This window comes from Erpetoichthys calabaricus, chromosome 3, assembly GCF_900747795.2.
Source record: "Erpetoichthys calabaricus chromosome 3, fErpCal1.3, whole genome shotgun sequence".
NCBI classification, from domain to species: Eukaryota; Metazoa; Chordata; class Cladistia; order Polypteriformes; family Polypteridae; genus Erpetoichthys; species Erpetoichthys calabaricus.
Genome location: NC_041396.2, coordinates 214,522,665 through 214,642,542, shown reverse-complemented (window position 1 = coordinate 214,642,542; position 119,878 = coordinate 214,522,665). Strand labels below are relative to the sequence as shown.

General features: G+C 37.0%; 3 protein-coding genes across 4 annotated transcripts; 1 reads left to right on the top strand and 2 right to left on the bottom strand.

Annotated features, from left to right (window-relative positions):
- Nucleotides 1-7,180: 7,180 nt before the first annotated feature.
- Nucleotides 7,181-81,497, bottom strand: ttc13 (tetratricopeptide repeat domain 13). 2 transcript variants are annotated; one of them, XM_051925564.1, is made up of 23 exons: nt 81,200-81,497; nt 70,924-71,018; nt 63,273-63,348; nt 62,540-62,610; nt 59,421-59,486; nt 56,484-56,576; nt 56,207-56,323; nt 55,825-55,935; nt 54,385-54,467; nt 52,931-53,072; nt 49,162-49,336; nt 47,740-47,896; nt 45,314-45,444; nt 44,300-44,432; nt 41,551-41,643; nt 39,057-39,140; nt 35,119-35,203; nt 30,677-30,786; nt 23,733-23,868; nt 20,301-20,380; nt 17,087-17,165; nt 13,070-13,149; nt 7,181-8,217 (listed from the first exon to the last, which is right to left on the bottom strand). In XM_051925564.1, the coding sequence occupies exons 1-23, from the start codon at nt 81,480-81,482 to the stop codon at nt 8,103-8,105; spliced, it is 2,595 nt and encodes an 864-aa protein (XP_051781524.1). In that variant the 5' UTR covers nt 81,483-81,497; the 3' UTR covers nt 7,181-8,102. The 2 variants fall into 2 exon arrangements, with proteins under 2 accessions (XP_051781524.1, XP_051781525.1); XM_051925565.1 differs by having other exon boundaries at nt 30,677-30,783.
- Nucleotides 81,498-81,511: 14 nt separating this feature from the next.
- Nucleotides 81,512-96,285, top strand: arv1 (ARV1 homolog, fatty acid homeostasis modulator). Its single transcript, XM_028797782.2, has 5 exons — nt 81,512-81,673; nt 84,053-84,172; nt 86,392-86,545; nt 88,790-89,011; nt 95,615-96,285. Exons 1-5 carry the CDS (start codon nt 81,566-81,568, stop codon nt 95,719-95,721), a joined length of 711 nt encoding a protein of 236 aa, XP_028653615.2. The 5' UTR covers nt 81,512-81,565; the 3' UTR covers nt 95,722-96,285.
- A 5,707-nt stretch (nt 96,286-101,992) lies between these two features.
- Nucleotides 101,993-104,972, bottom strand: fam89a (family with sequence similarity 89 member A). The gene is made up of 2 exons (XM_028797784.2): nt 104,453-104,972; nt 101,993-103,757 (listed from the first exon to the last, which is right to left on the bottom strand). Exons 1-2 carry the CDS (start codon nt 104,702-104,704, stop codon nt 103,482-103,484), a joined length of 528 nt encoding a protein of 175 aa, XP_028653617.2. The 5' UTR covers nt 104,705-104,972; the 3' UTR covers nt 101,993-103,481.
- Nucleotides 104,973-119,878: the final 14,906 nt, after the last annotated feature.

The following is a 119,878-nucleotide window of genomic DNA, read 5'->3' as shown; positions in this document are numbered from 1 at the left end:
CAGGTTGGATGGGAAGCGTCGGTGCACAGCCATTTTAAGATCTCTCCAGAGATGTTCAATCGGATTCAAGTCTGGGCTCTGGCTGGGCCACTCAAGGACATTCACAGAGTTTCTTTGATATCTTGGCTGTGTGCTTAGGGTCGTTGTCCTGCTGAAAGATGAACCGTCACCCCAGTCTGAGGTCAAGAGCGCTCTGGAGCAGGTTTTCATCCAGGATGTCTCTGTACATTGCTGCAGTCATCTTTCCCTTTATCCTGACTAGTCTCCCAGTTCCTGCCACTGAAAAACATCCCCACAGCATGATGCTGCCACCACCATGCTTCACTGTAGGGATGGTATTGGCCTGCTGATGAGCGGTGCCTGGTTTCCTCCAAATGTGACGCCTGGCTTTGACACCAAAGAGTTCAATCTTTGTCTCATCAGACCAGAGAATTTTCTTTCTCATGGTCTGAGATTCCTTCAGGTGCCTTCTGGCAAACTCCAGGCAGGCTGCCATGTGCCTTTTACTCAGGAGTAGCTTCCGTCTGGCCACTCTACCATACAGGCCTGATTGGTGGATTGCTGCAGAGATGGTTGTCCTTCTGGAAGGTTCTCCTCTCTCCACAGAGGACCTCTGGAGCTCTGACAGAGTGACCATCAGATTCTTGGTCACTTCCCTGACTAAGGCCCTTCTCCCCCGATCGCTCAGTTTAGATGGCCGGCCAGCTCTAGGAAGAGTCCTGGTGGTTTCGAACTTCTTCCACTTATGGATGATGGAGGCCACTGTGCTCATTGAGACCTTCAAAGCAGCAGAAATTTTTCTGTAACCTTCCCCAGATTTGTGCCTCGAGACAATCCTGTCGCGGAGGTCTACAGACAATTCCTTTGACTTCATGCTTGGTTTGTGCTCTGACATGAACTGTCAACTGTGGGACCTTATATAGACAGGTGTGCGCCTTTCCAAATCATGTCCAATCAACTGAATTTACCACAAGTGGACTCCAATTAAGCTGCAGAAACATCTCAAGGATGATCAGGGGAAACATGATGCACCTGAGCTCAATTTTGAGCTTCATGGCAAAGGCTGTGAATACTTATGTACATGTGCTTTCTCAGTTTTTTTTATTTTTAATAAATTTGCAAAAACCTCAAGTAAACTTTTTTCATGTCGTCATTATGGGGTGTTGTGTGTAGAATTCTGAGGAAAAAAATGAATTTAATCCATTTTGGAATAAGGCTGTAACAGAACAAAATGTGGAAAAAGTGATGCGCTGTGAATACTTTCTGGATGCACTGTATCTTGTTCCAATGCTCATGAAGAAAACAGAGTTATTTGTTACCAGATGCTAAAGATCCATGATTTGTAGGTCTATCCTCCTTTAGCTTCTGCCCGTGCACCACTATAGGACAGTGATATTTTCTGCATAAAAACCCCAGTCTAATTGGGGATCATTTTCATACAGTAAGCAGGAGAGGTAAGTATGAACATGAACACTAAAGAGCATTCTAAGAAAGTCACAGGCTTTTTGTCCAGAAATAAAAGAGCAAATTGGACAGTAGCCATGTCTCGAGACACAGTCCCTGCAGTGAAGTATGGTGGTGGGGGCTTGTGAGTAACAGAATTGGAACAATGTGTTTAGAGCTGAAATAAAAATGGATGTCACACAGAACCAAATAATACTGCAATGAGTGCTTGTTGTACCCTACTGAAGCCAAGGAGAAGATTTACGTTTCAGCACGAGAAACGCTGAAACAGCACTGGGGATAGCTCAAGAGTAAAATGGGAAGGGTTCTTCAACAGCCCTAAAGGAAGTTGAGGCATATAACTTGGCACAAAACAAGCAGGTATCTTTTGTAATCTAGCAACATTTCATCATTTTACACTACATGAAAGTTTGCAAATGCTGGACACATTTTAGAAGGATTATGGGTTGTTATTGTCATGTATAGACAGTACAGTTAAATTCTTATTTGTGTGTACATTTAACATGCAAGATGTCGACACTCTCCAGTGCCATGAATACTGAGTAGATCACCTTACCGTGAAAGTTCTATCAAGGAATGTAAAAACAAAAACTTTGGACAACCACTTGGCCTGATATTAAATGTCCTTGATGACCAGATGTCAATGTGTGCAACTGTTTATTATTATTGGTTTTTTTTGTATTTACAGTGTGTACTTACATTGCACCAGTTCCTTTGGATTTTAAATGTGCTATTATGAACAATATTGTTGTGTACTCTATATTCCAAATTATTATACAAAATTACATACCAGTAGGATTTTAGTAAAATTAATGTTAGCTGGTCAGTGAAGGATTTTGCATTTTTTACTTCTCACATCTTTTTAGATAACTGGTATCAAACTCAGAAAGCTTTGTAATTAGTTTGCCAGGCGATCTTCATTAAAGGTAGGCCCACTTAAAGAGGCTGTTCAAGTTATTAAGCTCTCACGCAGTATGGGCAGGAAGAAAGACCGTTCTGAAGATGTAAAGCTCAAAAAAGTGCGATGTCTTGCAAAAGGCATGAAAACAAAGGTCATTCCATGAAAGCTGAAAAGAGGTTATCGCTGTGTGAACAGATTTGTGAGTGATTTGGAGGGTAGACAAATCCAGTCAGATAAACACTTAGTAAAGAAAGTTTATGTTAGACACATTAATGATTTTAAAGGGGCAGGTATGAAAAAAAGAAAAAAATAAACCCTGTTGAGCAGCAAACAAGTTTGTAAAGCTGCTGCTGTCACTGAAGTCCCAAGAATCTTCCAGAGGCTTGCAGCTGTGGATAAAGCTCTATTTTAGTCACCCTAAACTAAGGCTCACCAAGAGGAACATTTGGAGTGGAGTAAGAAATACATGAAGATTAATTTTCAAACAGTTTTATTCCCTTATAATGGTTGATGGATGGCCGTCCTGTTCCACCAAGACTGCAAGGCTAGAATATTGGAAAGTAAGATGGCAGGTCCTTGAGGGTGTCAAAATGATCAATGTAAAATATGTGACTGACCATTTCGTACCATTGAATAAAAAGAATTGTGCATTGCAGAATAAAATGATTTTAATGCAGGACAATGCACCATCCCATACTGCACAGAACACCATGGATTCCTTGGTTGTTTTGGGTGTTAAAAGAGAAAAAAAAAAATAATGGTGTGACCACCATCATCCCTTCACCTCAACTCTATTGAGAACCTAGGAAGCATCCTTAAAAGGAAGATCTATGAAGTATACCTGGAAGCAGCAGCTGTGTGTTGCAATACTGGCATCTTCAAATGAAATACAGGAGGAAACTATACGAGGTGAGACACAAAAATAACCGGATTGGTAAGAAAAAAAATATTTATTGATGAATTACAGCATTCTAAACATTGTCACCTTCTATATACTCCCCCTCCCGATCTCTGCACTGCTCCATACGTATCTTTCATTGATTGAAACAGTGCTGGAAGACTTCCTGCTTGAGGGCCCTTCGACAGGCTTACCGTTTTTGTCTTCACTTCATCCATTAAAGAAAAATGTGTTCCCTTCAGGTCACTTTTGATTTTCGGGAACAAGAAAGAATCACAGGGAGCTAAATTGGGCAAATAGGGAGGATGATCAAGGACAAGAATGTTTTTGTCGGTCAAAAACTGCTTTACGGAAAGAGAACATTCAAGAGAAATTTGATGTTGATTTGCCGTTTGATTTTTTCACCCAGCATTATTGCGCCAACACGTATAGAGATTATTATGCAAATACTATTCACAAGATATACCTAGCCAGTTGGCTGTTTGCAAGGGTGTGTAGGAAGGGATATAGTTCTATGATTCATGTCCGGCCGACCTTCAGACGGTTTTCCAAGAAAGCCCCAAACCCACTCCAGTTATTTTTGTGCTTCACCTCGTATATAGACTTGCGATTTCAATGGCTGGGAGAGCTATTAAAAGTCGTATCAAGGAAAGTTACATATTAATATATGAGCCCATCTGTATATATGGTTTTAATTGTTTTACTTTTTGGAAAATGTTCTGTTCATGTAGCAAATAAAACAGATTTTGGTTTCGAGTTCATTATGACCTAATTAATGTTTTCAAAGTGCATTTTGCGTAATAATTTGGAACAATGCATTTGGTGTTCTTTTAAAAATATAAAAACAGCTGTTATCAGTAATTTTGCTTGTAATAACATCCACATGATAAAATAATTGCACGATAAGTAAGAAACCCTTAAATCACACAGACGGTTTAGGAAAAACAAACAACAAATGTAATGTGCAGAATAATTTAGAACACATTATAGATCAGAGCTGCACAAATGTGGTACAGTTGAGCTTTCTGTTTTTGGAGCCTTGCTTGCTTGTTTTCCGGCAGTTCACATGCGCGTTGTAGACGTCTGCGTTCATTTATGCTGTCTCTTCGCTCCCGTTTTTGTATGTCTGAGACGCGAGGTCTTTCGGTTTGAACTCGTGCCTGTTTCGATGCAGCACTTTGAGACGTGCGCTGTTTGCGTCTACGTTCATTGTGTCTGTCCATTTGGGCACGTCTCTGTAACGGGGTTAGTTGAGCTTTGCGTTTTTGGAGCCGAGACATTTTTTCTCCCGGAGTTTCAGAAGCTCGTTGTATGCGCCGCCGTGTATTTTGTTTTTTAATGCGGGTTCGTGTGTTTGGTCCCGTTATCCGAGCTGAATCGTTTTGTACCCGTGAGCGTGTATTCATGACTGTTGTTCTTCAGCGTGAGAAATATGGATAAGTAATAAGGAGGATCGCACTCACTGTTAATATGGAGCCTTTTCTGCAGTTGAACGGTTAATAGTGCTTTATTGTAAGGAGATCCACCTATGCTGCATAGTGTGAAGGTGTTGAGATGACGTATGTTTAATACAGATGGTTCCTTTAGAAATGGGGCTTTGGGTGTCACTTCTTATTGATGTTAGTGTGTTTGTGGGTCTGATTGGTCGTTGTTGTCAACGTTTCGTGTGCCATGTCCGTAGTTTGTCCTGTTTCGTCTGTAATGGGCTTGGTGTGGCGGTCACGGCTTCTTTTTTTTGGTGTGGTAGGAGCTTGTTGAATCCTCCTCTTTGTGTGCGTCCCGTTTCGTGTGCAATGGGATTCGTGCGGCGCTGTGTGCTTTGCCGGCGTCTGGGGGGGGGGGGGGGGGGGGGGAATGTTGCTTGGAGGGGGTGGTGGGATTGGTGGGGCGCGAGCGTCTTCTTTCTTTTTGTGTGCCAGGGGCTTGTTAAATCCTCCTCTTTGTGTGTGTCCCGTCCGTTACTTGTGGGGGGGGGGGGGGGGGTTGCGGGTTCGTTTTTTTTGTGTGCCAGGGGCTTGTTGAATCGTCCTCTTTGTGTGTCCCCCGTCCGTTGCTTGTAGGGGGGGGGGTGCTTGGAGGTGGGTGTGGGATTTGTGGGGCGCGAGCGGCTTCTTTTTTTTTGTGTGCTAGTTTCGTGTGCAATGGGTTTCGTGCGTCGCTGTGTGCATCGCCTGCGTTTGACTCCTTTTTTCTGTGGTCGCGGCGCCTCATTTCTTTGACTCCTTTTTTCTGTGGTCGCGGCCACCTCTCGCGGCGCCTCATTTCTTGGGGCGCCTGCGCAGTACGTCTTTTTGCAGCTACGGCCCGTGGCCGGATGTCCCTGCGTCCATCCGGTTTAGCATTCTCGGTTAGTAATGTAGATAAGACCGGTGAATCCTTCATATCATCAAGTCATTTTACCATCATCATGTCAACATGCCACACTGTGCAGCGATGAATAACCCATCAAATGATGTTTTACAAGTGTTATGAAGACCAAAAAAAGAAGCCTTTGTTAAGGTTTTGTTTAAGTGTAAATGAGTAAATGATTTTTCAATTTTTCATTACCTAAAGTGTTAGCAAAAAGAATTATATAAAATGTAATGGGGACCTAAACGCTTGGTATGGGATGATTTCTTTATAAGTACAAACTCACAATTTGATTTTACTAAATTGGAATAGATGTGAAAATTTTATAGAATAGCAAGCATGTTATTTTATTTTGAAGCAAAAGTCTGGGCACCCTTGGCCAAAAATAATATTTACAACTCCAATAGCAATCAAACTAAAATGACCACATTTTTATGAAAATGTTATGATTTATTTGATGAATCAAAAACACAAATAACAGAATCTGGCCAGGGGTGTCCAAACCTAGACATATATTTGTAAATTCTGTATATGCTTCACCTTTTCATTATTTATTAATTTCTTTCACTGTATGCGTATTGAATGAAATTTTATGATGACTTGAAGCCTCCTTATACTATTCAGCTTTAACTCGCTTTTTACATCTTCTAATGTACTTGATTGTTAAGTATCATTTTTCATAGCCAAACTGTAGGTTCACTGTTTGTCAGTGACTTTTTATAACGAATGCTGAATGCAAAATGAAGCTGATTTTTATGAAGAAGTATTGCCGATGTTTGGGATTCCCTTCATTATTGAATATACCTTTCTTGCAAACCAAAGTAATGTACTACTTGGGCTATATAACTGTCTGTGAGCGGTAGTACTTACTGACCTCATTACAGGACTCGTAGCACACAACCAAAGACATACAGTCAGTACAAAAAAAAACATGAAGCTCCAAATATGTCAAAGGTGTGGTGGCAGAAGAAATCACAAAAAACAAATACTTCAGTACTGCAGGAAAAGCATGAAGGTTGATTAAAAAAAATTAAGATTTACAATTACAAGAATTGTTTTTACCGTGCTTGTATGTGAGACACATCTTGTCACATTCTGCTGGTTTGTAAAAATCAAAGGGGGCAATTTTTGATCACCATAAAGGCTCAAGGTTGAAGCAACCCTGCCATAAGTTCCTTCTTTTTTGCAGATATTGTGGCATCCTCTAACAGAGCAGATAGTGCTAGATTTTTTTGTAGCTGTCTGATTTCATGAGTTGGTGTCTCAAACTCGAAGTGAAAACATAAAAAAAGAAAAAAACCTGCCAACTGATACCTGCTAAGAATAAGTTAAACAGGCCTGCTACTCCATAATTCAATCGAGGGTCACAGTGATAAACTGCCTTTGCCGGATAACATGCACCCTTAAAACTAAATAATACACTGAAGAGTCCCCCCAGATTTCTGTTCATCTGGATAGTTCAGTCCATGCGACCTTGTGCATCAGTGGTGGTGTAGATTGACAGACTTGTATTTATACGTAAATACTAAATTGGAAGATCTGGACACCTGAAAAAGGTATCAAAATACAGACAGAAGAAATCTCTCAGTTTATTAACCACGCATTTTCAGATCTGAACAGAGCAACCTTTTCTCAAAATTTATTTTAAACTGTTACTAAGTGATTCAGTTGTACAGTCAGAATAGTAAAAACAAAACCATTTTTCTAGATGACCACTTACACCCATGTCTTCAAGTAACATTTTTCTTTTCTGTTCACAGTAACCCCTTAAATAACCGTTTAAACTTCAAATTAATCTGTAATAGCTTGTGAGAAGAAGAAAGTGGAACACGCTTGTCAAACTTCTTGCAGTGCAAGAACACCACATTAAATAAAATCATTACGGAAAATATCTGCAAAGACTGCCATTAAATATCTCCTTTGCTTATGTTCTCAATCTGCCGTTTAAAGTGGAACCCCGCTTTTATTTTCAAGTACTCAGATTTGTTATCCAAGTCCTACTGAAATTAAATAAAGCAACTAATATGCACCCCTGCATGGAGCAGTCCATATCTCCAGGCATTTTTTTTTTCTTCAAATAAACATCATTTTAAGATTTATGAAAATCAAAGGATATCTGAGATCAATAAATCTTTATAAAACAGTAGATCAAATAAAAATTAAATATAATCCCATTCCTTTCAAAACATATGGAGGAGGTGAATTGTACAGTAAATACTAGTGAAAAGTATGCATTTGTCAAAAACTTGTGTTTGACTTTCCGTGGTGTCTACTTATATTTTCAACAGTTGCCTGTAAAATCTTCAAAGCAGCAATTTCAGCAGAGAAAACAGAGATATCTAAATTAGCAATCCATGGCTTGTGTTGGCAGATCCCAAAATACTGTAAAACATTCTTTAATCCTTCACCTGAGATGACATCATGTCATGAGACTGAAGTGCAATAAGCTGCATATACCTAATTGTCCTTTGATTGTGGGAGGATTCAACGTTAGGACTTTGCCTGACAGTGAGATGTGGCCTCCGTGTTCAGAACTTCAATCATTGTTCTTATAGTCGGAAATGTCTCTGCTACTGATGGAAGGCTCTGATACCATGTTGGAAGGCTTTTAAAAGAGAGGGGGGAAAAAATGGGTTAGCTCAGTATCTTAACACATATACTAGCATTTGTACAAGTCACTTCTCTCGCTAACTCCACCACTGGCATCTCATAATATCATTATCTCAAACATTTACTTTGTACAGTTCAAGTTGAATCATAGCTTGTCTTGAGTCCCTCACAAACAATGCAGAATAGGCTTTCATCCAGGCTGTTATTCCGACTTGCTTTCATATGGAGCGTTCCTGAACGCTTTGGGATGTCTTCTATTCCTTCTCTGTAGCTAGCAGTCAATCGGTTTCTGTCTTCTGTATTTATTCTACTGTCTACGCCTAATGAGCAATTTGAATTATATGTACAGTTAGGTCCATAAATATTTGGACAGAGACAACTTTTTTCTAATTTGTGTTCTGTACATTACCACAATGAATTTTAAATGAAACAACTCAGATGCAGTTGAAGTGCAGACTTTCAGCTTTAATTCAGTGGGGTGAACAAAACGATTGCATAAAAATGTGAGGCAACTAAAGCATTTTTTTAACACAATCCCATCATTTCAGGGGCTCAAAAGTAATTGGACAATTGACTCAAAGGCTATTTCATGGGCAGGTGTGGTCAAGTCCGTCGTTATGTCATTATCAATTAAGCAGATAAAAGGCCTGGAGTTGATTTGAGGTGTGGTGCTTGCATGTGGAAGATTTTGCTGTGAACAGACAACATGCGGTTAAAAGGAGCTCCATGCAGGTGAGTCATCCTTAAGCTGCGAAAACAGAAAAAACACATCCGAGAAATTGCTACAATATTACGAGTGGCAAAATCTACAGTTTGGTACATCCTGAGAAAGAAAGCAAGCACTGGTGAACTCAGCAACGCAAAAAGACCTGGACGTCCACAGAAGACAACAGTGGTGGATGATCGCAGAATCATTTCCATGGTGAAGAGAAACCTCTTCACAACAGCCAACCAAGTGAACAACACTCTCCAGGGGGTAGGCGTATCGATGTCCAAGTCTACCATAAAGAGAAGACTGCATGAAAGTAAATACAGAGGGTGCACTGCAAGATGCAAGCCACTCATAAGCCTCAAGAATAGAAAGGCTAGATTGGACTTTGCTAAAGAACATCTAAAAAAGCCAGCACAGTTCTGGAAAAACATTCTTTGGAGAGATGAAACAAAGATCAACCTCTACCAGAATGATGGCAAGAAAAAAGTATGGAGAAGGCGTGGAAGAGCTCATTATCCAAAGCATACCACATCATCTGTAAAACACGGTGGAGGCAGTGTGATGGCTTGGGCGTGCATGGCTGCCAGTGGCACTGGGACACTAGTGTTTGATGATGTGACACAGGACAGAAGCAGCCGAATGAATTCTGAGGTGTTCAGAGACATACTGTCTGCTCAAATCCAGCTAAATGCAGTCAAATTGATTGGGCGCCGTTTCATGATACAGATGGACAATGACCCAAAACATACAGCCAAAGCAACCCAGGAGTTTATTAAAGCAAAGATGTGGAAAATTCTTGAATGGCCAAGTCAGTCACCTGATCTTAACCCAATTGAGCAATCACTTCACTTGTTGAAGACTAAACTTCAGACAGAAAGGCCCATAAACAAACAGCAAATGAAAGCCGCTGCAGTTAAGGCCTGGCAGAGCATTAAAAAGGAGGAAACCCAGCATCTGGTGATGTCCATGAGTTCAAGACTTCAGGCTGTCCATGCCAGCAAAGGGGTTTCAACTAAATATTAGAAATGAACATTTTATTTCCAGTTATTTAAATTTGTACAATTACTTTTGAGCCCCTGAAATGAAGGGATTGTGTTAAAAAAATGCTTTAGTTGCCTGACATTTTTATGCAATCGTTTTGTTCACCCCACAGAATTAAAGCTGAAAGTCTGCACTTCAACTGCATCTGAGTTGTTTCATTCAAAATTCATTGTGGTAATGTACAGAACCAAAATTAGAAAAAAGTTCTCTGTTCAAATATTTATGGATCTAACTGTATATCAAGAAAAGAGTTATCTTTTGGTACTGCTGTTGTAGAGACCCCAATAGCCTTTTGAAGGAAATATTCTCCAGAGCTATTGAATCCCTGCCACTGGCATATTACTCCCATGCCCCAAACTTCAGAAATAATCTTTGCAAGTGTCTTCTCAACCTCATTAAAAAAAATAAGGCTCCTGCTCTACATGCTTTTATATTTTTTGCTAGCAAACACACAACAAGGAAGCAAGGACTACAAAATGAATTTAACGAAACTGCAAGTTATTTTTTTTAGCCTGGTTCTCTTTCCCTGCTGTTGTTGCCTGTAGATTTCACTTAATTGCTTTGCTGCCTAGTACTGTAAAAAAAAACAAAAAAAAAAACAGGTCAGGATTATGGATATCTGCCCTTGCTTCCATTTTAACTTCCTTTATGTTGCAGGAGTTCCAAGTTATGCTGCTCAGCTCATGTCTGGTTTAAAAAAACATGCTGATGATAGAACTTGTTCAGACACTGTGATTACATTTTTTTTATATATTTTTACTATTCAGAAGCCTAAGACCGATGAAAATTACAAAGAAGCAGTAGCAGTCAACAACATATGGTCATGAGTGTAATGTACAGTGAAATTCTTACTTGTATGTCTCCGGCTCCATGGTAGAAATGTTTATAGAGTAGCCAGTTCTGCACGAGGTGTTCCACCGGTAGGACACCGCCATATTTCAGTTATTTGTTTATGTTTCAATAAACCCACTAGTCAGTTAAAAACAATAATGGTATTTTTAAATATCCAAGGGCTTCTTCTTTGAAATAAATCCCAAGTTTCCATGTTGTCTGCTCTCTTTCATTAATAAAACCTGTGATTTTAACACTTATATACAGAGGCGAGCAGTGCATCATGGCTGAATGAATCAGTTTTATCAACAATCCCACCTACGTTGAGCTGCATACATTGAAAGACACATTAGGATAAGAGAGGTTGAGGGCATTCCAACAATGTATGGCTGTCTACGACTGGTCAATTGTTCTACAAGTCATAGCTGTGTGCAAAAGGCAGGACATTGATTGTGTATTTGACATGTAATCTTTAGGTGTACACACAAGCTGCTGTGAGTCTGTGTGAGGATTGCTTGGTTGATATGTGACACGGCTTGCAGTCTGTACTACAGAAATGTCGTCTTCTTCAGAAATAAAGAAAATATATGGTTGAGGAAATGCTAGAAAGGTTACAGAATGCTAGTGATACAGAATATGAAGGCCTTGAGTTACAGTTTTGACCACATAGAATGATGCATTAGGACTCGATGATATGCTTAAATTTTAAGTGCTGCTCAATATAACTTTGAAACGCTGAGGTGTGCAATTTTTACAGTTCAAGTGCCTTGGGTTCAACTATCATATTTAGAGCTGTCTGCTGTCCATTTAGTTTTTTGACCAGTGGTGTTCCAGTTTCAACTTCTTAAGAGTACAGTCGCTGTACCCACTTGCATTTTCACATAAGCATCAACACCCCCCTTTTGATTATATGTCACTAACTGTGCAAACTTTCACGGGGGCCTGCCCTTCATTCAAATGTACTTGTATTGCACCACACCACACTGCCGCTCACAGTTTCACATGGGCACAGACCACCAATCTTGACTGAATGTCACTGAATCAAACCATGGCTCGTAGTCCCCCTTCAATCAAATGTCACTGTTCCACTCCACTGTTTCTGAGTAAGCCAGTTTTCAACTAGCATTGCAAAAATGTGCTGTTTAGGTTGACTAAGCACAGTGTGAATGGTTTAGGTGCATGTGTGTGTACCAGTCCTTGGCTGTTTTATGCCCTGCACCCACGGCTGCCAAGAAAGACATTGTCCCCAGCACTAGAAGAAGCTGGTAAGAAAATATACATATGCATTTAGTTTATTCCAGATGTGAAATGCAAGCAAAAAGCAACAACAACAAAATGTAAAAATAAACAAATAAAGAAATAAAAACACACTAAACCTTTGTGTGGCAACTGCAATAGGAGGATGGAGAAGGTGTGTGAATTGTAGCACAAAAACTCCAATCTATTGCACAAAATGTCAGGCTTCTTTGTGTCTAGTGGTAAATGGAAATTGTTTTGAGGACTGGCATGAAAAGTAAAGGTTTATATGAGTACACAATTATACATGCATATTTATATAAAGTGTGTGTATATATATATATATATATATATATATATATATATATATATATATATATATATACACACACACACACACAGTGTGTATATATATTTCTCAAAATAAATAAATAAATAAAACCTGCAACTACGATACCTGTTTTAAGAGATTGTTTAGGTGCAAGAGACCAAATGTTTCTAAAAAGAGGGACATCTTGTGCCAAACACTGTAACTTCACAATGCTATGGAATATGAAATCTAAACTTTGTATAATGATAGTTGACAGATTGGGGCACAAAAAAGAATCATGGGTTGTGCATCATAAAAGGTCTTGTTTATGTACAGTAAAGTCCACTTTTTTTGGAGAGAAATTCCTAAAATACCTACATTGTTTGTGTTTGTGTTAGTTGATATTGGTGTGAAACAAAAGGTTTTTTGTCATGTAAAGACTTTCTTTTAAAATTTGAAATGTTACACTCACTACTCCTCAGTCATTTGAAGGTCCCTGATTACATAAGCAGTAGTCATTCATTTTTGGGGTAAGTAATTTAGGGGCAATAATGCAAAAAATAACCCTATATTTGATGAGAAGTTATTTCTCAACTCATCATGTTTACTCATTAATTAACCTCAAGGGACTGCAATCAGAAATCAGTATAATAAACTATATGCATTAATTTCACACGTTTAAACATTTGAACTATTTTTATAAATTTACATCATTACCTTTTTAAGTGCATCCAACTTTTTGTTACTTTACTGAAGGCTTCTGGGTTGCTTGTCAACATTGCTTCAAAATCTACCAGCTTTTTAAAAAAAAAAAAAAAAAAAAAAAGATTAGCCATGAGAGATATCATTTACATCTGAAAATCTATAGTATAACAGAAAATTACCACAGTGTATTGCATTTCCATTATATACATGATAGATGCTCTGTATTAAATTCTTTTGTCTTCGTGCACACAGTATGGCAGGTACGGTGTGATTGAAGTACTCTTTCTTTCACTGCTCATTGTTTGTTCCAAATGACTAGCAGGTATCTAAAGACTTTCTAACATTTCTCTTGATGCCTGGAGAGATCTGAGCTAACCGATACAGACTCCACTGACATACTGACTTTGTGGGCTCCTGGATGGTACAGCTTTATATATCCCCAAGTTAAGAACATAGGGTTCAGTGTTAACTTTTGATCAAAGTTGTGTTCTCTAGTGCACTCTCTCAGTCTAAGTTTACTCATACCAAATTATGTTAATTCAGGGGTTAACACACTCTCACACACACTGGTTACTACAAATTTAAAGCCTAATGCTACAGTGATGTCCCAAGCATAAATGTATGCTCCTGACTTTGGATGGCTACTCAAACCGTAATTCAAAACAAATCCTGAAAAAAAAATGAAAAACAGAAAGAATAAATACAATCAGTGGCCACTGTATTAAGTCCACATATCCAGATCCATATTGCAGCCCCTTTTAAATTCTTAAAGACATGAGTTTAGATGGTGCTGGAAATGTTCCCTGGTGATTCAGTAGCAGATTTTTTGACTGTATATTCATGCTGTGAACTGCCTGTTCCAACTTATCTCAATGGTGATCTACTGGATTGATATGTGTGGACTCCATATGCCACTGGAGCAAGCTGAATCACTGTCATAAACCAGTTTGTGATGATACATGTTTTGCACATGGCATATTAAAATTCTGAAGTGTCTGTTTTATTTGTAAAGATAGACTGTGGCCATGAACAGATGCACATTGTCTGTAAAAGGAATGCTACGGCTTTCAAAAGACACTCAGATGGTATTATGGGGCCTAATGTGTGGTAAGAAAACATACCCGACTCTATCACTAAAACTTCACCTCTGTACCAGTGACACACAGAAGAATGGATCAATGCGTTTATGCTATTTATACCAAATTCTTACCCTATGGCCTGCATGCCACAACAAAAGCTAATTTTGGTGAATATGTGCCAACTGCACTCTAATTTCCGATAGTTGGCAAGAGTCAGACTCTTCTGTTGCTGTTGCCAGTCCACTTCAATGTCCAGCATGCTCTACATTCCCTTCCTGTACCCTAGTGCTGTGCTGTGAAGAGCTGTTATCTGAGAATTTATGGCTTTTAAGATAGCTTAAAAAAACTGGTCAATCTTCTCTCATTAAAAAAAAGCATTTTCACCAACATAATGTTTGCTTAAAGAAAGTTTTTTTTTTTTTGTTTTTTTTGGCTTGTGGAACAGTAAACTCTAGAAACAGTACGGTATTATCTCAGAAGTGATGTCTGAGAACCACTATGTCTGGTACCAGTAATCACACCACAGTCAGATTCACTTTGAGCACAAGTCTTTCCCATTCTCTTGCTGGTTCAAACAACAGCTAAACTGCCCGAGTATGTCTGCACGCTTTATATAATGAGTTCTAGCTACATTATGTGCTGTTTAGCAGAGTTGATGATTTGTATTAACAAGAATGTATACATAATAAATTGGACACTAATAATGTAATCAGATTTTTTTTTTTTTAAATTTTACTAAGCCATGTAATATTTTCCTTAGAGTTGCCTATGAAATGGAATAAGAACTGCTTAATGGCTGAAGAGAAATGAGAACAATGCTATCTCTGACAGGTTCAATCTAAGCACTGGTACTTTCTTCCTCAATATATGTTACCAATTGTGGCAAATGACTCCTTCTTCAGGTTTTACTGTTGACTACCAGAAAAGCAAACACTGACTCAATCGATACAAGAGAAGATTGATTTTAATTCAAAAAAGGTACACAAATGCACTACCAGTATAATCATTGGATTATTTAAATTGGATGGGTTGGTTAACAGGTGCCATATATAGGTGTTATTCCCATTATGCACAATGATTACTGGGATAGGCTCCAGTTGCCCCACGACCCTGCTCTAAATAAGTAGGTTAAGAAGATGGATGGATGGATGGATGGAAAGGTTGGTATTATAGCACTATTTATGGTATTGCTATTGTTCAGTATTCAAATATGCTGTTTAACAGCAGTTTAACTGTTTATGCCAGATGCTGAGATACATTTTGGAGATAAGTGATAGCTGAGCACTGCCTAATCACATAATATACAGGGTGAGGCAGAAAGGACGGACGTCTGAAATGGCTAGAACTCACCACTAGGTGGAGTGACAGATGTGCGGTAGGTGGCATTAGCTTCGCGAAGTCTTAGCATTTTTTTATTTTCTTTTTAGCTGAAGCCATGGAGCCGTGGATGATAGAACACCACGTTTTTGCGTATGACTGTTTTGTCAAGAACAACCAATCTATTACCGCAGTTCAGCGTGAGTTTTGTTGCCATTTCAATATCCACAGAAATAAAGCTGTTCCCGCTCATAACACTATCCTATATTGGGTTAAAGCACTTCGTACATGAGGTACACTAATGAACAAAAGACCGCCGGGGGCTACACGAACGGCACGTACCCCTGAAGATGTGGAAAGCGTACGACTAGCCCTGCTGCGCGGTCCAAGTCGATCTGCTCGGAAGCATTCTTCTGAACTTGGCCTCAGTAATCGTTCGGTAAGGCATATTTTGCATTTAGACCTGCATTTCCATCCCTACAAATTGGCCGTTGTGCAACAGTTGAAGGCCGGGGATTACGCACAGCGACTGAACTTAGCACATGAAATGGAAGCAATTTTTGAGCAAAATGACAACCTCATTTTGTTCATGAGTGATGAAGCTCATTTTCATCTCAATGGCTTGGTGAATCAACAGAATTGCCGTTATTGGGCTTCTGAAAATCCGAAAAAATTACACAAAAGACCGCTGCACAGTCCGAAAGTGACGGTTTGGTGCGCTATGGACAAAACTTGGTCCTTACTTTTTCGAAGACAATAATGGGAATGCTGTTACCATGAACTCTGAGTGCTATATGGAGATGATAAACAACTTCTTTTTACCTGAATTACGACGAAAACGTATTCCCATCCGGCATGTGTGGTTTCAACAGGATGGGGCGACAGCCCACACAGCTACAGCATCAATGGATGTTATTCGCCCTCTCTTGCCTGGTCACCTCATTTCCAGGTTTGATTACATTCATTGGCCTCCTCGGTCCCCTGACTTATCCATGTGCGATTATTTCTTGTGGGGTCACCTCAAGGCACATGTATACAAGCATAAGCCCTATACATTGAAGGAACTGAAGGAAGCCATTCGCGTGGAAGTCGCACAAATCGACAGAGTGATGTTGAAAAGAGTTGAGGCCAACTTCCATGAACGCCTTCAGAAATGCATCAGTGATAACGGACACCACATGGGAGATGTTGTTTTCCACACTTGATTTTGTCAAATGTTATTTCAATATGAACTCAAATCTTTCAATAAATTTCTTTGTAAGAAAAAATTAACAATTTTGTGATTTTATAAAAAACGTCCATCCTTTCTGCCTCACCCTGTAGTATGGGCCTTTACAAGCTGAAGAATTAGTTCATGTATTTGGCAATGTTGCAAAGCAGTATCCAGTTTCCATCTGTAATACTTAGGGCTACTTTTGTTTCCTTATACAGATTTTCCCTGCACTTAAAGTATGCAATGAAAGTATGTTTCTTCAGGTCCCTCCATATCTCTCTTACAATAAATGTAATGTTTAGGGAGGACCAATGGATATATGAAGCTATGTGTATGGCTCAACTTGACACTGGAGGGAACAAGAAAATAAGAAAGGTTTAATTAGTCACTCTGAAAAACCAAACTACACCTAAAACATACCTTTCCTTTGGGTATTCGTCCAATCACCTCCTTTCCACTGGCCATTAAAGCACCCATCAAAATTGAGTAAGCTACAACACTGGAAAAAACAGTTTTTGTTAATATATAATTTATTTGCTGGTGACCGTGTCATAGTGCAACTAAATGGTCCCAACATTAGTGCACTGCAAATGCAATGTCAAAACCATCACATGGCACTTTTAAATCTCAGCTATTGAAAAATATTAACCTATACAAAATGATTTTATTCTAGTAAGGACAATGCATAAATGCTATTTTGTTATTCTGATGACAAAGTGAAAAAAAAATACATTTCCAGGTAAAATCTTGAATTTTAGATTACTTTTCAAGCTACTGCTATTACCTCCAGTGCAGGAAGAAGCCACATGGTACAGAGCAGAAGCCATGTCAGTACACTAAGTGGAATGGATTTTTTTAAATTGAAAACGTTTATATGAACATTGGCTCGCAGTTAGACCTGGGTTCGCTTCCTGGGTTCTCCCTGCGTGGAGTTTGCATGTTCTCCCCGTGTCTCTGTGGGTTTCCTCCCACAGTCCAAAGACATGCAGGTTAGGTGCATTGGAGATCCTAAATTGTCCCTAGTGTGTGCCCTGCAGTGGGCTGACGCTCAGCCCGCGGTTCGTTTCCTGCCTTGTGCCCTGTGTTGGCTGGGAATTGACTCCAGCAGACCCCCATGACCCTGTAGTTAGGATATAGCAGGTTGGCTAATGGATGAACATTGGTCTTTGTATTTACCACACTTTTAATTTAATTACTCTATTGAATGACTTTGCCTAATAATAATGAAATTATTACCTAAACATTAATAAAAAGTATTACCTAAATTTTGCTATGTTTATTGTAACCATGGACGAAAAGCAAAAAATAGATAAAAATTCCTGTAATATAAGCCAAAGAAATTTTTTAACTTAGAATTCAGCAATACATTAAAAACTTTTTTTTCAAAATTAAGATTTTTCACAAATGAATGAGTTGGATCAACCATTCAACCTCTCTTAAATTACATATGCCATTAAGTCCTTGCACAATGAAAAAAAGCTAGCTGTCCAAAGGGTTACCAATCAGAAGTTTATCTAAAAAAAAAAAAAAAAAACAATCTCTTGGGATGTATGGCGATTGAATGTCCACTAAATGCCTTAAAGGTGAAAAGAACGAGAAAAGATTGAAAGAGCTGAACCTGTTCAGTGTAAATAAATGGAGATAAAGACGTGACATAATTGAAGTGTTTAAAGTTACAAAGGGAATTAGTACAGTGGGTCCAGGTTGTTACTTTCAAATAGATTTTTTAACAAGAACTTGGGAACACACATGAAAACTTGTTAACAGCAAATTTTGCACAAATGTTAGTAGTTTTTATGCACAGAGAGAAAAAATTTGCAATTTGTGTGGTAGATTAGGACTTCCAAATTTTGACCAATTATTATTTTGGAGAATATAGGTAGTACTAGGATGTTATACCATGTTAGCCATTATGTAGTGAAAAGTCAAGCAAATGACACCTTTTATTGGCTAACTAAAAAGAGAATCTAGGTGAAAAGGATTGGTGAGATTGTTGGGCTGAATGCCCTGCTTTCATCAAAATGTTCTAATATTGTAATGATTCTCTCCCTAAAACACCATGCTAGCCCATCTAGAACTGTTTTTACCACAAAAAGTATATTCCCTTGATAGATAAAATCAGACAAAGAATGGAAAGTCTACTGCTGTCTATTATCTCACATAATCAAACTGCGTTTATAAATGGTAAACGGTCATTCTTAAAGCCATAACATATATGTTTAAAAATATTTCAAGAGTGACCACATATTTTAAAAAATGATTTCTTGAATTATTCAGGTCAGTCAAGTCAAGTGGCTTTAAGGAAGACAGAAGTTCGAGGTAAGGCCCAGTAAACGGGGCATCACAGAATGGTGGCATGTTATGTGTTGATTAACATAAGCATGTAAGAATTTGACACTACTCTGTACATGTGACAATAATGATCCTACAACCCTAAAATATATACAGTAATCCCTCGCTATATCGCGCTTCGCCTTTCGCGGCTTCACTCCATTGCGGATTTTATATGTAAGCATATTTAAATATATATCCCGGATTTTTTGCTGGTTCGCGGATTTCTGCAGACAATGGGTCTTTTAATTTCTGGTACATGCTTCCTCAGTTGGTTTGCCCAGTTGATTTCATACAAGGGACGCTATTGGCAGATGGCTGAGAAGCTACCCAGCTTACTTTACTCTCTCTCTTGCGCTGACTTTCTCTGATCCTGACGTAGGGGGATTGAGCAGGGGGGCTGTTCGCACACCTAGACAATACGGACGGACGCTCGTCTAAAAATGCTGAAAGATTATCTTCACGTTGCTATCTTTTGTGCAGCTGCTTCCTGAAACGACATGCTGCACGGTGCTTCGCATACTTAAAAGCTCGAAGGGCACGTATTGATTTTTGATTGAAAAACAAACTCTGTCTCTCTCTCTTTCTCTGCTCCTGATGGAGGGGGTGTGAGCTGCCTTCAACAGCGGTGCTTCGCATACTTAAAAGCCAAACAGCCCTATTGATTTGTTTGCTTTTCTCTATCTCTGTGACATGATCTGCTCCTGACGCGCACTCCTTTGAAGAGGAAGATATGTTTGCATTCTTTTAATTGTGAGACGGAACTGTCATCTCTGTCTTGTCATGGAGCACAGTTTAAACTTTTGAAAAAGAGATAAATGTTTGTTTGCAGTGTTTGAATAACGTTCCTGTCTCTCTACAACCTCCTGTGTTTCTGCGCAAATCTGTGACCCAAGCATGACAATATAAAAATAACCATATAAACATATGGTTTCTACTTCGCGGATTTTCTTATTTCACGGGTGGCTCTGGAACGCAACCCCCGCGATTGAGGATGGATTACTGTACACATCAAAAGCAACAAAGCCCCTCCTTAACGGTTGCCAACTCTAAAAGCGGAGAAAGCATTTGACAAGGATAAAGTATATATCTGCCACATTAATTTGCTTTCAGACATACAGTAAAGTAATTTTAGAGTTCAAAGTAGTAGAGTCTAAACTAAAGCCTCCTTTTATACAAATTATATAAATTCTGATGCCTCAAGGTGAGGCATTTGCAGTGTGCAACTGAAGGATTTAAAGTACAACTACATGTGCACGTATTTGCCAAAGAAAATGAAAGTAATACTTTGAACAATACATACCTTGAACCTCTTGAAAGAGGCATTAAATTATAGAAATAATAGACCAGAGACAGGATAAGGTTGCAAACAGCATCTGCATCCTAAAAACAGTGGAAATCATGATTATTTAATGTCCTTAGATTTTATAATTACTTTATTTTTTAAATGAAAAACTATACTTTTTTTTTTTTTTACCACATGTACAACATAAACTTTATGAGCTCAAATTTAAAAAAATGTCTACATAGTGTAAAAAATAATTGCAAGCCAAAAGCTAAGTTTGGTCAAGTCAAAGTTATTTATCATTGTACATATAAGTTTATAACATGAAATTGCGTTCAAAAGTGAAGCATATTTTATAAATTAAAGACAAATAACTAGCCTGCTCTTGTGTTTTAAAATGGAGGTTATGGATACAGGGGACCCATTACAAAAAAAATATCAAATACATCCATTTTTCAAGTCAAGTATTGACCCGTGTCAAGATTACATACATATTGTAACACTTTGTATGCATATTGTTTTAAGAAGGAAAAAAAGCAAACAGCAAGCCACTGTTGGGAATTTCAATCATTTTAAAAGGAGACTGGCTATGCACCTCACTTTGCTAAGTCTGTCTTCTTTGGCAGCTCTGTACAGGTCCATTACTAGCAATGAATGCTGATGCCCAGATGAGAAATGCCATCTCAGATTTCGAGACAAGACTATCATAACTAAAAACACAGAATCGCTTACAGCACACATTTTTTCACTATATTTAAGTTTTTGCAAAGATACTGCTTGTTGCCATTAAATTGTTAAACCGTGTGTGTGCCTTGGTGACGGAGAATATTGAGCAGGCATGTAACCAGGGCTTGAAGTAGGGTGGTACGCATCAGTGCAGCGAACCTGCATTTTTGTTTCATCAGCAGAGTACACGCTGTAAATGGTGGTGTATCGGCACCTCGTATTCAGACTGCCAGTTCCCAACAATCCCTGACTAGGAGCCTCTGGATGAACACTCATACAGTCTAGGGCCACTTTAGCAATGCCAATTCACCTAGCCTGCATGTGTTTGGACAGAAGGAAGAAAATGGAGAACATGCTAACTTCACACAGGGAACACCCAGCATGCAACCCCCATTCTCCTTTACTGCAAGACTGTGCCTCCCAATAAAAATAAAGCTTGCTATTATTTTTGCCATCTTCAATAGATAGATAGATAGATAGATAGATAGATAGATAGATAGATAGATAGATACTATCTATTGAAGATGGCAAAAATAATAGCAAGCTTTATTTTTTATTGGGAGGCACAGTCTTGCAGTAAAGGAGAATGGGGGTTGCATGCTGGGTGTTCCCTGTGTGAAGTATCCTCTGTCCATGAATGTATTTGTATTTTTTCTTCACTACAGGCAAAATAATAATAATAATCCATTTGTCTCCTTAACCTGCTTATCCAGGGCAGGGTTGTGGGGCAGCTGGAGCCTACTACAGCTATCATAGGGCAAAAGGCAGAAACAACACCTGGATGATAATAATAATGTTGTAATGTTCTAATAATAACAACATTATCATCATAATTGCTGGCCTCAATATCTACAATTAATCTATTCCCTTTACTATTATTGGCATCCCTTGTAAAAATTAGTAATAAGGGTTAGAAAAAATGTTTTGCTGAAGAACCATTATCTTGCACTGAAAAAATGAGAAACACCTGACTTTTAATTGAAACAAGGAGGAGACTCAGAACCAGATTTCCTTAGCCAACCATCATCATGACAAAGAAAAGAGAACACTCAATCCAACTGAGGGAGAAGTGCGTTGCCCTTCATAACTCAGGAAATGGTTATAAAAAAATAGCAACTCGCCTGAAAATGTGCATTTCGACAGTTAGGGCAGTAATAAAATAGTGGTCACCAACTGGAACTGTGACAAACTTGCCTGGAAGAAGACCCAAGTTTATTTTATCCCCACATACAGTGAGAAGTATGGCAAGAGAGGCAATAATATCTCCAAGGATCACTGTTGGGGAATTGTAAGAAAAAGTAAAATCCTGGGGTTATCAAGTCTCTATTTGGAAGGTATGCTAGAAAGAAGCCTTTTCTGTCAGTTATCCACAAACATAAGCACCTGGAATTTCTGAAACATTACTACAACTTTGACTGGAACTGTGTTCTATGGTCTGATGAAACAAAAATTGAACTTTTTGGCAGTAAACGTGCAAAGAGGGTTTGGTGTAAAAAGAAGGATGGCTATAATGAAAAGAACCTTGTCCCAACTGAGAAATATGGTGGAGATTCTGTGATGGTGTAGGGCTGTTTTTCCCCCAAAGGCCCTGGAAACATTGTTAGGGTACATGGCATCATGGATTTCATAAAATATCAGGAGATTTTAAATGAAAACCTAGCTGCCTTCTCCAGGAAACTAAAACTGGGTTGTCATTGGAACTTCCAGTAGGATAATGATCCGAAACACATGTCCAAAATCAACCCTGCAATGGTTAACTGACCACGAAATCGAAGTTCTGCTATGGCCATCTCAGTCCCCTGACCTGAACCTTATTGAAAACCTGTGGAGTGAGCTGAAGGGGAGAGTATGCAGGAAAGGGCCTAGGACCCTGGATGATCTGCAGAGATGATGTAATGAAGAATGGTCCCAGATGCAATGCTCTGTATTCTCCAACCTTATTTAAGGTTACAAGAGAAGACTCTGTACTGTTATATTGGCAAAGGGAGGTTGTACAAAGTATTAAATGCAGGAGTGCCAACAATTGTGGCAGATGTGTTTTTGTTAAAAGTATTTATTTCTTGATGAGAGCTTTATTTTCTTTGAATTAACTTGTTTCAATTAAAAGTCTGATGTTTCTCATTTGTTCAGTGCAAGTCGATGGTTCTTCAGTGCACATTTTTTTCTAACCCTTCTTACTAATTTTTACAAGTGGATTATAGTGGAGGGTACTGCATGTGGGACAATGTCAGTTTCCACAGCACCAACACTGTATAGGAATGGCTTGTTGACCACAAACAGATAATGATGGAATTCCTCCCTCCATATTTGCCATTCCTAAATCCCACAAAGAAATTCTATTCAGCCCAAAAGTATGTGTCTGTCAACCATACAGCAACGTTTGTGTAATCATCATTAATGATGCCTATAGTGTCATCACCGATGAGTCCTGTAGAGGATGGCTGTAGCATTTAAGAAGATTCTACCCAGAGAAAATATAAGGTGCGAGGAAGACAAAAACATGTGACCACATAAAAGCAAAAGAATAAATCTGAAGTGAGATAAATCTTTAAAAAAATGTTATACTGTACACAGCAGCACTTTTTGTGTCGACCTGTTTTACAGTTCTCGTGATTGTGAAGAAACATCAAATAAAAAAAACATATATACCAATCAGGGTAAGTTTTGGCCAAACAAGTTTTTGAAAAAAGGACAAATACTTTAGAAAGTGAATATCAACTGTACCCCCAGTTCAGCAGAGAGTATTAAGGCCTTTCCTTTGGCAGTTAGATCTTTGTATAGTGATTCAATCTCTAACTGGTAATGCTGTGTTCTTTCTTCAGTAGTTTGTGTTTCCACAGAAAATAACATATTTCCAACTCTGTTAAAACAAAAAGAATACAAGTTATCACTCCTCACAAAGTACAAATGATGGGGTCTTTTATCAACCAATGTGCAAATACAAACATTACAGGATAAAATATAAAAACAATATTTTCTTAACTTTTTACATGTCCATCACGGAGCATATTCCAATCTGTGAATTACTAAATTCATCAGGGTCCTTAAGTCTTCTGTTTTAATTTTGGTGTTAGACTACTGTTTGATCTTGCTTCTATACATGCATTGTATCAGGTTTCACTTGTTCCAAACAAACTGATGCACTTTTGACACACTGAGGTATATCTAAGCTCAAATGAATCTTTTTTTTTTTTTTAACAGAAGGATTTTTTTTCCTTCAGTTAAAGTTAAACCTCACGTTAGTTGCACATGCATTCATTCATAAGAGAGAGAGAGAGAGAGAGAGAGAGAGAGAGAGAGAGACTATAGCCAGTTGCAAGTAACACACAGTATGAAATTTCCAACAGCTTTGTTTCAAGTCTTTTCTTTGAAGTTTGTAGCACATCACTTCCATATGAATCTATCTCTCTTTTATATATATGTATATATATGTTGTAGAAAAGTCGCTATATAGGCGCCCGACCCGACACAGATGGACACCGAGACACATATAAAAACTCCAATAGTTTTATTTTTCTTCACCCGTGGGCGCACATCTTCCCCGTGACCCACAAGCAGTACACAGTCCATACAGCACCAATCCCACACAATACAACACTCTTTCTTTTCCACCTCTCCTCCTCAGGCTTAGTCCTCCTCCCGACTCTGGCTCCTCGAGTGGTGGTGGCTGGCCCTTTTTATATCCCACCCGGAAGCGTTCCAGGTGCTTGACCACCTGGTCCTAATTGCCCTTCCAGATGGGGCTGAAAATACGTCCAACTGGGCTGCTGACTCCCTGCAGCTCCCCCTAGTGGCCATCCGAGACCCCAACCAGGCTGTGGAGGACTCCATCTCTCATGGAGCCATGTGCTAGGTTGAGGAGTCATTGTCCGCCAGGGAGGCTGCCACCAAGCGTCCCGGGGGAGGTATTGAACTGTCCAGAGATCTGCTCCCCAGGAACAGATGTAGCAGAGGCGTCCCTGCCGGGCATGGGACCCAGCTGTCCATTACATTGTATGTATATATATATATATATATATATATATATATATATATATATATATATATATATATTTTACACACATACAGTACTGTGCAAAAGTTTTAGGCAGGTGTGAAAAAATGCTGTAAACAAAGAATGCTTTCAAAAATGGAAGTGTTAATCATTTGTTTTCATCAATCAACAAAATGCAGTGAATGAACAAAAGAGAAATCTAAATCAAATCAATATTTGGTGTGACCACCCTTTGCCTTCAAAACAGCACCAGTTCTTCTAGGTACACTTGCACACAGTTTTTGAAGGAACTCGGCTGGTAGGTTGTTCCAAACATCTTGGAGAACTAACCACAGATCTTCTGTGGATGTAGGCTTCCTCACATCCTTTTGTCTCTTCATGTAATCCCAAACACACTCGATGATGTTGAGATCAGGGCTCTGTGTGGGCCATACCATCACTTCCAGGACTTCTTGTTCTTCTTTACGCTGAAGATAGTTCTTAATGACTTTGGCTGTATGTTTGGGGTCGTTGTCCTGCTGCAGAATAAATTTGGGGCCAATCATACGCCTCCCTGATGGTACTGCATGATGGATAAGTATCTGCCTGTATTTCTCAGCATTGAGAACACCATTAATCCTGACCAAATCTCCAACTCCATTTGCAGAAATGCAGCCCCAAACGTTCAAGGAACCTCCACCATGCTTCACTGTTGCCTGCAGACACTCATTATTGTACCACTCTCCAGCCCTTCGACGAACAAACTGCCTTCTGCTACAGCCAAATATTTAAAACTAGCCATGTGCGCCCAACTATGTTGCGCGTGTTAAAGTTGTCTGTGAAGGGCTCCCTGTTTAAACGCGGCTGCCAGTCGTGAACTGGGCCCTTCATCACGCAGCATTATGATTTTTTACAAGGGAAACAAAATTACAAAAGAAAACCCTTGGACATTGATTCGATAGGAATGGCCTACTCAGAATCACTGTCCAAATAGTAATTATGTGGTGGTGTAGGAGCATTTCTGCTTCTCTCCGTTCACAGTCCGTCTCGTTTTCATGACGCTGTCATTTCCTCTCACGATCTCGTCTCAACCTTTCTCCAATCTCGCAGGTTGCTTTGTGGCAATCCAAAGAGTAAGGCAATATACACGGAGCAATGGTTATAAAAGGGGGACACATAGGTATCCAGGCTCTTTAAAGCATAAATAGGGATCACTTCACTGACATGTGAGCAAGCCACGGTACAACTGTGAGACATGCAGCACTCGCCGGCTACAACGTAACAATAATAATTTCCGGAACATGCTGTTACGTTGTCATTCATTTTACCCACTGTCAATTCTTTCATTCATATGTTACGTAGGCACATACCTTTTATCTTCGGTGATCTCATTCTCTAACCAGGCCTCAGGAGCTAACCAGCGTAACACTGTCCACCACCCCTTTCGTTATTCCAGCACATTGTTGACATCTGTGAGTAATAACAACGTACTAAACTGGAAGGTGGTCTACGCATGCGTGGAATTCGCAGACAAACAAAGATCAAGATCCAAACGAAGATTATATATAAAGATTAGTTAATTTAAAGCACAACAATTTGTTTAGTTTGAATGTCTGTGTTTTGAGGTGTGACTGGAGTACTACAGTCTTCAGTAGTATAAGCCTGGAGGAGATTCTTAATGCAATGCCTATGTTTTAGCTGTCTCTCTACTGCCATCTAGTGCTTCTTCTTCTAATTCATGTGCGGACAAACAAAGATCAAGATCCAAATGAAGATTATATTTAGAGATTTTGACTCATCAGTCCAGAGCACCTGCTGCCATTTTTCTGCACCCCAGTTCCTATGTTTTCATGCATACTTGAGTCGCTTGGCCTTGTTTCCATGTCAGAGGTATGGCTTTTTGGCTGCAACTCTTCCATGAAGACCACTTCTGGCCAGACTTCTCCGGACAGTAGATGGATGTACCTGGGTCCCAATGATTTCTGCCAGTTCTGAGCTGATGGCACTGCTGGACATCTTCCGATTTCGAAGGGTAATAAGCTTGATGTGTTTCCTTGGCTGACCACTGCGTCTATGATACTCAACGTTGCCGGTTTCTTTGTGCTTCTTCAAAAGAACTTGAACAGCACATCTTGAAACCCCAATCTGCTTTGAAATCTTTTTCTGGGAGAGACCTTGCTGATGCAGTATAACTACCTTGTGTCTTGTTGCCGTGCTCAATCTTGCCATGACATGAAACTGTCTTCTACAGCCTCACCTTGGTAGCAGAGTTCCTCACCCAGTTTTAAGCCTCCTACACAGCTGTTTCTGTTTCAGTTAATGACTGTGTTTCAACCTTCGTGTGACATTGATGATCATTAGCATCTGTTTGGTATAATTGGTTGATCATACACCTGACTATAATCCTACAAAATCCCTGACTTTTTGCAAGTATACCTATAAGAATTGATGCTGGTTTGAAGGCAAAAGTTAGTAACACCAAATATTGATTTGATTTAGATTTTTCTTTTGTTCGCTCACTTTGCATTTTGTAAATTGATAACAATAAACAATCATTATTTATATTTCTGAAAGCATTCTTTGTTTACAGCATTTTTTCCACAACTTTCTAAAAGTTTTGCACAGTACTGTATACAGTGGTGTGAAAAACTATTTGCCCCCTTCCTGATTTCTTATTCTTTTGCATGTTTGTCACACAAAATGTTTCTGATCATCAAACACATTTAACCATTAGTCAAATATAACACAAGTAAACACAAAATGCAGTTTTTAAATGGTGGTTTTTATTATTTAGGGAGAAAAAAAAATCCAAACCTACATGGCCCTGTGTGAAAAAGTAATTGCCCCCTGAACCTAATAACTGGTTGGGCCACCCTTAGCAGCAATAACTGCAATCAAGCGTTTGCGATAACTTGCAATGAGTCTATTACAGCGCTCTGGAGGAATTTTGGCCCACTCATCTTTGCAAAATTGTTGTAATTCAGCTTTATTTGAGGGTTTTCTAGCATGAACCGCCTTTTTAAGGTCATGCCATAGCATCTCAATTGGATTCAGGTCAGGACTTTGACTAGGCCACTCCAAAGTCTTCATTTTGTTTTTCTTCAGCCATTCAGAGGTGGATTTGCTGGTGTGTTTTGGGTCATTGTCCTGTTGCAGCACCCAAGATCGCTTCAGCTTGAGTTGACGAACAGATGGCCGGACATTCTCCTTCAGGATTTTTTGGTAGACAGTAGAATTCATGGTTCCATCTATCACAGCAAGCCTTCCAGGTCCTGAAGCAGCAAAACAACCCCAGACCATCACACTACCACCACCATATTTTACTGTTGGTATGATGTTCTTTTTCTGAAATGCTGTGTTCCTTTTACGCCAGATGTAACGGGACATTTGCCTTCCAAAAAGTTCAACTTTTGACTCATCAGTCCACAAGGTATTCTCCCCAAAGTCTTGGCAATCATTGAGATGTTTCTTAGCAAAATTGAGACGAGCCCTAATGTTCTTTTTGCTTAACAGTGGTTTGCGTCTTGGAAATCTGCCATGCAGGCCGTTTTTGCCCAGTCTCTTTCTTATGGTGGAGTCGTGAACACTGACCTTAATTGAGGCAAGTGAGGCCTGCAGTTCTTTAGACGTTGTCCTGGGGTCTTTTGTGACCTCTCAGATGAGTCGTCTCTGCGCTCTTGGGGTAATTTTGGTCGGCCGGCCACTCCTGGGAAGGTTCACCACTGTTCCATGTTTTTGCCATTTGTGGATAATGGCTCTCACTGTGGTTCGCTGGAGTCCCAAAGCTTTAAAATGGCTTTATAACCTTTACCAGACTGATAGATCTCAATTACTTCTGTTCTCATTTGTTCCTGAATTTCTTTGGATCTTGGCATGATGTCTAGCTTTTGAGGTGCTTTTGGTCTACTTCTCTGTGTCAGGCAGCTCCTATTTAAGTGATTTCTTGATTGAAACAGGTGTGGCAGTAATCAGGCCTGGGGGTGGCTACGGAAATTGAACTCAGGTGTGATACACCACAGTTAGGTTATTTTTTAACAAGGGGGCAATTACTTTTTCACACAGGGCCATGTAGGTTTGGATTTTTTTTCTCCCTAAATAATAAACACCATCATTTAAAAACTGCATTTTGTGTTTACTTGTGTTATATTTGACTAATGGTTAAATGTGTTTGATGATCAGAAACATTTTGTGTGACAAACATGCAAAAGAATAAGAAATCAGGAAGGGGGCAAATAGTTTTTCACACCACTGTATTATCTATATATATTATCTATATATATATATATATATATATATATATATATATATATATATATATATATATATATATATATATATATAAATATATACACACACACATACTGCGGTGGGCTGGCACCCTGCCTGGAGTTTGTTTCCTGTTTTGCGCCCTGTGTTGGCTGGGATTGGCTCCAGCAGACCCCCCGTGACCCTGCAGTTAGGATATAGCGGGTTGGATAATGGATGGATGGATAGATATTATATATATATATATATATATATATATATATATATATATATATATATATACACACACACACACACACACACAGTATATGTATGTGCAACTGTGATAGTTAAATGGCTGTAGCTCAAACTGTACAATTAGCTACCTCAAAATTAGAGATACTTTTACAATACATAATGTACAATATAAATTTAAATGTATATTACCACAATATTTCTGTGTTCTGGCTGGGCCACAAGTAGCTTAATTCAACCTCTCTCTCTCTCTCTCTCTCTCTCATGTGTGGTCATATTCTATAAAACATGTTTGGCTACAGGTATGCAGATTCGTCATGCTGTGATGAAAAACAGCCTACCATTCTATTCCTCCCAATTTAAATAGCAGGCCAATATTACCACATCTTTTTGCCCATTTGATTGGCCTCGAGTTATATTGCACAAAATGTTGTGAAATATGGTATTGTTTACTGTCCCCAGAAAGTGATGCAATGTAGAAGGCATCTGCTGAATTTAGCTTAGAATTTATGCTGTGGCTAAAATAACCCAGACCACCTGTTTTACTTCTGTCTCAGGCACATTACTTTGCAGTTCTGTTTCTAAGGCATCTTTATTTTTAAACAAACAAAAGAAATGAATTATGTAATATATGCAATCTTAAAGACTTTAAAAAAATTCATATAAATTATATTGTTCCTAATAAAACAGGGCCTAAATTACAATGAAACAGGGTGAACTGCCATCCTCAGAGCTTACTACATATTTTTCACAAGCAGGAGAAGGCTATTAGGATATGTACTCTGTTATAATGAAAAATAGTAATAATTAGTTAAAAGTAAGGAAAAGTGGATTTGTACAGCCTAATATGGTCTTGTGTTGACTTACCCTCGATTATTTACTCAGTTTACTGACTGTTCTTTTTCAAGTAAAGACATATAAATTAACAAAGTGTGAAAAACGATGTCTAAAGCTTCACTGGTTCATTTCAAAGGCGTATGGATAATGTAATCCATAGACAAAACAAATGAATATATATATTTATTTTTGTACATCCATGGCCCATCAGTGAGTCTGTTTCCTGTTTTAAAATCATCAAACAGTAAGTATGATTACTTGTTAAAGACAAAATATGCATTAAGTGCTTAATAGATGCAGGATTAAGATGATGACTGGAGGGGGGAGGACTTTGCACATACAGTTACAATCAATTTACCTGTCTCCAGTAATAGTTATTGTAAATCCATCATATTCCATTCCTGGCTCTCTTAGACTTGGTACTTTTGTGTTCACTGTAAATCCATCTCTTGTTTTGCTGTTAAACTGCTTCATAAATAAAAAGTGAGATCAATATACACCAAAACTTAGTAAATTGTAAAAACATTCTGTCTATCCCACTGTTTCTGATCATTACAGCATTTTAAAAGAAAAACAGACACATGCTTAAACATGCACAATGGAAATAAGTGATGGAAAAACGCCCACAGTATATATATTTATTCATTCATTTTAAATCCACTTTTCCTTATAGGATAGTTTATACATTTGGAATTACATATTACTGTCTCTGAATTCTAATCTTTCATATAATCTATTATTGCATTTATTAGCAGTGTATTTAGTACATGTCAATAACATTTGGCATAAGCTAAATAGCTAATAGCATGTATTACAAAAAGAACCTCATTAAATTATTGCTGCTGAATAGAAGTATTGAAAATTACATTTCAAACTAAAGTATCATTATGTTTAAAAGGAGCGTAAACAACTAGTGCAGCTACAGGAATAATTTATAAAATTTCACAAATGGCACGACACCAGCCAGTTCTGCATTGCTAGAATTGACTGAATGGTTGAAATGGCTGAAGCACTGACTGAAATTCTACATCTGTTGCACTTCATGACTCTTGACCTACAGGCACACCATTGGTAAAAATACATACATATTTTTAAAACTGTTAAGGTTCTTGTTATACAGAGTAAACAGAAATGAAGTATCACAGCTTTCAAAATAAAAGGTGTACTATTTGCATATTCAATTAGTGTTGGTATGGATTTCCATTAGGAATCTCTCCAAGAGTTCACCTCACTTTCTTGTTAAGTGTCTGCCATCTTTAAATTGGAAAAGTGTGAATTTGCGTTGGATTGTGTATGTATATACCCTGGGATGAACTGGCATCCTGGCTTGTTGCCACTGCTGTAATATTCTTTGGCTCCTTATGATAAATAATGAAAATATAAAGTTTTAAAGACAGACATTTGTTTAGATAATTATATGCAACAGAATTGATTATTAAATAAAGCTCAGTAACACAGAATTATAAGTAGTATCCTGAAACTGGGACGTTATGTAACACTGGCCAAAGTAGTTGCACTAAGCAACTTTCAGTTTTACTAAAAATTTTTATTAAGTTGGTATTTACTGTCAGGCGCATTACCAAATGCCTTGGCAGTTACACTTAAAACAATATTTACTTTAATCTATAGGTAGCAAAATTAAAATAAGCCCCAAGCTAAATCTATTAATCATATGAAAAAGTCTGGGAACCCCTCTTAATTCTTTGGATTTTTGTTTATCATTGGCTGAGCTTTCAAAGTATATGACATGCCTTATGGAAACAGTAGTATTTCAGCAGTGACATTATGTTTATTGAATTAACAGAAAATATGCAATATGTATCATAACAAAATTAGACAGGTGCATAAATTTGGGCACCCCAACAGAGATATTACATCAATACTTAGTTGAGCCTCCTTTTGCAAATATAACAGCTTCTAGATGCCTCCTATAGCCTTTGGTGAGTGTCTGGATTATGGATGGAGGTATTTATGACCATTCTTCAATACAATATCTCTCCAGTTCAGTTCAATTTGATGGCTGCCGAGCATGGACAGCCTGCTTCAAATCATCCCATACATTTTCAATGATATTCAAGTCAGGGGACTGTGATGGCCATTCCAGAACATTATACTTCTCCTCTGCATGAATGCCTTTGTAGATTTTGAACTGTGTTTTGGGTCATTGTCTTGTTGGAATATCCAACCCCCGCGTAACTTCAACTTTGTGACTGATGCTTGCAGATTATCCTGAAGAATTTGTTGATATTGGTTGAATTCATCTGACCCTCGACTTTAACAAGCGCCCCAGCCCCTGAACTAGCCACACAGCATGATGGAACCTCCACCAAATTTGACAGTAGGTAGCAGGTATTTTTCTTAGAATGCGGTGTTCTTCTGCCATGCAAAGCGCTTTTTCTAATGACCAAATAACTCAATTTTTGTCACATCAGTCCAAAGCACTTTGTTCCAAAATGAATCTGGCTTGTCTAAATAAGCATTTGCATACACCAAACATTGTTTCTGGCGCGAGTGCAGAAAGGGCTTCTTTCTCATCACCCTGCCATACAGATGTTCTTTGTGCAAATTGCACTGAATTGTACAACGATGTACAGATACACCATCTGCAGCAAGATGATCTTGCAGGCCTTTGGAGGTGATCTGTGGGTTGTCTGTAACTATTCTCACAGTCCTGTGCATATGCCGCTCCTGTATTTGTCTTGGCCTGCCAGACCTGGGTTTAACAACAACTGTGCCTGTGGCCTTCCACTGTGCCTGTGGCTTTCCTGATTACATTCCTTACAGTTGAAACTGACAGTTTAAACCTATGAGATAGCTTTTTATAGCCTTCCCCTAAACCATGATACTAAACAATCTTTGTTTTCAGATCTTTTGAGAGTTGATTTGAGGATCCCATGCTGTCACTCTTCAGAGGAGAGTCAAAAGGAAGCACAACTTGCAATTGACCACCTTAAATACCTTTTCTCATGATTGGACACACCTATCTATGAAGTTCAAGGCTTAACAAGCTAATCCAACCAATTTGGTGTTGCAAGTAATCAGTATTGAGCAGTTACATGCATTCAAAATCAGCAAAATTACAAGGGGACCCAAATTTTTGCACAGCCAGTTTTTCACATTTGATTTAATTTCATACAACTAAATACTGCTTCACTAAAAATCTTTGTTTGGAAAACACCCCAGTACTCAGATGTTCCTAGGAAATGAAAGACATACCACTATTATCTTTTTTGTTGAGAGTAAAATTATTATGCAGGCTGAGAGGGGTTCCCAAACTTTTTCATACGACTTTATATACTTAAAATGTTTATTAATGACACAAATCAGACACTTTATTTTTGACTTTCAAAGTAACTATTAATCACATTCAATACTCCCATATCCACGAACATACTGCAAAATATGGCACAAAATAAGTCTGTCAATGCAAAATTACTTCAATGAAATCTAACAATTAACATCAGTTTCTCTTCGATTCGTTATGGAAAGATGGTAAAATCCATCCCATTTTGTAGGAGGTGATAAGTTCTGCTTTAAAAAGTCTTTTGAAAATGATAATTTTCTGTGTTTACTTTCTATTCTTTCTTGTTAGTTTTACATTCAAAAACATAAATTATACAACTTAAAACTGAATTTAATTCTTTTTTGATATTTAGCCTGGCTTGTGTCATTAGCACAAAGCACACCATTCCATATCATTTTATAACCATGCTTTAAGCCTGAGCATGGTCATGGAGGGCCTGGAGCCTATCACAGCAATCATAGGGTGTGATGCAGTAACAATCCTCTGGACAGGTTGTCAGTCCATTGCAGGGTGAATACCCTCACCTACATATGCAAGGGCCAATTCAGCAAAAACAATACACCTAACCTGCCTGTCTTTGGACTGTGGGAGGAACCCAAAGAACCCAAAACATGCAGACTCCGTACAGCGAGGACCTAGGACGTAAACCCTGGTTTATCTGCTGTGAGGCAGCAGTGCTACAACTGGGCTACCATTTTACCATTTCTTCAGCTCTGCATTGTTCCGCTAATACGCACTACATATCTCACTGATGTACTATGTAATTAACAATAAACTAAATGCCAAAATGAAGACTGTAAATTATTAATAAACCAAGTATAAATGTGCTAAGACTCCTTGAAAACACCAGGCAAAGTAGCATTCTTTACTATTGGTCTCCAACACAATAACAAGGAGAGCAAATAGCTAGCATACAACCCAACAAGTTCACTGGAAAGATATTTTTGTAGTTTGTGGATTTTAAAATGTAAAATATAAAATTAATAAATGAGGCTTCATTTTGAAAGACTAATTCAATTTGAGGAAAAAAAAAATCAGGGGAGGAATCATAAATAAAGAGTTTAACATGTTAATACTAGTTGTAATGTTAAAATGAGTCCACAATACAATTCAAAAAGAAAGCCTGTGCTTTAACACTATACTCTGTGATTTAGGAACTACTTTTAAAATTGGCAACCTGGACATGATATAAAGAATTAAGATTTATTAGATCTGTGTTTGGATAAACAATCTACATATGTATTGGTACAGCTATTGTATAGGACATCAACTTCTTTCTTCAAAAATATAAAAAATTCCTAGAATCTCACTCACTGGATAGTATTTAGAGCCAAAGTTAAACTACTAACAGTACAATCCGCATTGACCATATTATTCTTAAGTTCAGTGGTAACAGATGCAACACAGTCCAAAAAGATGGTTGAAATCAAGGTGAAATACATCTCAGGCAACATTTTTAACCTTTCTACAGTGTATATTTCAAAAAGGAATCAGACCTTCATAATGGGAAGTAGATCTTCAACTTTATTCACACCTTCCAAAGCTTGTCTCACTTCTACAATGCCCCTTGGGTTATAAGCCCTGAAAAAAGCAAGTTTTCCTTAAACAAGCTAATCGAATGGAGTCTTTTGCTTACACACAGATTAATTTATCAGTATACTTTAAAGAAAACCAATAAAATTGTACATCCAGAATTATCCGTTAGTGACCTGCAGGCCAGATCTGGCCCATGTGCAAGCTTTCTTTGACACAAGCCATCATCTAAAACATTTGTTTCTGGCATATTAAAATTAAGTAGACTATATAAAAAAGTGGGGCATCTATAAAATCAGGCACAAGCACAGAGCTTGAAGGGGGACAGGTGCTGAATGCATATTAGCAATGCATGCAAGGTGCTAGGAAGAATTCATAACAAAATTAACTAATTCAATCCACATTTGCTGGTTCAATTTTAAAATGTGCACTTACAAATCACAACTAAGTTGGGTAGACATGGCAGCCACTTTTAAAAGCAAGGGATAAAACAGTTCAAAAGTAGCACTTACAGCAAAAAAGGAAGGTGTTCAGGGACCGGCAGTCCATCAGCATGCACCAACACACTGCAAGTGCTCGCTGTACATGCTCTATCAAAATAGTGGATAAATGCACAGTTGTGACATGTCTGTGTCATCTGTCAATTCACTGATGGCTAGAGATATATGAACAGTCTGACTGACACTATCACCTGACAGATATTCTCTATGAAGACACAAACACAATGTGCTATAGCTGCAGCTGATAGAGATACCCGTTTCATAGATTCAGTATTGTTGTCCATTGATTGATCATTAGCTGCGGAATAAAATGTCCATAACACATTCTTTAAATACCTCCACATCAGTAAAGGTGTTATTGTGTTTAGCCAGTGTCTATGTAGCTTGGAGTTCATTGTTACTGAGCTAGTGAATGGGTGAGTACTTCCCTGCTGTGACCGCAGTTTGCTTTTAACACTAGAATTACCAGAGCCTACGAAAAAACTCGTAAATCCGTCCCACCTTAAATCGCACCTCTCCGCCAGAGTCCTTTGTCATCTAAATGTGCTGGTAAACAAAAGCTACTAGCAGCCAGCTATTCCATCCCCCCACCGACTTAGAACGAATTTCTCCTAGCTCATGCCTTGCCTTGATTTGATTATCTGGGATTGAAGTGGAGTTTTAGAGTGGAAATAATATAGTGTTATTTGGAATACACGCATTTCATGTGTGTTCCGTTTCTATAGTAGTCTGTGCAAGCACATTTTTAAAACATTAACGGTTTTCATATTCTAATAGTAAATGACAAAATGTAGGCATAAACTATATAACGTATGAAGCCTGAAGTCTATATATCAAAGAAACACTTTCACAAAAGGTACAAATAAGAGAACACGTGCGCTTTTATTCAAAAATATAACTGCACAAAAAAAAAAGCTGCGTTAGCATGCCACATTGACACTCTTACTACAACCGCCGCGGTGGCGTAATGGTATCAGCTCCTGACTGGGAATCAGAGGGTGGCGAGTTTGATCCCGCACGGCTCCACTTCGAGAAGTGAACTGCTCTTATTCTTACAATTTTAGAATAACAACATAAATTTGATTTCAGTCTGTAACAGCCGGTGTAACTTATGATACTGGTAAAGGTTAGCTTTTTTTTTTTTTTTAATTCACTTTTCATTCTCGCAGTCGCATTCAGAATCAATCCATACAACCCCATCTGACATAAAGACGCGCTATAGGTCTGCAGTGTACCACGATGCATACTACCGCCCCCCCCCCCTCCCCCCCCAAAAGGGTTCTGACACACAAACGCTGGCGAAGCTGCCTTCTTCGTATCTCACCGTCACTTGAAATCAGCAGTTCTTAGCTGCTTATCAATCCATACAACCCCATCTGACACAGCTGTTTTCACATAAATAAAAGTGTACTTTTATTCAAGATTATAACCGAAGAATAAAGAAAGCAAGTTACAGTTGGTGGTTGATACGACAGCTTGCGTGGTGCAATGCTAAGAACTGCTGATTTCAAGTGACGGTGAGATACGAAGAAGGCAGCTTCGCCAGCGTTTGTGTTTCAGTACCCTGTTGGGGGGTGGGGGTGGGGGGGGCGGTAGTATGCATCGTGGAACACTGCAGACCTATAGCGCGTCTTTATGTCAGATTGGGTTGTATGGATAGATTCTGAATGCGACTGCGAGAATGAAAAGTGAATTAAAAAAAAAAAAAAAAAGCTAACCTTTACCAGTATCATAAGTTACACCGGCTGTTACAGACTGAAATCAAATTTATGTTGTTATTCTAAAATTGTAAGAATAAGAGCAGTTCACTTCTCGAAGTGGAGCCGTGCGGGATCGAACTCGCCACCCTCTGATCCCCAGTCAGGAGCTGATACCATTACGCCACCGCGGCGGTTGTAGTAAGAGTGTCAATGTGGCATGCTAACGCGGCTTTTTTTTTTTGTGCAGTTATATTTTTGAATAAAAGCGCACGTGTTCTCTTATTTGTACCTTTTGTGAAAGTGTTTCTTTGATATATGGACTTCAGGCTTCATACGTTATATAGTTTATGCCTACATTTTGTCATTTACTATTAGAATATGAAAACCGTTGCTGTTTTAAAAATGTGCTTGCACAGACTACTATAGAAACGGAACACACATGAAATGCGTGTATTCCAAATAACACTATATTATTTCCACTCTAAAACTCCACTTCAATCCCAGATAATCAAATCAAGGCAAGGCATGAGCTAGGAGAAATTCGTTCTAAGTCGGTGGGGGGATGGAATAGCTGGCTGCTAGTAGCTTTTGTTTATCAGCACATTTAGATGACAAAGGACTCTGGCGGAGAGGTGCAAACGGATTTAAGACGCGATTTAAGGTGGGACGGATTTACGAGTTTTTTCGTAGGCTCTGGTAATTCTAGTGTTAAACCTCAACTTTCCTCTGCAAGGCATCAGACCTCACTGGTGGTGCAATGCTTCTGAAGATAGTGGCTCTTCTATGACAGTAACTTTCATTGCAGATCAGACCAGTTGGATGACCATTTTGGAATGATGGAATTATAAAAAATACTTTTCATTACTGAGATGATAATTCTTAGTGTCAGTTTTCCTTTGAATACATTTTGATAGAGACATGTTTGCTACTTATGTTTTGATAGCTCACATGCAACAAGAATTTTGAACGATACTCTGTGGCTAATCAGTAAAGTTTACATGATTGAGTACAACCACTGTGTTTTTATTTTATGTTTTTCTAGAAATATACATTGCTGTCAAAGAGAATACAGCCATCAAACATATTTCTGCAAGCATAGTTAAAAATCAGGCCAACTCAACGTATTATCATTCAAGAAAACCACACAAAAATTTAGGATCTTTTAAACACTAAAGAAAAAAAAAAATGATTTTCACGAGTTAAATAATATTCACTTAAATGATTGAGCTTGCTCATTTCCAATAATACTAAAATGAATTTAGTGCCACATATCCTTGATGATTACTCATCTTGCACAGAACTATGTTTGAAACCTCTGAACTGACTTAACGTGTATGTGATGTGAAAAAGTGAGCAATCTGAGGAGTGCATTAAGGAGTGAATGACGAAGTGTGCCAGTAAAATTGTGTGGTCTGTGTGGCTGGGAGGTGGTGGGAGTTTAGGAAGCCATGGTCAGTTCAAATCTGTTTGATGGCCTTGGTTGTACACCTTTTGCCTCACCAGTGTGAAAATGAAACATATCTGCCTTTAAGATTATTTAATTGACAGGTAGCTCAGCCACTTACAAACTGTGCAATTATGTTCAAGTAAAACTGACCAATCACCATTCATCTTTTCACAGTTTTTAATATTGCTAATGTTTTGATGTTAAAAATAAATGTATTACTTTTTGATTCAGCTACATACATGAAAGTTACTTACCCATGGTATACCAGAATTCTGTCCTTGATGAAATTAAGTATTTTATCAAAGTATGCCAAATAACGTATATTTATAATCTGGCCCCTGGAAACACATTAGAAAAACAAATGAAACTACATTATGCTTTTGTGAAAGGTTTCCAAAAACACTGCTGTAACTGGATAATGCTCGTCTATAAAAAGGAATACTCGTTTACACAGGCAAATGACTGCTTTATAGATGCAAAAATTTTATGTTTACAAGACTTATCTGATGCTAAATATAAAAACAATGGTCACATTCGTTTGAAATGTAAAAACAAAATGCAAGAATAGCATTGAACATTCTGATCTGCAAAAAGAAACTGGCAAATTTATACTCAGTTTTATAATGTTTTCTCATGACAGCAGGTAGCATAACAGCAACTGTATATAAATATGTATTAGTAACTGGATATATAAAGAGATATGTATTATTTTTACCAGTGTTTCTTAATATAACTGCACTGTATTTTTATATGTGTAAAAGCCTCTAAATCTCCTTTTACACCAGCGAACCAGTTTAATCTGTAACCTGGTGTCATAAAACTGCTTTCCTTCAGTGAGTCTCTTTGCATTTTACGACAGGATTTGGGGGAAGTGCCTCAAACAAGTTCAACAAGTGTTTCTCTGCTAAAGTCTCTCTCTCAACCCCAAACCCACCAAGCAGGAAAGCCAGGCTGCCTAACTGCCAAGCTTTACCTTAACATATGGTTTGGAGGTCAGGTGTAAAGGTGTTCTGTTCTCCCATTGGTCTGAAGTATGGCTGTTTGGAACTGGCTTGTATCAGAAGCCTTTACGTACCATGACCCCCTATTGGCTCTAGGGGTTGGACAGAAAAATCTATAAATTTGCTCACTCCCTCACTTTCTCTCTCTCTTACCAAACTGCTGAATGACCATCTCACACAATGAACTGAAAAGGACAACACAATGAAGAACACAGCTCGGCAGCCATATTGAGACAGGCATGTTCTGAAGAAAGCTGACCACAAATGATGCCTTAACTAGAGACATTTTAAGTAACTAACAACTCTGTGTGCTGCCTGAACTACACATCACCATTTATCAGGTTATATGGTTGCCAATATTCAAATGTACTTTGCATATTGTTATTATTTATGAATATTATCAATAATACATTGTTTAAATTGTAACTAAACTCCTGCTGGTCTTTTACTACACCTAATTGCCTGAGGTTATAGATGTAGAAAGGAAGGTGGGAAAGACGTTATATACAGTGGAAACTCGGTTCACAAATGTCTCGGTACACGTACAAATTGGTTTACGACCAAAAAGTTTGACAAACTTTTGCCTCGGTTCACGACCACACACTCTGTATACGATCATGCCAGTTTCCCTTTCGGTTTGTGTGCACCGATGATTTCCGCATGTGTTGCACTGTCGTCGGTCAGATGTGCGTGCGTGCTTTCGCTGTGAACTCTTTGTGCTCTATTTCATTTCCCTTCTGGTTCGTACGCGTGGATTACTGTATTTAAGCATGTGTTCAGCCTCTCCCTGTTCATTGTTTCAAGTTTCGCAAGAGAAGTGGCATTCATAGTGTGGTAAGGCATGGAGAGGCTGCTAGTTCCGATGCTGAAGTTGCGAAAGAATTCATGAAAAATTTCACAAAATTAGTGGAAGACGAAGGGTACATCCCGCAACAAGTCTTCAACTGCGACGAGACCGGATTGTTCTCCACCCAGTTCCTCCTCACTTCATGCCAGAACTCGACTCATGCAAGGTTAGTTTTCTTGGTGGTTTATGGTTAGTTTTTGTATTACGGATTTTTCAAATGTTCATTTTTCGGTTCGTAGCGTCGTTCACTTCTTAACAGGGGTTCCATTGTTGTAAACACCCTTTATTATTTGTCTAATAGTAAATTTAATGAGTTGAAATCTTTTTGAAAAGATTTTATAACCTTGCCTAAACTTATGAGCATTCACTACTTTTTTCCTCAGTCCTGCCTTCCTAAATTCAATGCATGATGCCAGACCATACAATTATTTATATTTTCTCCTCTCTAACATATTATTTTAGATCTTCCTTGAATAGTTCAGTTAACTGATTAACACTCTGTCATTGACTCATCTGATCCTGTTTTTTCTTGATGCAAGTCATTGAACGAATTGTAAACCTATTTTTGCATCTGCCCATACTATATACTGTGTGCATTATTTTGCTGCATAGACATTGTCTTTCAGATATCTCAGACTGGTGTCAAATTATATCTAAATTTACAGAAACTCCGATTAAATATGAATTAATAGGTAAGACAATTTCATAGTAATCAATGGTTTACCAACAGTATCTAGCACTATTAGCTGCAAATACAAGCTATGTAGCTCCCTAACCTTAAATATTATTACACTGAAAAATAAATATCTACTGATATCTCATTATGCATTTTCTTATTTTATATATATTTTCTAAAATTAAAGTGGTATAAAAAGTGGTCAGTGTTGAAATTATGCAAACCTTATTAAATTGATATGATTATTAAATCCCCGGCTGAGACTTCTTGCAGGCATTTGGTCTAGCCAGAGGACTGGTTGATCTGGGTCTGCAATCCTGAAAAACAATGCAAAAGAAAAGGAATCTGTTAACAAAGCTCTATAATCCTGCCAAATTTTGTTACTTCTTTATAAAACCATATCATATAAAACTAATAAAATCTGGACCAATTGATCTAATCCAATTGTTCTTAATGAGATAACAAAATATAACAATTTCTGCAATAAAAAGAAAACAGGAAAATAAATGCCAGTAGTATGTTTTACTTAATGGAAACTACAACAACATGTTATAGCTGGCCTAAAACAGCAGCCACTGACAACCAATTCAGCCAATCACTGTGGGCAAACCTACTTAGAATGTTTATTTTATAAATTGTTCTCAGCTGTAAATATTAGTCTTTTTAAGTTCTTATTTATTTAATAAAAATTACCATCTTTAGACTTATTAGGAGCTTACCAGAGAGTACAAAAATTACTAAGGTAAGTTGGAAAACTGACTTGTGGTCAGTACAGATCAAATATAAGCTATCTGGTCAAAATTTCAAGTGATATATGTGATACAATTCCATACCGCAAAAATACATTATCCCATTTACATTGACATACGACGGTGGTAAAACACTATAAAGTTGATTTTTTTATTAGCAAAGATTGAGCATCTTGTTAGCATACAATGTATTGGAAAAGACTGAAAGGGGACTTGTTTCAGTCTCCCTTTACCAAAAGAAAAACTTGTTCAAGTACCCAGCAATCAATTCACTGAAAATGCTGTTATATTAGTAGAAGTACTGTCATGTGTTGTATAAATATTGTGTTGTAGTAGACCAAATCTGTCAATAGGAATTGGCAAATACACTCCTAACCATTGCACAACTCAGTAAAAATTCATACTTCAGTAAGGTTCAACATTAAGATTGTATATACTGTACATTGATAAATTATTTCAACTAATGCTAAATAATTGTTAAATTTTAGCACACCTTCAATTACAAATGTACGGAAGCATATTAGGGCCACGGTGAAAAAAAAAATCCGGACACAGTGAAGAAAAAAAAAACTAAATGTCGAGATTAAAGTCGACATGTTGACTTTATTCTCGACATTTCCACTTTAATCTCGACGTTTATGATGAGAATAAAGTCGACATGTTGACTTTACTCTCATAGTTTGTCATTAAAGTAGAACATTGTAAACTAAACTTCATCTTAAAATGAATATTTAATTTAGATCTTCCCAAACCCTGTCATAAATTATGCAGCGCATGAAATGCTTTGTGTTGCGCGTTCCCCGAGCCACATTAATCATTAAGTGCTTTTTAAACTGATTTCCTCTGCACTAAGAGGAGGCGCAAGCAGCGATCACCACACAGAATACATTAATTGAGAAAAGCGCTATATAAATGTAATGAATTATTATTATAATTTCATGATATTCCTGCGCCCTGAACATTTACAATGCTAAGATAAATACTTGATATCATTTTCATGATGAAATGCATTAAAGCATGTACTAATCATGTGAGGGCACGGTGACGTAGAGGTTGCACTACTGCCTGGCAGCAAGGGTGTCCCAGGTGTACCCTGTCTTGAGTTTGCATGTTTTCCTGGTGGGTTTACTCTGCGTGCTTCAGTTTCCTTTCAAAGTCATGTAGGCAGTGGGGTTTTGTTATGCTATATTGACCCTGGGGCATGTGTGTGCTCATATTCACCAGGCAATGAGCTGGCGACCCGTTCAGGATTTGTTCCTGCCTGGCACACGATGCTTGCTGGGATGGGCGGCATATTTAAAAATGTATAACAAAGATTTTTTAAAGTTCTGAACACTCTGTGGTCTAAGTTTATAACTAGTTTTAATTTCACAAAGACGTTTATCATGTGGTGATTGGTTATGGGGAGAAAGAAAAAGGAAATATAGCAACACATGCAATGAAGAAAGCCTGCTCAGAAGAACATCCATTGAATTCTGTGTTTGTGTCTCCGACCACCAGATCATGAACCCAACATTTACACAATATTTAAGTTAAACCTGTGCGATACCCATTCATACATCCAGTTTTTTGGAGCCACGTCACACCTGCCATAAAGTTCTCTACAATGAGCGTACACCTGGAGACCACTTACTGTGAGGGAGCAGCACTACCGCCACACCACCGTGCATGTTTAATGCCTGCTTTAATGCATTTCATCATTAAAATGATACCAAGTATTTATCTTAGCATTCTAAATGTTCAGAGAGCAGGAATATCATGAAGTGAATGTATTCTGTGCAGCGATTGCTGCCTGCGCCTCCTCAATGCAAGAGGAAGTCAGTTTAAGAAGCGCATAGTGATTAATAACTGGGTCGGTGAACATTTAACACAAAGCATTTAATGTGCTACATAACTTATGACGGGGTTTGAGAAAATCTAGTAAATTAAATATTTATTTTAAGATGAAGTTTAATTTATGACATTCTACTTTAATTACAAAGTAAACTACGAGAATAAAGTGGAAATGTCGACTTTAATCTCGGCGAGAATAAAGTCAGCATGTCGACTTTATTCTCTACATTTAGTTTTTTTTTTTTCTTCACCGTGGCCCTAATACACTTCCGTACAAATGAGACTGTGGTACACTTGATGTACCACAATGACATACTTCCAAGTGTCACAGCAAACCTAAAGTTAAACTGAGATTACTGCTATAAGGACAAAACAGAATTTATTACCATACCTTCTCCATTTTACAGCTATGTCAAACATGTCTCTCCACTGCATTTGCCTTGTCTTCCCATTTATTCGAACTTTGGAATTACTCCATGTACGATGAACAGCCTGCATTACTTCTAATGTAGCAAGTCCCATGGCTGCAAATTTGTAATGAAAAAGGTGAAGATCAGAATAACTACCTGGAATAACATTTGTGTGGATATATGAAAAAAAAAATCACTTTTATCACATACGTACGCACGTACATACATACATACATACAGTGCAAAATGCTCAGACCCGACACACACAGGCAGACACAGAATGTCATAAAACAAACACGTTTTATTTGTGCAACTCACAATAACACCAACGATACGTGCACCAAACACCAACTCAGTCCTTTAGACTCTTCTTCTTCTCTATCTCGTCCACTTCCACCTGACTCCAGCTACCTTGCTGGAGTGAGGCAGCCTCTTTTATACTTCCCCCGGATGTGCTCTAGGTGCTTCCTGATCTTCTCCCAACAGCACTTCCTGGTCTGCCTCTTTCTACTGTGCAGTTTCCCCCCCCCCCAGATATTTCATTCTCCTCACAAAATCTAATAACAGGCAGATGAGACCGATCTGTAATTCTACATTTGCTATGCTGACTGAATGTGGGTGCATGTGTAAGTGTTCCCTGTGTTGGACTGATATACCATCCAGATGCAATTCTTTCCTTGCACATGAAACTGCAGGTTTAAACTACAGATATCTAATGGAGTAAGAGCGTTCAGAAAATAAACAAACGAACTATTACAGAGGAAACATTATAAAAGAAAAACAGAAAAAATGTACTCTGCTGGATGCCCCTCACACTAAAAAGGAAGCAGATATTAACATCTGGGATCAAAACTGAAATTCTCTATATCATTAATAGACTTGGAATGGAATGGTATTTAGGGAGGGAAAAGATTTGTTAAAATACTAATTATCTTTCTATTTCGATAATTTCCCAGTCCAATTTTTTCATGCTATATTTAAGTTTTCACACTTACCTCTGTGTATCCTATGATTGGGAAGAAACCCAGGTGTATCATACTGCATAAGAACACCAAGCTGATCAGCAGTGCAAATTAGTTTTTGAACATCAGTATTATAACTTTCAAAATTCTGAGGCAGAACATCCCTTTGAACCAAAGCAGAAAAGATATTAATTAAAATCAAATCTAAATGCATACATGATCTCCTGCTGTTCTGAGAGGAAACATTTGTAAAAGGTATTGCACAGGTCACTAAGTTGCAATAAGACTTTGAGAAAGCAAAGCCCTAACATGATTAATTTAATATCACTATATTTTCGCTCTCAGGTTTACATTTTGTTGAATATAAACCATAAACCAGACATACTCGTCCCTGGTAGTGGAAACTGACTCTTGGAAGGTGGAAACTTGCTTCTGCAGCAGAGACAATGATGGAACTCACATTGGCTATGGATCCAAGCATCTAGTGTGTTTTTTCTCCTAGTATGGAGTAGCTTCACATATGACTTTGCTGCATAGAGGAAATGTTTCGAACATACATCCAAACCTTAGTCAAACAACTATACAGAGTTTTCTTCATTTTTAAAGAAACTACATTTAGTGATCAAAAGGCATCATCTACTGACTATAGTTCTACTGAGAGAGTTCAACACTCATGTGGAGAGAAAAAAAAAAAAAAAAGATTTCTACAGACACAACTGAGAGAAACATCCTTCCTTTTCTGAATCCAAGCAGTGAATTGTTACTGGATTTCTATGCTAGCCATGGATGGTCCACAATGAAAACATCCTTTAAATACAAGGGTGCTCATAAATGTACCTGTTACCAGAGTTCCTTGGGCAATGATCACCTTTGTAATTGTGTTGTCTGATAAAAGTCGGTATGCACTGGACATCCATGTAAAGAGTGTTGCTGAGCTAGCTTAGACAGATGGAGAGCCTGTGGAACAGACCTGATGGGTAGTGAGCATGTGCTGGAAATGATAGTGAACGCCTTAGTTCTAATGAGTAACAAGTTTAACTTTCACCAAACAGAGGAGGTTCTACTGCATTTTGGAAGAGATCAGTGACACAGAGTTCAAGTGGACCCTTATTCAAGATCCCAGCAGTGGATGCAGCTGACTGAAGCTCTCACAAAATTGTTTATGTAATGTGTTACATTTATAGATTTTCTGGTGGACATCAACAGTAAGGGAAAAATATAAAGTTGAAAAAAGAAGCCTTCCATGTAATGTTAGCAGGAGGGTGTCTAATTGGAACCATCTAGTCAATAAAAGTGTAAGTTGCAACAGTGGCAGAAGCAATCAACTATGTGTGGGTTAAGTTTGGCAAGACCATAGACAATGACATTCAGTTGGCTACAAAGAGGTACTGACATACATTTTGACAATTCAGGAAGGATAGGAGGGTCATCATCCAGGTTGCTTTAAGTATGGGTAGGAGAAACACTCACTTCAACTGGGAGTACTAACTAGAAGTGGTAGGAGCTATAGGAGAAATTCCTAAACCTGTTGAATATGTGCTTCCCAGAAGAGGCAGTGCTTGAAGCATTGATTGGGGAATGGGTCAATCTCTGTGGGAGATGCAGTTAAGTTATTAAGATCTGACTGGAAATACTGAAAGCACTGGATGTTGTGGGGGTGTCTTGGTCAATGCACCAGTTTAACACTGCACAAAGGGCAGAGTGAGAGTTGTTTTCACATATTTCGTAATTATTTAAAAATGTTCCAGGTAAGCACAAACACCATTGAGGACGCATCTTGTTTTTCCTAGTTATAATCTTAATGGACAGAATATTAAAGCCCAGCCAAGATTTGTAGGTTATCCAGTTAGGGAAACGAAGGGTTGCAACTCTGCTATTTGCAGATTAAATTGTTCATTTGGCCTCATCATACTCCAATCTCCAGTGCAAATCTCCACTAGTACGGTTTGCATCCAAGTGTAAAGTGGGCTGAATGAAGATTAGCACCTCCAAGTCTATATTAACTTATTACAAAAATGTCAATATACAGATCGGTTTACTTCATCTTCTATGGTTACAAGCTCTGGGTAGCAACTGAAAGAAAAAGTTGGTAAAAATAAGTGGTTCAAAAAAGTTCCTTTGAGGGGCTACTGGAATCTTGCTTAGAAATACACAAGGACCTCCATATTGAGGAGATTTAGTTTAGATTTACAGTCATAATACACTTCACTATTTGAGACACTTGTTCCTATGAATGAAAACATCAAAAAAACATTTTTTCTCATTTATTTACAGTAAATTATTCAGTGCTGATTGTTGTCATAAGTAGTAGGGAGAAAATATTTTAAAATAATTACAGTATTCGGCTCCAACACTCTAAGCAAAATATTTAATTCAAGTTTTAAATATGATAGAAACAGGGTTGATCTACAGACCTTTAAATTGTAAGCATTATGTTCCACAGTGCAACATTAACTTACTTAATGTGTGGCTGTAACCCTGGCTGCTCCTCATATGCCTCAATTAAGAAAGGAAGATTTTTAGCCCAGTGATTCTTGAAGTTTCCAGGAAGATCCACATCTATATTATATTCCGTAACTGGGATGTCAAGATGTGCATGTAAATACCGTGAATATTCTACCAAAAAAATATATTAAAAAAAAATAATAATAATTATAGAAATGCCTGAAAATATTGGAACTCTTACATTTTATTTAAGCAATGCATCATTCTTCATGTGAAGTTCTGAAATTAAAAGATCTTTTTTCATCCATACATGTGTTTCTTTAATTTGCAGTGGAATAAAACAAAAGATATGAAATTAACTAATTTCTGTCTTATTCTACGAAAACATTCCAAAATGGATTAGAAAAATTTATAGGGACCCTTTAGAACTTACATAAAATAACTGCATTGTAGTGATACTTTTAAGCAGACTAATCTCCTTTAATTATTTTCACAGGTGTCTTTAATCTTTTAATCACTCATTAGCTAGTTAAAATGGAGAATGAAAAAAAAAAACACACACATACTCAGCTGGTTTGCTTCACTATGCGTGTCAAACTAAATATGACAAAGATAAGAAAAAACAGAGTTGTCCGATGAGGTATGAAAGAAGATAACAGCCAAGCATGGTCAACATTCAAGTTACAAGACCATCTCCAAAGAGCCTAAAGTTCAAGTGACCACAGTTTCCTGTATTTTTTACACTTTTACTGTAGCCAACAACCCTGGATGTGGCTACAAGAGACAAGGTGCAACAGTTTCAAGCCACACCACTCATTGTTGTCTGAGTGAAAATGGCAGAAGACCCACAAAGACTCCACTTGTAAGAGAGAAACACAAAACAGTTTGACTGCAGTTTTTTTTTTTTTTTTTTTTTTTTTTAAAATGCATGATGACAAGCCACAGTCCTTCTGTGAGAATATTCTTTGACCAGATTAAACAAAATTAGAGCCTTTTGGTAAATCACACCAACTCCATTTTTATAGAAAACAAAACAAAGCTTTCAAAGAACCGGAAAGAAGTGGAGCAATTTGCTCAAAATGAGTCTATACCAAAAGTGTAGAAATCTCATTTACAACTACTGAAAAAGTTTTGTTTACCATTACTGTCTCCAAAGGTTGTGTTACTAAATATTAGGTTTAGGGTACAAAACATTTTTATTGATGCCATTTTCATTTGTTTAATTATTTAAATAATATGCCAGGTGTTAAATCAAAAACAAAACTTCAACATTCGTTATTTCACATTTAATTCAACTGGACACCAATTACTTTGTTACTGTTTCAACTTAGTTCACAGAAATTTTTTTTTTTTTTTAATGGAAGGGTTGCATTTTTTCGGCCATGAATCTATAATTTGCATATTTGTTTGCATATTTCAATGCATTTTATACTCACCTCTGAGGTATTTTACTTTTAGATATTCTGAAGTTGCTTTCTGGCCAGGCAATGGATCATTTAGCATTACTTTTGTCTGTGATTTAATCCCTTCATAAAACTGACCCATGGCAACATGACTGAGCCCTTTCATATACTGGCAGACTTCATTATAGGGTTCTAGCTGTAGGCACCTCTGCAATTAAGCAAAATGCAACAATTAGCTATAAAGAGGCCTGCTGAAAGGAAGTAAGCAAATGCAAGCTAAAATTGAGGAAAAAAATGTATTTCAATTGGGGAAGACCTAACTTATTATTTTCACTTTCTGGTCTCATACAGTAGTTGCTAATGTCAATCAAAAAAAAAAAATTATACTATACACACACACACACACATATACATATATTATATACACACACATATATATATATATATATATATATATATATATATATATATATATACATATATATACATATACTGTATAAATATCAGTATCTCACAAAAGTGAGTACATCCCTCACATTTTTGCGAATATTTTGTTATATCTTTTCATGGGACAACACTGAAGATATGACACTTTGATACAATGTAAAGTAGTCAGTGTACAGCTTGAATAACAGTGTAAATTTCCTGTCCCCTCAAAATAACTCAACACACAGACATTAATGTCTGAACTGCTGGCAACAAAAGTGAGCACACCCCTCAAGTGAAAAATGTCCAAATTGTGCCTAATTAGCCATTTTCCCTCCCTGGTGTCATGTGACTCGTTAGTGTTACAAGGACTCAGGTGTGAATAGGGAGCAGGTGTGTTATATTTGGTGTTATCGCTCTCGCACTCTCTCATACTGGTTACTGGAAGTTCAACATGGCACTTCATGGCAAAGAATTCTCTGAGGATCTGAAAAAAAAAAAAAAAAAGAATTGTTGCTCTACATAAAGATGGCCTAGGTTATAAGAAGTTTGCCAACACCCTGAAACTGTGCTGCAGCACGGTGGCCAAGACCATACAACAGTTTAACAGGACAGGTTCCACTCAGAACAGGCCTCGCCATGGTCGACCAAAGAAGTTGAGTGCACATGCTCAGCATCATATCCAGAGGTTGTCTTTTGAATATAGACGTATGAGTGCTGAAAGCATTGCTGCAGAGGTTGAAGGGGTAGGGGGTCAGCCTGTCAGTACTCAGACCATACGCCACACACTGCATCAAACTGGTCTGCATGGCTGTCGTCCCAGAAGGAAGTCTCTTCTAAAGATGCACAAGAAAGCCCGCAAACAGTTTGCTGAAGAAAAGCAGACTAAGCACATGGATTACTGGAACCATGTCCTGTGGTCTGATGAGACCAAGATAAGCTTATTTGGTTCAGGTGGTGTCAAGAATGTGTGGCGGCAACCAGGTGAGGAGTACAAAGACAAGTGTGTCTTGCCTACTGTCAAGCATGGTGGTGGGAGTGTGATGGTTTGGGGCTGCATGAATGCTGCTGGCACTGGGGAGCTACTGTTCATTGAGGGAACCATGAATGCCAACATGTACTGTGACATACTGAAGCAGAGCATGATCCCCTCGGCCGCAGGGCAGTATTCCAACATGATAACGACCCCAAACACACCTCCAAGACGACCACTGCCTTGCTAAAAAAACTGAGGGTAAAGGTGCTGGACTGGCCAAGCATGTCTCCAGACCTAAACCCTACTGAACATCTGTGGGGCATCCTGAAACGGAAGGTGGAAGAGCGCAAGGTCTCTAACATCCACCAGCTCCGAGATGTCATCCTGGAGGAGTGGAAAAGGATTCCAGTGGCAACCTGTGAAGCTCCAGTGAATTCCATGCCCAAGAGAGTTAAGGCAGTGCTAGAAAATAATAGTTGCCACACAAAATATTGACACTTTGGGCACAATTTGGACATTTTTCACTTAGGGGTGTACTCACTTTTGTTGCCAGCGGTTTAGACATTAATGGCTGTGTGTGGAGTTATTATGAGGGGACAGCAAATTTACACTGTTATACAAGCTGTACACTGACTACTTTACATTGTATCAAAGCGTCATATCTTCATTGTTGTCCCATGAAAAGATAATAAAATATTTACAAAAATGTAAGGGGTGTACTCACTTTTGTGAGATACTGTACATACACACAGTATATATACACATACATACATATACACACACACTGTATAATGTACTGTATAATGTATACACACACTCTTACATGAAACTGCATCTTCACATTTATTATTTGCAAACAGAAAATCTTTTTTTTAATAGTCATGTTTTAATCAGGTTGTATTGGGTAAAAATATAAATTACAGTACATTGCATAGCTGTATATTCCAATAAGAAAAATTTTAAATTCATCGTATGTTTAAACATATAAAGATGTTTTACAGCAAATGAGGCACTGTACATTGATTATATGGTAAAACCTCATCTTTTATTAACAAGTTATTACTGCTTTCTGGTGGCATTGTGATTAACAATGCTGCCACACAGCAACTGCTCTTTGAGTTTGAATATGCACTCACTACAGTATGTGTGAGAAATGTACATCTTCTTCCCACGTTTGTGTTTTTATCTAGATGCTTTATTTTCTTTCTATGAATTATGATTAACTGGCAGCTCTAAACTGATATAGCATACGTGAGTGTGGGTATGGATAAACTGCACCCCTGTCTACAGGTATTTCTTGCCTTGGTACTGTGATTCTCAATTGGAATACGGAGGTCAAACAAAGAGATGGGAGAATGAAAATGCTTTTCTGTCATTTGACCATACACATAAAATCATAAATTGAACACACACACATGTAAAGAATTTAAAAAAGTATTTAAAAGGAGTAACATATATTCACAATTTAATTGCAGGGAATATTTGAGGTCCATAACCAATTTAATCAGATCTGAAAAACTACCACACTTTTTAAATTCAGATTTCCTCCTACCATTGACATTTCAGTAACACAGCCCAGTGTTTAAGGCAAGCAAGTGCACTAACACTCTTGTTAGAAGACAAGGGCTGATGTTGCAATAATGAATGCATGCCTGCTTGATGAAGAGTGAAAAAAAACCCCACTGTGCCTAGGACTTGGGAGTAAATTATATAAGATATTTTAAAGCACATTATATCAGGGTTCAAAATAATTTCTTCCCCACAAACTGAATGTTCTCGTCCTTTACAGCCTCAATGTGAATGAGCAGTGAATAATAATGCGTATCTCAACTGAGCATAAAATACATGTAATCATTAAAAAGACAAGCATAGCAAATTTTACCTATGCACGAGGAAATCTGAAATGCCCGATAAGCACTTGGGGAAGCACTTGGACATTGTCTCGCATTTAAATACCCCATGCTCATTCACAAAACCACAGTTAGGTATACACTCATCACTGATGAAAATAATAAATGTTGCCATTCAAGATGACTGGCATACACATGTCATAACAAAAAGCAGTGAAAATAATAATGAAAGAAACTGTTCAAACTAGCATAGAAAACTGACTGTTAGACAGGATAGAAATACATTTTTAACTAATACAAAAAACTACATGTGAATAAAATATTGTGAAGAGTGTAATATAAATAGCACTTGTGTTCCGTTCTTATCAATCCTTGAATATCATTGCTGTAAATGCTGCGTCTTATTTCTAAAGGAAGTTTTTAGATGGGTAATACACTTAGAAATGAATTAAATCACACAAGTACATCTTTATTACTTGAATGTATCCATGTTTAACCATTAACATTTGCTTTCATTCAGATTTATAAGTCCTAGCTACACAATAATTACCTTGAAGTTTCCCAGTGCTTCCTGTAAGCTGCCATGATGATACAGCATCATTCCTTTAAGCTGAAGTGACTGAATGTGGTTTTGATTTAACATTAATGCCTTCTGAAAGCTATCCATTGCCGATTCAAAATCACCCAGCTCCCTGAAAAACAAAGTATTCAAGGTTTAGGAACAAAAATCTAGTGACATAAATAGTTTGATTTAATGCTTCCTTTCACTTAAGTTTCATTCAGAACATCTAAATGAAGATGATGATTTTCAAAGAAGTGATAAGGAATAATAGCTATTCCTATGTAAAAAAAAAAAAAAAAAAAAAAATTCTATTCTTGGAGAATCCATTTAAGATTGCTTTTCTTGCTCTTGAAACATAAAACAGAGATTCTGCTAGCCCAGTGTTTTTCAACCAGTGTGTCACGGCACACTGGTGTGACTTGGGAGCTACCCAGGCATGCTGTGTAGTGCACTTGGGTCTGAACCTGAGAGGGACAAGCTCCGCAGGTGGTTGACACCCGCCTGAGGAGAACAGGACTAGCTGGAAAACCTAGTATAAAAGAGGCTCCATGATCACTGTGTTGCAGACATGGCACTTAGAGCACTTTGGATGCATCTCCTGGCTGCTGGAGTCCATCTGCCTGTGAGTATGGTCGCCACTGATCATCAAAAGGATGGTGGAAAATGGTCATATGAGTTGCCTCTGAGGCAGAGAGGGGCGGGAAAAGTGATGAAGCAGCTGAGAGATGCTAGCAAAGTGCTCGCTGTGTGCCGTGTCGATGAACGCTGACCTCAGAGCTGCACTTTTACCGGCCTCTACGGTAGTCCTGTTCCTTCAGACAGTTGAGCACACGCAGGAGATATAATGTGTTTGTGGTTAGTAAACACTGGTGTGCCTTGGGATGTTTTGTGTTACAAAAACCAAGATAGAAAAAAGGTCCTTCCATCTGCAGCACCATAAACTGTTCCATAGTTGTATGGTTTAGTAACAGCCAACAATGCAAGAGGAAAAAAAAAAAGCTAACATCAAGGAATTCATTAAAATAAGCTTGTATTAACACACAATGAGTAATACAGACATTAAGTATAAAAATAATTTTTGCACTAAGGAAATGAAGCACTATACTGGAATTTCTCCAGAAGGTAAGACAGAACCATGCATGCACTAAGATAGAGCTTTACTCAACAGAATATGAGTAACTAACTCTACAGAGGTGACACACAATTTCCAGATTCTGTCTAAGTTGCAAATTGCAGAGAACAAAAGAAACAAACCACTGAAGAAAAAATAGTTGATTGAGCCTATAGTTTTCAGAATGACGCTCTGAACAGATATAAGGTAAAGAACACAATACAATAGAAGCAAAAGTATCCACTACCTGCCAACCATAAGGCACATAGGTCAAAAGAAATACTGTAATAGAATATGTTTACACCTCTCTTTAATACTTCTCTTAGCTTACCTGTAGGCCTGACCAAGACTTTTGTAAGCATCAATAAAATCATTTTTCATTTTTAATGCTTCCTTGAATGTTTGTATAGCTTCCTGTGACAAAGGAAAACATGTCAACAAAAACAACTGCTGCATTATATATATGCTTTAATCTTATTTATTACAGCAGTAGCCAAGACCTTTTTCTTTCTTAAGATGTTCTTTCTAAATTTAAAACAGTATAACCAAACAAAACACCAACTTTGACTTTTAGTGCTTTAAAATAAAAATATTGCGGAGAACAGTACAGCAAATGTTATTCAGTATAAATTGTTCAAGGGTCTGAACACGTTTGCAGGGGACTCTATCTAAACAACAGTAAATTTTCACATCTTTGGAACATTTTTTTCACTTATGAATTTAAGATTTTTATATTTACTTTACCATTTAAAATATTTAAAAGTATTCCTATAGGAAATAAGATGTAACATTTCAAACCAGAAATGAAACAAAAAATGCATGAAATGCTAAACTGCATTCTTTGAGTTAGATAAAACCTTCATTTTAATGTAGATAGATAGATAGATAGATAGATAGATAGATAGATAGATAGATAGATACTTTATTAATCCCAATGGGAAATTGTAGTCAATAGTCCTTATGCTGTACTACACTGTTACTGAGATAGAAGGTGCACAAAACCTTCAAGCATAACCTCATATATTTATTAGAAAGTTAAGTGCACAAAAAGTATATACCAATTACAAAACAAGGAATCTTTTAGAATAAAAATAGCAACATTTTTTTAATAAAATTTATTTTGTGTGTGCCTTATTGTAGAGTAAAGGGGGGAGGGGGAGGGAGAGAAACAGTCAGTCAGTCAGAGAGAGATAAGATGTTTAATAGCAATGGGAGTATGGATGGAACGAAATCTGCACCAGAATTTATCAAGCATCTTAAAATTACTCATAGAAATTGCATTAAAAGTCTGAATTGTCCTAAACCCACTCCCAGCAAGTTCATGTTTGATAATATTACTATTAAAATAAAGAAAGGGAGAAGAAGTACTGTACATAATAAGGTAGGATGTTGCGCTAAGCTGCATATAATTGTTGCCACTTCGCAACAACTTCAAGAATAGGAATAGTTTCCTAAATTAGGAAAAGTGATAAAGTGCTATTACCCTTACTACTAACAGTTAGTGCCAAATTTTCATCATTCTGACATCTTTGAGCAAAGTTTGAACCGTTTTCCTACTCCAAGTCGCTTGATAAATATGGGCACTTAATGGTAATTGAATCCATATTTTAGAGTCCATTCACACTTACTGTACATTCACTTGCACTGAGGCTATCTAGAATGCATAAAGGTGACTATACTGATGAAGGTTGTTGTTCTGGTTTGTCAAGTTGACCTTTATTTAAAACACATTTCTCCACTTCTTAGGCTTTGAAATTATAAAGCAAATTACCTTAAGCATTCCCCTGTGGAAAAAAGTCAAGCCTTTGTATAGAACTGCAATTGGCTGATTTTTCTTTAATTCAAGTGACTGCTGAAAGTCTTCCTGAGCAGCTGCATAGTCCTAGGAGAGAGAATTAAAATGATTTCAATTTGGATCTAATAACAGACAAAAGAGCTTAAAAGAGCAATTGGAAACGAAACAAATAACCAATGCTGTTCTCCAGAATTTAAAAGTGAATCCAATGTTAAATGATTACTAAAACGAGAATCATATAGATTAAAAACAAATCATTAAATGATTATTAAATAGAATCACACAGAATAAAAATCAATGAAGAAAAAAACAACAGCAGTTATACAGCAGTAGGGATACATCATCATAAACGGCTCACCTCTGATATAAAGTAAAGTGTGCCTCTATGCCTATAAAGTCGTGCTGAAGGCTGTAGTTGAATTGCTTTAGTGAGATCATTCAAAGCTTCGCTAACTCGACCTAATGGTGAAAGAATCTAGAAAATAACAGATGAACAAGACTGTTAATATTCTTGCCAAGGTCCACAATATACTGCCACTGTTATTCAGACTGTTTTGTAAAACTTCCAAGTATTCAAACTCAGTCACACATTCCTTTGTTTCTGTATATTAAAAAATAAATGTGTATAGTCTCACCTCAGCTCTTTGCTCAAAGACTTCAGGATAATTAGGTTCAAGAGTAATTACTCTGCTAAGCTCGAACAAAGCAAGGTCAGCATTTTTGATATCCTGTTAAGAAATATTGTGCCATTTGTTTAAAACAGAAATGAAAACTGTGTAATACTTCATTCAGTGCATAGTACAGTTTAGACAATAAGCATTACTGGACATTAAAAAAGGAGTAAGTCTAGGTTACCTCTAACATAAAAAAAAGAGGAGCAAAAAAGTAAAATAAACATTATCATTACCAAAAGTGGCAGAGCTACAGGCTTTTGTTTTTGTAGAATTATTTTAAAATAAATCATTTTTAAATAGTAACACAGTTGATACCGATGCTACTTCACTGCTTAAGTAAACTTGGTTCTAATTTCTGTCCATGTCCAGTTTGCATATTATATATAGTCTTGCATTTTTCAAGCAATCCAAATTTGATGAGACTGTGTACTGATATCTAACCTGAGCATGATCAGTTAAAAAAAAAAAATATATCAGACAGATAAGATCTAATAGGTCACCTCAAACATCAACAGGCATGCTAGTTGCTGCACTGACTAACATGCAGATGTCTGCAAATTCATCAACTTATGGAGGCCCGGAAGAGTAACAGAAAACAAAAAATTGTATGAGCTGTCCTGATCACAGTTATCACTGTTCTATCTGTGTGTAGATAGAAGCGAGAAGCCATGACTGGCAGGATTGAGTATTGAAGGTTATTGAAGCAACTTCTGACAATTCTGAAATGTCAAGAGAGGCATTTGATTACTTATTTTAATATTATTGTATTTGAAGAAAAATATACACTTGTGCTCTTTTCCTTAATAGTCCTGGTGTATATATCCTTTAATAAACGATATTGTATCTATTACCTGACATGCAAAGAAAGCAATGCTTTGATATTCAGGATTTTGTATTTCACTATAGACATAAAGGACAAAAGTGTTCTATTTTAGGACTTCTTTTTTTAGACCATAGTGAAACAAGAGGTTGAACAAATATTCTTTGGGAATAAACCATCTTTAAATGGAGACAGTTGTCCTGCAGGTTTCATTTTGTGTGATTTTATCAAAGAAAAAATAGGCAATCCATTAATTTAATGTGTGTGTAAAAATAAACTCATCTTAAATTAGTGTTTTATAATAACTTTATTGAAATAAAAACATACAGCTTTCTCACTTGTAGAATTAAGATAGCTTATTATTTTTTATTCACCTTTATCAAGGGTGTCACTATTTTTTCTGTACAGAATATGAGTGAATTATTAACAGCATATGACAAACACATACAACAAACACACACACACATGTAACATTTTAATCAGTTTCTTAGGTAGTCTTATATAGGGCTTATTGAAATATTGTAAACTCAGGGAACCACAACCAAATTGACTGTAATTGATGCATTTTGTTCTTGCTTGCAAAGTCTATTGAGGATAAGAACACACAATGGACCAAATTGTTGATCTTTAACATAAGGACAAAACATCAGCTCCACTATAGAACAACTGTATCTGAAATGTTGTAAGTTACCTTGAATAAAGGCACCAGTCAAATAATAGGTAATAAGTAAACAAACTGATTCACTGGACAACAACAGAAAAGAGTAAACAGAATTCGAAAGATTATGTTCTCATCATAGAATAAAAAGAAAAAAGAAAGACCCAGTTGGATTTGATCAATTCTTTTTTCTTACTCTATTTTCTTTTTGTTGTTATGTATGCATACATCCATCTTCTGTAGTTGTCATTAGTGATGAGCGAACTTCATTAGGAGTTCAGCAAAATCACAAAAATGTTCAGGAAGTTCAAGAAACTTCACAAAATTCATTAAAATTAAACGGGAGGTAGAAGCTGAACCAGTTTTGAGTGGATTATAAGGGTACAATGGTATTTTAACTGTCCCTGCAGGTTAGGGAAGCATCTGCCATGTATGCTGGACCAATTATTGTGGCCAAAAATTTGACCTGAGTTGTCCACTGCACAACCATACCTCAAACATCTATGTAGTGCTTTGTGGTGGCTAGCCATAATACAGGGATTACTATCATGTATCCAGTGGCAGCTGCTCTCATTATCGTAAGCTAATGTACACCTTAAATGAAGATACAGCAAGTTGTGTGTTTTATTTTTATTTATTTTTTTTAATGCATGCAGGATGGAAAACTGGCTATAGTACTAATCATATATGCTTGACATTACAGTAGGACTAGGCAGGCACGAAAGTCCTGCACATGTATAATACAGCTCTGTAATATCACACTGTCCTCACAAGCATCAGAGGGTGCTAGGAAAAAAATGTTTGTCTAAGCCGGCCACACCCAAATTTGCAAGAAAATATTCAAACAATGAGGTCACCAGTGAACACATCATATTCGATGCAAAAAATGCTTTGGCGAATTTCAACAATCAACCCTAGTCATCTTGTTATGAATACATACAATATATTATTAAAACAAAGTGAATCATTGATGGTTATCTGCTCCTGTTTACTAGCTTAAAGACGTGTTAACAATTAGCTGGAGGTTAGGGTGGGAACCAGAGTTGTGCATGATTAGGGAGAGCCACATGATTTCTTGTAGAGCTGTGAAGGATCTAAATAAACCCAAGGAGACATGTGGTGAAGTTGACTATATTAGGAATAAAAGGAGATCAGTACCAGTGAAGCTGCACTGATTTTTATAGAGGAGTGTTTTTATGTTCACCAGGAGTAATAAGCAATGAAATCTTGAGATGCACTCCTTAGGTTAAAGCAAAGACGGATAAAGTAGCTGATGGTAACAATTAAACGTTTTACTAAATAAAACTTTGTTTCCAGAAAAAAATAATGCTAGACAGTGTCTTCAAAACCCAAAATCCACTATTGTACAACATACAAACTATTTCTTTTAACAGCAATAAAGCTGGATTTTTGTACTAACCTGCAGACCTTTCTTTCCATATGCAATTCCTCTTCCATAGATGGCACTTACTAAATCTGGATCTACCTACTCAGAGGAAAAAAAAAAAAGAAAAAAAAGAGAATCACTTAACTACTGCAGTGAATAATATTAAACCTAATTTCACAATAACATGTAGTACATAAGCTTACATTCTAAATTGAGCAAGAATGTCTGAACTAGGAAAGACTGATAAGTTCCACATATACTGAGTAGGTTAGGCTTTATGCAAATATGGAACCCTATGATCATTAGGCAGTAGATCCAATTGTCAAGTGATATGTGAAACAATACAGAAGTTGTTTTGCAGTAAGCAAACAGGTAACTGCATAAAACATTTCACAGTTCAGAAGCCATAAAAGATTTTTCTTAATTGTATAATTAATAATTTTTCACTGTACATTTAAAACATTTAAAGTAAACCAGCCAAGATAATGTTTGTCATTTGATAATCAGCACAGACAAATAATCATGCAATCAACAACTAATAATAACCTCACCTGTGCAAGAAAAAAACTATAGCTAACAATATATTTTAAATGTGTAAAATGATCTACAGCTGTAGGTTTTTGATCACAAACATGTATTTTTTTTATTTTTTCCAAAATAAATAAACATTCCAGCAACACATCAAATTAGCAAGAAGCCTTTACTTGTAACTTGTATACTGACTAAAGAGTTGATAAAATGTTATGTGATAATGTTTGTGTAACCTATGACTCCACAGTAAAAATTATACTTATCTTGGCAAAATTTTGTTTTGCCAGGGCGATCATTTAGGATGTACTCACACTAGGCACGTTTGTTCCGCACCGTGCCCAAACGCGATTGTCCCCCCCCCCCCCCCCCCCCCCCCCCCCGGCCTGCACTCACACCGCAGTAACATTCTGGGCCCAGACACACTTTCGTTATGACCATGCAACTTTGTGTAAAGCCAAAACAAGATCCAAAACACTGAGTGACAGCAAGCATATAAAAATTATTTTATTTATTTTGTGCTTGTTTTGGAGTTGTGTAGGGCAGGATAATGCTCTACCCTGTTACAGATTTATTGAGTGTGTAGCGCAGGGTTTTGCTGTTAATTATGCTGCACGTACAAGAAGATTTTTAATGTGGCAAATGAAGTTAAAGAAGGAATTTGTAGCTTTTCTTGCCAATTACAATTCACATTCACATGTAAGGTTAGAATAAAAACTTGTTTCTTAACCCAAAAGATGATATTGAATGAAATGAAAATTGCACATCTGACTTGTCAAATCATTGACTTCTTGTCCGTTTTCTGTGCTCAGGTACTTTTAGTGATTACACTGTTTACGAATGTTACTGAAACTGTGCTCGGACACACCTCTTCCAAGTGGGTCAGGGCACGGTACGGTTGGCCCGGCATGGAGTGATCAGATGAATTAAAAGAACTAGACATGCAGACAAACATGCTTGGACACAAAACGAATTGCCAGTGTGAGTACACCCTTATAGTTTATTTCAGAATTAAGGCATCACATACACAGGATCTAAACGTATAGAATCTAAACAGCAACACAGGATCAAAGGGCACAGTGAAATGCTCAAACCCAACTGAACTTCTAATAAGATGGTTAAGTTTTCCTCAGACAATGTGAGCTATAGTAAATCAATTGCCAAGTGTGAAAACCAGCTTCTAAACTATCCACATAAACTTATTTGTTTTAACTGCAATGACCCATATTTGATGTAGTAAATGAATGACTCTCCGGCAACTCTGAAAAAACTGCTACTAATGCAAATTAAAGTAATTTTTAGGAAGGATATACAAATGTTTGTTCAAAGAGACATGGTTATAATGTCTGAACAACAATTATGTTCTGATTAAGCCTCACAGGTACAATCCTTAACTACCTATTAATGAGGTGGATGGCCTACTTTTTCACTACAGAATGTCAAAAGCAGTTTCTTAAATCTCCTCTCACGAGACCCTGGCCTCTCTTCCTCCTGCCCAACAAGTTTTAGTTCTGGATTCCACTTTTTATGTTGTTCTAGCTAAGGAGTAGATTTATACCCCCATCCTGGAATCACTTCTAGGGTCAGGAGTGGTGTAGTCTTACATTGGCAACATGACACTAAGTGAAAGAGTCGCCAGGTGGCTAACAGTGTTCAGGCATTCCAGACCCTCTCATAATCCTTTCCTCATCACATTCTATGAATTAGGAGTATTTTGGTAATATCTTAGCAAACACAGGCAGCATTACAGAAGGAACGAACAAAGCTTTTTTTGACTTTATTGAATAATTACATTTTTCTTAAACATGTTCACTAGATAAAGTTTTCATGTTTTTGTCTGTATTTGGTTTTAACAACAAAAAAGAAATGGAAAAACACCAAAATTCCCTCCTTTGATATGCAGTATTTGTTAATTAAAGAGAAACAAAAAAAGAAGGGAACAGTAGTCTCACAGTCACCTAGCAAATACTGAAGACTGAAAAACAATGACAAAGAGCATGGTATCTACATCAAAGGGCAACAAGTGAATTGCACTACGCCATGTCTACATTGCACAACTAAAGCAAGCTAAACCAATTACCCTTTACTACAGAACAGAGAGAGAGAGAGAGAGAGAGAGAGAGAATGGGCAAATACGAAAGAAGGAAAACCTGAGGTTACATGGGAATATGAACAGAGAGAATATTTTCTGTAGTAAACGAGAGTGGCATTAATTCAGAGCCATATGCTTCATTCAAAAATGTGCAAGTGGGGGTGTTTGTTACCCAATAATAAGACAGAGCCAGGCATCCCGTGGCTTTAGGATGCTAAAGACTTTTTTAAAATTGTTGTCTCAGTCTTCTCTTAATAAATCATATTAATACTGCATCCAGTTACATTAAAACTTTATTTATATAAACAGGTATTCACTTGAAAAATCATCAAAATTTATGTAGGACGCTCGTTTTCATATGCAAAAAAATAAAACCTTAACCAAAAATAACATTAAAAAAAAATATATATATCACCTATAAGAAGTGCCTAGGGCACAGATTCAAAATGGACCTGAAAGAAATACGCACTAACCACTAATCCACACTCCCACTCTGGTCCTAAACACTGTTGAAATAAAATAGGAAGTATACCTGTAAAATTGATGTAAAATGTTTCACTGCTTCATCATATTCCCCCTTTCCAATCAACACATATCCAACAGCTAATAATGAAAATAAAAAACATAAAATTAGGTATTGCATTTTAGACCTTTTTCACAATTAAGTAGTATAAATAAAATATATCAGATAAGCTTCTAAATTGTTAAAAAAGATTAACAGAATTTAAATGCCTTGTATATCTGTAAATTAAAAAAATGAAATAGTTTTTACCCTCTCTTTTTCATTGTTTAATGTTTGTTTACTGTCCAAAAGATTGCTGATAAACATAATTAGTTTCTGAAGGCATTAACATTATATACCTGACCACATTTTACTCTACAAGCTCAAATTCTATGACATACATGAAGTCCTAATGCAAACAATACAAAATGGAAAAAAAATTAAAAACAAAAAAAAGACACAGGCAGACAAGGAGCATATAACATCCTAATTTCCTGGTACCAGTCTTAAAATGTAGGCCATTCTTGGACCATGAAGCATGAAGGACACAAGAGATTCTACAGCTTACATAACTATACATTTCACTAAATCTAAACTTATAAAAGCCCTCCATCCATTACTTCACCCACTTATATCAGTGAAGGGTCACGGGAGCTGAATGGGCAAAATATTAAACTTTTAATTTGACCTGCAAACAAACCAGTTCAGAAGTATTCAATTAAAGTAAACATGTCCTTAGTACCAAGCAATAATAATGGCATACCCAATTCTTCATTTGTACTTTCCTTGTCAGTTGCAAACGGAAACGACTTTTGTTCAGCAAGCACCTTAGCTTGACTCTGCAAAACATAAAATTTTCCAGAACGAGTATACTTTTTATGGCTTGTAAAAATTGTGTCATTTTTCATGTAGTTTTACAATGCTGCATTTATTGTATCAGTCAAATACATTTGTAACAGTAGCATTTATACAATTCAATAATCCAAAACCAGCCATCAACATACTTGACCTTGCTAAACATAAGGATTTCATAGACATGAAGCATATCCTGACAGTACTGGGCACAACCCAATAAACAAAACCAGACCTTCCTAAACATCATAATCTGCAAGCATTCTTCTTTTCACATCAAGCACTGAATACACAACTATTATATTGTTAGGGCCATTTAAAGCCATTAGAGATAACTATCTGAAGTTCCATGTGGGTCCACAGTCCTCCTATGATCAGAAGTCACTGAATCACACTGTGCAAACTTTAACAGGGAACTGCTCTGCAATGAAATGTTCTTGTATTTCAGAGTTTTTTGTGGAAACCCCACATCTTTCTCCAATCAATCAAATGTCACAGTTTTATTTCATTACTTTGAGTATGCCAGTTTTCAATATACATGCCAAAAAAGTACACATTCTGTAATAGCCCTGTGTGAAAGGTTTAGATGTACATGTTTGTGACCAGCACTGGGGCCCTTGTGGTGTTATGGGTCCACAGCTATTTCAGCAAAGGCCAGTTCATTGTTAAATGAATAATCACTGCGCTCGCGGCTTAGCGAGCCACAGGGCGATCTGCGGTGTGGGCGTTGCTCACCTAAGTGCACTGCCCACATCCGTGATTGTTCCTGCGGCTAATGCGCTGCAGCTGCCATGTCCTCTCTGCATATATAGAGAAGCCCGAGACGGTTAGAAAGAAAGAAAGAAAGAAAGAAAGAAAGAAAGAAAGAAAGAAAGAAAGAAAGAAAGAAAGAAAGAAAGAAAGAAAGAAAGAAAGAAAGAAAGAAAGAAAGGCACTGCCTCAATCCCATTACCCAAAACTGACAGGAGCTGTTTTAAAAATGTTATGTATGTACCTGTACTTATTTTATTCCAGATGTAAAATTCAAGAAACAGCAACAACAAAAAATAAATACAAAATAAAACCAAACTTTTGAGGGGTTTCTGCAACAGAAGGCAGGGAGAGAGGTGTGACTTGTAACACAAAAAACACAATCTATTGTACAAATTGTTAAGGTTTCTTTCTTTTTCCAGAACTGTGCTGGCTTTTTTAGATGTTCTTTAGAAAAGTCCAATCTAGCCTTTCTATTCTTGAGGCTTATGAGTGGCTTGCACCTTGCAGTGCACCCTCTGTATTTACTTTCATGCAGTATTCTCTTTATGGTAGACTTGGACATCGATATGCCTACCCCCTGGAGAGTGTTGTTCACTTGGTTGGCTGTTGTGAAGGGGTTTCTCTTCACCATGGAAATGATTCTGCGATCATCCACCACTGTTGTCTTCCATGGACGTCCAGGTTTTTTGCGTTGCTAAGTTCACCAGTGCTTGCTTTCTTTCTCAGGATGTACCAAACTGTAGATTTTGCCACTCGTAATATTGTAGCAATTTCTCGGATTGGTTTTTTCTGTTTTTGCAGCTTAAGGATGGCTTCTTTCACCTGCATGGAGAGCTCCTTTGACCGCATGTTGTCTGTTCACAGCAAAATCTTCCACGTGCAAGCACCACACCTCAAATCAACTCCAGGCCTTTTACCTGCTTAATTGATAATGACAACTGCATCTGAGTTGTTTCATTTAAAATTCATTGTGGTAATGTACAGAACCAAAATTAGAAAAAAGTTGTCTCTGTCCAAATATTTATGGACTTAACTGTATATATATATATATATATCTATACTAATTAATAAAAGGCAAAGCCCTCACTGACTGACTGACTGACTGACTGACTCACTCACTCACTCACTCATCACTAATTCTCCAACTTCCCGTGTAGGTGGAAGGCTGAAATTTGGCAGGCTCATTCCTTACAGCTTACTTACAAAAGTTAGGCAGGTTTCATTTCGAAATTCTACGTGTAATGGTCATAACTGGAACCTGTTTTTTGTCCATATACTCTAATGGAGGAGGCGGAGTCACGTATCGCGTCATCACACCTCCTACGTAATCACTTGAACTAAAAACAAGGAAGAGATTTACAGCACGAGTCAAACGCGGGAACGAAGGTAAATGACGTTAATTTTTGAGTGTCTTTTAATACTGTGTAAGCATACATATTAAAACATGTTCAATTAAACGTGTGCATTTACGGGGTGATTTCTCAGGCTTAAAAGCTCGCCTTTTATTAAAAAGGTAAATGCTAACTGTTTTCATTCTGAAGGGCACAAACCACGTTGGATTTTGTAATGATAGTTGATTAGTAAGGTCTATTAAGGGATACTTACAGAATGATTAGTAATGCCTGTGAATGCCGATGCAAGTAGGAGAATGGGCGTGAACTAAAGAACGATTAGTAACTTGTACAGTAAATATCTCTAAAGTCTGTCTATTAAAAAGTTATTATATCTTTCAATCGTGTGTATTGATTAAACTACGAACCTAACAAGATCACTACATGGTGTCAGAAGTGGCGGATTGGAAGAGGAATGTGAAGAAGAGGTTCAGCTTTTGAACGAGTTGCGTGTCTGTTAGTAACCCGAAAACGTGATCAGAAAGCGCTAAGACGTTCTAGCAAAAGAGAAAAACAAATATGTTAGGATTACAGCCCCCACCAAATCTCCAGTTAAAGGGAAATGTAGCTGAAAATTGGAAAAGATTTAAACAGAGATTCGAGTTGTATCTTGCTGCGATTGAAGCAGATAGGAAAAGTGAAAAAATTAAAGCGTCTATGCTTCTACATGTAATTGGTGAAGAGGCACTAGAGGTGTATAACAATTTTCAGTTTGAAGAAGATGGAGACAATATGAAATTGAACAAAATAGTTGAAAAATTCGAAACGTATTGCAGCCCAAAGCGCAATGTGACGTTTGAGCCGCACAAGTTTTTTTACATGTTTCCAGAGAAACAATAGACCAGTATGTGACGGAATTGCGTAATAGGAGCTGTTCTAAGAAGAAACCGTCAAGACATCAAAGGACCAATAACCTCTAATCAGAACACTAACACCAGCGAAACAAATATTAACGAGAAAACAAGTATAAATCAGGAAAGAACATCTCAACTGCAAACACAATTAACCAGAATATCAAAATGTCAAGTAAAACCACCAGAACGACTCATTGAGACATGTTGAGGATTAAAGGAACATTTTCAATTAAGAAATGCTGAATTCCTTTAACAGTTGTGCTTTTTATACATAGTTTGAATGCTGGATGTATGCCTGAAATGTTCTGGATAGTTCAGTTGTTTGAAGTGATCAAGAATTAAACGTGTGCATTTACGGAGTGATTTCTCAGGCTTAAAAGCTCGCTTTTTATTAAAAAGGTAAATGCTAACTGTTTTCATTCTGAAGGGCACAAACCACGTTAGATTTCAGCCGTTAAACGCGCAAAAATGTCGGTACACCAGATAAATAAGCGCAACATATTATCAGTTGTATTGTATGCTTACAATACATATAGAAATGTGTTAATCGTTAACTAATAGTATCGGATGGTGTTTTTCGACTCGCACCTTGATTTAAACGATTGCATGTCTTGGTGGGTTTGCATAGCTTATTGTCAATATCTTTACACCTCTTTTTAAGACTTATTGACTGAAACGGGCTTTCATGAAAAAAACTTAGGGCTTTGCTACAAGATACACCCTCCACAAGTTAAGGAAGTAAAAATAAAAGGTATATATTTCTGTTTTATTTAAACCTTTTAAGTTCGTATGCATAGCCCCATTTGGTTGTTTAAGTTTTTTTTTTTCTTCAGTAATATTTAATCTCCTTAAAGAAAAACAACATATGCATTTTACTTTTTTTGTATCTCTTTAGTAATATTTTAGTGTAAAAGGATAACGAGTATTTAAACTTATGTTACTTTATAAAGTTATTTTACACAATGTTGAAAAATTAATAAGAAAGCTACATATTTTGGCAGCTGCTGCTTTAATTTTCAATGAAATGAAAAAAGCTCTCCAAGAGAAAACCTCTAAAAACGAGAAACCCTCATTTATAAAGGTTTGCTGCAGATGACTTAACTGAAAATAAATGAATAGTTCCTATGTGTATAATACATATTTATCTATTTGACTTATGCCTTTATTCCAGCAACTTGCAACATCTGAGGTACAATTTGTTACATTACTTTGGTTTTTTGCAGCACAGGCAGGTGAGGTGACTTCCTCAGGGTCACACAGTGGTGTCAGTACCACGATTTGAACTGACAAGCTCCGGGTTTGCTTAAATATTACTGAAGAATGAAAAAAAACGAAAACGGGCAAATGGGGCTATGCATACAAATGTCCATCCATCCATTATCCAACCCGCTATATCCTAAATACATGAGCCAACCCCTGCCAACTCAGGGCACAAGGCAGGAAACAAACCCCAGGCAAGGTGCCAGCCCACCGCAAGGCGCACACACCCACACACACCAGAGACAATTTAGAATCGCCAATGCACCTAACCTGCATGTCTTTGGACTGTGGGAGGAAACCAAAGATATGTGTATATGTAGATATGTATATATATGTATATATATGTTTACATAACCTCTTTAACATACTACTTCTCCGCTGCGAAGCGCGGGTATTTTGCTAGTATATATATATATATATATATATATATATATATATATATATATATATATATATATTATACACACACATACATGCATACATATATACACATACATACATACACATATATATACATATACATACATACATACATACATACCTACATACATACAACGCCATTAACAGACATTTGGACATAAACCCAGCATATGCAAACTTAAGTAGAACATATTCATAATAAAGAAAACGTTACGACCAATTAACCCCCCCCCCCCCCCCCCCCCACACCTAATTTTGCTGTTTATTGCCTTTGATTCTTGTATGTCTAAGCATTATCCTCTGATGAAGGCTCCTGGTGTGTGTATTATGTACAATATATTGTTTTAATACAAATATAACTGCAATTTCAATACTTGTTTTGAGATTGCTTAGGTGCAATATACTAAATGATTCAAAAAATGGGACACAACATATTTTCAAAAAGGGGACACCTTGTGTCAAACAGTACATATGGGATATGAAATCTAAACTTGGTACTAGCTGACAGACTATGGCACAAAAGAAAATTGATTCCAGGGATGTGCATCATAAAATGTCTTGTTCATGTGCTATAAAATCCAGCTTTTTGAAGATAAATTTCCAAAACTGCTTATTTTTTTGTTTGTTTTATTTAGTTGATACTGGTGCAAAACAAAGGTTGAATAAACACTTTCTTTTTAACATTTGGACTGTTACAATTGCTACCTCCTCATCTATTTTCGGCCCCTTTATTACATAAGCAAAATAATAGATGCTTATTTTTGGGCACGTAATTTAGGTGCAGTAATGCCAAAAAAACCCTTAAGGGTATTAGGGGCTAAAGAGTAGAAAACAATGTAACTGATAAAGTATTATTAATAAGTACCTGTTAATCACAACAATATCTGCTTATTAAACTGACCTACTTTTCAGGAAAAAACAAACCAAACCTGAGAATATTTACCAGATCACCAATACAGAATTTCAGATTTTTACATATTAGTTCATCATTAAAATTACAGTATATTATTAATAAGAACATTAATAATAATAGTAATAGAGATTGTACTGCTTTGGTGATTGATGAAAATTACTAGTTGTGCAGTGATGATCACAGTCCATGCCTTAAACCCTCCTAGGTTGTGAACAACATTGTAGACAAAGAATATAATTCTACATCATGCTAAAAAGTAACACAAATTAAAATCTAATTTCTCCCAAAGAGTTAAGGTAATGATAATCCTCCCCCATGACTGCTCTCCAAATGAAACCACCATGAAACAGATTTATCTAGTACATTGGTTCTTGCAGAGCTATAAATTCAGTCCACATCAAGGTCTGTTAAAGCATGCCTGCACATTGTAAGGTTTAGAAACATTGTAAAACAAAGATAACTTGGCTTTATTCAAAACTCTCACAGGAAACACATTTCAACTCCCTAAAATTCTTTTATGATGATGTGCAGACTGGCGCTCTAAGAAACATTAACCTGAGATTCTATCTTGCAGAAAACCAGAATTCCCTCTTTAAATTTAACTACAAGTGCAGGAATAAAAAAAAAAAAAAAAAGCGAATTAGTAAAAATGGTAAACTACACTGTAGGTACTGATGTCAGCTGAACAGAAAAACTACAAACACTGCAGCACTCCAGGGTTGAAGATGTCAAGATGTCAATGCCTGTACAGAGAGTCTGCCAAAAATAGGTTAGCTCCAATTCTGAAGTTAAAGAGTGTGTGACATGGGTGATATGTAGCTAGATTTACTTTTAATTTTGCAGCTGGAAAACAAAAAATACAGTTTGCAGGCACAAACATCATGGTGTTCTGGACACTATAAATGGAATTAATGGCTGGAGTTCAATGCTAAAAAAAATCTCAGCCCTTAATCAAACGATGCCAGTAGCATCACAAAATCCTACATGTATTTAGAATACTTAGCAATAAACAGTTTTCTTAGAGGGGAAACCCTTGAAAAGTTACATTATTTTGGTAAAATTGCAGAAAGATGTTCCCATGCTGACAGTTTTGTTACCATGAATTTTGCTTGACTACTCTAAATTGGTGTATTGTGGTCACATGCAAGTATGAGGATTAATAATGAGTGAACCCTGAGGAGTTTGGCAAATTACAGAAGTGTTTGGGAAATTCGTTGAAATTCACTAAATGCATTGAAGTATATAGGGAAGGAGGAACTGAATTAGTTCTGAGTGTAATATAATAGTGTTATGTTTTTGTCAGTCTCCCCGAGGGCTAGTGATGGTTCTGCCAGCTATGACAAACCAATTATTGTCACAAAAACATCTGCGCTGTGATAAGGCAGGGCTCCTTTAAGTCTTATTTTGAGCTAGTAACACATGCAAAATTATGCATGCAAATTAACCATGAGTTGGTGCTGCAAGCTAGCACAGGAATCTGTGCTATATATACTGTATATACTGTAGAGTGACAGTACTCATTATGGTCAGCTAATCTTCAAATGAAAAAACTAAGCTTTTTTTCTTCAATGTGGAATGGAAGTCAAGCAGGTCATGACATCACGCATGCATGAAGTTGATTGGCAATAATCTTACAATAGACATTCATTAAAGTTTTACGATGTCACACTGGCCTTGCAAAGCCTCATGGGGCACTTGGAAAAACAAATGTTTGACTAAGCTGGCTGCAAGGTAAATTTCCAGGAAAAAATTCAGGGAACATTGCACATTCACTTTATAAAATGCTTCAGCAAATTTCACCAATCAACACTTGTAAGCATGAACATACTGTTCATACTGGCTTTCCGTTCAATGCTATTTTCTGCCTTGTGTCCCCTTGGTGATGAGATGGGCACTGACCCTCTCTCTCTCTGATCCTGTACTGGAAAAATGCAAAATAGAATATAAAAGAACTTGAATACAAATACCTACAATGATTTTTTCGGTGTCTAGTGAAAACACAGAAGAACAAGGTAAGTTCCCAACTGAGTCACATTCCGAGTCCTCAAAATGCAATATGGAAGAATCTGTTAAAAAAAAAAAAAAAAAAGTCCTGTAAAATTCAGAATTAATTAAAATTAAATACGGTCATGCTATGCCTCTGAACTAAAGTAATATGAAGAACCAGAAATATACATAGTAATAAGTTTGTAGGCTTTAATGTACCTAGAATGTTACAAGCAGTATTAATCTAGGAGACAAAAATATAATGTAATTGTGCTTACATTTGTCAAGATCCCATCATGTTCCAGAATAGAAACAATACTTAAGTTACTGTTCTTTAAGTCTTCACTCTTCAGGTCCCACAGAGGGATATTGCACACATGGAGAATGAGGAGCACATTTTGTGTTTGTTCATCGACATGCTCTTTCTGGTTTTGCTTGGACGTTGTGGCAAAGAAATGTACTATAGGTACATTCTTTGAGTTTTGACATGGTGGTCACTTTTGCTACTATAAAATACACCTGCTCAATGTTTCTTCTGAGAGATGATTAGAACACTTTTATATACAGTCTCTCGCCCTTGTCCACCTTGCCATCCTTTAGCAGTGTTTCAGTTAATGATGCATCCCAGCTAAACATCATTACAGGCTGTCTTCTGTTGCTAGGGTCCAGCACTGCTTTATTTCTTGGAGAAATAGGGTTGCTCTAGCCATTTATTGTGGGCCACACCTAGGCAATAGGGGTTCGGCTATGCAGCAGAATCTTAACTGAAGCTTACCTTATGCAAACAGCAGGCAGCTAGTGGGGACAGTGGGTTACAACTTCACAAGTTATGACTTGACATTTTGCCATTTGTTCCTTGGAGTCACATAAGCCCAACCTTTTGTTTGACAAATGGCGTCTAGGATTCTTCATCAAAGGCTGGCAAAATTTAGTTGCAGACATCATTCTGTCTGACTGAAGTGTCTCAAAATCTGTTATATGTTTTGCAAGTTGCTTATCAGACAGACATATGCAGATGGTGCATACGAAAATTAGCCTTCTGCATCATTCCCACAGAAAAACTCACTTTTGCTGAAGTAGAGGTTTAATATTAAGTTCTAATCAAAGTCATGCCTGGGGATAAAGTGAAAGATTCATATGCTATACCAAAGAAAACAGGGCAATGCCACTTTTTCCCTACAATATTGGGTGTCATTTTGCTTCCTCTGCGGGGACTCTTAATATAAAAAAAAAAAAAAAAAGTAAAATTGATTGATGTGCTTTAATAGATTTTTTCTTTTTGACTTTTAGGTTTTTGCATGAAATCCATGAGAAACAACTTCACATAAAAATAATCTGCTGAAACCATAACCTTAATAAACAAACAATCCTAGCACACTCAGATTAGGTAACTGGGCATGGCTTTGGAAAGAATCAAGATGATTAACTACCGAATTAAAATACTTAAAACAAAACTGTAAGCATCAGCTAGTATAAAGATGCTAGGGTATTTAATGTCTTATTCTCTCAACAATTACTTAATCTTGACACAGTTTACTTTTTCCAAACATTTTTCTGTATTACTGTAGGAGACGTTTTTCACCTTGATTACCTGATAAAGATATTAAAAACTGTACTTTTAAAACTCCTTTAAGTTGTAATTTTTTAAAACTTGCTATGTAAAACCTTTTAACGCCCAAAAAAGTTTAACAGCTTATATGAGCACTCTAGAATATTTTTTTCAGAACAGAGCACAACTACAATCTAATAATTAAGATTAATAAAAATGAATTCAAAGAAAAGAATCTGGCACTCAGACCACACCAAAAATGTAAAAAGGAGAGCAATACAAATAGAATGTCTAAAGTAGTTCTTTATATATAACAAAACAGCAAGTAAAGTAAGAAAATCAAGTACACACCCAACATGTTTACCATAGGAATGCACTCTAATCATGAAGTCTCCTAAAGTCTAATCACTCTTTAACTTGACTTAGGTCTATTTTGAACACAATCAACACTGCAAAAACTATGGGTTAAGGCTTTTAACACTCAAAAGGTTCATTCAAACAAATACTTGTATGTATTATGCATAAATAAAAACCTTTCTTGGAAATTTACAATACCATTATTTTCTTTATTGCTCAATAGAGTGTTTCTTTTAAAGATTAGCAAATATTAAATTGAACAAAAGAGACAACTATCAAATTTGAAATGTAATGAGTCAATCAAATGTGGTGACATCCTTCACATCTTCTACAACTCTGTGGTGGCCACTGTGATTTTCTATGCTGCGGTGTGCTGGGCTGATAATATCAATTCAAGAGAGATATACTGAATCAACAAGCTAATTAAAAGAGCAAGCTCAGTTATGGAACACATTCTGGATGCCCTGGAGGCAGAAACAAAGGAAAGAATTAAAACAAAACTGAGTGCCATTATGAACTATGCTGCACATCCTGCCTCTGACACTCAGACAACATATCACTCATCAGTGTGTCATGAGATGCTACAGGGGCTTCTTTATACCAACAGCAATACACCTGTATAATGCCTCACTGTGACTGAAACTGTAAAGTCAGATTTTCCTCTCTTTTTAACTATCTTACTTTTTAGTTATTCTGGTGTGAATTCAGACTATTGTGTGTGTCTGTGTGTTTAGTTGTTTACCTAGTTATTTATTAAACAGCTTTTGTAAAAAGCCAAATTTTGCAAGATAAAATTACATTTGTTAAAGGCAGATAACTATTATTAAACCATGAAGATATGCTCTACATACTATATAGCAAAGCATGAAAGGCTTTTTAGTAGTGTTGAATGGAGTTATCTGTTTACTACAATGTGAAAATTTGTATTTGAACTCAATAAATCTGTACTGATTAAACTATTATACTCCAGTCCAGAAGATTCAGTTTAAGTGAATATTTTTATTTTGTTTTAGAATGTGGGACCAGAAATAAACATCACTTATCATCAAATTTATTTGTCGTTGCTAACAAATCTACTCAAACCTACTTGTCCAAGAGGAGGAGAAAGGTTAGGAGCATGTGCCGATACAGCGCATTGCCGCACCCACCACATGACAAACCAACTCAGAATCCCAGATTCAATGGTTGACACCTCAGCACCACACTAGTTCAGATGGAATGGAACAGTTTGAGGTTTTTTTATGGTGGTTGGAATGCCAATTCTGCCATCAACCCCCAGGTTTTTCCCCGCAGGTTGGAGGGCCTACATGCAGGGCTGGATGCAGATTAACGTCATACCCAGTTTTTCCAACTTGTCCAAGTAGCCATAAATTTAAAGGAATTGTGAAGACCTGAAAAAAAGCTATAGGTTGACAACATGGTGCTTTAAAATTAGTAATCCATACTCATCACTTCCTTATGTACTGGACAAGTTGTTAAAAAATTCTAGGGTTAACATTAATCTCAGAAAGAGTATATTATTTCCTGTGAAACCTGTGATGGACAGATTCTTGATCTGGGCACAGTGATGCTGAGATAGGCTCCATTCCTCCCATGACCCTGAAATGGATTAAGTGGGTTTGGGAATAATATGTTACATTTTCTCCAGTGAATAATCTGCATGTGTACTTAAATTTGACCAGTTTACTTGATCTGCCTCACAGCAAGTTCACATACCTAAAATTAATAACCACGCAACTATATAAAGGACAATTCATATGTTACTTTAGCAACCTGATGATGAGTGTTAAACAAGACATTATTAACTTGTCATGTATTCATCTCACCTTAGCTGGGAGTATTATCATGGTTAAATTGAATATCCTCTTAAACTTGCTATATCCTTTCCAGTGCATTCCAACATGCATTAACAAATCTATCTACAGATAAACAGTTGTAGCTTCACTCGTTTGGAATACAAATGGACCACTGATTTAAAATAAATAAATTCTTCAGGCATAAGGGAGAATGGCAATACTTACTTTTTATTTCTATTATTGGTGTGCAGATACACATATTACGAGGCTATGAAATGAATCAGATAAAAATTAACTTGAGCCCAATTAGTCAAGCACTGACAGGAAATCCTGTGCTAATATCTCCCTGTGTTACCATTAATTACTACCAAAATAACCTGGTATTCCAACACTCACTTAAATGCAGGAAACACTTGAAAGCTATGGTATTGCTGTCAGATGTTTCCATACAAGACAATCAAATTTTCACAATGCTTAAAATATAAAAGCATTTAACATACTCTGAATTTCAGTATTATTTATATATCTATTACGGACTTGTACACGGACAATATACACCCATTAGCCACTACATTAAAACCTCCTGCCTAATATTGTGTAGGTCACCTTCATGCCACCAAATAGCTCTGACCCGTCAAGGCATTGAGTCCACAAGACCTCTGAAAGTGTCCTGTGGTACTTGGCACCAAGACTTAAGCAGCAGATCCTTTAAGTCCTGCAAGTTGTGAGGGAGAGGCCCCATGGATTTATTTTTCCAGAATATCCCACAGATACTCAATCTGATTGGGCTCTGAGGAATTTGGAGGCCAAGTCAACCTCTTCAGCTCTTTGTCATGTTCTTTAAACCATTTGAATAATTTCTGCAGTGTGGTAAAGCACATTACTCTGCTGAAAGAGGTCACTGCCGTTAGGGAATACTGTTGTCATGAAAGGCTGCATGTGGTCTGCAACAATCTTTAGGTAGATGGTCCATGCCAACATCCACATGAAAGCCAGAACCCAAGGTTTTCCCAGAAGAACATTGACTACAGCATCACACTCCCTCTACCGGCTTGCCTTCTTTCCATAGTAAACCTGCTGCCATTTTTTTCACACACACAGAGCTCTCCACGTAATAAAAACCCCATTGATCAGATCAGACCATCTTCTTTCATTGTACCATGGTCCAGTTCGTACACTCACATTCCTATTACAGGCACTTTTGCAGGTGGACGGTGGTCAGCATAGGGAACTCTCACTGTTCTGCAGCTATGCAACAAGCTACGATGCACTGTTCACAGATTATCCTTCCTTGGACCACTTTTAGTAGATACTAACCACTGCATAGACCACACACCACACAAGACCTATCGTTTTCGAGATGCTCTGTGCCAGTCGTCTAGTCATCACAATTTGGCCCTTGACAAAGTCGCTCAGATCGTTAAACACTTGCAAATCTTTCCTGCTTCCAATACATCAACTTCAAGAACTGACTGCTCACTTGCTGCCTAATATATCCCATCCCTTGATAGGTGCCACTGTAATGAGATAATCAATGTTACTCACTTTACTTGTCAGTGGTTTTAAAATTGTGGAAGTTTTAACGTTGCAACCCTTGACAAAACTGTTCTTCAAATAAAGTTTGTTCAAGTCCAAATATTTATTTTACTACATGCAAGTATGAGACTTTACTAATAGAAACCTAGGTAACTTTCCAAATCTTCCCCCACTAAAGCTAAAGAAATTAGAGCTTCTTCCTGAGATAAATATATATGTAGAATTTCCAAACTATACCAGTGCTTTCAAAAGTGTGCACCAGATAACCTTAGACAGCAATTATAACAGGTCCTTTAAATTAGCTTAACATACAATGAATGGAAATCAGCCCACAATACAATACGAAAATTACAGCATCCCTCGATTTGTGCAACACATGGTCTTACTCATCTAAAATTTGTATACTGCACAGGTTGGCTCAAATCGAAATATCCAAAACATATCGTTGTCAAGACACTAATTGAGAATGATGTCATTAGGCACTTGCTTCACTGGATCATATGTTTCGAGAATTCCTCCCATTTACTGTAGAATTTGTTGGAGTAAAATCCATGCTTACCTTTCACATAGCCTTGGATTCACAATAATCCATAATCGTCTAACATCTCCATTTCATGTAGCACTTGATGGGTTATTAGTGCATAAACAATTACCTGTAATAAGGCTATAGAAAGAACACCTTTTTAAAATAAAAAAATAAATTAACTTGATGAAGAACAATTAAAAAAATCTTTGAAATCTGCTAGAAATTTAGTATTGTCATAAATCAATTAAACATGTTGTAATATTGCTAATCTTTGGAATATTGCCATATCTTAAAACTTGTTTCTCTGCTCTCTAAATGTACAGGGAAAGAGGTCTGATTTGAATACGATTTGTGTCCTAACAATTTATAATTTACTCAAACTAATTCAAACTGTACACACTGCCTATGATAAACATTGGAGCTGGCGTGTTTTTAAGTGGTGGGCTTTTTGTTGTAAAAAACTGCCTATGATAAACATTGGAGCTGGCATGTTTTAAGTGGTGGGCTTTTTGTTGTAAAAAGGATTTAATTCACAGTAAAATGATATCAATAAAAAAAGTATCTTCAATGTAAGTCCTGCAAAACATTAATAACTCCAGGCAAAAATTAATAAAATGCTAATTGCAAGAAAGTACACGAGTGAAACTTTATTTCATGCAACATATGTCATAGTATAAATTCTGTTACTATAAAAGCCACTATTCTTGTGCCTGTTCAGAGCCTGACTAATATCAATAATAGATTCTTGTTCACAGCATCATCCTGGTCAAGCATCTTAAAGTACCTGATTAAAACCTATATGCAAAATATATTATCAATTGCTTAAGGTTATGATTCACAATAGACGCTGCATTACAAAATAAAAAAATATTGATGTTGGGATAAACACTTAAATTCCAAACAGAATAAAAAAGGGTGGTTAAAGGGTAAAAGATATATTGATCACTATGACACTAATAAGATATAATCTGTCTGAGATGACAATGCACATTCAGATTGATGAGGCGAGTGCATACTTCTTTCCAGCAGAAAGCAAAAACAAGAATAATAAACTTGTAGATAAATGGATGCCAATGAAAAGAAAATTCAGAAAAATCTAAAATCCCACCCACCATGAGTGCCTGAGCAACACTACTCACGAATCACCACTAAGTAAAATCATCTACCGCACTATGCCTGTTTGCGCTAGTCTGGCAATTACTTCTATAAAGCAAAACATTAAGGAGACACCATTTAAATCTATGTCCCTGCTCTTTACTTTCTACATTCAATATCATTCAAAGTCTTCTCAAAATTCCCCCAAAAAGGAAAAAAAATGTGTTAAATTCATGAGATATGAATCAGTTCCTGCTACTTAAAATACGCTGATTACTATCAGCATTCAACTAGTACATTGGGACTGAAGAATTCATATGGATTATAAACACATTAATAGCAGTAATAGTGAAACTTTTTAAGTGGTTGGGGAGGAACAAAAAAAGAAAAACTCCATAATAGATATAGCATGTATTCCACTCAGTGGCAGCTATAGAAATTAAGACAGCTTTCTTTCCCCTTTAACAATTTTTTCAGTACCCACTAACTGTGTTCAGTGGCACAGCCTATTCCAGCAACCTAAAGAATTACAGTAGGGACCAAATTTACAAGATGCATAACAACACACAACTAGACGCACACAAGGCAGCAATTTACATGAAAAGGTAAACCAAGAGTCAGACTAAGTATAATGTGCTAAATAAGAAAAGAAAAAAGGCAAAAAAAAACAAAACACATTTTTGATGTCCTTCACAACGAGGTTCATTAAATGATTACTTGCAACTTGTACTTAATGCAACATCAGTAACATTATCATGCATTAACTGTTTACAAATTTCAAGTTTGTATCATGAGTTTTCTTCTCCCATAGCATTATCACATCTTCAATCAAATTCAAAAGAAATAATCCTGTTTAAAAACAAAGTACTTTATCTTTTAATAAGTGTCCATCCTCTGAAGGTTTTACATTATCGTAAACTAAAAAATCTAAGTGAACACATATTAAGCCACCATAAAGCATTCATTTCTAAAGATCAATGAGATCCAGACATTTTCCAGACTACAGTATGCTGTAGTTGTAATTTACTAATTGATGAGACATAGAAAAAGCCAAATTAGGCTGGAAATTACAATATTAAATTTAATGAACCCAGTGTGTTACCATTATTATATTTCTACCTGTCAACTCATTTTCTGAACTTAGGCAGGCAGTGTGGTGTAGTGGTTACGGCTTTGGACCCTGAGGTTGTGTGTTCAAATCACACTACTGACTGTGTGACCATGACCAAGTCATTTGACCTGCCTGTGCTCCAATTGGAAAACCAAAAGACATGTAACCAGTTGTATCATAAATGGTGCAAGTCACCTCGGATAATGGCATCAACCAAAAATGTTAATGTAAAACCGTACTTCTGCAGTGCATCACAGAAAACTACAGACTATCACTAAGAGCATCAGGCACAATTAATACTCAGCCAATATAGATCCAGCTATACGGTACATCTTTCTAACCTGCTTATCCAGGGCAGGGTTATGTATCAGTAGGAGCCTATCCCAGCAATCATTGGGCACAGGGGAGGAACAAAACTGGTACAGGGTGCCAGTCTTTTGCAGAATGAACATATATACGTACACACACTTTAACAATGCCAATTCACCAAAGTTTAATCAGGTTGAAATTTAGTAAGTTCAGAATTGATGTTTCAACATAAGGTGCAGTGAAAGAACAGAGCTGTCATCCTTGCCTCACAGATCCAGGTTCTACATAGAGATTTTTTCAGGTAAATTAACAACACGTTTTAAACTGTCACAAGAAACTTGTCTCAAAATGAAAACTATGTAATCTTCTCATGGCTTTTTGCTGCTGCATCTCTGCTATATAACTGAGCTAATTCATTGGATTAATAGGTCTGACTATAAAACTAACTCAACAGGAAGAGGTCTAAAACGGCTGTACAGTCATATTCTAATATATTTAAAGCTCCACATTTTCAAAATGATTAATCAGAACTATAAAACTGCTATATTATGTTAACAGACTGATTTGTAATTATCACAGATAATACTTATTTCCTTATATATTTCCATATTTAAGATTACCACTTTTAAATCTCTTCTCCTGTTTAAATTCTACCTATTATGGTATAAGTCTACTTTACAAATTACCTTATAATAGTTACTGCAGAAAAGCATAAAATACCTAAATTGCTTTAAGGCAGGTGTTAGCCTTCACATTATTCCCTACTCTAGAAGCTATGATACCATAGAGGCTTTTCACGGTTTTTTTTTTTTTTTTTAAATCAAAAAGATGCAAGAACTTAGTAGTCATTATAGTTAATGCACTCCAAACTTAACAATTCACCATTCATTATTTACATAGGGAAAAACGATGCAAAATAATTACAAATGCATTTAATTACTGTGTGAAAACGTGTAAAGGATACTGTAAATTGCACCACTTTTTGGATGCCTTATTCTTGTGATGTAAAAAATAAGACATTACATCCAAATAGTTCCATAGCTGTTTAAGTTTCCAGTTTGTCACTACACGTTCAGCAAGTGTATGAATTATTGATTACTAGACTTTATTGTCATAACAATTTTGTGAAGCTCGCACAAATAAAATATACAAAATAAAGAGGATGGTAATGTGTGTATTATGCCCTTGGGCTGACAGACGCCCCGTGCTGAGTTAAATAATGTCTATTGCCGAATGGTGCCGGGACAGGATATGGCCTTTGGACTAGAACTCGAAATCTTGCCTGAAGAAGGGGCCCGACTTGCCTCGAAAACTTGCAAATTGTAATCTTTCTAGTAAGCCCATAAAACGTTTCATTTTGTTTAACTTCTCACTACATCCATGATAGCTAACACGGTACAACACCCTAGTACTACGAATTGGGAAGTGACATTTCTGAGAGTTTCCGTCTTTTTCCCGTTGTTTACATTCTATAGGAACTCGTCTATATCGTTATTAGGGCGATCTGTTTTTCTCCAAATCAACTGTACACGGCTTGGCACTGGCTATGTAAAGGGGTTTTCCCTCAGCTCAATATAAAAGGGGTTAGCACCAAAAAACACGTTCAACATCGCGTTGGTGGCTTTTTAAATTAAAATGACCTCGTTGTCACGTTTTAAAATTAAAATCTACTCATATCTTTCGTTGCGAACTTCCCACACTGATTCATTCAGGACTTTGTTGATTCATTCATTCACTAAATCGAAAACTGCCAAACTTTTTTACGTGGACTCTTGCGTCACTTCGCCGATCACCCAGCTCTGCCTCAGGAAACCCCAAGACTTCCTGTATAATGAAGAACAAATTATGATAACCCATAGAAACTGCCCGGTACCCAATATGACCGGACAACAGCCACCAGCACCTACCGCACCTTAAATAGGATGCGGAAGCGAATGCTCGTATCGTAAGTTTGGACGTGGCAACGAGGTAAAAGCTCTCACCGCAATCTGCTGTGTATTCGTCCCAGTCAGGACTAGAACTGCAGCCATGCTTGTGCAGGTCGCTGTTGAAGAATGTAATCGTTGAGAAATACTCCGTGGCAACGGCCGGCCAATACAAGTAGACCAGCAATATTAGTGTAAGCACATCACCCGGACCAGCAGGTGCCATGTTGTGTTTATGCAGGTGAGCGGCAGCACGCCTCTCACGATGTAGTTCTCGCACCCGCAGGCTCTCGCGAACGCGAACGGAGCCGCTGACCAATACGACTACATTTCCCGTCATGCAACATTTTACGTCCGCTGCATTCCGGAAGGAAGGAAGAGAGATGTGTTGAGGGGTAGTTGGTTGGTAACTGCAGCGATGATATGGCGATCGCTATTGCGAGTGCACCTTACAGGTGTATTGAGTGTTGTGAAGAAGCGATCGAACTGTACAAGGATTATACCAACGGGGTCCTGAAAATTAGTAGATGTGTAGGTTTTTTTTGTTTTAGTGATGTGCATATTGTTTATAAACGTTATATGGGTAAACGTTTGTATGTTTGTTTTTCTGATTAAAACCGTAAAATACTTCAAGTAATAATATGTTGTGATTATACCTTTTATCACTACCTGTTAAGTCTTTTGAATAGATAGGAATTAACATTGTAGACATGTTAATAATCTTTACGTTCTGGCAGATTATTTTGGTGTGGCTACCTGAAAGATTGTGTAAGTGTTCAATGAGCATTTCAGATTTAGGAAAAGTGTACGTTATCAGCGCTTTTAGTGCACATAAAGCTAATCCGTATCAATCATTTTTCTTAGTTTGAGTGTATTCATGCAGACCTTCAAGGATTGCTGAAGTGTTTCGGTGTAGTTTGCACGCTCATTTTGGGGACTGCGTGGCCTTTTCTTCGTTTATGTAACTTTGGTTCGCTCACATCAAAGACATCAATTTATTTTCCCACTTTTCAGAATTGGCTCTGTTTTGGTATGTGCATAAGTGGGCTCTTTGAACAGCATGTCCTGTCCAAAGCTGTTTTTTGAGTTATGCGCAATGTTGCCAGATTAGGGTCCAGTGCCCCAATCATGTACAAGCAGTTTACAACACATTTACCTTTTCTGTTTTGCATGCAGAGCTACCCGTTTAGTAGTTGGGGTCACACATGAGTTCATAGGGCAATATTGTCACATATACAGACCGCAGTCAAATAAATGCTAACATGTGGAAATCAACATGCAGCATGTCAGTCTTCATGACCTGTGAGTATTACTGCCTTACTTCAAAATGTCTGTATTTCTTATCTGAAATAAGTATTCTGACTTCTTTAATTTTAATTAGAGAATTGTCATCAGTTTCTATATCACCGTCTTTTTTTTTCTTTTTCTAGTGGTCCAGTTTCCTTCATACTAATGATAGTTGGAAGTGAATCTGCAAACGTGTTTCATAGTCATTAGTGCACCATAATAATTTTTGATTGGCTACAATTTTACCATTTCTGTCCCACAGCTATCATGATTGGAATTTAAGTTTATGATCGTAACAAATGTTACAATTAAAGTTACTTTGTAAAAGTAAGGCCTTGAAAAAGTGATGTCAGCATTTTAGAGGAGTGGAGCTGAAAGAGCGGCTCCCTGAGTGATCAGTCTCTTTTATTAGTAACTATATGAGTTGCACATCTGTGACCAATAAATGACAATTTCAGAACTTTTAGAAAAAAAATAACATTTGATTTCATGAATGAATAAATAAATACTAATTCCACTTCTTAATGGATATCAGTGTTATATTTACAAAATACATTGTAAATCAGTTGGGCCATTCTCTAATGATGCCCGGACATAAAGACACACAGACATTCTTAACTTTATTTATATTGATGTTAGAGGGGCCTGCAAGATTTACCAATTGATTAGTACAACCTAAGCAGTGTGGTAGGTATTGCATCGTTTAAGTTAAAGACAGGGTAAAAGTTTATTCCTCTTTCCCAATTTAGTGCCCAGAATCTATTTTGACATCATTGGACAGTCAACAAACAACAAGAACTGGCCCTGAATAGGAGGCAAGTCCATTACAGGGCACATCCCACACTCCTATTAACTCCTACTGGGCCAAATTACAGTAACCAATTAACCTAAAATAAATCTTTGGATCATGGAAGAAAAACCCATGGCGCCTCCACACAAATAGTAACTGAGCCAGGATTTCAACCTAGTGTTCTGCATCTGTGTGGGAGCAGTACTAAACAAAATGAAAGTAAAGTTCTAGCAAAATGCCATTAATTAGTTATTTTGCTTCTTTTAATCACTTTGGACTCAATCTCTTGGAGAGACTGAAATCGAATTGTGGTGTGTTTGGCTTACAGATACTACTTGTGTACAAGCTTCATATAGTTGCATTTTTTTTTTTTTAGCGTAACTGTGATGCTGAATGTTAACTACCCAGTATCATCTTTCTCTGTAATTACTAAAGTCACCATTTCACTTTTCATTAATATTTGGCTAAATTATACAGCACATACTGTATGTATGTCTGCTGGGTATGCTTGTAAAAATTTTTAAGGTGGTAGTATATTTTGAACAATCTATTTATGCAAAAGTAAGCTGCTCCTAATTTTCCAATATTTTGCAAATTTAATGGCCTTACTAAATGTATGGATTTTTCAATGAAAATCATCAATACCTGTTGGTGGATGAGACCTTATTTTTGTAAACCAATGTATTTTTATGAATGTAGATTTACAAGTTGGTGGATGAGACCTTATTTTTGTAAACCAATGTATTTTTATGAATGTAGATTTACAAGTCAATGATGCTAAGTTCTTCCTTATGTCTAAACTGAAACAGTTTATAATTTTTTTCTTCATTTAGTCATCTTGCCAAAAGCCTGTGGACAAGTATATTGAATATGACCCTGTTATCATTTTGATTGACGCCATATTATGCAAAGCACAAGCTTTCAGACACATTATCTTTAATACTGAAGTGAATGTGAGTAGCTTTGCTTTTTAATGTCTTACAGCAAAACTGAAATGTTAAAATATTAATTCTTGCTTTTAATGGCTAGTTGTCTCTTAGCTTCATGTACTAAATGAAATAATTTAAGGTTGTCTTTGTATTATTTATTTGTATTTAATACATAAAAGCAATCCTGAAGATATTATACTTGTAAAATATTATACATTATGTCTGTCATTAGAGAAAGAAAAAATCAGTTAAAGTTTTTGTTAACCTGTTTTAAATCCATCGATCCATCCATGTTCCAACCCGCTGAATCCGAACACAGGGTCACGGGGGCCTGCTGGAGCCAATCCCAGCCAACACAGGGCACAAGGCAGGAACCATTCCCGGGCAGGGTGCCAATCAACCCCAGGACACACACAAACACATGCACACACCAAGCACACACCAGGGCCAATTTATAATCGCCAATCCACCTAACCTGCATGTCTTTGGACTGTGGGAGGAAACTGGAGCGCCCAGAGAAAACCCACGCAGACACGGGGAGAACATGCAAACTCCACGCAGGGAGGACCCGGGAAGCGAACCCAGGTCCCCAGGTCTCCCAACTGCAAGGCAGCAGCGCTGTCCACTGCGCCACCGTGCCGCCCCTGTTTTAAATCCATCCATCCATTTTCCAACCCGCTGAATCCGAACACAGGGTCACGGGGGTCTGCTGGAGCCAATCCCAGCCAACACAGGGCACAAGGCAGGAACCAATCCAGGGCAGGGTGCCAACCCACCGCAGGACACACACAAACACACCCACACACCAGGGCCAATTTAGAATCGCCAATCCACCTAACCTGCATGTCTTTGGACTGTGGGAGGAAACCGGAGCGCCCGGAGGAAACCCACGCAGACACGGGGAGAACATGCAAACTCCACGCAGGGAGGACCCGGGAAGCGAACCCAGGTCCCCAGATCTCTCAACTGCGAGGCAGCAGCGCTACCCACTGCGCCACCGTGCCGCCCCCCTGTTTTAAATACACACTGTTAATCACTCTCTGATTTTAAGATGGCAAGGATGACATAATATAAACAAAAATGTATATTGAATTACAGTAATCCCTCGCTATATCGCGCTTCGCCTTTCGCGGCTTCACTCCATCGCGGATTTTATATGTAAGCATATTTAAATATATATCGCAGATTTTTTGCTGGTTCGCGGATTTCTGCGGACAATGGGTCTTTTAATTTCTGGTACATGCTTCCTCAGTTGGTTTGCCCAGTTGATTTCATACAAGGGACGCTATTGGCAGATGGCTGAGAAGCTACCCAACTTACTTTTCTCTCTCTCTTGCGCTGACTTTCTCTGATCCTGACGTAGGGGGATTGAGCAGGGGGGCTGTTTGCACACCTAGACGATACGGACGCTCGTCTAAAAATGCTGAAAGATTATCTTCACGTTGCTACCTTCTGTGCAGCTGCTTCCTGAAGCGACATGCTGCACGGTGCTTCGCATACTTAAAAGCTCGAAGGGCACGTATTGATTTTTGATTGAAAAACAAACTCTGTCTCTCTCTCTCTCTCTCTCTCTCTCTCTCGCTCTGCTCCTGACGGAGGGGGTGTGAGCTGCCACCTTCAACAGCTTTGTGCCACGGTGCTTCGCATACTTAAAAGCCAAACAGCCCTATTGATTTGTTTGCTTTTCTCTATCTCTCTGACATGCTCTGCTCCTGACACGCACTCCTTTGAAGAGGAAGATATGTTTGCATTCTTTTAATTGTGAGACGGAACTGTCATCTCTGTCTTGTCATGGAGCACAGTTTAAACTTTTGAAAAAGAGACAAATGTTTGTTTGCAGTGTTTGAATAACGTTTCTGTCTCTCTACAACCTCCTGTGTTTCTGCGCAAATCTGTGACCCAAGCATGACAATATAAAAATAACCATATAAACATATGGTTTCTACTTCGCGGATTTTCTTATTTCGCGGGTGGCTCTGGAACGCAACCCCCGCGATGGAGGAGGGATTACTGTATGTTTAAAATGTAATGAAGTAGATCTTAAAAGTGAATACAAATCTATTACATTAACTACAAGGCTGCAAGCACTGTTTTAAATTCCTTTTAAACCAGCAAATGCAATATGTATTAAATTGTTAGAATGTAAAGTTTTATGAATGTTTGACCAAAACTGAGTATTGAAAGAGATTTGTTTTACTGAATAGTCTATGTGTGTATATATTAATTAGCTTTATCTCTTGTAGATTCATGGAAAACTTGGTGTTTTTTGCTTATTATGTGAAGCCTACCTAAGGTGGTCACAGCGCCAAGGTTCACAAAGAAGCAGTGACCCTGCAGATTTTATCCGTTACACAAAAGAATGGGACTTCTATCGGATGTTTGGACTGGCATTGTTTGGTAAGGGGTGATTAAAATAACCTTTAGTGTAAACTTTTATTTATTACTTTGCTTAGTAGTGATTGGGGTCTGGTTAGTTTTTGTTTTTTATTCTCTGCAATCGATCATTGTATTCACTTAGCACCATTTCCATTTAGATGGAAATATAATATGTTCTGAAACATTTTGTATCAATAAGTTGATTACTCCAAGAATTTTGTCCTTGTGTGTCTCATTGGGCTAATGAACTATTTTACGGGTAGGCCGTAGTCCTGTTTTATATAATATCATTACCAAGTGGTTTTTAGGTGAATGACCAGACCAAAACCAATTCAAAAGAGGCTTTGGTTTGGTTGGTAAGTGGAAGCTAGGCTGCATTAGACCATGTGAACAATCAAATTTGGGTTTTGGGTTACAGAATGTTGCTTCATTTCCAAGGATGGTCTGTTTCATTTGGAACAGGAAATGAAAAAGTGAGAGCTAAATGAAGTAAATCTTACCATCAATCACAATATTGCTCCAGGAAGCAAGCTACTTTACATACAGTACTTTAAAGTCACCAATTGCCTTTCTCACAGTGGGAAACTCTATCAGTAGGCTTCAGGGTGGCCTAAGTAAGATAACAATATATAATTTTTTTTTTTCACTTTTTATTTGTTTGTGTGCCTTTTGAGTGAATATACTTAATAATTTTCCTTTAAATGGATACTATAGATGCTGTATTTTAGAGAATGAAGCCTACAAACTTACCTCCTCTCCAGAGATACTTAATGCTGACATGCCATGCGATTAAGACACCAGACTGAGCATAGTTTTTAGGAAGCAACTCAATGATCTGAACACATGCCATATCTGAATAAAGATAGGCTAATAAGGCTTTATAGTTCTGAGTTCTTTACAATTTGTGGAACAAGAGCTGTGTCTGCATGCTTGGCATTAGGCAAAAATAATCAGGTTGAATTGTGAGCTCTGTCAATATTGCATTTTGTTCCAAAATATACTATGACTGAAAAAATAAGGTAACAAGGCAACAGCAAGGTTTACATAATATCCAGTGTGTTAACTTGAATGTTTTATTTATGTTTGTAGATAATGTGGCGGTGGCAGAAAAAGTATGGTGCTTTACTAGACTGTTTTGATTAAACGGTACCTTAGTTTTCATTCCTATCCAGAATGTATTTTGTCTGAAAGATTAAAATTAATTGTACACATTATGAAGACTAAGAATCTTTATAGGATTGTTGAGTTTACCCTAAAGGGCTAGATATGACAATTTAGGCTAGGTGTATATTTTCTCCTCCTCCATGTCAAGATAATCCAGTCAGTGTTGTTTTGACAGGCTAGTTTGTATATTTCCCCAAAAGCCTCCCACTGTGGGTATAACAAGCTTGAGCCTTTGGAAACATGTCTTTGGTAGACCCAGGACATGCCAGAGAGACCCCATTCCTTAGAGTGCCTACTTGCTCCAGCAATGGTTGTTAAATGTTAGTAAAGAAAACCACAGGGCTTTCTAATTAATACGACAAGTGGATTGTGTTACAGTCCTCATTTGTACATAAAATATTACTTAAAGAGCTGTAGTTTTATATAGGGTTATATGTATTATATGTCTCATTTTAAAATGTGGTTTCAGTAATTCATACCTTATTTACTGAATTTGTATAGTCATTAAAATTACAATTTTCTATTTTGACCAATATTAGTTTACATGTAAAGATAACAAAGATGCATAGATATAATTGTGTTACCTTAGTTAATATATTTCAGCTATTTTTTTATTCATTTTCTGTATACATTTTAATTTTCTTCTACCTTTTCCAAGTGTACAAAAGGATGGTTTAACCATTACAATTAATAATGCATTCAATATGTGTTACGGCATGGATCTGGTGTTGATCGTTATATTCACCTTCAGTATTGCTTGAAATCAGGTTAGATTCCTGAGTTTCGAAAATAGTTATTTCCCACAAGGAAATGAAGCAAGAACATTCTTTCATGAGTTCCTTTTAGCTTCGAGGAAAACAATAGGACTTTGAAGCAAAAGAAAGACTTTTAACTATGTTCAACTTTTAAAAAGCAAAATTAAAACATTTAAACACAAATGTCCTCTGTATTTGTTTCTAGAAGCTGAATCCAGCTTACCTTTAACATTGCATATACAAAATTGCCTAATTATTTATCTTCACTTTTGATAAATGTTAATTCATTTGTAAAACTCAGAAGTTCTAACATTATATATATATTTGTTGTTCTTTTTTTTCCTAGAGCTGGTCATGTTTCTAATGGGAGTGTTTGCTTTTTTGTGGCCTATAAAATGGTATGACAAGAAAGATCTTGATTCTGCAAAACTTTTAAAAGCACTGCTTTTGTCAAGTTATGGAAAACTACTGCTTATTCCTGCTGTTATTTGGGAGCATGATTACTCAAATCTTTGCTTCAGCCTCATTAAACTTTTTGTAATCACTTCAAATTCCCAAGCGATCAGAGGTAAATATTACAATGTTTCTTTCATACATTAGTTTGTTTTAGATGATTTTAATATTTTAGATTTGTGCCTATGCATTATTTTGCCATTGTTCATTTCATTTCCTGACTATGGTAAACTGTTATTTTTTATTTACACTTTTGGCCTGCTCTGTGGTCAATATTTAAGTAGTACAATATCAGTTTTAGATATATCTTTGAGCCTTCAGGTGTGTTTACGTAAATTGTGAAAATAAATTAATTGTGAAATAAATAAATAATGTATTTGGAATAAATAAATAAATAAATAAATAATGAAATAAATTGACACAGCTTGGTTCCCATTGGAAATTTGCTACACTTATTCTTCAAAAACGTTGTTGATAAAGTTTGATTTTCATTCAGCTTGTTAAACAAATTTTTTTTTAAGCATTGATACATTTTCAAAATCTTGTATCATAAATAGAGAAACGTTCTCTGTGTCAATTAAAGATCACCCTTTCAAATTCACCTTTGGAGAAGTTATGTCATATTGTTTATTTTGTACATTATCCCCTTTTATTTGTCTGATGACCATTCCCAGTGTTTGATGTAAGTGTTAACAATCAGGAATGTAGTTCTTCTGCTTTTAAAAATCTAACGTAGGGATTCTCTCACTTTTCATATCACCCCTTTACATTCTAACCCTTGGTGGTTCACTGAGTGCTGGTCATTCACTTTGCAGCTTTAAGATTATCAGCTCTTTTTTGTGTGTGTCAAATCTATGGAGAATACCAATGAAAAACTCAATCAATCAGTTAAGCACCATGTTAAATTACATATTGGTGTATTTTCATAAAGTGGATGCCTGAGTTGTTCAGATTGGTCAGATTAATTTATGGCAGGGGACAGGGCTAATATTTGCCATATACAAACATTCACTGTGTATGCAGGTAACAATGAACTGTGACCTTCTGAATGAACAAGCTGCAATAGTACCACACACCCTAGAGATCTCTTAATGTACTTTGTCACAGTTTATTATGGTATGGACATACAAAATTGTGAAAGCCATGACAAACACAACACCACGTCTAAGCAAGGTGATCATCTGGAATGCTGGAGCTGTTTGGTTATCAAAAAAATGTTACTTGCCAGTAGTTGTAAATGGGTTGTAGCATATGTAAGTCATTTGATTTGCTTGGGTCATCTATTGACAGCACAGACAGAGTTTATAAGAAATCTTTACTAAGAATAAAGGTAAATATTTGCAAAGAATCAAAATGCCTTAACAATTCTTCAATAAAGAAAATATGAAAAAATGCAAAAGCAAGTCCAAGTGTTATCAGTTTTTAAAGTTGTATCAATAGGCTTAATATAATCTCTAGTTTTTTTTTGTTTGTTTTTTTTTTTCTTTCTAATATTGTAGTTACCAACGGTGACTAAATAATAACCACAAATACAGGGGTTGTTTTTAAATAATAATTATCTAAATTGCCTTACAATCTCTATAGACCATTGAAACTGTGCTTACAATTTTAAATGGAATTACATTAAATTTCCAGACCATTTTACGTTACATTAATCTAATTATATTTCTCTGTGCTTTTGCCATTGGAGGCTTAAAAAAAGAAATTGGAGAATAGGTAGTTGTACACATAAATTGCAGCCTCCCCCTACTTCTTTTTCCCCACTTTAAGTGCTGGGCAATCCTGATATAGTAAAAACCCCCAATGCACGTTATTGAAAATAAAGGAGAGTCACATAGATTGATGAAAAGTCTCCATCATCTCAGCAGCTTGCAAGAACCACTGCAACAATAAATTACTTCTATAGCTGCATGGAGTCCTACCAAATAAGTTAAATGATATTCGTACATGTAAAAGTAAAAACAAGACAATATGTAAAGCAAAAATTCACTTAACATATCTAGAAATGAATCAAACAGGAAACGAGTTATGTAAGGGTTGTGACTTTGTAAACCGTATTGCAAACAGTGAATAAACATGTGCTTAGTATTTACATCACACTAATTTAACTTCATGGCTTAATTATCTGCAGGATATCATGATCCAATATTTCTCTTAACACTAATTTACCGGCAATGTGCCATAAGGACCTGCAATCCATCACGGTCAATTAAAGCAAACATTTTAAGCTTTAGACTTCAACATTGAATTTTAGGCCTTCCCCAGGGATGTGTTTAATAATTTTATGTTTAAAAAATATAGATCCTCCACCACAAATAATTAACAATAATAAAAATGCAATTGGAATCTAGTGTCTATAAAAGGTAGTTCAGCCAGCATAAGCCTATTTTGCTTGGTTTTTAACTACATTTTACTGTAAAATAAATATGTTCCAAGTTTCAAAATAGTTAACCAAGTCCCTGAACACAAATAAATGCTAAGCCAAGTATACATTTTCTTACTAACCATTAAACCAAACAAATAAGCCTGTAATTCCTCTCAAAAGTGCTTCTTATTTGAAGGCAAAATAAAGTTAACTAAAAAATATTTTAACTTATTTTTCTCACACTTCAATTCCATCTGTCAAATCAAAAACTTTCAAACATTTACCATATATTAAATAAAGCCACCAGAAGAGACTCTGATTGTATAAATGGATGTTTATTTAATGGAAATAACTTTGATTCCAGTTTGAAAAAGCAAATTAACGTTTTAACTCCATAAGCGGTGACCCATTTTTAAGCAACTATGATGGCAACGAAAAAAGCTCATTCTGTTACTAATCAGTCTCTCATAATCTGCTTTGAATATTTTGAATTTGTGTCTCAAAAAAATTGCTTCAAAATGCAATTTGTGTGGTCTTACACATACATCTTGCTTCTTGCTGTGCTCTAGAAGCTCTAGATAGATAGAGACTTCTGCCATTATAAAATATTTCTTTCTCTTAATCCTTTTTTGTTTATTTAAATTATCACATGTATTGCTCCCAACCCCCCACATCCCCAAATATTGATTTGCAGGGTGTCCTGTTTCTGGCTCTCCCATTTACTCCAAGTTAAGTTGAAAAGAAACTATTAGCTATGAAACTTTACACTTGACCGTTGATATAAAAGTATCCTTTTGAAAGGTAATGTTCCATTGTTGCCAAACATTACATTTTTATTGCTGTCAGAAAGTTGCATTTTTGATCTCCTCCTATCCAAATAATTCATTCTAATATCTACAGGATCTATAGTGTTTGGAAAATATAAGAAGGTATATTCTTTTTTGGGGCTATTTAGCGTGTATGCTATTATTCACATTTTAGTGTGTTTATCTGGAATACTGGAGGTTTGAAAATTTGTGAATATTGTTCTGGGTTGTTTGGGGCATCATTTTGAGATTTTAAGAACAGTCGGGTCACCATAGTCTTGACTGTTTCTCCATTTCTTGACTATTTTTAATAACCCTCACAAGATTGATTGAGCACACACCACACTCCTCCCTTTATTTACATCATCAACTGAGTTGTCAAATCTTGTAAGAAATTTCATTTTGTATAAATTAAGTCAAGTAATGTTATCTGTGTTTCAACTGTATGAATGAACTGTTTCTGTCTAAATCTTTTGGTTAAAAAAAAAATAAATAAATACTTCTCAGTAAACAAAAAAGTCATGATAGAAATGTAGCATTTAAAGAAATATGGTATATATTCATTAACTTTATAGCACAGAGCATCATGCAAAAATATGAATACTCCTTAAAATGTTTCAAATATTGCTGAACTACTTATGTTTACATGTTACATTAACCCTTTTCTTGCACAGCTATTTGCCAAAGCTTCCAGAACTATTGCAATTCTTAAGTTCTGAAATAGGAACAAAATTGCCGTTAACGTGTTTAAGTGTTTCGCCACTTGCCTTTTCCTGTGTAGCACTGCCAGTTTAAGAATCATTGGTCACATGTTGAATCTAAAGCAAAAGTAAGAAATGGAACACTTATGAACATTATAAAGATAAAATGAAAAATGCCTAAATTAGGAAAAGTGTAGCAGTCCATGTTAAAGTGTTTCTCTCTGATGATTTCTGGCTTAAGAAATGGAAGCTGCATCACCGCATATAGGCACTAATCAGATAAAAGGATGATTATCAAAACTCAGCCTTACAACAAAGAGCTGTGAAGGCAGCCGCTCTGAGACCAACAGTTACTTTTCAAAAAGGCTCACAGACTTCACTAGCTAAGAGTAGGGTACATGTGAATTGTTAGGTTATTTAAGAAGCTATGTATCACAGTGGCATGTGTGGGAGGGTACCAAAAGAAAAAAAAAACTTCACTTAAAAACAATATTTTTAAGGCCAGTGTAGAATTTTCCAGAAAATACAGGAGTGAATCAGGTGACTTTTTGGAAGAAGGTCCTATAGTCAGATGAGTTCAAGATTGAGCTTGAGATCAAAGCCATGTGAAAACTTTATTCCAAACTATGATAGTGGCAGCGTCATGGTGAGAGACTTGCAGCCTTTAGACCTTGGAAGAAAAATTCATGGTGCACAGTAAAGGAAAATACTGTAATTGTTTTTAAATTGCTCATTAGAAGTTTCAGCTTCTACCCTGAGGTACATCTGAGGCACTAATTTTAAAACAGTAGTCCATGAAGACTACTGTAGAAAAGGGTATGTAGGATGAAGCAGATCTCCCAAGGGGACTGGGCAAAAACCACTCCTAAAACTGTGTAGCCATGGCAAAGGTGTCAGAAATATTAATTTGATTATTTATGCAAGCAGCATATTTAAGTTTCTAACGTTTATTAGGTTATCTGCAAACATATAACTACTTTTGTCTTGAATACTCGTAGTCTTAAAAATGCAAGTTTTCAAAGAAGCTACATTTGAACAAGATGTCTTATCATTTATAATCCAGCATATTTGAAATGCTTGTGACCAGAATGCTTTTGTAAGCATTGCATATTTTTGAAGTAGCCATATTCAATGAAGCATGCTTTAAAAAAAATAGTGTTTCAGTTAAAAGGTTGCTATAGGTGTGATTCATAATACTAATAGACTATCAAAATTGGGTCATGACGTGTTGATGTGATTTGTTTAATGAGAGACTAATTAACAACAAAATGTTAACATTTCAAACTCTAAATCTCACCTACTCATAGTCTTAAGTGTAAAAAGAAAAGGTATGTCATATGTGAAACAAGTTAACAGGGGCAGGAGATGGAAAAAGTAAGATTATAAAAAAAAGTGCAAGACTGTTTTTTTAATACACATTTCCCAACAGGTTTGCATTAAAGGTCTTTCTGTATTTTGTTAAAACAAGTTTTGCTCTTTGAAGCAAGTGGGAAGATTATGCTGTTTTGTTTTTAGTAGATCACCATTTATTTTCCAAACCTGTTAACTTCATTAAAGGGTACCAGGTGCCAGAGCCTATCCATGCATCAGCGGGTATAAGGAACAAGCCAACTGTGGGGGAAAAAAATTGCCATTCCGTGACAATGCAGGAAAATATACACATTCACATTTGATTCAGATAGACCCGAGTCAAATTATAGTTGCAGATCCATCTAACCTGCTTAGGTTAGGGATGGAGGAGAAAACTGGAGTACCACAAGAAATCCCTCACTGGCACAGCAAGAATGTGTAAGTTCTACTAAGATCTTAGAAAGGCCAGAGTTTGAACTTGATATACTAGAGTTGTGAGGCAGCAACACGATCCACTTCACTACTGTGCTGCTCTATATTTATTTGATTTTGGGCAGTTTTAATATTTAGCAGTAATTACAGTATCTCATCATATTTGTGGATTGGTGTAATATATTTAGTGGCAAACAAAAATTCTTTGAACCATATGAGCATGATTATGTAGCAGACTTCCACCTTAGTCTTTTTATAACCATGCAATCATGTCAGCTTTTGATACGTTATTGGGCAAGCCTTCTTGCACTCAAAATTAAGTGGATATTCTGTCTGCTCATATGAATGCAAGCACAGTGTTTTATTACAGTGTATTATTACTCCTGGTAAAGACTTTGGGTTAAGTATGCTAGATTTTGAAATATTCTCCAGAGTATATGCAAAATTATTTTAGTATAACAGATTTTTAATGAATTTTGGTTAACTGCTCATGGAATGCATGTAGCAATTATTTTTTCCAAAAGATGTTTTTTGGAGTTGAATAAGATGGATAATATAGGTCACCACACAGGATGCTGGCATGCCTTATCACACAAGCCATTTCAAGGTGTGCATTAGTGACCATTTCCTTTTAACAAACATGTCAGCAAAAGATTCAGATCTACACAGTCTGTTTCTTCCTTCCTGTTGTGATGCAGATACCATTTCCAGGAAATGTTAAGTATGCTATTTTGCCAGTTTTTTTTTTTGTAAAGGAAGTGGGTTGTGTTCTCATTTATTCCTTGTAAAACATCTTTCGACTGTGCACAGGAGAAGCTTTGAACTAATTGTTTTATCATGTAAAAGAGAAATGTATATTATTATCAAAATACTGCATTTTAGTAATCTGTGTGTTTGCATTTTCTAATTTTTATATATTAAGAGCAAAGTTTATGACAGAATGTCAACACAACTTTCATTTAGTTTTAACATGTACCATATATGTTGTTTTTGCGGTAGTAATAATGAAAGTCTTTTTTACCCTTCATTCTTTATAGTGTTTTTATTTTATTTATTTATTGCAGTCATCCTAAACAGCAGCAGGTGGCTGTCTCTCCTCGCTGTGTTAAGTGGATTGCTCATGGAAACGTGTATGGCTTACATATTTCAGAAAGTGGAATGGAGCCTTTAACACTCTGAAGTTCTACAGTTTATCCCAAGGTCTGTGTGTATGGTAAAGTCAGTTTGTACTGTGAAAACCAAAAGGACAAGAATAAGTGACAGTATGCCATAGACAGTAAAACTGGAAACCAGTATTCATTGCCTCTCCTGATTGTGTCTGTTTGTTTAATGTTTACTTTGTGCTGCTTTATTTCTGTGACTGTTAAATTATATAAAACTGCAAAGCAAACTGTGTTTTTTGATATCGAAAAGAAACCAATGATGTGGGTATATTTTTCTTTACTCTGCCCTGCATGTAGATTTCTTAACTGATAGGTTGTATTTGTTAACTATACAGGTAATCCTAAATTGGTAGCTTCAGTCTCTGACCTGCTGTGTTCTCTTCCTTTGGTTAGCTTCTGCATTTTGTATGTTGAACCAACACAGGAATTACAATAAGTTCAGTTGATTTTTATATGTATTGACACATTTATTTCAATCAAAGTTTTTTTCAAGAATTTGCTATATTTGGCAATATTTTTATGTAGCACTCTTTTACTAAAACATTTTCAAATAAATTAACACTATGAAATTACATTTTGTGTATGACAAAATTACACATGTAATAGGCCAATTTAATGGGTAGAAGAAGTAATGAAAGATATTTTGCTGGCCTTACTTAAATCTAGAAGATTTCCAGGTGTGATGTTGAAATTTCACTGCTATGCATATTACATATAGCATATGAAAATTGTGTTGTAAATAATGAAACATTTCTATGGATTTATAATTTTAATCTTATACTGTATATAAACGTCTATGTGTGGAAGTGTGTGTGTCTCTCCAGCCCGGAAGTGAGAGGTGGAGTCAGGGTAAGGGCTCTGCCTCTGAAGAAACAGAAAACTTGCTTAGTCACTAATAACAAAAATGGGGCGAGCACATCAGCAAAACGAAACCCCAGAAGAAAGACAAAGTCGCTTAGCCGCTAACATCAGTAAAACGGTATCCCTTTTACTTTTTCTCCTGCCGCTAACACACAAGCGAGGAGAGCATGTCTACAAAACGAAACCTCCGAAGAAAGACAAAGTTGCTTAGCTGCTATAATTGGCAAAACTGTATCCATTTTACTTTTCCTCCCGCCGCTAATGCACAAGCGATGCGAGTACGTTGGCAAAACGAATCCTCCTAGGAAAGAGATGCCCAGAGCAGTTCCTTTCAATTACCTGACATCTCTACATTGCGTTTTTTTTTTTTTTTTCTGACGAGTTCAATAGTTTCTAGGACCCCAGGCTTTTTGCAGCACGGGCTTATATAGCTAGTATATTTATAATAATTTATAATATAAATTTACAGCACAGTTTTTTATGGAAAATATTTTCAAACAACTGAGTACACGACCTGAAGTGTCCACTCAGCAATACCCCCGTTCATTTCAGGCCTCTTGCACTTGACCCACATTTAAACCATGTTTACTTCCAGTATGTAAGGGCTGATTTTTGTTTTTTTAATTATAAATAAATGTAGAGAGTACAGCACAGATGTGCTGCCAGTGAAAGCGATCAGAAAAAAGACAAAATTGTGTTTCTTCCTGAGGCAGAATTTTATAATTGTTTTTTGTGCCAAATGCAAAAGTGAGATAAAAGTGAACTAACAAAGACTGCTGTTGAGTTGACAATTACTGAAGTTTTAAATTAAAAAATTGCCTGTTAAAGAGGATTTATATTCAGCTTTTCTATAAACAGAAAAGGTGAATTTCTTCATATTGAATGTTAATAAACAGAGCTATTGACATGGCCTGGTGTGTGGAGTTGTACAGCCACTGTGGCATGCACTGGTCAAATTAAAACCACAACTGCCAGTGAGTGACCAACTTGATACGGTGATCAACAGATGGGGCATTTGGCAATACAGTGGCTGTTATTACTAAATATTGTGTTTACTCTAATCCTGCTTTTATTTCCTGTACATTTCAGCATAAAATATTGTATTTTTCGCTAAGGTCTGTGATACAGTGGATTACTTATCTTTGTGGATTACTAGCTTGCATATTTGTAGCTAGTAATCCACAAAGGGAGAAAATGAATCACAAATCTTAAAATAGTTTTTTATTCCTAAGCTTTTGTCAACATACCAAGTGTCATCATCATCAGAGGAAAATGATTAGACATATAGGATTCAAAGGCAATATATAACAAATGAGGGGAGGTGTTGATCATACAAAGTCTGTTTTTATTATTTAGATATTCTTTTTAAGCCTGCATATGCTGGGTTCATGTCCAAATGTTTGTTAACGGTGTTTTCATTTGAGAGCTGATTTAGCCAGCTCTCTGGCCTTTGATTCCTGTATGTTTAATCATGTTCCTCTGATGAAGACACCTGGTAAGTTATCGAAAGCTGAGGAATAAAATAACTATTTTAAGAAATGTGATTCATTTTCTCGCTTTGTGGATTACTAGCTACAAATATTCACAATATTGTTAAATTTCTTCTTTCCTTTAATGTTTCACATATAAATCATTTGGATTAGTCTACATTTCTCCCACATTCAAGTTGAAAATAAGAATTTGATGTAAATAAAACAATCTTAATTGCTACTGTATATAGAGTAGTATTCAAAATTGCATCAAGCCACTTTGCATTATGTGTCAAGATGTCAAAATAAATCCCTTTGAATTACACATTTAGACTGATTAAAAGCACATTACAGATTTCTATTACAGGTAAAATTAACAAAATGTGTTACTAAAATGTCTATTTCTTTAGTCAGTTATGATTTGAGTAACCTGAAAATGCTTCAGAATTGAACTGTATTAAATGTTATCTTTAGGTTTTTTTATAAGTTATTCAATAAAGAAAATAAACGTAACACCACAGGTATTAACCATGAGGTGTGCTGTAATATCCATCCATCCATCCATTATCCAACCCGCTATATCCTAACTACAGGGTCACGGGGGTCTGCTGGAGCCAATCCCAGCCAACACAGGGCACAAGGCAGGGAACAAATCCCGGGCAGGGCGCGAGCCCAATGCAGGACACACACACACACACCAAGCACACACTAGGGACAATTTAGGATTGCCAATGCACCTGACCATGTCTTTGGACTGTGGGAGGAAACCCACGCAGACACGGGGAGAACATGAAAACTCCATGCAGGGAGGACCTGGGAAGCGAACCCTGGTCTCCTAACTGCGAGGCAGCAGCGCTACCCACTGCGCCACCGTGCCGCCTGTGCTGTAATAGTAAAGAACAAACAATAATTAATGATAGTCCTGTTTGGCTAAAGTGGTGTATGCAATAATAAAAACAAATTTTTCCTATTTAAGTACTTTCAGTATGCTATTTATTGCTTTTAGCTTCATATTGTATTTTCGTTATTTTGAAAGTAATTTTATTTTGTAGCATTTAGATGTAAAATTCATAAGTTAAACTTTAAATGCCCTATTACTCCACATTTCCTCTTTGCTTTTTTATTATTTTTCAAAAATTATTTCCCATCTTTCATTTTCATCCTTATTAAATTCCTACAACCTCTATGTTATTCCCTTCTGTAAAAACTTTCAAACTACTCAGATTCTCCACTCAATGAACTATGTAAAATATTCCCATTTGCAGAGTCAGCTATTCATTTGTAAATTTACATCCAGATGTTAAACCACACTGGTTCAGGGTCTTTAACTTCTCTTAGACTCAACATGAACTCTTTTTTAATGTTTCATCTGTCTCAGAATGACATGCATTTCTCTCTGGGATGGTGTTGCAGATTTAAAATTCCAAGAATGCAAACATCATTTAGCCACTTCAAGTCCATACAGGTAGAGTAAAGTAGGCTTAGGTAAAAACGTAAGTTTACTACTTGACTGCACCATAATGTTCTGTGATTTTAAGTAGCTTACAGAATATGCTCGGCCTGGGATTCTAAATCTTGTATGGTTAACTCAGAGTATGTTTATTTTCCTTGTTTAGTTATATTTACAGTATTTTTAGTTGTCAGTATACAGTATAGCCCTATTATTGTGGTTATTAATGTTACTTATATATCCTTGAATTTGGGTCATAGAAATGCTAAAAATATTATTTTTAGTCTGTGTGAGCTTTAATGATGATTAAGCATTCTAGCATTGGTGGTTAGGCTTTGTTGTTAAGAGCTCAGTCCCATCCCTTTTCATCCTCTGCTCCTGGATGGATTAAAATTAATCCTACATTATTTAACTCCTAAACCCCTTTATGATGCAATATGTACTCCCGCTATCATCCATCAATGCAAATACTTTGTGTGTATGCCCACCACCTCACTGCAATGCACAGCAGCTGTTTTGTATCTCGTAAAATGTATTTATCTATTCATTGCACCCAAACAATGTGCCAATAAAAAGTACAGGGTGGTGACATACTAGTAAGTTCAATGGTGGTTTGTTTAGTTTTGGTTGACATGCTGAAACATGTTAAATACAGCTGTAGGAGTCCCTAGAGTTGACTGTGCAATTTCACAGTTTGTCTTTGCACAGATATTACTGCTGGAGCGATGTGCAGCTGAAGATGTTGGAATTTTGAAAAACTGAGGTGGTTCTTAAACAATGAAAACATTTAAAAAATGCCTGTCACTGATGCTTGCATAGATATGGTCATGTTACTGGAATAAGAAGTCCTCATTGCATATACTGTCCATTAGCACAAATATACGTAACAGCAAACAATAATGAGTTACCTATCTTTTCACATGCTTGTTTCAAAAATAAAAAAGATAAGGCAAGATGATGTAGAAAGAAATGCAGGGTAAGGGAGTCTGACACTACTAGATGTTATTAAATGTTATCTGAGATAAAGCCAACAAACAAGGACAGCTTAGTTACTTTGCTAAAAGCAAAATGCAATACTGCTTATACCCAAAACATAATTTCTATAGAAAAAGGCCCTCTGGTGGTGAAATGTTATTCCTTCCCCATTAGAATTGAGCTTCAACAGAATTGACCTTCCATGCAACACCAGCTTACTGTTAACACTAGTAGACCTAGAAATGTGCTTTGAATTGGCGTTTCAGGTTTCATTTATCAAATTTTGGTACTTTAGATGCTATAATTCAGGAATGTTGTGCAGATTGGTACACTGTACAGAATAAAAATACAATACATCAAAAGTAAATTTAAGATGATTAGAATTTGTTTATACTCCCTCCCCCTTTACTATAAAATACACAAAGATAAAGACTCAGGCATCCTGTTTGACTCCAATCAGATACAAAGGTCAGTAAGGACAGACGCCAAGTAAATAGACTCTTAACTCAATCATTTGCTCAGAAGCACTAATAAGATAAATGGTATCTGGCTGTGCAAATCCTTCAACAATTGCTTACTTTTAGGGACTCTAGAGAAGCTTACAAAGGGTGTCTCTTCATCTGTAATGTTCTGTTCTGACACCCTGTATAATCTTGATTATAAACATAATATTCCTTTATTTGCTTTCTTGCTTTTTTTTTTTAGATAAGACCTATAAACATTTCCAGCCAAACAAGTCTTTCACTGGATATTGGAAATTATAATACTTAGAAGATATTTATGCAGTCTTGCAAATCAAAGGAACATCTATCAAATACATGTTACACATTACTACTCCATCTAGATTTCATATGACAACATTTTTGAATAGTGTAGCCTCCACAGCCATCCAGGTTCTCTTAAGAGAGTTATAAAATAAAAGGTTTTGTGAAATACAGTTTATTTGATGTATGTCAAACACAGACAACTGGTTCTGAAACAAATGTTATTTGTCAAAATGAAGAACATATGATAGATAGATAGATAGATAGATACTTTATTAATACCAAGGGGAAATTCACAGTGACTTGGGAAAACAATGTCAAGTGATTTAATATCCAGCATTTCAAAAGAAATGCAAATAAATGTAATGGAAGAAAGCAAATCATATGAGAAAGAAACCAGTGTAGTGCCTTCAGCCCATTAGAAAATGCAGTCTATTTCTACCCCCTTTTAAATATTACAATGATGCAAATTTGAGTGCGCCTTAGACATATATTAAATGCATATATTTGGAAAATGCAAATAAATATATATTTGTGTGAGGTTTTGCTACTTGAGATGGTATTGTATGAAAACTGAAGTTAATATAAGCGCTGATCCAGTATTTGGTTTGTGTACAACTCCAGTCATTTGGCAGCAGCAACATCTTTTACAGTATCATTTTTTTCCTACTTTCCAGTACCTTAGCTTCCGCAAACGGTTTAAAGATTTGGTCTGGTAGGTCTTTGATACAAGTCAAAACACAAACGTGCAGTCAAACAATTTCATACATATATACAAAAGACCATTTATTCTTTATTATTAGCTTAATTAGGGAACTAGTGCCAATTCTGGCAGGAGCAGATGTAAATCAAAAGCAAAAACTAAAAACAAACAGCCACAGGAATTTACACCAATGGCCTAAAACACTGAAATAACATTGTATGCACATCTGTACAAACAAACAGATCTAGACCATTTACATGGAATCTTTAAACTGACATTAACACCCTACAAACCCAGCGACAATTAAGGAATTTGCCAATATAGGGGGTATTGTCCTCTAGTGTTTTATGTCAGTCATATTTTTTAAACACCTACATTGTATTGAGCTTTGCCAAAGGGAAGTGCACTATATAAAAATAAATTGAATATTTATGGCAGTTATCATAAAAACAGGAAGCATTAACATGCATAACTGAACATTTTAAAAGAACACTTAACATCAAAATGTCAAACACACTTTACAAATTCAGTCTCTTTTTTTATATAAACATTGAGCAAGTCTGACAACTATAAAAAAGTCAGTTGAGTAGAATAGCACCAAATCAGGGCAGTGACCGTAACAGTCAACATTCATCTGTTCAGAAATTGTCAGTTAAAAGTCACAGTGTAATGTATTATTGGGTCCTCCCTGCGTTTTTTTTTTTTTTTTTTTTTTTACTAAAACAGAGGTGCACAGTGTCTTTGTTGACTAGTTCACATAAACTAATCAAGGCATTTGCTTAAATATTTGCACTAATCAGCTCATTTTACTGTAACCACTTTAGATCCCAAAACAAGGTACAATTTTGTAGTTAATAGCTGTAAGAAACTGCCACAATCGGAACAAATCATGAAAATACATCCAAACAGATGAACATTTACATTAAAAGAACATGTCACCTAGACCAGAAATGTCAAAAAACATTGATTAGAGTGCAGAAGCATGTGGACATTACACTGTAGTGAAGAATTTACTTTAAAAAAAAAAAAAAAGTTATCTAGCAAAAACTTCATTTACTTGCAAAATAAATAAAGAAATATGTTATCAATACAAAACTGTGCCTAGAAAAGGTACTTCATACCTGAGAAATATGCTGCATATATAAATATAAACCACCTTTTACAGAATAAGGCTTAGTTTAATTTGAAAAATATGCAGCTTCATTGCCAGCACATTCCTGTTTTTAACAAGAATTATTTCTTCACCACACTAGCCTTACTGTAAGCTATTAAGTGTACTCTGAACTGCTATATAAACCATTTCTGTGATCACACCGCAGCACCATTCAAGTGACTATAAAATATTCAATGCAAGCCATACCCTATTGCATCATTCAGTCTGGAAGAACAATTTCATCCTTGAAGTAAGTGAAAGAAATGTTAATTATTAGTTGTAGGACATATTTTATAAAGAGGCCAGTAATATTATAAATAGAGAGAGAAACGAATATTGTATAGCGGCAAAATACATTTGTAGGAAGCTTAAAACTGGATTCTTAACAGATTCCTAAATAGTTATATGAAACGAATCCTGCATCCACTTGTCTTTACTATTCAAAGATTTGGAAACCGACTCGTTGAGGTCCATGTGTCCACTTGGGGTAATTCCTGTGTCCTGAAAATATTCGTCTTCTTCATCAAAAAAGCCATTCTCCATGACGTAAGTGCCGTCCACGTTGGTTACACCCGACAGATCCTGGCAGCTACCTTTATACTCCTGAATTGATTCGTGGAGGGACCACAGCTGGCACAGTAGGGACATGTCCTGTTGTCGCAGGCCAACCTTTGAAATAAATCAAGTAATACATGAATAAAGCATAACATTATCAAACTTGTTTTATCTAAATCATTGTCGTTTGAGGCGGCTTATGCCAATAACATCGAAAACAATACAATCGCTGGGCCCACTCGTGTACATACAACACCCACTTTGGGAAAAATAAACAAACGACTAAAAACGCGTTTCAATGAGGAAAGGTACAACGTGCTCACTTTTAAAACGAGTTTAATGCTACAGATTAGCCACTATATCGCCGCTAACTGAACGGGTAGCACAAGTTTGATTACTCCTCTCTTGTTAAAAGCAATATATCACATCAAGTGGCCTGCTTAACAAAATATCGGTTTAGATTAGCAGTTAAAACAAACTCTCAGTGACAAATTCTCCTGCTGTCGTTTCTCCCGATTAGTAGCAATAAGCTACTGGGGTCAGATAAACCCTATTCGCTAATCCATAAGCGGCCGACGTACATTTATAACCTGAAACAGATGTGAGCTTTGTGAACATTGTTTGACCAAAGCTGTCGGTTGTGCGCATTCGGGCACCTTTAAAGTTTTTTGCGGGCATTCAGATTTAATATAATAAGCACGTTTCCGTTATACCCCACTGTACTTTACTGTCGTGTACGCCCGTTACATGTAGCTCGGACATCAAATGAAAAGGCAAGTCGCCGAAACGCGCTGACTCCTTATCCTCACCATCTCCTTCCTGAGCAGAGCCAGGGCAGCGTCCAGGTTGGCCGGCTTGGTCACCACGGGGTGATCGCCAGAGCTGCGGCCACGGCTCAGGTCGTCCTGGATCATGGTCTTCTTAGCGTACATCCTCTCCATCTCTCTCCAGGAGCCGCCGCTTGAATTGAGTAAGCCGCTCAAGCTTTTGGGCAGCGGCGGCAGCCCCTCTATGCAGGCGGGCAATACCCCCACCGAACTGCCGGCTGCTTTGGCGCTCATTGTTTCCTGATCCTCTTCACTGACGGTCACTCTGCCTACATGCTGCTCTTGCAAAGCCCCACCGCTCGGTAACGTAAGTAAAAGGCAACTCAGCTTTTCTCCTTTCTTCTTCTTCGTCTACCTTGTACTGACGGGAGGTCGTCCTTCATGTGGTTCGCTGGGCGGGACTACAAATAAGCAATGAGGGGCACTGAATATTCATGATATACAGGCCAGGCGCCGCCACCCGGCTCTGGAGCGGTGACGAAGGACACTCCAGATTAAACAAACAAACAAACAAACACACACACACACACACATGCTGTCACACAGTCGGCAGACAAAGGAGTGCCTCCAACAAATGCCAAATCCTATTTCCTGCTTGCATGGGCGTCAAGTGAAATTAACAGGAGGCCATTGCTTAGGCGTTTAAAGCCGCACGCGCTTTCATCTCCCGACATGCAGCATTTCTGGTGGTGCCCCTTGTGGCCTTTGTCATATTTTAACGATTTAGTTATTTATTTGAATGAGAATTTTATTAAAACTGTGGGGGTAACAGTCCAGTGCTTAGATAAACTTCCAGGGATTTTCAATCCAGGCCTACTTTAGTGGAGCTAAAGAGCCCAATCTTACCTTCTTAGACTTGCACCACTCTTAGTAAACACAACTTTGAGTTGGCAAACATTGCCTTTGGCTAGAGATTAAAGATCGGCAAGCTGTTTTAGTTGCATTCTACAGGCCAGTTCAGTCAGTATTCAAGGTGGAAGCCTTTTATGGTAATTTCTTATCATAGCTGGTAGACAGGGTTGGCCCTTGAATGACTTTGAATTTTAATTGACACCAGTTCCTTAATCAGTGGATAATTCATGTATGTATCTGATCTATCACAGCTGGAGCTCTGGTTATTCTTCTATAGAGTAGTGCTCCTGGGTCTGGACATGAGGGGGCCACAATTCACAGGCGGCTGCGGACTATTAGCAAGGATGAGGATAGCTAAAAGCAACTCCTGCAAGCATGGAAGAGAGAGGTTGCAGACACAACACTTGCGTGTCTCCCTGCTGCTAAAGCCCCTCGGTCAGTGCTGTCTTAACAGCATCATAGGCCCCCGGGCAAAGTAGTGGGTTGGGACCCTTGTTTTAATGGCAAAACAGAAACATCCCTAGGCATAAGAAACATGAGCCCCTATGCTCCTGAGGCTCCCGGCCAATTCCCATACATTAGGTGGACCTGCCCTTGGCCTGGCTGTGTGGCTGCTGACAAGCATTGGATGTGGACCTTGAATTAGTTAGCTAACAGAGCTGGGAATTAGTGTGGCATACAGGTTGCCTCTGACTTCAGGATAGCAGAATAAGGTGGAGCTGGGCGTTGTCCTGTATACTCAAGCACACTGAACAAGCAGCTGGAAGCACATGCTGCGGATGAAGACCTAAGCAGCAAATGCTAACAAAGTCAACAGCCCTTTTTAGGGTCACTCACCAACAGTCTTGCAGAAAATTGTCTGATTTAATTGATCCTTCTCTTGTATTCCCTAGGTCGTTACATTGGCAGCAGAAGTGAAATATGTGGTTGAAGTGCTCTGTAGGTGCTGTGTCTGCATCCGCTCTCTTCCACACTCACAGGAGCTGCTTTTTTGGCCATTTTCCCCAAATATCCCACATCACCATCCACAACCACCCAGGGAACATGTCCCTCTCAGATCTGAACACAGGGGCTCTAAAATATGTTTTTTGAATCATCTTATGGACCTATGCACTGCTCATAGGTGTTAACCTGGATCAGCTGTGCAGCTTCACTCTGTATTTAGGGAAACAAGGACTGAAACGAATCATGCATATGTCTATATGAGTGTGCCATGGAACAGACTGACACTCCTTTTACCTTTGGCTCTTGCCTTGCTGCTAAAGTTTCCATCCCATTTTAGCCTGTAGTTAAAAAAAAAAGTAGGATCAGAAAATAGATGAATAAAGAGGTTGAGTCCTTTATGGTATTAGTTTATACACACAGGGGTTTGTCCAAAAGACAGAATTGTTTTTGTTGTGATTGGGTGTGGTGTGCAACCTCCTCCCTGTTAGTGGGGATTGCTGGTTAGGCACTATTATACAATGAAATAATGGAAAAGTAGTACTAAAACTCCATATATATATATATTTTTTAACCCAAAACACTAGGGGTGGATCAAATTGACAGAAAAATGTAGAAATAATGCCCTGCTAGAAGTAGGAGCTGTTCTACTTCCCTACACTAAAACCATTTTGCTTTCCTGCTTGCAGCTGCTTTCTACCATCCAGGAATTTTTGCAAACTTCACCATTTACAGTTCAATAAACCCTGGTGGAATAAAGTCCAACTCTCATTCTCCTCCAGGAGTTTACTTTTAGGGTTTTTCTCCAGTTACTTCCATGAGCAGAATGTCCTTCCTTATATTGTGCCCAATAGGCATTTGAGTCTCCAATGGCTCCAGCTGTCTCTGAACCTTTCATCCTTGACATTCTTGTTTAAAGTGCCAGTGGCCTAAAATGGTTCATGCTGTGTGTTTTTTTTTTTTTAACTATTCCAATAGACAGCAGGACTCCAGTATTCCTCTCCTCTCATGTTGTGCAACCATATAAGCTCTAATTCCCTTACTTCAGGTTGCCAGGGTACAGACAATCAATGATGACACTACTGCCCCTTCCTTATATGCCATGTTTCCACACTTTCCTTTATATATACTAGGGGACTCCGCCCCCTGCTCGCTTTGCTCGCCCACCCCCGGGTTTGGTTTACCGGATATACAATTTAAAGAGATTGTTATTTTCATGGGAATTGTTACATATGCATTATTCTCACTTTTACTTTAAGACTTTTGTAAAAACAATACTGGGCGTGGTTAAATCTCGCAGGACGTATAATGCTGCTCGTGTTGTGAAGGGGGGGCGGCCAAACGCACACTAAGGAGATGCCATCGGATCATCTGTTGGCTTGTTACTGCTGGCAAGCTGCGTTTTCTGCTTGTCACGCTTTGCGTCAATCATTTCAAAGCCTGTACAGCAGCTGTTCTTTTGCCACTTCACGTCTCTGCTGCTCGTGTTGTGAAAGGGGGGTTTGGGGGGGCTGAACGCACACTAAGGAGAAGCGGTCGGATCATCTGCTGGCTTCCTGCTGCTGCTGCTGAAAGCCGCGTGTTCTGCTTGTCCCTTGTTGTCGTTTTAAGAGCTGGGAGCACATGATGTCTGTCTGCCAAAGGCATTCCAAAAACTGCTTGGTTAGATGTCCATGAATTTGTTTTAAATATTGTCTCACTGCCTTGTCTCGCGTGACATTAAAGTGTCTCTCACGGGACGTCAGATTGTCTTCTGAGAAGATCACATCTCGTCTCCTTAGTCTCCCTCCCAGGATTTTTTTTATAATAGATATATATAGGGAAAAGTTGAATTTCCACAGTTTTAAATGACACTAACTCTGATAAATACAGTAAAGGCTGGTGGAAAGCCTTTTAAAGATAAGGGAAGGACTGAAAATGTGGACTGTTAAAGAGACCAGTTATCATTGGATCTACACCCTAATATCAGGCCAATATCTTGAAATCTTTTAACTCACAGACTTGATTTTAATTCCAAAAATATATTTCAGTAATGCAACTTTCACTTCTGCCATTTGGATTTATAATACCACTTACTGGCATTTGTATCAATATCCCAAACCATTTAATGTGCGTTGCTTGTGCAAAAACACATATTTAATAAGCATCAGCTAAGTAAAGAGATCTGCTGAATGAAAACATCTCTATATATTTTTACAAGTCTGCATGGAAGAATAACTTTTTTGGTAGCACAAACCTTTGTCATATTTTTGTTTCTTATACTGTATGATATGTAAGAGAAAAGGAAAATTTAAATGGCAACTTCCAATATGGAAGTGTAATTAGAAGTGACATGACAGAAACATGCAGCTTCTACCAGGCTGTCTGACAAGCTCTAGGGATGCTTAGCTTATCTGTGTACTGTTTTGTAACTCAATGTTTTATAAAGTATACAGTTAAATACATTGTGCTAAATGGATGCCCAAACCTTTCTGCCTGTACAGGATGTACAGATGTTTATTAGACATCCATAACTTATTGACTGTAATTTTGTTGACCCTAAGCCATTATGGAGCCTTGAGAGCAAATAATTAAAAAATTAAATATTGCACATGAAAAGATTGTATTTTTGCTCAAAATGATTGATAAATTTACTGCATTCTTTAATGTATTTTTTCTTTAGTGTGTAACTATTTTTGTTTTATTTTCCTTATACTGTAATCTATAAAGGTTTGTTGTCTGTAATATTTCCCCACAATGAGCTTTATTTAGAGTAATAAAATTCACAAAGAAATTTTGAAAAATTCTGCTCAAGTCATTAATCAACCTAACCTCCACCTTTCAAGGAGGGAGGGAGAAATTCAAGCATTCAAAAAAATATATTAATATATACTTAAACATAGAAATAACATGCCAGCTCCACAAAAGTAGTGACTTAAACCCAGGACAGACTTTGTAGCTATGAGATGCACAACATTGGCACCGTATTCTCTTTGACAGTAGCCTTTCTAATAGGTACTGTAGGTCATACAACACAGTATCTGATATCTCCCCAAAATATAGAGCTACACTGCATTTTTCATTAACACTGACTCTGCTTATTTAGTGGGGCACTGCACAGAGTTCATTTGTGGAAAGGATCATATACAGGGAAGATGCTTAGTGATGAAAAACAGTTTAAGCTAATGTGACCTCATTAAGAGTATCAAGAGGTGGTTACCATGCACTGAAATCCTCTTTCAAATGTCACTGACAGGAAACATTTAAAAATTCCTGTTTTTGACAAGTTTTTTTTATCTACACCATTTTTTAAAACTGAGTTGTGGTTGCTAATTCTCTGTATTAATTTAAGGAATATAAAATATTTGTTTAGGTTAAAGGAGCAGAGCAAACAGCATTCTTTGTGGATTGCTAGTGATAATACTCAGAACAGAAAACATTCAGCACATACTGCTCTTGAACTACAGAGTACAATAAGCAGCTGGTACTCCTTTGCCATCTGTTCATGCAAAGACTTCTTCTCAGGCACACTGAGGCAATTGTATTCATTTGAGTATGTGATAACTTTTTCTCCACCACATTTGAATAATGAATCTCATCCATAATCTGTGTCACTCATCCTCTCTGAGATCTGCCTTTATTCTTCTCATGGTATTTATTTATCTATCTATCTATTTATATAATACTGTGCTATAGATTGCCAGTGTACAATGTGAAATCTATGAAACAAGCTTTGTAAAATAAAATAGAATACATTTTTTTCTTCACGTGCATAAAATTGTGAAAAGGCTATATTCTTGTAGAAATGATAGCTGGCATGGCATTCAAGGCCGCATCTGTCAAAAATCAGTTCACTATGTATTCACTCTTCTTGCACTTACTGCTATTACTATCATATATTTTAACAGATTTCTTCGGAAGGTGTCTGTGGGAGGACATTACAAATCAGGAGCTAACTTTCTTCCTAGGATTTTGTGAATTATTTTTTTAAGGTTTTCTAAAATATGAGCAGTGCCAAAAATTGTGAATGGTTGTAGCTACTGACACCTGACGTCTTCTAAAATATTCTTGTGAAAAGGTCCGGTGACTTCAGAATCAGTATAAGTGGAAGTGGAATAGTTTTGGTCTAAAAGTGTTTCATGATTTGAGTTTCACTTTGAATGTTTTATATTTAAGGAGTTTTACAGATTCATTCTTGGCCATGTTTTTGTTCGCTTGCATTGACTCACCCGCTGTTGTTGCTGTTATGATTCTCTACAAAGCTTTTTTCAACACATTCTGCAGTTTGTAGCACTTTTATCAGTTATGTTCATTGACTTTTTTCTCTAGTAAGTAACTGAAACTTTGTTGAATGAAATCTGTTCTAATCCTTTTGGTGTATAATCTACTGTTTTGCAACATGTTTTCTATCTTGCGTGCGGGGTAATGATGCTCATGTTTAGAAGTTAATAGTTAACATTACATTCTAAAACAAGTTTAGTTCAATTCATGATTGAAAGGTGCTGGAAATGGCTGCGGGCAGGGTTCTAGTCCATCATAGTGCCCACTCATAAAGTTAGGTGAAAAAAGTAAGTACACCCCATGAAATGTTTTTTTTCTTTTTAAACATATGTGGACATATGAAGACTTCATGTACATTTAAAAATTATCTATAGATCCTGTATCATTTAAACCTCAGATTATTAATTTGGTTTGCTAATTGCTGTTGAAGTGCACGTTATCACCATGCCTAGATTGAAAGAGCTCTCTAAAGTCTTCAGAAAGAAAATTATAGGTGCCTGAATCTGGGAAGGGATTTCAAAAGATCTCCAAACAATTACAAAATAAACCATTCCACTGTGCAGAAGATCATCTACAAGTGGAGAAGATTTCAAACAACTGCCAACTTATCCAGGCCAGGCTACCCCAGCAAATTCAGCTCAACAGCACAACATAAGATGATTAAAAAAGACTCCAAGAATCACAGAATTTCATCATGGGTCCAATAGGCGACTCCAGCCAATGTTGATATCAAAGTGCATGCGTTTACCATTAAGTAGAGGCTCTACATGGGAGGTATACCAAGAGGAAACTTTTGCTGTCGAGATAGATCATCAGGGCAAGACTATAGATTACCATGAACACCTAGACAAAGACCAAGAGTTCTGGTACAATGTACTCTGGACAGTCAATTCAAAGATAGTTTTTTGGCCACAGTACAAAAAGACATGTTTGGTGAAAATAAAAGACACCATTTGACCAGAAGAACCTGATACCAACTGTAAAGCATAGTGGTGGAAATGTTATGGTTTGGGGCTGCTTTGCTGCATTAGGGCCTGGGCATCTCACCATCATAGAATCCAGTATGAATTCTTTATTGTACCAGAGGGTTGTCAAGGACGATGTGAGACCATCTGTGCGATGGTTGAAGCTCAACCAAAAGTGGATCTTACATAAGGATAATGATCCTAAACATGCAAGTAAATCCACCTAGGAATGGCAGAAAATAAACAAATGGAATTAGCAAATTGGAATTGTCAAAGTCTAGATCAGAATAACATTGAGATGTTGTGGGGGGCATAGAAATGAGCTGTGCAGCAAAGACAATCCTCAAACATCATATAGCTGAAAGAATACTGCATGGTGGATTGGGAAATGTTTCTCCCAGTCAATGTTAGTGACTGGTAGACAGCTAGATGGAAACACCTACTTTAGTGGGCAATACCAGCTATTAGAGCCAACAGTGGACTTACTTTTTCCACAGACACAAAAAGAATATCTGTTCATTGTTCATTGAATACATTATTGCAAACTCAAATTTTTATTTTTTTAAAATAACGTTTCCTTTATCTAAAGATGCTGTTTAAATGAAGCCCAAATCCTGATATGATCAGATAGGTTAGAAATAAAAAAAAACATTTACTCACCTTGAAGCCAGTTTCGAATTTCCAGTTAAACTAACTTGTATGGTTTTGGGGATGTGAGAGGAAAACACATGAAGACATGAGTTAGCATATACAAATTCCACAACGATAATATCGGGGCATGGGAGTCAAATCTAGGAAGGCAGATTCATTCGGCAGCATTGCTAAGCAGTACAAACAGTGTAACCCAAAATAATTATTATAACTAATTATTCATTCTGAACCAATTTTTTCAGTTGTAGAAATATAGTCTGGAATTGCAGCATCAGATTCACAGTAGGAACCATTAATGCTTTGTCGCACACTGTCATAGTCATCATTCACAGAAAATTAAGAATTTAATGTGTACTTCTGAGATCTGAAGAAGAAGTTGGAAAATCTAAAAACAATCCACATGGGGAAAGACAGAGAATGTAAACTCCACCTAAGTGTCGGAACAGTAAGGTAACAACACTAACCACAGTTTCTACCCAATATCATTTACTATTGTGTTTATTTATTATTGTTTATTTATTCATCTGCTTTCTCAACTGGCCTATTCCATTACAGGGTGGTGTGGAGCCAGAACACTGGGTTGAAGGCATTAACCCCAAAAGGGATGACAGTCATTCACCGGGTTCACAGGGTAACCTGTATAAGGAATTGGGGAAACATGTATGGGCAGGGGGAAAACTCAGACTCCACACAGACAGAGACTGTTTAACAAAAGGAAATCTGGAAAGCATCACTGTTGTACCCTTTTATGTGTTTATTTGTTTGTTTTTTAAATAGTAAATAGTTTAAAAAGTAAACTTCTGACTTGTGCTTTTTATATTTGGTAGATTTAGAATAACAGCCTTTTTTCAGGACTATGTAGTTCTTGATAATGGATGTGTGGATGCATATTTAACTATAAATAATGATAATCATTACACCTTTGCACATGTCATCAAAATTTTTGAGATTTCCTATATTTCTTGTAATGGTTTATTTAAAAACCCCTTTCAGACATCACAGCTCATCACTGTACAGCTTACATCTGTGTCTGTACAGTGCTTGGAAAGACTAGTAATTACTGACACTGACACATCTATTTAGAGCTTCCTAGCACCAATGCAGTTTGCATTACTAAATTAACAGCTTGGTAGGTAACAGACATATCTTTGGCCCTACAAGTTGCCTTTCAACACTTACACTGGTGAGACACCAGAAGAATTCTTTTTATTAACTACAGATTTTTCTTCCACACAGTTTTTCCCTCTGAGACGCCTTAGAGAGGTTGAGGTCAGGGATTGTGTAACTCCATCTCTGTAATTCCAGCTGCAATTGGATACTGGATTTCCTCACAGGCAAACGTCAGATTGTAAAGATAGGTAATGAAACCACACTCATGCCGATTTTTAAAAAACAGCACTTTAAAACAGCTTGTGGTAAAAACAGAGTGGGAGGTTATGTACCGCAGAGAAAAAGAAAAGAGTAACTTACGCACTGACTTAAGAAATTAACTATTAAAGTCAGTCACTGGAGTGGCACAACATAAAAAGGCATCTGCCACTTTAGTGTGAGCTGAATGCTTAATTAGAGAAATGCTTTTTGAAGTAGGTTGTGAATAGTAGCTAGCAGCTGTCACAGCTCTGGGGAATATAAACCAACACCCTAGTTTTTGGCAACTGAAGAATGTTTAAGAAATTTGGTCTGAGCATGTGGATTGTACACAAAGAAATTCATTGTAGTATAATAGCATTCTGTGTGGAGTTGTTTTCAGTTTGCACCCTTTGGCAAACTGAACACATGAAGCACATATGGTGCTGATGTAACTGCTCCTGGTTTATAATGAAACTGTAAAGTGTTCTGAGGTAACAGCTATAAATGCAGATTGTCCATGGGCAGCTGTGGACTGTAGTCCTCTTTCATTTTAAAAGGATATGCAATGGCGGACTGGATTCCTTCTGTATACACTATGGCCATGGTTTACTAGAGAGGTTGTGTTGTATGGAAGTGTTTCACTTAAGTTTATTTTTCCTTGTTAAGTTTAGAATACCACACATATTTACTAATAAAATTACATTAAAAATATTAAATACTAATACTGTTGTGGCTTTGTGTTTTTCACTGGGTTCTCGTTTTACCTCCCACATTCCAAAAATGTGCAAGTTAAGTTGATTGATGATCCTACATCGGCCCTGGGTTAGTGACTGTGTGACCAGTGCTCCATTTTGGATTGGCTCCCGCGTTCTCTTTGAAGCTGAAAGGAAAGATTGTGTCCTGCCATGACCCTAAATCAAATAAACCAGTCAGACATAGTAAGCATAAAAGAGCACATATAAAAACACAGTACACACACAAAATGTACCATTAATGCTAACTCACAAGTGATTGGATTCAAATCCTAAACTGGTCACTGTGTTTTGTGGATTTTCTCTCCATGTCTTTCTGGGGTTTTCTCCAGGTACTTAAGCTTTCTTTGCCATCCTAAAGGTGTGTGAGTAAGTGATGCTATTTGTTAACTTTAGTTTGTCTGTATGAATGTTGATGAGTGTACATCACTGAGCCCCATCTGGGAGGTGGGGGTCTCTGCCTTCATTCTGATATTGCTCTGACTCTTTTTTATTATATTATTACATATATAATTATAAACGTACATATTGACCTTTGTCACACACATGTGCATGGGAGGCAGCTAAAGGGCTTGAGTAAGGGCAGTTCCGAGTCATACTGGGATGTGGCAGAGTGCACTGACTCTTTTTCTCCCTTTTCTGCAGACCATTCATGGGAGATTCCACCTGGTCATCTTGACGTCACTTCCGGGACCGAGCCTATGGAAGGAGTCCTTGCCGGCTCCGGCCCCTGTGATGTCACGTCCAGGCTCGAACCTATGGCTGAAGACCTTCATGAGCCCAGCCCCTTTGATCTCACTTCCTGTCTTCCCCTTTAAAAGCCTCCACCTTTTCCCTTTTCACTCAGTTCTGTTTTGGACTCGGTTTTGTGTTGTATCTAATTTACGACTTTGCAGCCAGGAAACCAGTTATACGGGTGGCTGCCCCAAACCTTTCTATGACTCTGAGTCGAGTTTGTGACACCTTTTATATGCTTCCAATTGTAATTGAAGCTGCCTGCACTCCTTTTTCTCAGTTTAAACATTTAGTGCTCTACCACCACAACTCAAATACTGTAAACAAAATGCAACTTTTTACACTTGTATTAGAATCCTTAATAACATATTTTAAGTTGCATATACCATTACTTTTGTTTCTTCATTTTCAAAAAATAAAAAGACATCAACAATTGTTTGACTCACCATTTGATGTGGCATGTATTGCACATTTCTGTTTTTGTGTTGTTTTTTGTGTTGGGAAAAATTAGAAATAGGTTCAGTTTTTTTTGTCCGATGCCTCCTGACTCACTGGTATAAACCCCCCCCCCCCCCCTTACATATAATGTACTGTTTGACACATCTTAATATCCAGTTATGGCAAGAACGTTTTGGCCCCCAGACCCAAAACAACCCTCATTTTTAGGCTATATTTTGCACAGGCTATTACATCCTTGTGGTAAAGAGTAAACTAATACAGTAGGTGTCTTCAGTAAAAATGATCAGAAGTCCTTGAAGTTGTGAATGCCACATCAGCTGGCCCCAGGTTTTCACTCCCTACAGATGTACGAGGGGACAAAGTTACTCCTTTTCATAAAATTCTGAAAAAAACGGGGGTCGGTAATGTAGAAATGTGGAGTGTTATATTTCATGCTATTTCGTGGTTGCTGATCACAGATATGGTCATATTTTTGATATTTGATTTTTAACCAGTGGTCCTAGCTCTCTAACAGCCACATCCAGAAGGGTAAAAATGATACATTTAAAACATAAGTATGTGGGGTATCCTTTTACCCTTTACTTGAGATTTTTGCCCTATACCACTATCTGGGTGAAAAATAACAAATGCATTACATTGGAGAATATTTAGATTTTACACACTTAAATTAAAGCACATATTTTAATATTTTAAATAATAGATACAACTATTGTTATTTATGTAAACTTCTACTTCATTGAAGTAATTCCTTACATTTGTATTGAACACCATAAACTGAGGCTTTTACAATAAAAAAAATAACTTGAATATCTCTATTTATCCAGTATGTTTGTCAGTCTCATCAGGCAGTAGGAACAAACCAATCCAGCATGGTGATATTAGTCAGCTTCACGGCACAGTCGCCTATGCAGGGTGATTTAGAGTCGCCAATTAATAAAGTACACATTTACATGCACAATGACACCCATACTCTCACACGGAGCCAATTGGAAGTCACCAATTAAGCTAACACATGGAGAAAAAACTCACTCACATGGGGAGGACAGGCAAACTCCACAACAACAGTGATCGGGGTGGATTTCTGGAATTCTAGCTCCAGGATTCTGGAGCTGTGAGTTAGCTTCACTCACTTCTGCCCCACTATGATGCCCACAAATATTTGTACAAGCCAGAATATTTTCTTTACAATTTGTTGTGATGTCTTTGAACTGGGCTGAAAACTGTAGCAAGATTAAACCTGTGAATACTGAATTTGGCTTAATGAGAAAGCAATGAATCAGTGCATTGCCAACAATGAGTTTGTAGCCAGATTCATAAACTGTCAGGCTAATAGAACACAAAAAATTAAAACCATGATTTACACCCTCATTTGCACACGTTTCATTCTGAAATAAATATGTGGTGTAAGTGAGCAATCAGGCCTTTCCTCCACACTCAAGTGATGGCACAGCCTGGAGGGAGGTAGCCTAAATGTCACACTCTGTAAGCTGGCCATGAAATCAGACGAGGAAGCAGTGCTGAAATGAGTGTTCCACTCTACTATTAGCCTTTTAACTTTGTTATTATCTCCATCCAGACTTGGAAACCGACAACTCACCCTGACTAACCCAAAGTGCTGATTAGTCACATGACTGATGTTTGTCAGTTGTTATGTTACTGAGCATCCTTACAATTAGACAAAAAGAAAAAGGCCAACGTCAACAGGCAAGTCCCAGCAATCTAAAACACCAAATGACAGCCCAGTAGGTGCCTGCAGTTAGATTTGCTACACACTATTAACACAACATACAGTATATCTGTCAAGTAGAATTGTTTAACTGTAATGTTATTTGTAAAGCTGTCCTGAAGGTATTGTTTTCATTTGTCTCAATGACACGCACAAGCTAGGAGTAACCATCACATACAGATAATTCAACTAAATGAAGTGGAATATTGACTTCAGTCTGAAGCATAGCTAAGGAGGTCATTTCAGTGGACATTAACCTGAGAAAAGAAGTCCATTCACCCATCACTCCTTTATCAAACCCACATAATTGATATGCAGTACATATGCAAAAATACATTTTTTCACCCAAAAACCCCACCAGAACAAAATGTTTCTGGCAATGTAACTGTGATTAGGTATGGTCGCTGTCATTTTGTGTCATTTACTACACTGTGTGGCCATACAGTTTACACTGCTATGCCTGTTATTTGTCATAAATTACATGGCATGTTATGCCTTCATATTCTATCTGTTTAAGACAGTGGAGTATTGTGTTAAAGACAAAGTAATAAATAACATTAATATGAGTTTGGGGGGGGGGGGGGGGGGGAGGGTTATGACTATTTCTTTTTGTTTATTTTTTTATATTTTATTTGATGAAAATAACATTCCATAAGACCAAGTCTAAATGACATTACATACAATTACTTCAAAGTTAACAAACCAGAATTCAACCCCAATCCAAGAGAAAGAGAGCAGATCCAACAGCAAGAACAAATCTTTAGAAGTAGCAATGATGGAAAAGTATCCTTTTCTCCAATATAGAAGTTTATTCTAAAATGTTACTGATTAGATCCTGCCATATTTTAAAAAAGTTTTGAACAGATCCTCCAAGTGAGAATTTCATTTTTCCAATTTCAAATAGTATAGAAAATCAGTTACCCACTGGCTTATATAACAGGTAGGCTGGGATTCTTCCAGTTGACTAAGATAAGTCTATGGGCTAGTGGTATAGGCAATTACAATCAATTTGTCCTTTTCCACTTTAATCCCATCCAGGAGTACACCAAACACAGCTGTAATGGGTTAGGAGTGCTAAGCACCAAGACACCAAAGCTGTCCGATAGGTTTTCAATGATATTTTTTGTCCAGAATGATGCTAATTTGGTGCACACCTAAAATATGTGGTCTAGTGAGGCAGGAGCTAGATTGGAACATTCACAGGTCGACTGTTGGCCTGGATACATTTTGGAAAATTTAATTAATTAAATAAGCGTGATCAACAAAAATATTTTAAGTTGAATGACTGAATGCTTTGCACATATGGATTATAGAGTGTATTCTATGCAGCCTTCCACTCCTTTTCTAAGAAGTAAAGATCCTTTCCCTACCTTAGCATCTTTGAAAGGAAGGGACTTAAATGTTTTTATATATTGTTGAGAGACTGTCTGAATGTTCAAGACTGATCAGTATTTCTTCTGGAATAGAAATGGGTGAGAAGTGAGGAAAATTAGGTAGGTTCCTTTTAGTGAAGTTTCTGACTTGAAAGTAGTGGAAAAATTGTATTGACGGAAAGTTAAATTTCAAGCATAGTTGTTTATATGATGCAAAGACATCTATCTACAATTCTCAATGTGTAATCCTAAATGTTTTCCAAACATTAAATACTGTGTAGGTTTGAGAGAGTAGAAAAAGTGATTATCATGTAGAGGTGCAAGAGATAAAAGCGTCTCTGCCTTAAAGTGCATTCTGCATTGATACCATATTCTAAGTGACTGATGGACAATCGGATTAGTATATTGATGATAATTTGTATTTACTGTGACACAAAGCAGGGCATATGAAGAAGTACAGCAAGATTTTATTCTATTGCAAACCAAGCCTGTGTACATTCATCAGTTTGTGTCATTTCCAGGTGTTCACTGCTTGTATATTAGCCACCCAGTAATAAAATTTAAAGTTAAGCAGTGCTATGCCTCCTTCTGCTGTAGGTCTTTGTAAAGTCGCCCTTTGGATGTGTGGATGTTTCAAATTTCAAATAAATAAGGTTATAATTGAGTCTAATCTGTTAAAGAATGATTTGTTAATGTATATGTGGATACAGTAACAGAAAAAGAAGCTTGGGAAGGATGTTCATCTTGACAGTATTGATTCTCCCTGGTAATGTGAAATGGAGGGTAAACCATCTGTTCATATCTTGTTTAATTTTTAAATTTTTTACATGCTGATTGCAAAATTTTGTTGAAAAACACCCTTAAATTTATGTGTGATGTGTATCCCTAGGTATTTAATCTGATCTGCTAAAATAAATGGGTAGATGTCCAGTCTATATTGTATGCAAGAGAGCTCACTGGAAAAAGCACACTTTTATTAAAATTCATTTTGAGTCCAGGGATATCCTTTAAAATTCTGGTACAGAAGTTTGTGGGTCTGATATATATATATATATATATATATACACACACACAGTACCAGATCATCTGCATATAGTGATATTTTCTGTTCATGCCCTATTCTGGTAATCCCCTTCTTTGATGTATCTCAAACCTGAATGAATAATGGTGACTGCAAAACACAAAGGTGATAGGTGGCATCCTTGACAATTGCCACTTTCTAGTTTGAAGTAGTTTGAAATAATGTTAACAAAAACAGAGGCTTCTGGACTGATATAAAGTAGCTTTATCCATGCATGTATGTATGGGCCAAACCCAAATTTGTGCAATGTGGTGAATATGTA

Bases quoted from the DNA above. Each gene is read 5' to 3' on its own strand.
- ttc13 (XM_051925564.1), bottom strand. From the start codon at position 81,482: ATGACGGGAAATGTAGTCGTATTGGTCAGCGGCTCCGTTCGCGTTCGC. The intron at 71,019-81,199 runs GTGAGAGCTTTT...TTTTTTTAACAG, and splicing joins CGAATACACAGCAGATTGCG to ATTCTTCCATATTGCATTTT. The intron at 56,324-56,483 runs GTGAGACTATAC...GTTATTTTCTAG, and splicing joins TCTTTGAGCAAAGAGCTGAG to ATTCTTTCACCATTAGGTCG.
- arv1 (XM_028797782.2), top strand. From the start codon at position 81,566: ATGGCGATCGCTATTGCGAGTGCACCTTACAGGTGTATTGAGTGTTGT. The intron at 81,674-84,052 runs GTAGGTTTTTTT...TTCTTCATTTAG, and splicing joins TCCTGAAAATTAGTAGATGT to TCATCTTGCCAAAAGCCTGT. The intron at 84,173-86,391 runs GTGAGTAGCTTT...TATCTCTTGTAG, and splicing joins TCTTTAATACTGAAGTGAAT to ATTCATGGAAAACTTGGTGT.
- fam89a (XM_028797784.2), bottom strand. From the start codon at position 104,704: ATGAGCGCCAAAGCAGCCGGCAGTTCGGTGGGGGTATTGCCCGCCTGC. The intron at 103,758-104,452 runs GTGAGGATAAGG...TTTATTTCAAAG, and splicing joins CTCTGCTCAGGAAGGAGATG to GTTGGCCTGCGACAACAGGA.